The 144,179-nt window shown below is 38.3% G+C and overlaps 1 protein-coding gene across 1 annotated transcript; it reads right to left on the bottom strand.

Moving 5' to 3' along the window:
- Window positions 1-49,536: 49,536 nt before the first annotated feature.
- RAB38 (RAB38, member RAS oncogene family) lies at window positions 49,537-119,593 on the bottom strand. Its single transcript, XM_077113326.1, has 3 exons — window positions 119,170-119,593; window positions 97,765-98,045; window positions 49,537-50,423 (listed from the first exon to the last, which is right to left on the bottom strand). The coding sequence occupies exons 1-3, from the start codon at window positions 119,369-119,371 to the stop codon at window positions 50,271-50,273; spliced, it is 636 nt and encodes a 211-aa protein (XP_076969441.1). The 5' UTR covers window positions 119,372-119,593; the 3' UTR covers window positions 49,537-50,270.
- Between the last annotated feature and the right edge of the window lie 24,586 nt (window positions 119,594-144,179).

Here is a 144,179-nt window from a genome sequence, read left to right as displayed (position 1 = left end):
AATCAAGAGTGTGGAAATTGACCACCAGGTCTATGGTAAAGTAATCTTTGACAAGGCCCTCAAATCCACTGAACTGGGTCAAAGTAGTCTTTTCAATAAAAATTCTTGGGAGAACTGGTTATAAATAACCAAAGGAATGAAAGATGACACTTACCTTAAACCTTATACAAAAATTAACTCAAAGTGAAAAAAAAAATTAACTCAATGTGGATCAACCTAAATATAACAACCAGTACCATGAAACTCCTAGAAGAAAAATACAGGAAGCATCTTTGGACCTAGTAATATGAGGTGGCTTCCTAAGCTTTACCCCCAAAGCACAAGCAATGAAAGAAAAAAATAGATAAATGTGAATTCCTCAAAATTAAATGCTTTTAGGCCTCAAAATACTTCATCAAAAAGGTGATGAAGCAGCCAACTCAATGGGAGAAAATATTTGTAAATCACATATCTGATAAAGGCTTGATATCCCATATAAAGAAATCATACAACTCAACAAAAAAAACAATAATTTATAAAATGGCTAAATATATGAATAGACATTTTTCTGAAGAACAAATACAGATGGCTAAAAAGCACATAAAGAGATGCTCATTTTCACTAGCTATATGGGAAATGCAGATCAAGACTATAATGAGATACCACCTCAGACCTATAAGAATGGCTGCTATTAAACAAATAGATAACTACAAATGTTGGAGAGGAAGTGGAGAAATTGGGACACTTGTACACTGCTGGTGGAAGTATATAATGGGCTGCTATGGAAGATAGTTTGGTGGCCCCTTACAAAACTAAACATTGAGTTGCCCTATGACTCAGCAATACTACTACTCAGCATATACCCAGTAGAACTGAAAGCAGTGACACAGACAGACATTTGAACACTGATGTTCATAGCAGCATTATTCACAATTGTCAAAAGATGGAAACAACACAAGTGTCCATCACAGACATGTGGATAAACAAAATGTGGTATATACATATGATGGAATACTATGCAGCAGTAAGATGAAATGACATGCTGATGGATAGGAAAACATGGATGAAGCTTGAGAACATAATACTGACTGAAATAAGCCATACACAAAAAGATAAATACGGTATGATTTCACTTGCATGATCTTGGTAAAGGTAAATTCAGAGGACTATAATGCAGAATATAAGGGATCTAGTGATACACAGAAGCTAGAGATGGGTGAACAGTTAGTAATGAGGTTGAACTTAAATGTAAGGGAATGGATAGAAGTGAAGGCAATTCATTGGTGGGGCTACAAGTAACATTACCATATTGAAAGTGAACATGATTGAAAGGGATTGTATAGAGCCGTGTATCCCATTGATTAAATCTACAAATACAAATAATTTCTTACAGGAACTATTACAAAGGTATGAATCTTGTAGAGAGAATAAATAATAGAGGTGCACAGTGGGCCATTGCATGCTATGGCCTATGTTTAACAGGAAGATATCAACACTACCATAGCACTATCAGGGGTAAATAATTGGTGGGACAGGGAAGGACAAGAGTTAAGGGGAGGTTTGGATTTTCTATGGGGAGGGTATATTTACTGGTTATTTTTCTCTTGAGAGCAATGAAAATTGTCTAAAATTGAAAGTGTTGATGATTATACAACTAAGTAAGAATACTGTGAGACATGGACCAGTGACTTTGAACATTATACATGATGCCCAACTGATGGAGTTGGCTGAAGGATACACTGACTGACAAGTAGAATGGTGAACTTTGGTGTATACATAAGATCAGATATTGTGCTTCTACAGAAGGGAACAAAGTCATGAGGCATGCATTGAAGTGAATGAAACTGAGGGACATTATGTGATGCAAAATAAGCCAGAAACAAAACAGAAAATATTATATTGTCTCATTTGAAAAATATTTATAAGAAAATTGGGGCTCAGATTGTAAACTCTTATAGCCATCACATTTAATCTAGAGTTTTAATTGTATTTCTACATTTCAAGAGGCTAAATATATATAACCTGGTGTGCTGGTTTGAAATGATGTATATCCCCTAGAAAAGCCATGTTTTAATCAAAATCCCATTTCATAAAGGTAGAATAATCCCTATTCAATACTGTATATTTGAAACTGTAATCAGATCATCTCTCTGCAGATGTGATTTAATCAAGAGTGGTTGTTAAGCTGGATTAGGTGACGACATGACTCCACCCATTTGGGTGGGTCTTGATAAGTTTCTGGAGTCCTATAAAAGAGGGAACATTTTGGAGCATGAAAGAGATTCAGAGAGAGCAGAGCAGAACGACATAGCCACAAGAAGCAGAGTCCATCAGCCAGCGACCTTTGGAGATAAAGAAGGAAAATGCCTCCCGGGGAGCTTCATGAAAAAGGAAGCCAGGAGAAGAAGCTAGCAGATGACACCATGCTCGCCATGTGCCCTTCCAGATGAGAGGGGAACCCTGACCGTGTTCACCATGTGCCTTTCCTGATGAGAGAGAAACTCTGACTGTGTTCACCATGTGCCCTTCCACTTGAGAAAGAAACCCTGAACTTCATCAGCCTTCTTGAACCGAGGTATCTTTCCCTGGATGCCTTAGATTGGACATTTCTATAGACTTGCTTTAATTGGGACATTTTCTCAGCCTTAGAATTGTAAACTAGCAACTCATTAAATTCTCCTTTCTAAAAGCCGTTCTGTTACTGGTAGCTAGAAAACTAGAACACTTGGTATTTACCTGGAACTTCGGGTACCTGTGTGACACCTAAGACACAGAGTAGGAGTTCTGCAGGTCTGAAAGTCAGCATTGCTACATATAACAACTGTTAAAGAAATTGAAAAAGAGATCTGGCTTCAATTACAGATAAGAACAAAGTTGATCGAGTCAGAACTAAGGTAATTCAGAATATAGGGGTAAGGAGAACAGTGTCTGTATTTTAGAACCTCACACACTCCATGAGACCAAAGGAAGAGAGTTTTATTTTGTCTATAACCTAAATTTTCTGTAGCATATAATCTAACTCAACATGTCTAGATATATCATTTAAACAACCTAAACACAAAGATCCCAGAATGGAAATGAAGGCTTGTAATTCTGTATAGCTTAATGCAATGCCTAGATGCACCCCAGAATATGGTAAGCAGATAATTCAAGAGTATTGGCAAAGTCCTTTGAGGGATGGGAGAAAAATGTATGAAACTATTAAACTTTACCACTGGGGAAAACCCTGATGCTGTCCCAAACATTAGGGACTCCAAAGTTAATAGGCAAAGCCCTTGATCTTGAGGCTTGCTCTTGTGAAGCTTATTTATGTAGCAGAGAAGCTAAGGCTACCTATAGTTATGCCTAAAAGTTGCCTCCAGAGGACCTCCTCTGTTGCTCAGATGCGGCCTCTCTCTCTAGGCTCAACTCTGCAAGTAAAATCATTACCGTCCCCCTCCATGTGGGGCATGACAGCCAGGGGTAAAAGTCACCATGGCAACATGGGATATGACTCCCTGGGATGAGCCTGGCCCTAGCACCATGCGATTAACAATGCCTTCCTGACCAAAAGGGGGAATTATAGCAAATAAGGTAATAGAGGCTGAGAGTTCAAATAGAGTTGAGAGGCTACTTTGGCACCTAGTCTTACACAAGCTTCAGCTAGATATTGCTATTTATCATGGGTTGCCAAACCCCCCAAAAAACATTCATATTTACCCTAAAGAACACCTAGGGCCCTATCTAAGGTTCAAGAAAGGTTTCATGCACTATGATTACTTTCCAGAAACTTACAACTCCAGATGGATTCCTAGACCAGGTAAGTACTGAAACCCAGAGGGGCCTGCCTCTCCAGAACACCAACTAGCTCCATTCCCCTATCTCATTAATCGTAGTCCAACATGAAAAAGTTAGAATGGGCATAGCCCAGATATTCCTAAGAATGGGAGAAAGTGGCATTATAACAGAGAAAATAGGATTTAACAAATGAGTATGACTGCTAAATCATTATATTGCTATTTCTTTTAATCTCCAGTGTCTTGGAGCTAGAAGGAAAAACCTGAAATTCTGGTACTGTAACCCATACCAAACTCTGAAATCTGTTCTATAACTAACTGTTGCAGTAGCTTCGAAGTTTATTGCTTTTTGGTATTTATGTTCTTTTTCACAATTAAATTTTTTTTTTAAATAAAAAAAGAAATCTTCCCATAAAGTAAAGCCCGGAACCACATGACTTCACAAGAGAATTTTATCAAACATTCCAAAAACATCTAACACTAATCCTCTCAAACTTTTCGAAAAAAACTGAGGAAAAAGGAATACTACCTAACTCATTTTATGAAGCTAATATCACTCTAATACCAAAACTAGGTAAAGATGCTATGAGAAAGGAAAACTATAGGTCAATCTCCCTAATGAAAGTAGATGCAAAAAATCTCAACAAAATACTAGCAAATCAAATTCAAAAGCATATTAAAAGAATTATGTACCACAACCAAGTGAGGTTTATACCAGGAATGCAAGAGTGGTTCAACACAAGAAAATCAGTCAACGTAATACAGCACATTAACAAATCGAGAGGGGGAAAAAATCACGTGATCTTTTTGACTGATGTTGAAAAAGCTTTCGGTAAAAATTCAGCATCCATTTCTGATAAAAACACTTGAAAATGTATGATATGATACCTCAATATGATAAAGAGTATATATACAAAACCCAATGGTAAGAGACTGAAATATTTCCCCTAAGATCAGGCAGGAGACAAGGATGCCCTCTGTCCCCACTATTATCCAACATTGTACTAGAAGTTCTTGCTAGAGCAACCAGGCAGGAAAAAGAAATAAAAGCATCCAAGTTGGAAAGGAAGAAGTAAAACCTTTTTTTTTTCTTGCAGATGACCTGATATTATACTTGAAAAATCCTGAGAAATCTATGACAAAGATTCTGAGCTAATAAACACATTCAGCAAAGTAGCAGGGCATACAATCAATGTGCAAAAATCAGTGTTTCTTTCTATACACAGGTAATGACCTGAGGAGACAATTAAGGAAAAACTCCATTCGAAATAGCAACCAAAATAAGTATCTAGGAATTAACTTAACCAAGGATGTAAAAGACTGTACACAGAAAAATACACAACACTGATAAAAGATTTCCAGTGTCTTATAACAGCTAGGAGAAACCTAAAATTGTGAAACTGAAACACACAGCAAAATCTGAGATCTGTTCAATAACTACTTATTGCAATGTACTTTGAAATTTATTGCTTTTTAATATATGCTATATTTCACTATAAAAAATAGATTGGCCATGAACTTGGGTGATCGGATCATTATGCATTCTACCTTTTTATATGTGGGAAATGTTCCATAATAATTTTTAAGACTTTAAGAAAAAATGCCCAGTAAAATTTCTCAGTTCAATGAAGTATCTCAAGTGATAGATTCATTCATGCCTTGCCTAAAGGAGGCCCTACTTATATCAAGAGAAAGAATCATGATGGAGTGGCAAGAAAGAAAAATTATAGAGCATATTTTAGAATTACATAATAGGTTATTGACTATGGTTAAAAGCAAACAAAATTCCAAGCCAATGGATCAGTAAGTTTTTTATCTAATTGCATTTCCACAGAAACTATCTCTGTCCTTTCCCCACTCCCATCCCCCCAAAATAACAGATTTGTTTAAGCTACAAAATTACTTAGGTTCCCAATTTTCCATAAGTGAAAGACAGGTTTGAAGTTTCTGTAGCACCCAAGGAGGGCCTACTCCATACACTTGCCTAAGATGTGGCTAAGAAGAAAAATACACAAAGAGCAACTTCCCTTTCAATAGGGGCCAAGTGAACAGTGAGCAAGAGAGCAAGAGAGTACATGTAAGAGAACAGAACCAAGTCCTAACAAGGGAATTCTCCTTACATTTCTCTCTCTGTCTCTCCCTTTCTCCCACCCCTTCCTTCCCCCCTCCCCTTTTCTCTCTCTCACACACATGCATGCATGTACGCGCGCACGCACGCACGCACACACACACACACACACACACACACACACACACTACTGGAAGTGAAGTATAGTACTCTAAGATGAAAGAAGCTGGATCCCTCAGTTATCACGTGGAAGAAAGAAGCCTAGAAGAAATCTACCTCTACCAGATTATAACATACATGAGAAATAGACCTTATTCTGTTAAGACACTGATATTTGAAGATTGTTTGTTGAACCAGCATTAATTACCCTATGTGGTGGTTTGAAGTTGCATGCACCCCAGAAAAATATGTTCTTTAATCTATTCCTGGATGGGGTGGAGCACCTTGATGATGCCTTGATTTGGACATTTTCTTGGCTTCAAGCTATAAGCTAATAAATTCCCATTGTTTAAAGCTGACGCAGCTTTAAGCAGCATCAGAAACTAAAATACCTTAGATTCACTTTTTAGATAGAAGTGTACATCCACAAGTGGCTTTACCAGAAACAATGCAGAAATACCATTTAATTGAGTTATCTAGTACTTGAGATTGCATTTGTAGTTGACAGTTGGGGAATTCTTTTGCTTTTTTTCCCTCAACTTTTTATTCAATGAATAGTCAACAATCATTTTATTTTCTGAGTTTCTTCTATTTGCTTGATACTGCCCTTAGTGTTGAGAATTCCATATGGAACAGAGAAGGTGTTCCTGTCCACATGATGTTTATAATCCAGTGGCAAAATATTCTGGTTGCTGTAGGTAATCATTTCCAAAGATCTGTAGAAATCTCAGTTAATGGTTTCTTGCCTTGTCTTCTAGCATCTGTTCCTGCCCATGATTCTTGTCTTTTTTTCTTCTCTTTAGTGATCTCTGTATGGGTATACTCTGTCAAGGTTAGCATTTAACTGACTTGCACCTCTTATCTCTCAGATTCAGACAGAATGAAAAGTTTTTGTTTCTACCCGAACTCCCTACGTGGAGTCCAGATATAATCTTGCTTTATAAATATGGGCTTTACTAGTGGATTCTGCGAATTAAAAACAAGCTAAGGTTTTTTTTTACAATTATATGCTCACTGTAGGATAAGATGAACTACATGTCTTGGTAGATATTATTCCTAACATTCTCCCTTCCTCAGACCCAGATTTTAATGGTCTTGCCTCAGTGAGCAAGCAGCCTCAGACCAGTATGCTACCAGCCTCTTTTCATCCTGTCTGCAATGGCCTGGAAATTCTGCTTTTTGAAAGGATGTTTAGGGGAGAGGGAAGTGCTGATAGGAACCAAGAAAATGACTCTAGCTCTAGTCCCAAAACTAGTCAGCCTGAAGTCCTGGTCAATGCAATCTCAGAATCAGGTTTACGCAGTAGCGTAGATCAACATGCTTTTTTTCCTAATTTCTTTGTGAAGAGATAGAATATTTGATACCATGTGACAAAGGGTAGCTGAATAGAATCTTGGCTCTCCCTTAAAATTGTCTGGGAGAGCCAGATACGAGCAAATCAGTTAACCCAGGTAACATAGTTTTTCATCTGTGGATGGGTATCTTAATAATGACGTCCTTATAGAGTTGCTGTGGGGATTAAAAGAACACATGAATGGTTCAACATTAATATTGAGTCCCAGAGGGTGAACCACATAACTTAAAATGCAGATAAAGTATTTCTCAGGTTGTGCTCATCATGACACAAGGCAAGGTGAAATGTCTCTCTGGTTTGGTCAGTTGTCCTTTTTAAAATTACGTTTCAGATTTGTTCTTTGTTTTTGTTTTTTGTTTTTCTTTTCTTTTTTAGTATCTTTAGGTATACTTGGCAAAGTTATATAAATTTAGAAGCTGCTGCCTCATTTAAGAAAGAATTAACCCTGAAGTGACCCCCAGCCCCACAAAGGTAGTACAGATTTTTTGCTTTGCAAACAAAAAGCCTTTGATGACACGTCTGATTTGGAAATTTAAATGCATGCTTTGTAACAGAAGGTTAGAAAATGAGTTTATTGATTGTGAAAATCCTGTCTTACAGATACGCCTGACTCCTTGCTGGTTCACTGCACAGAAGACATCCGCAGCAGTTTCCCAGCTTCCATTTGGATATGCAGCCAAATCATTACTTTCAAAAGCTTCCAAAGTTCTTGGAAATCCATGCTCAGGGGGGAGAGAAACAGATCCCATTGGATGTACTGCCCTGACCTCATCATCCTAGATAAACATTTGGAGCTAGGTATGTTTTCTTTCGAGTTTTGACAAAAATATGTAATTCTATATCCTCAGTAAAATGTCTGGTTATTTAAAAACATGCTGCCGTACATCAATCTGTGTGGCATGTACAGGAAGCACTAGTCTTACTAGAGGCAGTGGTCCCTAATGGTTAGGGGCATGGGTTATGTACTTAAATATATCTGGACTGGACTCTGGCACAGCTACCAGTAGGTGTGAAATTGAATAAATTACCTGAACTTGCAGGACCTTAATTTTCTCATCTAAAGAGTGTTTATAAAGTTTCTACTCCATAGGATAGTTTTAAAATTATTATTTTTTTCCTCATTATTTCTCATTGAAGATAATTTGTCTATGGAGAAATGCCCATATCTTAAGCATACACTGTGATGAGTTTTTGCAAAGGCTTATAATTTCTGTGAATTAAATAGTGCAGCTCTTTATTCGGTTTGGTACCTGGATTTTGTAATTGGTTCCCACTTCCTTGGAATCCTTGTTAGAATGGGGGGCATCCTTTTTCATCCCTATTTGCTGTGTTTTGTGCTGCTATTTTTATTGTTTTTTATGTTGTCCAAAAGCGCCATTTGCCATAAGAAAGCCAATCCTAGAACAGAATCCAGGCATGGGCCCTATAAACCTGTTATTAGAGCCTGTCTCACATACCTCTGTGTTTCTTGAGTTTCTGGAGGACTCCTTAATTCATAATCAAGTTGTGTCTGTTCCTGACATACCTTTGCCTTCTCTGTTACATCTGATGCATACACCAGATAAAGATCTTGACTCTATACCTGGTACCTTATGGACAAAAAAATTTCACTGACAGTGGAAAAATAATGGGACACTGTTAAAGTTAAGGTAGATCCTATCAATCCATTACCCAAACTTCCCAACACTTTTTTTTTTCTTTTGCATAGGCAGACACCAGGAATTGAAACCAGGTCTCGGGCAAGGCAGGCAAGAACTCTGCCCACTGAGCCACCGTGGTCTGCCCCCCCCCCCAATACTTTTTGAAACCAGAAGTAAAGGAACAGCTCAAACCAATAGTTGAAAGCATTATATCCAAAGATCTTCTTATACCTGCACTAGCCCTTATAACACACGGGTTACAATAAAGAAAACAATAGAGGGTGGGCCATGGTGGCTCAGCAGGCAGAGTTCTCACTTGCCATGCCGAAGATCCGGGTTTAATTCCCGGTGCCTGCTTATGCAAAGAAAAAAAAAATACAATAGATGAGGATAGATTTCTTCAAGACCTCAAGGACATCAAGAAAACTGTTATGAATTGTTTACCAGTAGAGCCTAATACTATTCTATCACCAGTAGTCCTTGAGCCACTTTCTTCATGGTTCTTTGCTTGGCCTTTTTCATGTGCTTCTAGACCAGAAGAGTCAAAACTTTTTTGTCGAATACAAAAAAGTACATACTTTCCAGGTACAGTAAGGTACCTGGAAAGCCACACTCCAGGGTTTACTGAAACCCCTTCCTGTTTTTCCTAGGTTCTCAATCAAGACTTAAAAGATCTAAGTTTACCTTGTGATTCAGTTGTAATACAATATGTAGATGATCTTCTAATTATTTAGAAAACCAAGAACCCGTAGAAAGGATTCCATTTATTTGCTCTTAGCCTTTGCAGAAAAATGACAAAATTTCATAGGGTAAACTGTAATTTTGCCAGAACACAGTCCATTATTTAGGTCATGACCTAATTAAGGAGGGAAAAATTCTATTCCTCATAGAATAAAGACTATTAAAACTTATCATAGACTCCACACAAATAACAACTGAGAAGATTTCTAGGTTTAACTGGATATGCTGACAACAGGTATTCTTTATGAACTAAGACCTCAGTAAGAGACACTTTCCTGTGGGACCCCAAGTATGAATAGCTCATCAATAATGTGAAAAAGTTTCTTTAACAGCCTCCTTTCTGAAGCATCCCTAACTACCAAATGCTCTTTTATCTTTTTGTGCCTGAGCTATCTGGGGATGAAGTTTTAACTCGACTTCATGGGAACCATCAAAGGGTGATTACTAAGTCTTACCCTTTACTCAGTTTTAAAGATTTGGGCCTAACATCTTAGGGCAATAGCTGCTGCAGCAAAACTTCTGTGTTTCTGCTAAACTAGTTCTAGAGTCCCATCTGACCTCACAGTTCTTTATGCAGTAAAGATATTACTACACTATTCCTACCACCTTTATCTTCTGAAGAGGTTGAAAGAATCAGTGGTATCCTTAAATTAGAAACTTTCAGAAGCCCTTGAACTCCCTTGACCAAGCATACTCTCAGTAGCTGTTATGACAATGCCAGTCCCTTGGGGAGATATCAGTTATACCCTATGAATTGGTAACTAGAGGTCCATGCATTTAGAGATTTCACTTCTAATACCAGATTCTATCCCACTCCATGAGGACATGGAAAAGTATTTGCAAGGAACTTATGTACTATATGCAGTACTATTACTAAAAGGTTAAGGTCATCTATCCACAACATCTTTTTAAACAACCTCTTAATTGTCTTTTCAGCAGGACATTTTATTTGTTGGGAGAAACATCAAAGAAAAACTGCTCTTGAACCTCACTACAATTGATCTTATCAAGTACTGTTGATAACAAATACAGCAGGAAAACTCCAGTGAAACAATCCTTGAATTCACGATTCGCAACTAAAGGATAATTCAGAATTCTACACATATGGAAGGAAATATCAAACTGGGGGCTCTCAGAGATCCTCTAAAACATCCAAACTTCAGAAGTAGAAGCTGATGATCTTGAATAGTGGAGCACTCCTGCCCAAGATGTCAGACCAAGAATCCTGTCTACTTCCTGTTTTGTTCATCTCTTTGCTTAAAATCCTAATTCTCATTTTCTTTAGAACCCTAGTTATCATTCACCCACAATGTCCCAATTTCTATTTCATTTGCTCATTGTATTTGTTAGGTCAGAACATACCCATCCTAACAGAAGTCACTGTCCTCAATCTTACTGATTACTAGATATACCGCTCATAACCATATACCAATAAGGCAACCTCTAGGCAATTCTAATTTCATCAAATGAGACAATAGGGAATTATAGCTGATGCCACTACTACTTGCATCTACATTGATAAATGGCCTTATACAAATCAACCTGTGACTTTGCCAGTATTCCCGTCTCTCAGAAAAAGAAAAATCAGTTATTACAATCTGTTGGCTTGACACTAGTAATTCTAAATTTGATTTCAACAATATGTGTTTGGTGGGCCAAATAAAGGTCCAAATATGTAACCCAGCTAACGTAAGGCCATGGTTCCAACCTCATGCTGTTGAATGACTCATTTTTTTCTCTGACCTCCATGTGCTTCTACTGGATTGCTGGAGACTACTTCCTTTGTTACCAGGATGTGTGGTCCTATTTGTCTCAGGCTAACATATCACGAACTGTATCTAAGACTTCTATTTACAAAGGCCCCAATTCTAAAAATAGAAATTCTGACTCAGATGCAAGCTCCATAACAAGGTCACTCTTGTTTATTCAGGTGCATTACCTAAGGAAATTACTGATGCACTATTTATGCAAACAATCAGAGCAGAATTATTATCTGTGGGCATTATACAATTACACAAATAGAAAAGTCCAAAACTTATCAATAACTTTAGCAGAAGTTATTAATGATACAAACTCTGCACTAGATAAAATGCAGATCAGTCTCAACTCATTGGAAGGATCATCACTCTAGATTTTTTGTTGACTAGTCATGGTGGTGTCTGTGCCATTGCTAATGCTTCTTGCTTTTTTGCATCAATGAAACAGGCACGGTGTAACCAGCTATGCATCACCTTAAGGAATAAACTATTTGGTTCTGTAAGATTGATACACATGGCCTAAGGGATTTTTTTCTTTCAGTCTAGGTTGGGCAATTGGTTTTCTGGTTCTGAAGTATCTTATAAGGACTATTAATTGTCCTTGTTTTTGTCACAGTCATAATGCTGTTCTGTTGCATTCTATTCAGAGTCTTAAATTCCTCAGTTTTGCTCATATCAAGTGACTGCCATGATGGTACAACTAAATAGTCAAGAAGATCTCATGATTCAGTTGAGTATGGAGACAAATGAACAATGACCAAGCAGTGAAATTCTGAATCTCTAGTCTTCTCTGATTTGGCCGAACTCTTTTAAGTGAAAGAATGACTAAAAAGGGATCTAAGAGAATGAATACACAGATAATCACAAGACCATATATATAAATAGAGCTCTGACCCACAATCTCTGCAGCAAACATTCCTCGAAGACAAACCAGAACCTCTATAGCAATTGATCCCAAATTACCAGGACTTGATCAATAAGTGCCAGTTTCCTTAATTTTTGTTCCTAATATTTGTTCTGTCTTGGAACAAACTGAAGAAAGCCAAATGTGCCCCCCAACCAACCACATAGGGTAGGATGCCCTGCTTCTAGTTAGCCTGCCTCCAGCTTCCCAATATCAACAACCTCTAATCAGGACAATCTGAAACCTTTCCATTTTTTCAATGCAAAGCTTGACCCTCCCTGTCATCCTTTGAGTCTGCCATACCCAAGTGACGGTGGCATATTCTCTTGCAAGCTCTGAAAAAGTAGCCTTTGATCATTCTCATTCAGGTGCTCTTTACTTCCATAGTAGTGTATGTACACAGGAGGATCATTGACTATAAAGCTCAATTAGTTTATACTCCTCAATGGCTAAGCTAAAGAGAGTCTATTAAATTTAATAAGCAATGGGAGGTATCAAAAAATTTTGAGAAAAAATGTTAAAAACCCTAATTCATAAGGTTTTTAAAAGCTTTTAAAAGAAAAAAATAATTTGTAGGATAAATCAGTGTATACATGGCCTAGAAGTAAGAATACTAATTTTAAGAGTCTGGGCAGGAGGTAATGTCAACCTGGATTTACTTGGTGTCACAAACAGTGGAGAGTAAACAGAATGGAGAAGATACCACCATTTGGATATTTAGAAAGCATCTCAAACTTATAACCAAAATGAAACTCTTAATCTTCCCTATCAAACATGATTCTCCACAATCTACTCCACCTCAAGAAATGGCAATATACTCTCAAAATTGCTCCGGTCAAAACACTGAAGTCATCATCGCCTCTTCTTTCTCAATTCCATGTGTCATCCACTAGCAAACACTGTAATTTATACCTAGTCTCTCACTTCTTAATCACTTCATTGAGGACACCTGGATCCAGGCACCAGCATCAGTCTCATAATTTTTACAATCATCCCTAACTGGTTTCCCTACTTCTGACCCTATTTCCTGGGATCTTTCCTTCATGGAGCATGCAGATTGATACTTTTACAATATAAGTCAGATAACTTAATTTCTATACTTAAAAGCCTCGAGTGGCTTTCCATCTTACTACTGGTTACCTCAATGTTTCTTGAACATGAATAGATATTCTCATGTCTCAGGGCTTTTTTACTTACTGCTCTCTGCATCAGTCCTCCTTTCCCCTAGGTAGCTGCTTGGCTCACTCCCTCTCTGCCTTCGGTGCTTGCTAAAACATCATCTCTGCAATGAGGACTTCCCTGAAAAACACTATTTAAAATTTCATCCCTTATCCTCAGAACTCCTTATCTATCTTCTTTGCTTATTTTTCCTAGAATGCTCATTATCTGAGATATTATATACATTACATATTTCTAAATTTCACTGATTCAAATATATACAAATGCACATTTTTATCATATCTGAACATCTCTGAAATAAGAATGCATCTTAAACAGTGTGTCTTATTTCAATTGGCAACATTTATTTTCTTTCTTGTTGAAACAAAAATAATAGCATATTTTAAAATCATTGGAAATTTAGGTTCAATTGAATATCCAATTATATGTGCTCAAGTGTTTACTGTCTATGTGCATTAGAATATAAATTTCAAGAGTGGGACTTCTCTATCTCTTATTTATTACTGTATTTCCAGTTCCTAGGATTGTGTCTGGCTAATATTAAGTGCTCAGCAAATATTTATCCAGTGGATACTGAACAAGAATATTTAATAAACAAATGAACAAATAATGCAGAAGAAGGTGAAAAGGTGTATTGGCAGTGAAGGGGCACCCAACTTCCCCAATCCCTTTTCTCTAACGCTACCCTATGAACCACAGAAGCGAAGGTTATCTATGCTCATCCTTGCTTCAGTCTCCCACCCATGGCCCTGTGTACTACATTCCAGACTCATACCTGATTATTTGACCCTAATTGTTAGTCACGACTTTCCCTTTGTATTGATACTGACTTCTACATGTCTGACGCTGGGCCTCAGTCCTAACTTAGTATCATGTTATCTTCTTAAAGGGAAGGGTTATACTGTCCTCAAAACTCTTTTTTTTGGCTTTTGACATACTTTGAGAAACAATAAAAATATATCTATGCTATTCTGTAAAATTAACACCACTTTGGACTTTAATTTTAAGAAATACCATTTGCCTCTGGATGGTTGCCACAAAAATCATTCCTTATTTTCCAAATAAACTCATTTTCGATCCAAGTACTGATTTCAAGAGAAAACAGATTGATTTTGGTAGCAGCAGCACTGATGAAATTTGTTTTCCTAAAGTTATGGAGCTGATAAACTTAATGGGTGGATTTTCTCAATGGTTGTTTTGTGGAAAAGAGTGACCTCTGCTACACTGATTAACAGAGTTCTCTAGGTTAAAACTTAAGAGGGTCCACCACTTGGGGCAGTAATCAGGTTAGGGCTCACTGCCAGGGAAGAAGAGGACTTAGAAATTGACATGGGGCACTATCAGACTAGGGCATAGTCATCTACTCACTGGAGAGATTTTCAGGGATGTAGCTGGAAAGGGAGAGTCACCAACAAAAGCTTTATAAAAGAAGAGTGTTAAAAAAAAATAAAAATAAATAAAAATAAAGAATATTTAATAAAATCCTATAAAATGTGCCTTATTTATAATTCCTTTTCTTTTCTATAAACTTCAGTTTGATGAGATCTACCTACTTGCTTTCATGAGTACAGGAGCAGCAAGGGGTTGTAGGAAGGCCACACTTTATATCCACATACGGGTTTGATTTTTGGTCCAGATACTCTCTAGCTCTGATACCTTTGGCAAAGTATCGCATTTATTTGAGGCTCTGATTATTCTCTCATGTTATGGGATTGTAGCTCCCTCATAGATATTTGTAATATAAATTCCTGTCTCTCCCCCTGGAATGTCCTGTCTCCTCTTACTCATAGAGCTAACTCCTCTCTCTTGCATGACCTTGCTGAAGTTGCCTATCAGGAAAACCTTTCTCAAGCGCCAGCAATACCCTATGCTTAAGTCTACCTAACCTAGTCATTTAGCGGCTATGATTTCATAAGTTAAAAATTCAAGCAGACAAAAATCTCTCTTCTGTATTTCTGTGTGGAACTTGCTTTTTCTCCCAAACTTCGATACCACCTTCTAGCAGGATCCTAATCCCTCAATCCTTCAGATTCTTTTCAGTCAATTTAGGGTTTCTCCAAGGGGTTTATCTAACACAATCATAACATGAGCATATGGGAGTGAGATTTTCTGGGACCCCACCATAGCCATCTAGCCATGAGATAATTCACAACATATCTTTATTCCCCCATTGGATGGTCAGTCTAAGCTGGTCATGCCTGCTGGCCAGAGGTGAAGCATTTGACTCCCCGCCTGTTCTGTGAGGCTGCCTCTGGCTTGGCCCCTGGGCCTGGAATATTCCAAAGCTATTTGCACTCTACTGCTCCTGTACTACAAGAGTGCATGGAAACCTAAGAATTCACTCTCTTTTCCAAGGTCCTGTCTGGGAAGAAAGTACCAGTTTCTATGCCCTCAGATTTAAAGTTATCTCTCAACCCTATCGCCTCTCAGACCAGGAAGGATAAAGACACAGGCATTCTCAGGGACATTTGCCAGTGTCTATCTTCTTTGCCTCCCTTTGAACCCTCCCTCCTCCTTCATACACAGATTATTAAATCTAGTCTGAACAGGTAGGGAACACAGTTCAAGCTATTATGTACTATTTTATTCCTGTTTGTTTGTGGCTTAGACATCCTGCCCTAAGTCCTACAAATGACTGTAGCTTCAATAACTTTTAAGGATTTATTAAAGCTCAAAAGATTTCTTCTTGTGTTCCTGTATGTAGATAAGTGCAGTGAGTATAGTAGGAAAGCCATCACAGCTCCTTTAATCAGGGATACAGACAGGATAAAAGGAATTGCTGTAGATCAAGATATCTGCTAACATTTCAAAACATTTTCCCTTCACAAATCACTTGATATCACTGCATTGTAATCAGTGATTTATTTACTGTACTATAAGTCCTTTGAAGGCAGGGAACATATCTGAGTTTGATAAGTGTTAAATTAGCAGAGGGGCCTAGGCAATAGGTTTCAACCATTCTTGGGTGGGTAACAACCCATATTCTGGGTGTATCTTCAACCATGTCCCATCATACCACCTAGACTAATTCTAAAACAGGAATAGAAAGTCACATCAAAGTTCTGGTCCTGGAAAGAAGATCTTTGAGAGTCATCAATTCCACCCCACTTCAAATGCCCTATTTTAATGGTACTATAGGAATAACAACACGTTTCTGAGATGCTCCTGCGTGGTATTGTGAACCACTAAACTTAACTATTGACCATCCTGAAAGATAACGTACATTTGGTACTTTACTAATTTTTGTCATTCCATTTGGTTGGTGATCAACAAGCCTTGGCCCCTTAAGCACCATGTGCCTACTGATCATTAAGCATGGCCTGGATCCTCCTGGTTTGTTCCTGATATGTTCTCACTTCAGTCATTTCAGTCCATAAGTTCCAACTCTCAGCTTCACAACACAAAGTTAGCCCTATTTCGGGGCTTTTGAATTTAGGATTTTTATTGGTGACACTGCATTTGATGTTTAGCTCTCCCTTGTCTACAGGGGCTTCCCCACACTGGGTTTTTAAAAGTGTTCATGTGCCCCAGATTCCAATCCTATGAAAGACTATTTGTACTTTTAGAAGTTTAGATTAATTATCCCTATTTTAAAAGGGGGAACATTCACATATTTTGCTTCTATGAAAAATCCCAAGATGCTGCATTGCCACATGGCCACATGAGTGGGAGCTGGACTGTCCCTGCTCCTTTTACATGAGACCCATTTGGCCTCAGGTAGCTACAGTTCCCCACGCAGCCACTACTTTCTCATGTTCAGATGCTTCTTCCATGTACCTGCCTGAGAACCACAGATATTTGACCATCTCAGTCTTAGTAAAAGGGATTATAAACAGTAAGTCCATTTGTAAATAAGCATTATTTTATCATTTTATTTGACAATTGCTACAGGCTTCTATACAGATTTTCGAAACCAAAGTATGGAATGTCCTCAAATTCAGAATCCAAATTCTAATCTTGCTATTTACTAGCTCTGGGAGTTTGAGCAAGTTACTCACTCATTCTAAAAGGAGGACTATTGCCTTGCTTGGTTTCTGCAGAGGTCAGGACATGAGTGAGAGAGTATAAATATTTGACAAATTTAGTACAATGCCTAATCTACCGTAAGCCTTCAATAAAGAGAAACTACTGTACATTCTTGACAATATCACATGAGAAATCTTTTCTCCATTTCTTTTTCTTGCAACAGAGCTCAGAACTCTCTCAGCATTTGGTGGAAGCCCTCAAGAGAGTTTCTTTCCCCATTATGTGAGAACTTGCCCTACAAGTGGCCCTCTGAACACAGCGCACCCTGGCATTATGTACAGAAATACAGGCCCTGTGAAATAGAATCATCCATAAGGAAATCAATGTGCAACACCCTTCTTCCTGGAACTGCTGATCTTTGATGAATGAATTCCAGGAAAATGTGATCAACAGCTCTTCATTAGAGGCTTGCATGTTAAATGTCACAATGGAGCTTTTATTCAATGTGGTCAATAAATGCAAAGGCTCAGAGGACTATAATTGCTACAACTCTTTCCCTGTCTTCTGATTCAAGAGTTGAATTTTATATTACAACATGAATGAGCCCTAAGAAGTTCATTCTATCATTTGGGGACTAATTGTAAATCACAGAACAGACAGTTCATTGTAAAAGCAGTTCACATGTGACACAGTTTGACTTCATGGTTAAGAGGAAATGCTTTGGAGTCAGAGATTCTGTTTCAAATCTCTGTTTTCCTTCTCACTGATGATGTGACCTCTAGTTCTCAATAATCTCATTTATAAAATGGGAAGGATTGACCTACATTATCCCATCACTGAGGACACTGAAAGAGATTATGTACAAAAAAATATTGGCACACTGCCTATCATATAATAAATGTTAACAAAAATGGTAAATACTTTTAATCTAGATAAAACCTAAAGATTGATTTATAATAAAAGAAATATCATTGCTGAATATGGCTTCTATATCTTAAATCCTTCGCTCAGGATTCTGCAAATTGAATTAATTAATTATAATTAAAATAGTTCAATCGTATTTATTGAATTTTATTTAATTGGATCATATTTCCACTCCTGCTTTGGTAGACTAGCTGATAGCTGATGGCAGGGCAATATCCTGACTAGAATGACTATGAAAAAGATTAAAATATAGAAAATCCATTGAAAGTAGCAGAAAGCTACAGAGATAATTAGAACAGGGGCTGAAATTCTGGAGCACTTTAGACAAATTTACTGACCCTCTGCTATTCCCTTAACCCTGGGGGATTTGTTGATTTGAAGATGGAGCCAAAGCAAGGAATCCTGGCTTTGAATTTCTAGAGGACTACTCCTGCGGAACAGAAAACCAAGCAGTGCATTTGGAAGAGTCTTCAGGAGCTTTCCACACTGTGAGCTCTCCTCTCAAGACATATGCTGAATATTATGCTACATGGGGCAGAAAGCTGAAAAAAAAAAATGGAAAGCCTCTAAAGAGCAGAGTGGGGTTTTTGAGAGTCTCATGAAATAAAGATTATATTTCTCTCCTCACTTGGGGTAGGTGTAAAGGATACATTAGGTTCCAGTTGAAAACCCTAGGGAAGCAGGGACAACTGGGGGTAAACTAAATCTTAACAGGACTGTGGTCAACTTCAGCTCAGACTCAGAACTTCCCATGATTGGATTCAAGTGATCAATTCCTGCTCTATCTGCCTAGAAAGAAAAGGATAGAGGATAACATCATCTGGAGTCTCTATATTTTGTAATAAATAAAAATTTAAAAGATAACAGTAAGACACCAAAAAATAGAAAAGAAAAATAAGAGAAATAAACTTACAAGTCATCCAGATATGGGAGACAGGTAACAGGAACTTTATATTAACTTTCATTAATATACCCAAGGGAAAATGAGAGAAGGAGGGATAAAAAGATTTTTTTAATTAACTAAAATGGATTCTGTAAAAATATAATCAAATAAAAATTCTAGAATTGAAATATATTAAATTAAATTCATTAGATAAAATTAAACTTCTAAAGAGAGAAGTAATAAAACACCTTGCCTTTCATTTATATACAATGGAATTATGGTATTACATACATAATGAATGATGCTATGCTATCTTTTTCCCCTGTCGGTATTCCTTTTCCCATCCTGTCACTTGAGTGCCTGTTAATTCATTAATATATAAAGCATTGAGTGCTATATGCAAACAGTCTTAGTTGGGCAACTGCAGATAAAAAGAATAGGTAAGAGTAAAGGAGAAAAGACAAATAAGGCATGGTCAGTATCCTCAGAAGAGATTACTACATACTGAGGAAAACCAGAACATACATTAGAAATTCAGAAGAATGGCTTCTAGGTCAAGCTTTCTTATTAACTAGCTGTGAGACCTTTGGAAAGTCACTTTTTTTCTCAACCTCAGTTTCATCATGTGTAAAATAAGAGACTGACTTAGATATCTGTAAGATTCCTTTAACTTCTGAGCTTTAAAGCAAACTGAGCCAATAACACATAGTTTAGAGATCCCCAATTTAATTGTAGAAGAATCTACTCACTGTTCCCTAAAAATGTTTTAAAATCATTTTCATTGAGATATAATTTCACAAAATAAATTTCAATTTTAAGTGCACAGATGAATAAATTTTGATAAATTAATTGAGTTATGTTACCACTACTACTGTCAAGATAAAAATATTTCTTTCAGTCCAGAAAGTCTCCTGATGTCCCTTTGCGATCAGTCCCATCCCCTGGCAATCACTGATCTGCTTTTTGTCATTATAGTTTTTTATTTTCTAAATTACCATATAAATGGAATCATTACAGTGTGTACAGTGTGTTTTGTGTCTGACTTTTTTCATTTAGCACAGTGAATTTTAAACCCATCCATGTTGCTGCATATATCAATATTTCATTCAGGGCTTATTTTGTCCTGCATAGTATTTTATCCAGTGGCTGTATCACACTTTATTTATCCATTTACTAGTTGATGGATATTTGGATTGTTTGCTGTCTTTGGCTATTATGAATAAATCTTCTATGAACATTCATATACAATTCCTTGGGTTGGCATGTTTTCATTCATTCAGAGCAAGTACCTAGAAGTACGATTTCTAATTCATTTGGTAACTGTATGTTTATCATTATAAAAACCTACCAAACTCCTTTCCAAAGTGGCTGCACCATTTTGCATTTCTACCAGTAATGTATGACAGCTCCAATTTCTCTAAAGCCTTTCCAACACACTCAGTTTTAATTTGCGTTTTCCTAATGACTAATAATGTTAGCTATCTTTTATCATATTTATATGCCATACATATATCTTTGTGGAATATCTGTTAAAATCCTTGGTTCTTCATCAAAAAGGGGAAAAGAAATGTAACAAAACAAGATATAGTGGCTAAGAGATTTCAAGTAGAGTCAAGAGGCTATTCTGGAGATTAATCTTAGGTAAGCGTCAGCAAGATATTGCTAATTGCTATGGCATGCCAAGCCCTAACATACAGCATTCCTGTAAACCCTAAAGAATACCCAGGGCTCAATCAGTGACTCTGTAAAAGTTTTGCTCACTAAGTTTATTTTTCAGCAACCTATAGCTTCCAGATGGTTCCTAGCCCGGATAAGCCCTGAAACCCAGTTACCTGTCTCTCCAAGAGCATCATTGCCTCCTCCTACCCCATAACGTTGCAGCCCTTCTCAACATGAAGAAGTTAGAATGGCCATTGCCCAAATAACCCTAAAGGTTGGGAGAAGGATCAAAGATGAAGCAGTTGTTGCAAGAGAGAAGATAGGATTTAATAAATGAGTATGACTACTGAACTATCATATTTATATTTCTTTTTAGTCCTCAGTGTCTTAGAGCAGCTAAGAGGAAACACCTGAAATGTTGGAACTGTATCCCATACCATACTTTGAAATCTGTTCTATAACTACTTGTTAAAATGTACTTTGAAATTTATTACTTTTTTATATATATGTTATATTGCACAATTAAAAATGTGGAAAAAAGGAAGATTTAAAAGACAGAAATAAATAAGATTCCTTGAAAAACATCCTTGGCTCTATTTTTTTGTTGTTTTTCTTAATTGAAATGCTTAATAAATAATACATAGAAATAGTACATAGAGATTCCTTGTGCATTTTGTTCAATTTCCTGCACAGTAACACCTTTCAAACTATGGTACAATATCACAACCAGCATATTGTCATTGATACAGCTCATCAATCTAGTTAAGATTTTCCCAGTTTCAGGCTGTAATTTGTGTGTGTGTGTGTGTGTGTGTGTGTGTGCGCGTGTATGCTGTTGTATACAGTTTTATCACCTGTGTAGGTTTGTGCATCCACGATCACAGCCAAGATAGTGAATATTTCCATTATCAAAGCATCCCTCATGTGACCCTTTTATAAAAACTCTCTTCTCCCCCGTCAACCTCAGGCCTGTCCCTAATCCCTGGTAACCATTAATCTGTCTTCCATTTCTAAATTTTCAATTTCAAAAAGTTATATGTCAAGATTAACACAATATGTAAGCTTATGGGATTGGCTATTTTCACTCGGCTTAACTCCCCTGAGATTCATCTAGGTTTTGAGCGTGCTGCTAATTTTTCCCTTTTACTTGCTGATCAATATTCCATGATATGGTTATACCACAGATTCTTTAACCACTCAGTTGTAGGACTGCTGGGTTGATTCCAGTTTTTGGCTGTTACAAATAAAGCTGCTATAAGCACCCATGTATGCAGGGGGCCCTGGCAGAGGGCTCCCACTGCACATACAAGCCGGCCAAGAGCCACTGGGCAGCTGGCCTGGGGAAACCCCTTCCACCCTCTCAGGCAGCACCAGTAGGGTTTCTAAACTCTAAATACAGCACTACATGTAGAATAGTGTTTTACTTTTAATTGTCTACTATAGCAAAAGCTTTTTTTTCCACAAATGTGTTTCGCTTCCTCTCCACTCCTGATTCACATTCTTTGCACAAATTATCTTTAATTGTATCACAGTTCCAAAAAATAGAAGCTAAATCTGGAGGTCAGAAAGAACAAGAGAAAGCTTTAGGTTAGGAAAACATTTCTTCAGACAGAAAACCCATCAAAGAAAAAATGAAAATAACAATTGGTCTTCAACTAAATTTAAAAACTTTTGTTCTTCCAAAACATTGATAAGAACATGAAAAGGTGATCCACAAATTAGGAGAAAATACTCTTAAACATAAAAGCAATAAAGGATTTACATTCAGAATTTTTAATGGACTCTTACAATTCCATAATCAGAATACAAACAATTCTATTAAAATTTGGGCCAACAGGGCAGTCAAGAGGAACAGCATAAAGTCACAGCAGATACCCAGTCCAGGAAGCCTCTCTTCCAGTGTGGGCCAAAGATTTTGCACTCCTGCCCTGAGAAAGTCATCCATATTGGAAGTGTGGGTGAATCACAGAACTTGGACTTGCTCCATCAGCTTCACTGATGTTGCATATGGTACTTGGTTATCTTGGTAGCCATTTTCTTCCAAATTCATCTATCTCTTGGGCTGGCTTTTCCTGCTGTCCCAGTCCAATTCAATGCAGATGGAGGAGGGAAGCACAGAGAGCCATACTTCTGAATATGCCCCTGTGCTAGTTAGGTTCAGGTATCATCTTGGCTGGGTGAAGGCGCCTAGTTCTGTTGCTGTGGACATGAGCCAATGGTACATGAACCTCATCTGTTGCTCATTACATCTGCAGTTGGCTAGGAGATGTGCCTGCTGCAATGGATGATGTTTGACTTAATTGGCTGGTGCTTAAATGAGAGACTCCACGTAGCACAGCCCAAGCAGCTCAGCATACCTCATCTCAGCACTTGCAGCTCAGCCCAGGCCTTTGGAGACACAGAAAGAAATCACCCCAGGGAAAGTTGTTGGAACCCAGAGGCCTGGAGAGAAGGCCAGCAGAGATCACCCTGTGCCTTCCTATATAAGAAAGAACCTCAGTTGAAAGTTAGCTGCCATTCCTCTGAAGAACTATACATTACCTAAATAAACCCCCTTTTATTAAAAGCCAATCCATCTCTGTTGTGTTGCATTCTAGTCCTTAGCAAACTAGAAGAGCCCCCTTTTGTATTCCACACACTCCTATTTTCTATTCCACCAGCATTTTCCAGCAGCAGTAGCATTCCCTCGGGAGTGGCCCCTGAGTTCTGGCTTGGAGGCTGGCTATATACAAAAACCCTGCTCTAAGGTTCTGGCTTCAGTGTGGGCCTAGCCCCTCAGGCCAAATTATCGCTGGTAACCACAGGTACAACAGGGAAGACAGCCAGCACCAGCCTGTCTGGGATCTCCCTACTCAGCACTATAATTTTTGAATTGCTTTAGAGTAAAAGCTCAGACAATGGTAGGACTCACCTAATTTGTTTCCTTTTCTTGTCATGTCTACTTCCCCATGTCTTTTTTTCCAGTTTTTCATTTGACTACCTTCTGAGCCGTCCTACTCCTATCTTGCTTGGAGCAGAGATGCTCTTTAAGAAATTTATCACATAAAGGACCTAAGAGGAGCTGCTGTCAATTCCGGAAAGGATTCATGGCAGAAAAGCAGATATATCCTTTCCCTCCTGCTATAGCAGAAAAAATACTTATGGGATGCCATCTATGTGTTAATCCTCACAGGAAAAGAAGGAAGTTTAAAGAACAAGAATAGGCCCTACCCTCAAGGAGCTTGCATTCTAAGGAAAGCCCCACATGGATGACTAACTTCTCCAGAGTCACAGTCTTCATCCTGGTGAGCCAAATGCATCTACTTGGGTCTGCTAAGAACAGTTTTCAACTTCTGACATCCAAAATACAACTTTTTATCTTAAACAGGTTTAAAACTCAGAACTTTTTTTGAGGGAGGAAATTATTTTCAAAATGCCTTCATTCTCCCCCTTCAACAAATTGTGAGACAGGCCCAATACACCAAATCATAGGGTTTTATGTAAGAAAGGGCTTGGTGAGATAGATATAGGGAAGGAGAAAATAATTCTTTCCTGCTCCAAGGGATTATAATGAGAATAAGTGAGACAGAGATAGACTAAGAAGGTCAAATCCAACTTCTTAATCTACCCCTCTACCTCTATTAACCCTCAGACTTAAGTCTTGAGAGTGATAAATTCAGAAGAATGCATAAAAGTTGTAGGAAATATTAAAAGAGGAACTTTGAGACCACATCTATTTTAGGAATCTATTAATTGATCCTCTTGCCAACTGGACCATAACCAGCATGGGGTATGGCTGTGTCAGAATAAGAGCCAGTAAGAGCAAGGATTGAGTTGAGTTCTCCAAAATCTGCCGTGGTCCACTTGTGTATTGTTCCCTTAGGCTGTATGGAGAGACAGGTTGTATCTGAAGATATGGACTGCAGAATTTGCCACAGAGTAGCCCCCTATTTGACAGCTGCAGGGTGGACATCCTGGACCAGGAACCAATGGGAATAACAGCCAGAATTCAGAGGGTTCAAAGCTTGAGCAAGAGCTTAGGTGGGGCCTAATCACCAAGAAGACAGAGGGCAGTGGTTCCTCAGACACTGTCAATCCAGAAAAACAGATCAAAAGATAACCTACTGCAGATCTTAGTATATAAGGTTTAGGAAAAAATGACCAGGTGAATTAGGAACATAATAGGTGATGACACAATGATCCAAAGAACAATAAAGGGATCAGTGCCCATGGATTCTAGCCTTTCCCTTTCTTTGCTGTAGTGAGGCCTTGTGAACTTCCAGCCCTCTAACATTTAAATGCCACCTTAAGAGGATCAGGGATGGAGAAGGATGTCTTATGACTGGGCATGAAGTGAGCCACATATCCAGACTGAAACTGTTACCAAAACACACCATTCAAGCAAATTATTAAATCAAATTATTCTATCTTGCCTGGACAAACAGCTATGTGGAAGTTATGGGGTTGGATTATCTGCAAAATCATACATTTAAATTAAAAAAGGACTTAGTACTTTCTTGTACATTTGAACTTTATGCAAGTAAACATGTGATCCCATTACAGCATCAAAAGTGTAACACTAATACTTTAAACAAAGTGTTTTGCGACCTCATGGGGGGGAGGAATTAGTCTTACCTGGGGAAAGAATTACTTGTCAGGAGCAATTTTGCAAATAGCATCTCCTTTGTTTCCAGCGCAACTAATTCTTCACAGCTGTATTCTGCACATTTCTCTATAATTGCCCTTTTCAAGTTGTAATGCATTTGTCTCTTCAGGTCTTCAACTGTCTGGCCTGTCTGGCCTTTTCTACTGCCAATCTGTCTTACATGTTTATACTCCAGCCACATTCCACTAGTTTCAGACTCCTAAATACACTATACTTGCACATAATGCTTCTGTACAAAATGACTTTCCATCTGGAAGACCCTTACCCATTTTTAAGAATCTTGAGGAAGTTTTCTTGCTCCATCCTGGCATGTTAATCATTCCCTCATCTATATCCTCAAGCACCTATTGTGTACTTACCTATAGCATTGCTTTTTTTCTTAATGAATTATAACTATTTCCTGCAGTTATGTTGTTACCCTCCCGCAAAAGATTTTCCCCCTTAGCACAGGGATTGTCTTAATATCGCTAAATCCCCAGCTCCAGTAATGATGCCTTAAATATACAGTTCACTCAGAGGTATCTATGGAATGAATAAACAAAATTATGAATTGAGGAGAGAATGAAGAACAGTATCAACAGCTACCTTTTATTAAGAACTTAACATGTTACAGACACTGTAATAAGGACTTTCATTAATTATCTTATTTAATGCTTATGACAACTCTGCAAATATGTGTTGTCATTCCCATTTCACTGATCACGAAACTGAAGTCAGAGAGAATATATTACTCCAAATCAGTCTGTCATTATGTTGAAAAGTTGGGACTCTCACTACGGCTATCTGATTCCAAAGCTTATATCTTAACCACAATGTACTAACTTCGTTAGAACTGATCAGGGGAATTATGACTCACTGTATGTTCCTACTTCCTTTGACTACTACTGAACATGTACCCAAAACCTTAAGTCTTTCAGTAACAGTTAACAAAAAACAGGAATTTACTCTTCAGAGATCTTGCCTTTCACCTATCGCTTACGGATGCCATCGATATTCTCCGAGTGTCTCAGAGGATAACTGTCTGCCCTCAAACTGCTATATTCAAGTAATTCATGCTCCATCTGCTCTGGCTTTGTGCCAAACTACTCTGTCAAAACCTCTTAAAAGAAGTGCCTTGTGTTTTATTTTGCACCCTTTCCCTGGTCTCCTACAAATGCTCTCACATACATATACACAATCCCACTGAACTGGCTTACATCCTGCTTCATCAAATCATCATATGCAGCCAGAAACCTGAAAAGGCTAGCAGCCCCTTTCTTCTCTCCCCACCTGAGCTTATGTCAACTGCACACATGCATGTACATGCACATGCGCGCACACACACACACGCATGCACACACACACACACACACACGAAGTGTCCCCCAATCTGTTATAAGTCTTCCAGGTAACAAGCTCCTGACAACTATATCTTTAAAATACCTGCCCCTACCAGAATGGCAGTGGCGAGGAGCTCTGAGGATGTCCTTCTCAATGGAAGAAACAAACTGGTAAAATATACCTGAAAATTGTCCTAAGGGCAATAAAGGAGATGAAGAACATTTATTTAAGGAAATCACTGACTCTCAACAGAAATGTGTCTGTATCACTTGAGTACCAGTCCGCTTCCTCCACCCCAAGCTTAGGAACAAACAAGGATGTCTGCTCTCACACAGGAAGCATGCCTGCCAATCAGCTCTTCATTTCCACATACGCTGTGTCTCTGCCAGATGTCCTACTCTCTTTCTTTGCCTTAAGATATATTTATCTTTCAAATGGCCCCTTGCTACCTTACCTGAGAAGCTTATTCCAATCTCTAATAATATGAGTTAGTCCCACATTATTGCTTCCAAGCTACTGGATCACATAGGCCATGTCTCTAATGATTTTTTTTTTTTCTGTCTCTGCCAGTAGCCAAGAGCCCTAGGGAGAAGGATCTTTATTTTATATGCTTTGACAACTCCATTTCCTGGCTTACCAGAGAACTCAATAAATTCTGAGTGAATGAGTGAATGAATGAATGAGATTGGGTTTTGTGCTTTTTCCAATATACCACCATGTTCCCCCACTCCTGAATAAATGTCCAGCTTCCAAAAACTACTCCTCTCATGCTTTAAAGGTTTGATCATGTGGCTCACCATTACTCTCCAAACCTACTATAACTTTTTTTTTGTAATTTCAAGTATTTATGTAAATAAACTTTCTAGTACCCTGGGCCTCATTTTATTTGATAATCATATCATTCTACCTACCTCAGTCATCCCCTTCTAATATCTGCCCTAGACCTGCCATTATCAATAGCAAGCTTCATCTTCCAAAAACAATCCTTGGACCCCCACCTTACCTACAATACATTAATCCTACTGCCTCATGTCCTTATTCTCCTCCTCATCCACTTAAATTCCATTGTCATTTATTACATTAACTCATATATATGCTCCCTCATACTCATTGACCCTCTCTTTCTCTCTCTCTTTATGCTTTCTTATTGAATCTACATCACCACCTACTTTGACCTACACCTATATGGCAGAATATAACTTGGAAAAAACATACCAATATATTTCCTGATTCCATTTAAATACTTTGTGCTGGAAACTGTTTAGGCATCCAATTCCCTTCTTTATTAGAAGATTATTTCGCACGTTTTCTTTTCTCCTAAAACCTTCATACCCTGCTTCCCTCTTCTAACCCTCATCTTACTTTTAATTTCCTTGAAAGAACAAAAGTGAAAACAGTGCTGTTGTGGTTTGCTACAGTTGCCAGAATGCAACAAACCAGAAACGGATAGGCTTTTACAATGGGGATTTATTAGTTCATGCATTTACAGTTCTACAGTCATGAAAATGTCCTAATTAAGGCATCACCAGGATGATACCTCCTTTGAAGAGAGGCCGATGGCATCTGGGGTTCCTCTCTCACATGGGAAGGCACGCTGCTCCTTTTCTCCTGGCTTTCACTTCTGGTTTCAGTGATTTTCTCTCTCAGATCCTTTAGGACCTTTCTTAGTATCTCCAGCCCATTTTTTCCTAAGCATTCTAGGCTTCTACCCTCTTTTATCCTCTTCATAAAGGTCTCCATTAAAGGACTACGACCCACATTGGATGGGCTGGGTTACATCTCAATTTAATAGCCTAACCAAAAGGTCCCACCCATAGTAGGTCTGCCCCCACAAGAACATGGTCTTTACTGGGGTACATAACAGATTCAAACCAGCACAACTGCTTCTCCTCCAGTTACTATGTGCAAACAACTCCTCCACTCACGCACAGATCATATCTCTTTTCACTCAAAGGCATCACTCCAATACTTCTCCCTCTCCCCCACAATGCCAATTACAGGAGTTCATTGGACCATTTCTTTTAACATGCAAACATCTTATAAATCTCTCATCTTAAAACATAATAGATCTAAACAATAAATAAATTAAACAAATACCCCAAACTACACAATACCCTTCCAGCCAAAATCCCATTTCTCTACTCTGCTTTAAAGCAGGGGAGCTTTATTGGTTTATATTTACAGATATATATTCTTCTTTTCTTTCTCTCATTCTCTCCTGAAAATCATTTTGTTAGAATTACAGCATTCACCCACTGATAAAGTTGGTTATACATTCTCAGTATTCGACTGCCTCAACTTATCAGTAGTCTCTGTCATTTACTTTCTGGAAAGTCACTCTGTTTTACTCCTAATTGGCTGGCTACTCTTTTTCAGTCTTTTATGTGGTTCCTTCTCATCCCCCAAATGCTAAATGTCAGAGTATCTCAGGGATCCGTCCTTGAAATGTTTCTCTTCCCTCTTGACATTATTTCCAAATCTCTCTCATAATTTTAAACACTATGTATAAGCTGATGACTCCCAAAGTTTTAACTCCAGCCCAAATATTGCTTCTGAATTCTGAAGTCATATATCCTACTATCTCCAGTTGATATCTCCCATTTAACAAGTTCAAATTTAACTTCTGATCTCCCCTACCCTCCCTACAAATCATGCTTTAACCATAGCTTTACCACTTCAGCTAATGTCAACTTCATCCTTTCAGTTACTCAAGCCCAAAACTCTGAGTCTTCTTTGACTGTGCTCTTACTTCACATCCAACCTGTCAGGACACACCATTGGTTCTACGTTGAAATGAAGACTCAGTGACCTTCATCTTCTTCTCCACTGTCACCCTAACTCAACTCATCATCATCATGCACTTGGATTACTGCAATAGTCTGTTTTTGTGTTTATTTGCTTCTTGAACTTTTAATTTTTGTAGTAGTCTCTTATCTGGTCTCTCTGCCTCTTCCTCTGACCCCTATAAATTTTCTCCATCCAGCACCTGTAGTGAACTTCTAAAACTGCCAATTATATTATGCCACTACTCAGCACCCTCCAATCGTTCCCCATTTTATTTCAATTAAAAGTCAAAGTACAAAGTCCTACATCATCTCTCCACATGGCCGCTGCCACCCCCCCCCCCACCCAATACCTTCACAAACTCATTCATTACCATTATCCCTTGCTCAGTTTCTTCAAACCACATGGACTTCTTTGTGGTTCTTTGAACACTCTAAGCACGTTCCTACCTCAGGCCCTTTGCATTTCCTGTTCTGTCTAGAATTCCCTTTTCTTCTGATATTTACATAGCTTAATTTTTCACTTTCCTGAAGATCTCTTCAGATGTCATATTTCTTTGACTAAACTATACAAAATAGTTATCCAATAAACAATCTTTCTTCGTCTTATATATCTCTTTATTTTCTCCATGAAATTTGTTAACACCTAAAATATCATGTATTTATTTCCCTTCTCACTATCATAGTCCATTAGAATCCAACTTCCATGAGAGTACAGAATTAACTATTTCCAGCAACTTCAAAAATGCTGATTATTTCTTGAATAAATGAATTTTATTTGAGGAAAATATTCTCTTACAAGAAAAATAAAGAAGAAAAAGGAAGGAAAGAAGGGATCATTGTGGTAAAAAAAATTCTGTAGACAGAGAATAACTCCTATTATTAAAAGAAAGAAAATATATATACATATAATACGTAAAAAGTAGAAACATATCCCCAAATGTTAACAGTGTATATCTTTCAGTTCCATAGTTAAGGTGAATTTTTTGCCTATTTTGTTTATCTACTGTTTTTTGGCAAGGCACTGACTTCCCTATTTTGTAAATTTTTAATGGAATTGCTACCTGTGTATTTATTCGATAATAGACTTTTTCAGGGCCATTTTAGGTTTTCAGAAATATTACAAAGTGCAGAGAATTCCCAACCTGTCAATTTTTAAATAGGAAAACTTTTTTTTTAAAGAGGAATAAGATACAAGCACGGAAAAAAGAAAGATCTATTTACCCCATATATTTAAAAAAAAATTTCTACACAGAAATTTCAAATATTAGGCTTTCTATATTAAAATAAATGTGGGTTTCATATAGAAAAGAGACTTCCCTTTCTATTACCATTCAGTATGGTTGTCCAATCTACCCCTCAAGACTCCATGAATTACTTGGAAGGAATGGAAAGTTTTCCAGATCCAATCCCAGCTACACAACTTAGGCAAACTCAGTCAAACAGCACACATTTGGCATCTGATTATAAACTACGAACAGAGGAAGTACAACACCCATTCAGTACCCCCAAAGAGTCTATAAACTTACGAAAAGAAGACGCAGAGTCTGCATTTGGAAACTAAGACAATCTTTGATTGTAATACATATACTGAGTTTTTCAGGAGCAGAGAGAAAATAGTAACCCAGAAAAAAGAAGTGGAACACTGCCTAGGGCACAGCTGCAGGGCTGACCCTTCCCTCCTCGTGGTACCACATTCCATGCCTTAGCCTCAGCTTTATGACTCATAAAGGAGCTGCGGGATAGGAATATGAGGAGTATAGCAGGACCAACTCTACTAACTCCTGCACAAAATGTTTGTGTTCTATTATCCCTACCTGCCTCTGTTTGCCTCTATATTTTCATGTCCAACCTCAAACACCTTCAAATCTAAAGAAAATCCAACACAAATGCAAGACGTGAAAAATGAGGAAAAGAAAACAGAGAACTTCTGCAAGAGGAGGATGAGGTCAGATTGCATTTCTGGTTAACTGAAGTCTTGAAAAATGCCTTAACATCTCAGAGAGTCTCAGTTTTCCTCCATCAGTGAAATAGGTGGTTGTAAGAATATAAAAGCATATAATGAAGTAGTGTCACTTTATCAATATGCAACAGTGCAGCTTTTTGTGAAATCAACCTCTCCAGGCAGCCCTTGATGTTTTCTTTTGATTTATCAAAGGGAGGGATTGAGCACCTTTGGGATTTTCCCCAGAGCCCCTTCAGACTAGTCAGGTTAGCAGTCTTATATACCAGGCTACTTATTTGGTTGTGTCTGCCTGACTTCTTCGCAGAAATTTGGTGTACAGCAAACTGGACACGGGAAGATATTCAATACTAGAGAGCAGAATGCAATGGGGAGCCTGTTGTGCAGGGTAAGGATTGGATAAAAAAAGCATCTTCAATCCTTATTTTTTGTGCAACCTCGGGCAGGTTTCTTAACATCTCTAAGCCTTCTGTTTGTCAAATGTGGATTTCATATCTACATTGCAGATTTGGTATGCCAATTAAATAAACTAATGTAAGGAGAATGCCTGGGACCTAATGTTCTCTCAGGGGCAGCAGATCTTTTCTGTGTCATAGCTAGTTGGGTGCATGACCTTAAATATGCCAGTGAAGTTTTTCAACCATAAAATTAATGATTGGGATAAAAATCTACAGATCCTTCCATTCTACTCTCTTTTTATAGAGCAATCTAGCTTCTTGGGAAAGAATTCTGGATTTTTCTTCTTGCCACTGCCTAAGTGAAAGCACCTTTGGGACTCAACAAGAGAATCAAACCCCAGGCCAGGATTATAAGAATACTTTTCAGCTGACCTCAACTTGCCTTTCTTATTAGAATCCTGATTTACCGAGAACGGGTTAAGAATCATCTGTACATTGTATTTATTCCAGGCATCTCCATCTTGTCCTGCAGAACAGAACAAATCCTTAAATTGTTTATGGATAGTTTTCTTGTGTCTCCTTATCAGGCATGATGCTGAAAATAATTCTTTTGATAAGAAAAACCGATTCTTTTTAGAAAGGATAGATTCATCCTAAGTCCTTTTTTTTTATTTATTTTTAATTGAGCATAGAGTGGACCAATGGAAATGGAGATGCTTCCCTACAGGTTTGTTCTGTTTCAAACAAAGCTCTTCAAGCATTTCTACTTATTTTAATAATTATTTAAAACCAAATGGAATCACACCTGATCTGAAAAAACAAACTAAATAGAATGAGAACTTTGCTTATGCAATTTTCTTTTATGCAAATCAATTGTTTAATAAGTAAAAAGGCAATAACATGATGAAAAATAAATTCTGGGATTAAAATCTAAGATTGGCTTTTTATTAAATATGCAGTAACTTTTATGCTTTAGGGCTCAAGGAAATCTCTGTTATGTTAGTTTATTTCTCAATTTTCACAGAAAGAATTGTCTCTTTAGTCTCTCAGGTTTGCTTTGTATGGCATTCCAAAAATCAAAGGGTAAAGAACAAATAAGACTTCAAATGGACACAGATGGAAATTTCTGCTTCAGTCATATTAGCATTCCACATTGTGATTAATAAAGTCTAAGCACAGCTGAATTAAAACACAGGGACTACAGGTGTGTCCTCACACTCAAAAAAAAAGCCGCTTTCAAAGGAATCTAATCAATTGGAAGATAAGTTAAGATACGCCAGACGGGTCAATACCTGTGGTGCTTGATGTTCCCATAGAAGAATGCTGGGTCTAATCTCTAAAAGCTAAATATCTGGTTGCTACACACAGTTAATTGTTGGCATATGGAGTTAAGATATGACTTCAGCCCTCAGATTATCTGAATTTAATTCACATCACAATCAAAATAGTTAACATTTACTCAGTGCTGTATGCCAGAGCCTATTCCAAAAGCTTCACTTTATTCAGTTTACTTAATCCATTCAACAGCACCATGATTAGGAACTATTGTTACCTTCAGTTTACAAGAGAGGAAACCACGGAAGAGAGAATCTTATTTGCTTAAGTTCACACAGTTGGTAATGATGGTGCCAGGAGTAAATCAAGGCCACCTGCCTACAGAATGTCCGTTCTTAACCATTATTTTCACTTGTGCACCAAAAGCAAGCAATGGGTATTTTGAAGGCCATCAGTGCTTCTGTGTTTATCTCAACTTCTTTAGAATAGAGCTGAAGACAGATATTTTACCAGTGATTTGCAGGGGAGATTGATGCTATGGCTTCAAACACTATGCCATTAATATTCTTTGGTGAGGATTAATTAGTTAGGATTTTTAAATGCACATATACTTTATTTTGTTTGCCTTGTATGCTACATTCATAGTAAGAAATGAACATATTTGGCACTTCATTTTTGCAATTTTGTCAGAAAGTGTTCAAGCACGGGCAGTTCTGAAGTGTCTCTTAACAATAAAAAAACATAAAGCATATAAACAACCCCTAAAAGTTAACCAAAAAAAAAATAAAGAAAAGAAAAACACCTTATACCCTAACCCAAATCACAAGAAGAAGGATAGTATAATATTGGTCAATGTCAAAAACTGATTTAAGAGCAGTCAAGATAAATTGGAGTGTTTATAGAACACCTCTTTTATGGAAGTCTAACATTCTTCTAGGATTATGAAAGAAAGGAGGGAAGTAGGTGAGACAGTTTGCTATAAGACCTGTAGCCTATTAACAGTACGAGAAAGTGTATTATGATAGCATGTTTGAAAAGAAGCTGCAATCCAATAGCCCCTGCTGTAGTTCAAATACTATCCATTGATACAGTATATAAAAAACCTGATTCCCTCTATGTTTAACATAGAAAACTAGATATTTCTGGAAGAAAATGTCATGTCTGTTTTTATTCAGTTACTGGAATTCTAGTTTATACAAAATTAAGGGTGTAAACCATCTCAGTGGTATTTTGGAAAGTTTATTTTATTGCCATGGATTTAAAACAAAACTATAGAATTAATATCTTTGGCATATTACTGGTAAAATATCTTTCTTTGGCTTTATTTTAAAGAACTTGAGGTGGATACTGAAGCACCGGTGATCTTCAAAATAACCACTGCTATGTTTGATGTACAACTGCACATAATGGATAAGTTCTTAGGAAACCCTTTTTTCATTTACTACCATATCACTTCTTCCTGACTATACTGATCCTTCTCAAAGGTACTTCAGGGGAGGGGAAGGAAGAGACAAACATCTGAATTTAATCAGTTCTCCAATTAGAAATGGCATTGCTGCAGTCTGACATCACGTTTTTGGTCTACAAAAGTTTCTCTTCTCCTCATATATGTTTCCCCTCTGTGACACACACACTGGAAGGCCTTCAGAAGTGGTTTGCAATGGTTATGGGGTGGAGAAGAGATAATCATATATAGCTGTATTTTTAAGGTATTTTCAAAGATCACCGATGGGAGAGGAAATTGGTACAAGCTTTCCAGAGAGTAATTTGTAGATTGCCTTAAAATTTTGCATAACAGCTGATTCAGCAATTTCACCTAGGCATTTAGTCTCAAGAACTAATCACTGTCATAATTCACCATGCTGCTATAACAAACACAGTGGGATTAAACAACAGGAACTTACAGTTCAAGGCTAGGAGAAGTCCAAAATCAAAGCATCAGTCAGCAAAGTGACACTTCTTCCCCAAAGTCTGTAATATTTTGGTGCTGGCTTTCGGGCCATCCTTGTGGTTCCTTAGCCCTTGCATCTCCATCTCACGTCTCATGGAGATGTCCTCTCCCTTCTCTTCAGGTTCCGTTGGCTCCAGGTTTCCAGCTCCTAGCTCCTCCCACTGGCTTTCTCTTTCTCTGGCTTCCTGTTTCTCTCTATCAGGCTTCCTGTCATCAGGATTAAGATGCAACCCCATTCATCTGGGCCACACCTTCATTCAATTTAATTTAAAAACACATCTTCCAGTGATCTCATCTACAATGGCTCTATGCCTACATGTAAATGGATTAAGATTAAGAGTATGTCTATATCAGGGCACATAATCCAATCTACCTCAATTATGTGTATGTAAATTTTTTTGCAGAATTTAAAGGCAAATTATTGACATGTAAACATCCAGCATTAGTTGCTATGACCTATATTAATATATGAATGGGATTTCAACTCACTCTGAATATTTATGGCATGCGTAGGAAGATATTCAATATAAACTGTTATCAGCAAAATACTAGGTCCCTAAACACTAAATTCAATACAATCCCATTTAGAAAGAGAAAAAGGGCTGGTTACTTTGAATGGCTGAATCATGCATGATGTCTGTATTAATTTTGTGTATTTTGTACAATATACATGTATTACATTCAGTAAAGGAGAAACTGTTATAAAGGCATCATTGCTATTTTAACCTACTAAAAATACAGTTTTTGACTCCCACAACCACAAGCTTGCTTATAATGTTTTTGACAGATGATTATCAGGTGGCAAAAAAAGAAATTTAACAACATAAAGAATTACATTATTTAAATTACATGATTTATATTATAGTTTTATTATTGTATTTATATTATTTATAGATTTATATTTTTGCATACATAGAAATACTTGTATACTCTGCATATTAAGTATATTTCCTATAGGATTCAGAGAAGATAGAAGAAAGTGTGAATCAGAATGGCCATGCTGGGGATCATGGCAAAGGCAGAGCAACAGCAGTATCTAATACCACTGAATGGTCACTGTGTTCCAGGCAGGTTTCTGTGCAAGGGAAGCTCTTAGAATTAAGCCTGGCCCAGAGTAAGTGCTATAAATACAACGGAGATTGTTCTTTTGCTCTTGTTGAAGTTGTTGAATCTTCATAAGAACCAAGGGAAGTATGGCATTATTATCAACATCTTCCATCTACAGATTAGAAAGACAGCAGATTAGAGTGTTTTTCCAAGGATATATTCCAGGCTATATCAAACTCAGATATCAAAGCTTCAACAAGAATGTTTTTTATCTGCCCTAAATATACTCAGGTAGGTGGTCCAAGACTGGTAGGGCAGGCAGCTCAACATTATCTGGGTCCCAGGCTCCTACGCTCTGGTTTCTCTCTCATTCTCAACATGAGGCTTCCATTTTTGCAGTTCAAGATGACGGCTCCACTTCCCACCTCCATGTCCATGTTCCAGATTGGAAGAGAAGAGCGCATTCTTTGCTTTTAAGGGACAAGCTCAGAAGTCACAATACAAAACAAAACATTCTGGTGTTTTTTGGTACTGCCCAAAATTGCAACACACGGCCATACCCACCTGCAAGGAAGGTTGGGAAAGTGCTCTTTTAGCTGCATATTCACACGCCCAGCCAGAAAATTATATTCTCATGTGAGAAGGAGGGAATGATATTAGATGGTAAACAGCAATCTCTGCCACAGCAATGTTAAGTATATGGCCGAAAAGCACATGAATATTCAGTGAAGTTGGTATTTGGATGTAGGCAGTGTCATTTCAGAACCAGTGCACTCAAACTCCATGCTCTTAAATTTCCTCTCCCACATGTGAGTTAAGTCAAATGGGTGTGATGACACAGGCAGGCACACACCACAGGGAGATGCTTCATAAGCATTTACTGTGATGTTTCTCAACTCTCCTTAACTGTGCCCCTTTGAATAAATATTGCTTATCACTCATTTCTCCTCCCTACCCACTTTTTCCTCTCACAAGCACACAGCAGATTCTCATATGTCACTAGATCCAGCACCTTTCTACCCTCTCCATGTATCACTCCCATCTGCCATACCTTCTACATTGCAAATCCATGCTGTGAATTCACCTTCTAAGTATCCCAACCACAGAAAACTTGTAAACATCATAACTTTCTGGGATTCCTATTAGCAAAACATGAGGTATTTTAGTTCTGCAAATATAAAATTATCAGACTGAATAGTTTCCCTACTAATCAGCACCTCTTTGAGAGCTTGATTATTGCCTCATTCCTTCTTTCACCCTTGGTGATTACTGATTTAGGGAACCTAATGTTTACTGAGTATCTAATACTGTTGTTCAGTGCTTTATATAATATATCTTTAAATCCCGTGGCTTTATTATGATTTTGAAGTAAATATCATTTTTATATTATAGATGAGTTAACTAAGGCTCTTAGCAGTACATCAGCTTACCCAGACTTGCCACTAAAGGGAGATGGAGCAAGCGTTTGAACTCTAGTGTAGCAGAAACAAGACCACGTATATACTGTCCATTTCATTTTTCTGTTCCACACTTTCCTGTCCCTCTTGAAACTAGATGGGGTCTTCTGATTAAGTTATGGGCCATTCACTGTGGACAAAAGTTACATTCCAAACCTGCAGGACTGACCTTAAAATGCCCTTTTCCATTTTATATGCTCTCACCCTCCCATGGGCACAGTCATAAACAAAGAAATCCAAGGAAGTGAAATCACCCACAGGAAGAAGCCTAGATGAGTTTTGAATAAGCCTAGATAGTTGCGTTTTGAATAAAGAGTAATTCTGACACTAATTTGACTCTGGTAAATGAAAGAGAAGTAAACGTGTATTATGTTTAGCTATTGGTATCCTGGTGGTGTTTGTTCCAGCAATTAGCATGACTTACCCCAACTAATCAACTATGTCAGTTATCAGTTCGTTTTCTCTCTGCTCCAAGTCTGCCTTGTTTGCCCTGCTTCCTTCATTCCTCTGCTTGATGATAGCTGTTGCTCTATCTCCCTAAACATTTCTCCTTTTCCAGCAGGCACAAGTAAGACCTTGTCAATAGAGGGTGCTAGAAAAATACTGCAGGAGGAAGGGGCTTCTTTTCAAGTTGCCATTCATTCAGTCTTGGTCTTCCAGCACAGATGCTGGAGGACAGTGTCCTTGCAGGCAGACAACTTCAGCTTCATTGCTGGTGACCATCGAGAACCCAGTGGCACACGCCTTTCAGGGAGTTTCAGCTACGCTCCCTGCAAGTGGTTTCCTGGCACGTGGCATGGGCACCATTCAGTGGGCTGTGACAATATCCTCCCCCAAAGGGTCTGAATCTTAGCTTTAGGTGGAGGGTGGAGAGTAGTGGGGGTGATGAGTTTTTCCTTCCTTGGTCGCACTCCCTCAGCCATAGAAGTGACGAGTGCTCTCTGTATCTGCTATACCTATGCTCTTTGGAGTTCTCTTTACTCCTATTCTATAGTTCATCTTCCTTTTCTAGTTAATAATTCTTTATATTAAATTTTTCCTGTTCAATTTACTGTTTGTTTTCTGTCTTTTGACTGAACATTGATTGATATACACAAAATAAATCTATAATCTTAAAAATTGGCATCATCTAAATTATGGTCATATGAAAATATGTTCTTATGGAAGACTATTGAATTGGAAAAGCATGTTCTTTGGAGTTGGCTAAAACTGAGCTTCATCTGATATATCATTTCCAAATTATTGTCTCCCATTGTGTAGGCTTTTTTACTTTCTTGATGAAATTCTTTGATGCGTTAAAGTGTTTAATTTTGAGGAGTTCCCATTTATTGAATTATTTCTTCAATGCTCTTGCTTTGGGTGTAAGGTCTAGGAAACCAGCTCCTAGTAAAAGATTCATAAGATATTTCCCTACATTTTCTTCTAACAGTTTTATGGTCTTAGATTTAATGTCTAGGTCTTTGATCCATTTTGAGTTAATTTTTGTATAGGGTGTGAGATATGGATCCTCTTTCATTCTTTTGCATATGGATATCCAGTTTTCTAGGTACCATTTATTGAAGAGACTGTTCTGTCCCAGGTGAGTTGGCTTGACTGACTTAAGTATCCAGAATATATAAAGAGATTGTTCAACTCAATAACAAAAACACAGACAACCCAATTACAAAATGGGCAAAAGACATGATCAGACACTTCCCAGAAGAAGAAATACAAATGGCCAAAAGGCACATGAATAGATGCTCAACTTCCCTGGCTATTAGAGAAATGCAAATCAAAACCACAATGAGATACCATCTCATACCCACCGGAATGACCGTTATCAATAAAACAGAAAATGACAAGTGCTGGAGAGGATGTGGAGAAAGAGGCACACTTATCCACTGTTGGTGGGAATGTCAAATGGTACAACCGCTGTGAAAGGTAGTTTGGCAGTTCCTCAAAAAGCTAAATGTAGAATTGCCATATGACCCAGCAATACCATTGTTAGGTATCTACTCAGAGGACATGAGAGCAAGGACACAAATGGACATTTGCACACCAATGTTTATAGCAGCATTATTTACAATTGCCAAGAGATGGAAACAGCCAAAATGTCCATCAACAGACAAGTGGCTAAACAAACTGTGGTATATACATACAATGGAATATTATGCAGCTGTAAGAAAGAATAAAGTTATGAAGTATGTAACAACATGGATGGACCTTAAGGACATTATGCTGAGTGAGATTAGCCAGAAACAAAAGGATAAATACTGTATGGTCTTACTGATATGAACTGACATTAGTGAATAAACTTGGAGAATGTCACTCGTAACAGAGACCATCAGGAGATAGAAACAGGGTAAGATATTGGGTAATTGGAACTGAAGTGATACAAATTGTGCAACAGGACTGAACATAAAAACTCAGAAATGGACAGCACAATACTACCTAACTGTAATACAATTATGTTAAAACATTAAATGAAGCTGAATGTGAGAATGATAAAGGGAGGAGGGCTGGGGACACAAATGAAATCAGAAAGAAAGATAGATGATAAAGAATGAGATGGTATAATCTAGGAATGCCTAGAGTATATAATGATAGTGACTAAATGTATAAATTTAAAAAATGTTTTTGCATGAGGAAGTACAAAGGAATGTCATTACTGCAGGGTGTTGAAAATAGACGGTCATTAATATTTAAAAATTTTAATTTATGTGTGAGACTAAAGCAAAGAATGTTTATTTTGTACAAAATTCATATTTTGACTAATATAACTTATGTAGACAGCTTAATTGAACACTGTAAGTACACGGAACCTTGAGTAGGGCATGAGATTTTGTTATTTGTCCAGAGTGATGCCCCGATAAATCCCAGAGTGATTTGAACAGTGAATAAAAAAGTATTTGCAAGGTCCCCTTTGGGGAATGGTGAGAAAGGGGGAAAATTCAACTTCCCCAAGTTGAATTCTCAATATTCTCACAGGCAGTGTGGATAACCAAAGCAATAGGCTGAGCCCCCAGTCTTGGGGTTTGTTCAGATGAAACTTAACCCCACAAAGGATAGGTCAAGCCTACTTAAAATTAGGCCTAAGAGTCACCCCCAAGAGAACCTCTTTTGTTGCTCAGATGTGACCTCTCTCTCTCCAGGCAACACAACAAGCAAACTCACTGCCCTCCCCATGTCTACATGGGACATGACTCACAGGGGTGTCTACCTTCCTGGCAACATGGACAGAAATCCTAAAATGAGCTGAGGCTCAGCATCAAGGGATTGAGAAAACCTTCTTGACCAAAACGGGAAGAGCAAAATGAGACAAAATAAAGAGTCAATGGCTGAGAGATTCCAAACAGAGTGGAGAGGTTATCCTGGAGGTTATTCTTACGCGTTAAATAGATAACACCTTATTGTTCAAGAGGTAGTGGAGAGGCTGGAGGGAACTGCCTGAAAATGTAGAGCTGTGTTCCAGTAGCCATGTTTCTTGATGATGATTGTATAATGATATAGCTTTCACAATGTGACTGTGGGATTGTGAAAACCTTGTGTCTGATGCTCCTTTTATCTACCTTATCAACAGATGAGTAAAACATATGGAATAAAAATAAATAATAGGGGAAACAAATGTTAAAATAAATTTAGATTGAAATGCTAGTAATCAATGAAAGGGAGGGGTGAGGGGCATGGTATGTATGAAATTTTTTCTGTTGTCTTTGTATTTCTTTTTCTGAATAGATGCAAATGTTCTAAGAAATGATCATGTTGATGAATATGCAACTATGTATGATATTGTGAATTACTGATATATATGTAGAATGGAAGGACCAAAAGTTAAGAATGTTTAAGTTTGTTGTTATATATTTTTTTAAATTTAAAAATTAATAATAAAAAATAAATAAATTAGAAAAAAACCACTGAGCTTCAATATTAGCTCTCTCACTTTCTGGCTGTATGACCTTAAAAGAGTCTCTAAATCCTCATATTCATGGATTCCATATTTGCTAATTTGCCTGCTTGCTAAAATTTTTTTCTGACCCCATAGTCAATACTTATGGTGCTTTAGTGGTCATTTGTGGACATGTTCAGGGCAGCAAAAAATTTGAGTCGCCTGATGCATATATTCCCAGCTGAGGTAAACAAGGCGGCATTCTGTCTTCTTGTTTCATCTCTCAAACAGTAAACAAATATTCCCTTTTACAGTATATTCTGTGTCAGGTTTTCTGCAATTTTTTATGCTTTATGTTGGTGATTTCAGTGTTTAAAATGGCCCCCAAGCAAATTTCTGTCATGTTTGATGTTCCTAAGCATAAGAAGGCTGGGATGTATCTTTGGAGAAAACATGCATATTTGATAAGCTTGGTTCAGTGCTTTGACTGTGAGTTCAAGGTTAATGAGTCAACACCCTATTTAATGAGCTCCAATTACCTGCCCCCCAATGTGATTTGTGATTAAACTTGCTTAGATTTATGTTCAGAGGCTTTGTTTATATGTTGCATTAAAATATTCAGGAGGCAAGGATATTATTTCTCAGCAGGGTTAAATGGGGACAGTCTCTAATGGCTGGTGAAACAAAAAACTTCCTAGGGAATCATTGTACACAAATTTAAGGAGAAAGCAAAGGATATAGTGTCTTTAAGGAGAAACACACATAAAACAAGGTTGAGTATTGATAGCTTGAGGAAACATAACAGGATGTTTGCAGAGTCCTAGCCCTCGTTTCAGTGCATATTCACTAACAGTCTTCAAGTATTCTTTATAGAGCATAACTATTGTGAAAAACAAGAATCACTGAACTTTAGTTCTCTAATTTCTAGAATTGGGTTAGTAATGATTATCTTGTGGTATTGGTCAGAAGATTAATTGTATATATACAGTAGCTGGCATAAAGAGAGTACTAAATAATATTAGTATTTTAAATAATGATTCACTAGAATGAGTTTCAGTACCTGTGACTGAATGTCACATTTACTTCTCATATACAAGTGATCATGTTCCCTAATACACTCACCATAGTGCTTATTTCTACATGTAGCATTTCTTAATGTAACTCATATTTTGTCTTTTCATTTTGTTTACTTTGCTAAAGAGAAGAGCTAAAAACTACTTTTCTTCAAATTAACCAGTATTTAAGGCTTTTTAAAATCTTCTTATCTTTCTTTTGGGAGACTCTATGATGCCACATTATTTTGCACTTTCACAAAATTTTTTTTCCTATCCTTCTCTGACCTCTTCCTCCAATCTCCATTTAAAAAAAAAAAAAAAAAAATAGAGACTCCAGAGCTTAGATTATAGACTTTTAGGAATAACTATTACTTGATTCTTGCATACACATTGTGGTGGTTAGATTCAGTTGTCAGCTTGGCCAGGTGAAGGTGCCTAGTTCTGTTGCTGTGGACATGAGCCAATGGTACGTGAACCTCATCTTTTGCTCATTACATCTGCAGTCAGCTAGGAGGTGTGCCTGCTGCAATGAATGATGTTTGACTTAATTGGCTGGCACTTAAATGAGAGAGCGCAATGTAGTACAGCCCAAGCAGCTTGGCATTCCTCATCTCAGCACTCGCAGCTCAGTCCAGGCCTTTGGAGATGCAGAAAGAAATCACCCCTGGGAAAGTTGTTGGAACCCAGAGGCCTGGAGAGAAGGCCAGCAGAGACCATCCTGTGCCTTCCCACATAAGAAAGAACCTCAGTGGAAAGTTAGCTGCCTTTCCTCTGAAGAACTAATGAAACAAATCCCCTTTTATTAAAAGCCAATCTCTCTCTGGTGTGTTGCATTCCAGTTGCTAGCAAATTAGAACACACATTCTGGCTAAACCATTTCTTCTGTATTAACTTTAAAAGATTAATTTATATACATCATATATGTCTATTAGACTCTCTTCTATAATAATTTCACCATGCCAAACATTGCCAGAAAGGATTTACATATTTTATTTTTATTCTATAAACCATGTGTCACTATTTATCTATTTATTTTAATGGTGACTGCTTAATTTTTATTAACATAAAATTCCTCTTCTTCCTGTTCTAAAATACTTCCTTCAACCATGTCTTTATATACTTCCCTACTAATAGCATAGAGTGAAGTCAATCCCACAACTCCTATAGCATCTCTTGGTTAGCAGAAGCTACTGCTGTTAAATAAACATCATCATTATGAACATGGCCCTTGTGGTCAGATAAACTGAATATAGATCTGACTCCATTTTTTAGTGGCTGTGTGACTCTATTGGTCAAGAACCTTAAATTGCATGTGGCAGAAAATGAAGTCAATCTGCCTAAACAAACAAACACAGATCATTTATTGCCTCATGTAACTTGGGAATTTAAAGGTTAAATCAGAACTCACAACAGCTGGTGGGGTTTTCATGTTCCATAGCCTTCTGACTCTCTCTCCTTGAACTGGCCATGTGCTGACGTAACTGCTGATGGGCTTTCTCCATGGAATGAGGGGAAGATGGCTGTTTCCTATGCCCTCCCCTTCCTAAATCTTTCTTTCTTTCTTTTTTTTTTAAGAAATCACAGGAGAGGACTCTGGTGGATTCAACTTGTGCATCCCTAGCATGATCACTTTAGCAGGAAGGAATGAAATATTCTGATTAGCCCACTGTGGCCAGAGGAGCAGATGCACTGTCTAAAAATCCTGCCAAAATGGTATAATACATGTGGACATTTTATCTATCACCCCCGGTTTTCTTATCTATAAAATGTGAAATCATCCCTCAATAGGGTGGTGGTGGTGATGATTAAATGGCATTATTCTTTGGAAAGGACATAGTGGGAGACCTGAGAAATAAGTGCTAACTATTAATATTTGTTCTAATGATAAAAGCAAAGATGAATATTATGTAGCGGAAACAAACCCAACCTTTTTGCTTTGCTCTCTAACTGTACGTTTTGACTGTCTTGTTAGTAGCCCCCTTCCACTAAGGAAACTGCAAAATTAAAGAGCAGGGACCTGTGACTTTCACTTCTCGTGTTTCCATGACAACTATCACAGAGAAAGGAAGAAACGAACATATATTAAGCACTATGTATTTTGCTAGGGACCTTTACATGTCATCTATTTATTACCCTAAACGCCGCAACTTGCTGAGAGCAGCCATTTTATAGGGATTTGATTAAGGAGTTCAAGGAATACAAATTGATATTATGTATCTGCATAGCTTAACTTTTTGAAAGTTCAATTCAGGACAAAACATAAAGCACTATATTATATTAAAAGCAATAACAACTCTTTGATATTTTGCATTTTGAAAAACACTTTGATAAGAGTTGTTTAAGTACTTTTGAAGGAAAACTTTGTCCTAATGGAAAGTACAATCTGGACCATTTGGAATTTGAAGTCTCAGAGTCTTATGCCTAACATTATAATTTTGGAGAATACATTGCACTTTGTATTGCATGGGAATATTCAGCCTGTCCCTGGAGATAACATTCTAAAAATCAAGTAGACTTAGCCAGTAAGTTGGTTTGTTGAAACAGGAAATTTCAGACACATTAATGCAATGAGATATTGGTATACACAGTTTTAGGCAATGTTTTATCCTCATTTTTTGAGAGTTACTTTAGTCCATCAGCATTTCTAACTCTTTTTTGGGGGGAGAATTCTCCCATGCTCTTTTTTCCTTGAATATTGTGGAATTATCTGTGCTCTGGAAGCCAAAAACTTAAGGGCATTTTCAGACAGCAATAGCTTATATGCAGCTGAATTTAAAACCATCCATAATGCCAGTTCCAAACATCTAACAGCGAGTACTTTGTTCAGAAGTAATGACTAACCTGCTTTCCTGGAAAACCTAGGTAGGTAACAGTAGTGGTAAAAAGCTATCCCATGAAATTCCTTCCTGTGGAATAATACCAGGACTATGCTCCATAGTGAGGCTAAATTGCTGCACAGGAGAAAACAATAATCCTGTATGCTTTCTTGTGTGGCTCCATTTTTTTCCTTTAAGAGCTTGGTTGAAATAACAATTTGAAACCATACAATAGGCACATTTTAAAGAGTACAATTCAATGGTTGTTAGTATATCCACAGAGTTGTGCGAACATCACCACAATAAATTTGAGAACATTTTAATCATCACAGAGAGAATCCCTGAGCCCTTTAGCCATCACCCCCCATCCCCATCTCCCCATTACCCCCGACCTCAGCCCTAGGTAATTCTCTCTGTACAGATTTGCACTGTGCCTTCATTATAAGCCTCCAAAACTAAGTAACATTTTCATCTGACAACTTTGCTCTACTTCAAGATAATGAATAACTATTTAAGTAGACAGAATAATATTTAACAGAATGATAACAGAAAAACACTTAGAATAATATTTAACAGAATAATATTAATGACCACATTTATTGATTACTTCTTATGTTTCAGGCAACATGCTAAGACGTTACACGTATTAACTCATGGCGGCACGGCTTCTCACCATAGTTTAGAGAACTGCTTGGCAGTACCTGGCATATGGTGAACTCTATTGTCATTTCCTGGGCTGACTATTGTGCTCTGTATTCAGAATATTGTCTCCACCAGAAATCTAAGAGGAGACAATTTAGCATAAGGGTTAGGAGCATGGACAGTGGGATCAGGCTGCCTGGGTATGAATTGCTTCTTTGACTATTAGTAGCTGTGAAACTTGGCAGATTGATCACTGTACCTTGGCTTCTCCATATATAAAGTGGGGAGAGTAGTACTTTCATACTGGGTTGCTGTGATCATTAAGTAACATACTAAAGGTAACGTTACCTATCAGCGCACATAATATGTGCTCTATAAATAATAGGTGGTATTTATTTGTAATGTATCACGTGAGTATTTGATTAATGAAAAAAGAGGGTCAGCAGAGCATGAGAAGAGATCTGAAATACTCAGAGATAGGCAAGGCTTCAGTGGGTGGGCCAATGTGCTGAGCCTTAAAGGATAGGTAGCATTTCCAGGTAAAAAAAGGAAAAGATTATTCCAAACATCAGAAAGAGCTAGTTAAACCCAAACCAAATAATCTCGTGTGATTAGACCCCAGTGTTTTAAGGAGGAAATAGTAGGAGACATACATTCGGTTTCCTTCAGCACAGTTAGAGCTGCAGTCCCTGCAGTTAGAAGCAAATTATGATTTCAGAATAGAAATTTGAATTCGGACATGTGGCTTCTCTCCCGAGGTATGGTGAAATGTTTACATGTCTGAGTCCCCTACCTGATCATAAGTACCTTAAGATCTGGGACCATGGTTCAGTCATTTGTATCTCCCAAACAGTGCCTGGCTGAATGTTGGTTTAGGAACCACTAGGAATTGAAGCTCAATCAAAATGAAAACCTCTTAATTGGGTTCCCTTAAAAGTAAATGCTGAGATAAGGATTTGAGTATAACTATTTTATATGGTGGTGTTCTTGGAAGAACTATTTGGGGAATACAGAAGTGAGACAGGCAAAGGAAGGAAACCAAAAAGGCTGCGATAATTAACAGGTCACCACTGGTGAAACTGTTGCAGTACCACGAGGGACCGCTAAGACAGTGCATAGCACAAGCTTCAGATTTATCTCACCTGAAGGGCAAGGAAGCTGGAGTATTTATCTAGCAATTTATGTCAGTCTTAGATGCTGCTGCTCCTGGAGGTGCTAATCCTCCAGCATTTCTGCTGGTCCAGCAAGCAAAACAAACATGCTCCAAAAATAAGGCCAATAAAAAATACTAGTGTGTATATCAGCACTAGTATCTTATGTAAACTAAGGTGTTACCATGTATATTGTGGTCCTTTGTATGATGATTGACCTCCTCCAGTGAAAGCTTTTAGATAAGGGTCCTAGAGGGATGTTTAGGGGGTCACTGATTCGGTGTGCATGGAGAGTATATGTCAAGAGAATATGGACATTTTCCCTCTACAGTCTACTATAGTTCACACCTTGCACTCCTCAGATTCACTTATGTTGCATGTTAAGTTCACTCTATCCATTTAATGATTTTGAAAGGAAGTCACTGGGCACAATTCCAAGGTGGGGAGGATGGGGGAAGGTAGGGAAGAAGGAAGGGAGAGAGAAGCGGGAAAGAGGAAGAAACATAACAGAAGTGTTGGTGGAACAAGTTACAGTGTCCTCTGTGACAGTTAATATTGAGATCATAATTGATATTTATAGTTAATATTGAGATCATAATTGATATTTATCATTTCCCTCCTCTGCTGCCTGTTCCAAATATGCCTCTACATTTGAAAGACTGCTTCTCTCTAGGTACATTGCCTAATGCAATGACTGGGACTTCTTGCTTGAAGGAAAGCTTCTTATCCTTGTGAGCTAAATGTTGCTACAATTACCCTTTCAGTTATCACCCAACATTGAGGCATTGAGGAATGCCTCAGTGGATCCCTTAGGTTCCAGACATACGCCTCCCTGCTCCATGCTGTAGAAACTGTGCTACCTTCTCTTGAAAGTCATGGTGAACTGCCCTTGCCTCTTATGTAACTGTATGAGCATGAGGATCCAAAATGGACCAGATAGCAGCTAAAGCTTTAGGTTTAATGGAACCTTTATTGTGTCCTCTGGTAGAAGTACTTTCCCCTCTCCACTTTGCAAATCAAGACTGCTTTCATACTAAATCATGTGTTGCGTATTGGCTGACCTGAGTCTGTATTTTTTTTTTCTTCAGAGTTTCAATGGCAGCTAACTAATTCCACAATGTTGTGTATGTCAAAAACAGGAACATTAGCATTTTCTCCGTCTATATTCTATCTCAAACCCCTCAATGAGCATCTTAATAATCATGGTGCTACAGCTTGCCAGGAATTAGCTTCACCACAATATTAACCAGCAAGGGGGTCCTTACTACCATCTGGGGGAGTAAGATCTGCTTCCCAGGACCCCCTTTGTCCCAGTGAGGAAGACCTTGAGAAAGGATTTGAGTGGAAGCAGTTTATTTTGAATATGAATCTAGCAAGTACCAGTTGAGGAATGGGGAAGTGAGAAAAGGAAGGAATGCAGGCTGATAAAGGACAAGTCAGCTGGGAAGTTTACACCTGTAGGAACCTGAGACTTAATCCCTATGGGAGCCTCTGAGAGAATGCATAGAGCATGCCTCACATGGTTCTTCCTGAGGGACAAGGAATATGGCTGTATTTATCCCCCAATCCCTGCTATCACTGGTTGTGGGCTGCTCCTGCACACCTTAACCCCAGTGCTTCTGACTTTCTGGTTCATGGGCCAACTGTACCAGGGAAAGAGTCACAGATTCTTACAGTAGGAAGCCAGGGGCTTGGTGCTCACAGAAACAATAGTGCCAAGGGAATATGGGCAGGGACCCCAAAAGCTTGTGTTACAGAAGATAAAGCTCCTGTGAGTTCATTATGAATATCAGTGGAAAAATAATGCCAATAAGAAATACTAGTGCATATATAAGCACCAGCATCTTATGTAAACTAAGGAGTCACCATGTATATTTTGTTCCTTTGTATGATGATTAACCTGGCACCTTTCTTCATCAGAATATATGAAGCTTTTCCTCTGATTAAGCAAAGAAAGATATACACACTTTACCTTCTTGGCCTCTAAGTCAATTTAAACATAGATGCAGATGGAATAGACTTACCTCAGCTTTAATAGTACCCCACAGTTCTTTGAAGTGTTCATTTCCCATCTACCTTTTGAAATAAAATTTTATAAATGTATCTTGAGAAGCTTGGCTACACAGTAAAAAAAAAAAGTCCACCACACTAAGACACTTGAAGCACTTTCAGAAAGAGAAACAGCATCTTTGAATGTTTTATTTTTCACTTGTGAAAATACATACATAATATATAATACAAGTACAGATGTGTCTTCGCAGCTAAGTCAGAGGAAGCTAACATAAAGGCACATACAGGGGGCAGGTGTTTTCATACAGTGTTCTGTTAAATCAGCATTTAGGGTATGGTAAGTGACCATGAAGGCAACAAAAGCACAGAAACCCTGTGGAAATGACTATGAAGAGCTAAATCAGAGACAACTCCTAGGTCCACCAAGAATGAAGGTCATCTCTGGAACAGATACTGCTTCCATTTAATAGACCTGGCAGAACATCAGACAATGGAATGAAATCTGGACGAAGGCACCAGGAGCAAGGAGGAAGCCAATACTTAACTTGACAGCTTGCCTGCCCTTCTCCCCTCTTCTCTTTAAGGCTTGGGGCCTCTGCTGATTTGAAGAAACAAACACTGTGCTGGCTCTGTATTGACCAACAGAAATGTTGGTCAGCTACAAGACAGAATTTCATAACAGACTAAATATTTAAAAGGCTTGTAAACACTGTTCTGATGGAAAGGAAAAAAAAAACATAAAAGAACATTTGCTATTTCTCTCTTCTAGGAAAGATACAGGTACAGATCTTTGACATATCACAGGTATATCCCTGTCCTGTCATTTACCTGAAATGGTAAAAATTGAGGCACAATGCTTGGGTTGATGAGATTCTTTCCACCATCTACTAACAGAGCAGCCCACTAGGATTTGGCACAGCCTGAGCAGCTGGCAACCTTGGAAGATGTGAGATGGGGCTTCACGATGTCCGGCTCGATAGACTCCATGAGGTCACACTCGTTTGCAAGTATGTGCTTCACCAGGCATCTGGAGGCTTCATCAATGTTTATATTTTCCTAAGGGAAAAAAAAAACAAAATAACTTTTCTTATTCAACATGCTAAAATAACTCTGGGACAGAGTGATCTCTGTTATGAAAGGGCAGTCTTTATGGCAATTCATTTACATATTTCTGTATCCCTATCCATGTACCATCTTTTTATTCCCCTCACTCCTATTTATTCCCTTAAAATAAATCTACCTTCAGATCTTGATAAAAGTGAGCAAATCTATTTTGTTTCACTATATATGAAGAACAATGTTTGGTGAATTCAGTAGATTGCATAAAAGCCAGAATTTTCACATGCTCTTACACTACACAGCATAACATTATAAAAGAAACATATGTCTTTCAATCGAACTTAGACTCATCTTCACCTTCTGTCCCATAACATTTTTTGGATCTTGATATGAAATGGAAATAATAATATACCTGTTGCAGAAGTCACTGTTACTGTGATAAATATTTCTGACTCTCTGCCTTCCAGTCAAATGGTAGGACTGCACTGCTCTGACCTCCTGGTTAGGCATGGACGGACACGTGACCATCATTGGCCAATGACTTGACAAATGATGCCTGTCACTTTCATACGGAAGCAATGAGTCAGCGCTCAATTTACCATGTTCTTTTCTCCCTACTTCCGCATCACGGAAGCACAGAAATGGAACCTCCCTTGACCTGATTCCATGAGTGAGGGTCAAGTAGAGCCACGTGCTCCAGCCAGCAAATAATGAACAAAGCATAGCATGAGTGAGAACCAAGCCTTTGTTGTTTTCAGCCACTGAGTTTTGGAGGCTTTTTACCACTGTGGCATTACCTAGATAATTCTGATGGATAGGCTTTCTAAGAAAGGAAAATATTAAATCAGAAATACGAGTCTAATTTCAAGATGAAATATGTTTTAATTTGAGGGAAATATGGAGCAAGCATTTGAACTTAAAATATGTTGTTTATTTATACTATAAAGTGCCTTTTCTCTGCTAGCCAGAAAGTCAAGATATACAGAGTATTTATTACCTGCATGCTAAATAATCACTTGTTGAGATAAATTAGATAAAGTGAAGATCTCTAGTAAAGTTAAGTTTGACTGTTTTTATCACATTTTATAGTACCTGTTTGATGTGTTCCCCTATAGACAATGTGGAGACTTTCTTGTTCTCTAATTGTTTTACTATAGAATCACATTTTCCAAGCTGAAGTATTTCTACTTATCCCTAATTTTGGTATCTATGCCAAGGTTTTTTGATTCGTGTTGCATTCATTGCATGAAGTCCCAGTACATGGTTAACATCAGAAGTAGTGGCAGTTTCCAAATTATAATCTATAACTCATGACAGTAGAAGGAACTGCCATTAGCATCCTTCAAGTCCCAACCAGAATATATCCTTGAGTTCACCTGCTATGAAAGCTTAAGGTAACTTTTGGAGTTCAAAACAACAGCCTGTTTACTCATCTTCCCTCTACAGAATCCTAACAAAACTGCTTCTGAGGACTTTTAAACCTAAACCACAAAGTGAAGTTCTGATTCCTTTTTCCTTATTTCTGTTGTCTTAATCTTGTTTTTTTGCTATTGGTTTTTAAACTAGACAAGATTTCATGTCTCTGAGCCTCCCTTTCCTCATCGATGAATGGTGTTGATGACAATATTTTTTCTTATTTGAAAATTGCTTTCATTATAGCATATGGCCGTATATAAAATGTGAGGTCATTTTATATACGTAATCTTATATAATCTCATTTAAAACTCCATAAAGTACGGCGGTGCAATGGTGGCTCAGTGGGAGAGTTCTCGCCTGCCACACCAGAGACCCAGGTTCAGTTGATTCCCGGTGCCTGCCCATGCAAAAAAGAAAAGCTCCGTAAGGTAAGGTTAGTTTTTCGTTCTTATTAATTTTATCGTTGTAGTTGTTGAGGGGGTGGTGTCTTTATCTTCAGCTTGATTATCCGCCTCGGTCCATGGAAGCCAGTGCACAGAGAACAGCAATACTTCTCCCTGCTGGGAGGGGGTCCCCTCGCCTTAAAGTCATTATATGCCTTATACATATGCCTTATGCATCTCTTTCTCTTCCTGACATCATTCCCTTGGGTCACCCTTGAACAACCTGCTCCTGGACAGTAATCGGATATGAGCAGGGCCTGGATCAAGGACAGCCCCAGCTCAGAACTCTGCTCTTGAGTCCAGACCCTGTTTATGTGGCTGAGGAGGAGCCTACCTTTACTGTCTTACAGTCGAGGAAGGTAGGAACGGGTAGCCTGGCTTAGCCTTCCAGACCCAGCCTCATGGGTACTTTTAAGGAACTTTACCAACCATTATTAAATAAATGATTTGATTCCTGTTTGATTATTGCTTTTGTGTTGGGGAAGGAGGCAATAAAATCCCACCCCAAATACCAAACATGAGATATTATCATGTCTATTTACAGATGAGAAAACTTAGGCTTGGAGATAGTAAGATCACACAGTGGGTGAACCGAAGGGCCTGACCTTAAACTGGGGGTTGATGCCAAAACCTGGCTCTTATAACTATTCTTAAGATCGTTTTGAAGATCAAGTCCAAGAACAAATACAAGCTCTCAGCACAATATTAGGCCCAGAAATGGCTAAATAAATCTTAGTTTATTTCTCTTTCCTGTATTATAATAAAAACATGTTTCTATGTCAGGAAAAACAAGTTTTAAACATTAAAACCTCCTTCATACCAAATATAAATTAGATTTTCCAGCAGCATTTTTAAGCTTCCACTCCTACATTCATGTGCAAGTAAAACAGTATTCTCTTTCAATAATGTGCAAATTGGCAAAATCTACTAATGAGGAGTATTAAATTCTAATGTGGACAAATCAATGAGAGTTCATCACCATTACGTGAAAATCATGCAAAATTTAAGCCCAGTTAGTGGTAGCTTAGCAGCATTATTTTAGTAAAAGATAAGATGATGGTGGTGAAAGATTGTAAAATTTAACTCACCAAGCAAAGGCTGACTAATGTTAGGGCTGGGACATGAGATGAAGGGAAAGAGGATTTAGATAAAGGAAACAGAACAAAGGAGTAGCAGGACCTGTTTTTAGTGTTTTTTTTTCTTTTTTGCATGGGGAGGCTCTGGGAATCCAACACGGGTCTTCGGCATGACATTGCCCAAGTGCCTTGCCCATTTTTTTTTTGCATGGGCAGACCCGGGTCTCCGGCATGGCAGGCGAGAACTCTGCCACTGAGCCACCTTGGCGCGCCCGGTACCTGCTTTTAGACTGCATATCTGGACAAAGTATCAATTCACTGTGACTGTGCCACATTCATTGATTCAATTAAAATTACTTCGGTTCCCACTAGGTACTAAACCTACAAAGATCAAGATGATAGAATAAGTCCCATCCCTGACTGAGCTTACCCACAGCAAGGTTTGAGTAAATGACAAAGGCATAACAAAAGTTGGAAAGGGCATCTGGAGCCAGTGCACTGTAGAGTCTCAAGTGCTCACTTGGCCAGGTAGAGTCTTTGAGGTTTTTTGCAGGGGAAGTATTAATAAATCCAATACTACACAAATCCATTATTATAGATGTGTAGTACAGAATCTGCTTTACTAATTAATTGATCAGTAAGAATTTAGTAAATACCTGTCTCTATGGCATACATATTTCAGATTAGAAATTTTGAAAGGGAACCAGGGAGTAGACTAGGCACTGATATTTACCACTCTATTTACCATGTACTTGCCACCAAAAAGGCAACGTGCATAGTGTTTAGAGCACAGGTTTGGAGCTGGACCCATTTAGGTTTAAAATAGCTTTTCCACTTTATGGTTGATTAACCTTGGAAAAGTTACTTCACCACTCTGTGCCACAGTTTCCTCATCTATAAAAAGTGTATCTCATGGGGAGCATTAGCTAATATATGTTAAACCTTATGTGTGCACATTAACTTTATATCAACACATAAAACTTATATGTGTGTATTCTATTCCTTTATTTTGCAGCCGAGGAAACTAAGATTGAGAAAAGTCAAAGTGGCAGGCGCCATGTCATCTACTAGTAGGTGGTGGGGCCAAGTGTGAGCCCACGGCTGAATGGCCCCAATGTGTACACTCCTTCCACTCCACCTATTATTTCCTCAAGTAAAAGGCACAGAATGGCGCGGGCCACAGTGGCTGAGCAGGCAGAATTCTCGCCTGCCTAGCCGGAGACCCGGGTCTGATTCCTGGTGCCTGTCCATGCGAAAAAAAAAGAATGGGCAGGGCACTTGGCCAGCATAAAAACAGCAAAAGGATACAATCAGGGCTTTAAAGCAAGCCTGGTTTGTAATGCTGGCCGAGTTACAAACATTTTTTTCCTATCCTCTTCTTTTTCTACACACCATTGAGATTAAAGACAAAAAGAGTTAAGCTAAGAGATGGAAAAGCAATACAGAGCAAATGTCCATCTTACTTTCAGTCTAAAGCCATCTTTGCTAATCAAATCCTGGTTGACAGAACTGCAGGTTCAAACTTCTGACCAAATAGACTGTGATATAATTGATTGAACTACTTGGCATCCAAGTAGATTCAACCAAGTCTGCATGTCCCAAGTGATTGTACAGAAACAGAACTGCTGGCTTAAATGAAAAATTCCACCTGGGAATTTTTTTTGTCACGATATTTTTTTTAACAATTTTTACTGTGAAATATATATACAAAAAAGCAATAAATTTCAAAGTACATTTTAACAAGTAGTTATGGAACAAATCTCAGGGTATGGTATGGGTTATAGTTCCACAATTTCAGGTATTTACTTCTAGCTACTCTAAGACCCTGGAGACTAAAAATAAATATCAGTATAATGATCCAGTAGTCATACTCATTTGCTAAGTCCTATCTTTTGTCTTGCAACAACTCCTTCTCCTTTGACCCTTCTCCCAATCTTTAGGGATATCTGGGCAATGAACATTCTTACTTTTTCATGTTGAAAAGGGGTGTCGACATTTTGGGGTAGGGAGAATGCAATTGGTTGATGCTCTTGGAGAGACTGGTAACCCAGGGTTAATCTGGCCAAGGAACCATCTGGAGGTTTTAAGTTTCTGAAAAATAAACTTAGTGAGCTAAACTTCTAGAGTCTCAGATAAGAGCCCTGGGTATTCTTTACCACCCAGGAATTTTTATTTGTATGTATTCTAAGGAGTACTAACAATACAATGTATCTTTTTCAATAAAGGCAATTTACATATTCTATAACTTCCAACACCTGGACTGAATCTGACTATGATGTATTTACATAATTCCAAGACTCTATTGTACTGATTGCTTTAGGTGGATGTGAGCTCAGCTTTGTGTCTCTTCTGAGAATTTTTAAATTTATATTGACAAGCAAGCCTGAGAAATAGGTTTAAATTTCCTGACAAATCATTTTACTAAAAACAAATGGTTGCTACTTACTGGGGTTATTATTAAGTGCCTACTACATACTGGGCATATTGCAGGTGCTTTGTTTATAAAATAATCTTCACATCCAATCCTAGCAACAATCGGTCAGAAAGAACTATTAGCTCTATTTAAAGATAAGAAATCTGAAAGGCAACAGGGTTAGGTAACTTACCCAGGATAGAGCAAGATCTTGGCAAAACTCATTCCTAACACAAACGGCCTGATTTCAGTTCTCATCCTGAGTCTGGTGCATTCCATTACATCACAGTATCTCCCTTGATTAAAATAGGTATCAAAATAGTTTCATGTCTAAGCCATTATTTCTCAATCATGGCTGCATATTTAAATCACTTGAGGAGTTAAAACAACTAAATCTGTTACTAGGGGCTTACTCTTGGTTGACCTACTTACTGGGGAGGCACCTCAGCAGGGGTACTTTTTAAAGGATGCCCGCTCCTTTCAAATGTGCAGCCAGGTTTGAGACCTACTCTTACACATTAAGAATGTCTTTGAAGACCCTATTCTTTTTATCTCAGGTGTAGGCTTTCTGGAAATAATATTTAATACTGCAATTTCAAGCTGCAATGATTCTAATCTTCCCATACAGGGACACGCGTAAACCTAACTATCTGAGCTTCTAGGTACTTCTCAGTTTTTAAATTAGCTCTTCAGAACATCAGTCTTGAGGCAAATTACTTAATCTCTGACCCCTGTCCCCCACCCTCCCCATGCCAGAGAGCAAAAACTCCTAGCAGAAAACTTTCACATCTGCCTGGTTAGACGTTGGCAAAGAATTCTTTAATCTTTCCAAATACATCAACCTCAAACAACACACCAAGTGCACACAAGGCTCTGAGGTTAGGGCACTAAATTCCTCAGCCCTGTGAAATTTTAATTAGAGCATATGGTCTGCTGGATAATAACGTCAAGGTAAGAAGTCTCACATAGAAAAGAGATTTTCAAATGCTTTCTCTAAAAAGATTCAACACTCACTTATTGAGCACGTAAGTGCCATTTTGCTAGGCCTTGTTTGCCTTCGTTAATACTTAACGTAGTGGCTGGCATAGTGGGCACCTGTAGTTTTGTCTGCTTAGCACGTCTTCCCTCAATCTCCCCTAGCACCATCCCACTTTCCTTTGAAACTGCTTTCTCTCACTGCAGTCAAGAGTATCCACTGGGGCTCACCATTTCTGAGCACCATGTCTTGGCGCTCTTCTCAAAACTTAGCATTTCACTCAACTTTCATAATTATGAAATTTAACAGTTTTTCAGTAAAATCAGTTTACAGATTTTACAGTAAGAGTCAAACTTGGCTTCAAACTCTTATCCTTGAAGCCCCTAGACATTTTATTTTTTCCTTCCCCTTGCTGCCTTCTTAGGGCCTACAGCCAATAAATAGGTCCTGTCTACCTGAATGCAAAGCCCATGGTTTTGCATCTTACCTTGTTTCCTCCATGAAAGGAGTGGAGGAGGCAATGGCAGAAAAACCAGGGCTTAATGATGCCAATTGACTGAAAGTTACTAGACTTTAGTCTAGCAGAAACTGAGAAGGACAGAGATCTATATTGTATAATTTCAACACAGGGCAGTCACACTGTTAGCCTGGAGATAAGGGGCAAGAGGAAGAGAAGGAAAGTTCACAAATAAAGTCAGCCCCCAAATTGTCCCTCTGATAATACCATCCCCATTTCCACTCTAGCATTATCCCAGCTTCTGTTCTTTAGCTATTCTAGATATCAAAGTTCATTTCAAGCCCTTTTCCTTCCCTATTTTCTTCAGCTCCAGAGCCTTGTGCCTTACAGCTATCTTCCTTTATCTGCCAGGGTGTTTCCCTCCCATCATTCTAGCATTCTCTGGTACCACAGTTCAGCCATGACACAGCCCTAAGCTTACAAAAATTTATCAAATATGTAAGAGGAAGGGGTATTAGAAACCACTAATTCAACCTGTTCTCTTTGACACATCAAAAATTAAGACGGAAAGAGCTGGCATGCTTGGCCTCCCACAGACTACAGAAACTCAGGGAACAAGATGCTTCTCACTCCTTTTGGGCCGGAACTCTCTTAGCCCTTGTGAAATGTAACTTCAGTGCTCCCTAGCCCTTTGAGTACACCTCCACGGGTGTGTACCATTGTATGAGAACTGCCTGTTGTCTGTCCCCTTGAACACAGGGATAGTATCTTGTTATCTTTGCGCTTCTGGCTCCTAGCACACTGTCTAATGCATATGGGGTCACTAAACAATAATATTACCAAAATTAGCTGATACCTATTGATAACCTATTATGTACCAGGGACCATTCTAAGTACTTTACCTGTGTTGACTAAGTTAATTCACAAAAATCCAGATAAGGAAACTGAACTATAGTAGGTAAAACAATTTGCTCAGCATCATATAGTCAGCAAATCAAACATGCCGCCACTTTTCCAGCCCGGACTTTCAGTCCCACTCATACAACCCTTGGAAATTCCAACCCTTCTGCAGAGCAGAGCCAGACTCAAACTCGGAGCCCTCTCTTCACTGCTGTGCTCTTCTCCTCTCTAGAAATGCTTGCTGAAGGAATGAAGCAGCAAGTAGCCAGTGCTTTCCTTCTAGATCTCAAAAATTATCTATGATGAGTCTACAGCACATTACATTTTGCCCACAGAATTGCTGTCTTGCTGTTCTTTTTAAACTTCAAATGTCCTTAAATGGCACATATGTACTGTCTAGTTTGCCACCTATCTTACTCATTTCTGTTAAATTCCTGGGCTCTGGAGTTGCCTTTTTTCCTACTACCAGGCTCAATAACCCTAATATTAAGCAAACATACTTTCTAAGATATTTTTTAGAGTATCTCGTACCTAACATACATTTGTGAAATCCAATATGCAATATACAGCTTGCACTAATAACCATTAAGAATCAAAACATTCATAGATTTTTGCCTCTATTTTGTTCTCAAGTTAATTGTTTTTTAAACTGCTCCCACTCTGTGTCTTTTTTTGAAATGGTGCTAGAGCATCCAATACTTGGTCTTAAAAAGAGAAAAAAGAATAAACATAAACATACAAATTATTACTTAGCCAGACTTAATAAACCCCATTAATCAAGACATAGCAGACTTCAGTAAAAATATTTTCTCGTTCATCAGCCGGAGAACAGAAACGCCCCCACCAGATACAAAAGGACAATAGTAACAATAGCTAACATTTATTCAACACTTACTCAGGCACTGTGCCAAGTACACTACATACATAATCTCATTTAACCTTTCCACACTCTAGAAGGTGAATATAATATTAACCCTATCCTACAGGTACAGAAACTAAGACACATACAGGATAAGCTACTTAGCCATGGTATATGCTGCACTTAGTCAATTCAGTTTAAAGTAATATTTCCTGAGTGCCAATTATAGGCAATTATCTCTTTTATCATTTATTCCTATTAAGAGTAAATGCTTTTATTCTGAGAAAAGCAAAGTCTGAGAATTGTGAATGGAACATTGTTGTCCCAGGAAGCAGCAGAATCAAAAGAAATGAGAAGGAGTTTTGGAGCAAAGCTTCAAAACTTGGTTCTGCCACTTACTGTGGGATAAATCCAAAGCCTGAACCTCCATTGCTTAATCTGTAAAATGAGGTAGGTGCAACCCACATTTATGGGTTAGGATTAAATGAAGTATACAAATGAAATGCGTAGGCATTCACAGTAGGCTCTCACATGATTACAAGCTTTGCTGTAGGGTCTCCTTTTCTTCACCTTCTCCCTTTGGACCATTCTTCAGTGATCACTTCCCATGGGAAGTCACCTCTGACTCTTCCAGGCTGGGGCAGATACCTCTCTATTCTGGCACCTACCGCTTGCCTGTTTGTCTGTATCCTTTACTGGACTGGAAATTTCTGGGGACTTCCTTGCTATGTCTAGTGTCTAGTACAGTGCCAGGCAGAAATGAGGCACCTGGAAGATATTTGTTGAGTGAATGAATGAGTGGATGGAGTTAACAAATGAACAGGCCCCAGCAGAGTGACAAATTCAGGCTGCAACCTAAAAATAGTTCTAGATGTGGGTGATTTCCAGTGGGAGGGTAAAGGGATACATGTCCACAACAGAATTTACTTTTCAAGTCAAACTGCCTGTTCTTATCTTGTTCTCCAGTTATTACTTGACACCATTCTTTTTAGGTGAAATGAAAGGAAGACTGACTAGACCGGTTTATAAAAATGGGGCTGAATTACTAAAGACTTTGCAGGTAGGTAGACTTAAGTTGGTGACCTAATTTTGCCCTTTAAAAAATTCTTTATATCTATATGCCAGAGGCCCGGGTTTGATTCCTGGAGCCTGCTCATGCAAAAAAAAACAAACTTTATATCCTGTTATTCCATGAAATCTTTCACTTACTAGTTTAATATTTAATATTAATATATTGATGTTATTTAATAAATTTAATAGCATATGTACATAGGCAAGATACTTAATTTTCTTGGGCCTCACCTTTAAGATAGAGATAACAGTGGCCGATTCCAGCTTAACAATTTCCTTTCAGACCTCTAATTTTATCTTTTCTTTATATGCATAAAGAAGGCTTTTCTTTATAAAGCCTTCAAAAAACTCTTTAGTGAAGAGTTTGAAGCTCTTGCTTTTCCAGTTAGAATAAATCAAAATACTTTGGCCACAATTGTTCAAATAATGTTAGCTTAGATGAAAACATGTAAAAATGGATGTGCTAATAAAGCAAAAGAAATCCATCTTTGAATCACTTTTTGTATTTGCAAGCTTAGTGATACTAGCTAACTTCCAGAACTCTGGCTCCAACCCTATAACCTAAGTCTCCCCCTCCCTACCAAATTCCTGATGTTTAACATCAAAATTCCACAATCAGATAAAAAGTCATTTCTAGAAAGGGCAATCTCCCTGAGGCAACACTTGGCATGTACTATATAATTTTCTTCTTTTTGATATAGAATAACACTATGTCTTTCTTCATTCCACAAACTTGGAAGTAAAAAAGAAGGAACATCAATTTCAAATGTCTATCATGTAACTATTTGACATATGATATAACTAAATTAAACAATTTGTTATTTGGCAAAAATCCTTGAGCTCATTCCACGGACCTGGCATTTTTCATCAAAGGCTTTACACTTTGCTTAATATGTTTTGCTGTCAGCTGCTAGGCGATGGTCGTATTAGTCCAGGGTTTTTTCTGCTTCTACCTGGAGATGGTGATGGACGTGATGTGCTCTCACGAGCACTTCTCACAATCACTATGACATTTCATTCTACTTAGGGCTCTGCGTGGTGTCTTCTCTGAACTGCATGCCTCCAGTTTCTTCCCATTGCACACCATCCTCAATATGCCTGCCAAACTGTCTCCTGATTGCTCTAACTAAAGTGCAGTTACATTCATACCTATACCAGTATCACAGCTCAAAAACACTTGGCTCACACTGCCTACTCAGAGTAAGTCTAGACCACCAATTATGGACCAACCAAAATGGCCATAATTTAATTGGTAGCCTCTTCTTTACTGATTCCCTTTATTTGGCGAGGCTCTAACTGATCCAGATTTGTAGCCATTCCTTAGCTGTGTCCTGCACTTTCTCCCCCTTCCACACCTTCGCAGTGGTTATTCCTACTCTCTTCCCTATCTGTAGGTCCCCTGCCCATCCTGAATAAACATAGCTTAATTGGAAATAATTAGCTGCTGACATACTTAACTGATTTACAAGGCTTTCATTTTATCTTGCTTTGAACTTTTGGATGAAATACAGATACATTCCACAGCATCAGAATTCTTCTGCTTCTCTTGAAATTTATTATTTGCCTATTTATTTATTTAAGATTAAGGAAGAAGATGCAGTAGAGAGACTTAGATCTCAGCTCTGCCACCTGTTAGATGTGTAACCTCAAGGAAGTCACCATAACTTTTCTCTGGCTAGTTTCTTTACCTATGATTTTTTTATTTAAAAAACAGTCCTAATTTCACAAAGTTGTCGAGGAGGTGTATAAAATGAGGTAAGATATGTGAAAGAACTCAACAACTGTGCTGGCATACACTAAACCGTGAACATAAAATGTACTAGATAAAACACTTGAGAAAGAATACAAAATTAAATAAATATTGGTGTTTAGTTGTATATAGAAAATTGCGGGGCATGGATAGAGATGTTTAGTAACTGATATTTTTTTCACCCTCTAGGTTTTACTCCCATTTTTCAGCCTTCTCCCCTTCTCTGAGCCCAGTCTCAAATGAAGCTCATGTGATTTTTAATAGGACTTTAACAAAGTGGAGTGAGAAAGGCCTGACTGGTTATGGCAAGGTCCTGACATCGTTATCAACTCTGATGAACTTTCTTTGACCAACTTCCTCCATACCCCAGCAAGCAAGATGGGGCTGGATGCCTCTCCGCAGATGCTTCCATAGCAGTCTCTTATAGTAGCCATTATCACACGCAATTGCAATTATGTTCGAAATGTATTTTCTCATTAGATTGTATACTTCTTGAGGGCAGAAGTGGCACTTACGCACTGGAGTGTTACTAGCAACTAACATGGAGCCTATTGGTATTCAGGTGCCCAAGAAGTAATTCATGAATGAACTTTGCTGTTAAGGAGAAAATTTAATAATCAATATCAATAATCACATACATAAAAATGATGTGAGCTGCTCTATGTTGACATGCATTATATTGAAGTTCATTTAAAAGTAGGACAGCTTAAGATAGGAACAGGAGACCTGAGCCGTAGCTCTGATACTGCTACCAACTAATATGGTCACTCGGCATCAGTTTCATAAAAGGAAAGAATTTGTACTCTGCCTTTTTCCAAACAGGATTGAAGGCGATCCTTGAGGCTATCTCCATCCCTTGAATCACCTAGTTAAACTTATGGGAGAACTGAGAATAATGCTCCTTTAATGGGAAAGATTTCTCAAATTGAGAGCTTTAAGTATAAAGAATTTGTCTAAGCAGTCATTTACTAGAGCAAGTGCAATTTATCAACATGATTAGCCATATGTTTTTGGAAGCAAAAATCAGAAACCCATTGAATTGCCTGGGCCATCTGGAGGGTAATTCCCAGGAGTGACATAATTTCTGAGTGACTCAGGAATCTCAGGAAATAAAATTAGCTACTCAAACACCATCAGGTCAGCTTCATTTTTGGCCCGGCAGCATATCTTCTTAGTTTTGCCACCGAAGATTATAGGGCCCCTACCCCAAACCTAAGGTGAAAAATCCTGGGGAAGGATTCTGATGACTTTGGCCTCCGTCATGCTTTGCACTTAGGACCAGAGCAATTCCAAGTCCCGGGGAGAGGGGTTGCTCTGACATGTAGACAATGTTGGCCAATTATTATTACTTGAAAAAAGGAGTATGTAGGCAATAGCAACTTCCATATGTACAACCATGAGGGAAGTAGAAGAGAAATAGCTTTCTGACAGAGATATACTTATGCATGTGGGAAGATGATAGAGGGGAATAGCACAAACCAGCCATGGGGGAATCACTGCAAATTGGGAAACCCATGGGTTGTAGTTACCGTATCAGCTTTATGGCCATCATTTACAGATATATGGATGTATGTCTCTGCATTTTTGACAGACCTAAGCAATGTGACATTTTAAAAGTAATAGAATTACAGTTTTCCATAAAGTTGTGCAGTATCAAACGTACACATCTAGTAGCACCTGACAACTTTAATCTCTGCAGAATAAGTGACCATCTGAAGCCACAATACCGGGCATGCAAAAAGAAAGATAAAGAAAGTAGGAATTGACCTAAAAAGAAGTAGCTCTGATTATAAAGGTATAAAGTAGTTGCTCAATAAATTTTTCTGGAAAAAGGAATAAAAGAGGCTTTTGAAGTTTATCCCCTAACCACACATCTGGTTTTCTGGTTGTTTTACAGAATGCCATTGACTCAAATAGATGTAAAAGGATAATATCTTTGCCAGATAAAGGATGCTTCTATTTCAAATGTGAATTTGAAAAAAGGTTACCTTTGTTGCTAGGACCCCACTAAAAGGTATTAATGCTTCCTTGCATTATAAAACAGTACTCAAAACACAACTTAGCTCTTCATGTGGACCTTCACTAACCATTACATATATTCATAATTGTGCCTTTTATTTTTTTCTTTCTTCTTCTTCTTCCTTCTGTTATTTTGCATATGTAGCTCATTAGTTCTATAGCTAATGAGCCAATTATATGGGTTGATACTGTAAGGATAAATATGGTTCAAAAGGGATAGGAAGCAGTACTTTTTAAATATACTTATTATTGATTAGAAAGAAATAGACTAAAACATACATAGTGAAATTAATTAGTGGTTTGATTACAGATTATTTTAATCTTTTATTTTATAATTCTGGTTATTTTCTAAGTTCTCCAAAGGAGCACATATTACTTTAATGTTTGCATTGAAAGGTTATAAAAATAAGGGGAAAAGGTCATTTGTTCTGAGCCATGGATAGTATAAGAATTAATATCCTAGTACCTTTGTTTTACCCCTGCAGCTAGATGCTAGACTGACAAAGTAAAAAGAGAGTGCACACAAATAGATAAAACCAGAAATGAAAGGAGGGTCATTAGTATCAAGCCCACAGAAATAAAAAGGATTATAAGAACATACTATGAACATCTGTATACCAACAAATTAAATAACTGAGACAAAGTGGACAAATTCCTAGAAACACACAAACTACTTACTCTAACTCAAGAAGAAACAGAAGATCTCAACAGACAAGTAGCAAATAAACAGACTGATCAGTAATCAAAACCTCCCAAAAAGAAAAGCTCAGGACCAAATAGCTTCACTGGTGAATTTTATTAAACATTTCAAGAAGAATTAACACCAATCCTGTTTAAACTCTTCCAAAAACTTGAAGAGGAAGGAATATTTTCTAAGTAATTTAATAATATTTAGAAATAGTAGTTCTAGTCAGAAGAGTTGGGCAGAAAAAAAAAGAAAGAAAGAAAAGGTATACAAATTGGAAAGGAAGAATTAAAACTATTTCCACTTTACAGATGACATAATCTTAAATACAGAAAATCCAAAGTAACTGTCAAGAAAACTATTAGAACTAATAAATTCAGCAAAGTGTCAAGATACAAGATCAACATACAAAAATCGATTGTGTTTCCATATATAGCAATGAACACTCTGAAGAGGAATTGAGAAAAGAATTATATTTACAATAGCATTTAAAGTAAAATATCTAGGAATAAATTTAATGAAGTAAGAGAATGATTTCTAGACTTAAAACTGCAGAACACTTCTTAAAGAAATTTTAAAAGACCTAAATAAATGGCAAGGCAACCCATGTTCACAGATTGGGAGATTTAATATTATTAAGATTTCAATGCTACTACCAAAGGTTACTCAAAGCAACCTTCAGAGGCAATGCTATCTCTACCACATTCCAGGAGCCTCTTTACAGAAATGGAAAAGCCAATCCTTAAATTCATATGAAACCATAAGGGGCCCCAAATATCAAGTCAACTTGATTTCAGTGCTTTCTTCAAAGCCACGGCAATCAAAACAACGTAACATAAAGTTATACACAATGACCCACAGCATATAATTGAGAGTTCAAAATGAACTTTTTCATCTATGACCAAATAATTTTTTGACGAGAGTACCAAGTATATTAAATGTGGGAAGAATAGTCTCTTCAACAAATAGTGCTGGGAAAACTGAAAATCCACACGCAAAAGAATAAGTTGGACCCCTACCTCAAACAATATAAACAAATTAATTCAAAATGTATTAGAGACTAAACATAAATACTTAAACTATAAAACTCTTAGATGAAATCATAGGAGAAATCTTCATGACCTTTGATTCAGTAATGACTTCTTAGTATGCATCAAAAGCATGAGGAACAATTGAAAAAATAGATAAAATGGATCTCATGAAAATTTAATATTTTATTGCAACAAAGGACATTAAGAAGGAAGTGAAAAGACACCTAGTGAATGGGAGAAAATACTTGCAAATCATGTCTAGTAAGGGTTTATTCTCCAGAATATGCAAAAAATCACAACAATTGAGGAACAAAAAGGCAAGCAACCAAATTAATAATGGACAAAAGGTTCCTGTCCTGATAAGATGGGTAAGTCAGATGCTTCAGGACTCCATCTCTCCATAGAAACTTTGAACAACCAGCAAGAATTGGCAGAAACAGCTTTATCAAAGCTACAGAAAAGAGTTAAGGGACTGCAGACAAAGGATGAGTGATGAATCAAGACAAAGGCTACTTAAAAGTGGTAGGATCTCCTGACACTGGCTGGCCCCTCCCCACCCCTCATCAACTCAGCCCAGAGCTGGCATGTGCTTCCAATGTGGATCCCTGGTCCTAATTCTGGAGAGAGCAGAGTAACTCTTGTACATATACTGGGAGCATGTATGTCTGTCCCAATCTGTCCAATAGTGGCCTGAAGGACTAGCCATTCCAGAACTTGCCCAGCATGCAGAAGGTAGTTCACAGAGTTCTCCTATAGAATGCTATGGGAGAGCAGTCAAGTGTTAGCTTGGGGCAAGAGATGGCTGACTTTGTGATACAGAGTGAAGTGCCTGGTACCATGAAACTGCATCCTAGGGAAGAGGGGATGTTCATAAACTAGGCAATTCCAAAGGTCACACACTCAAGCACAAGAAAAGGCACATGCACAGAAAGGATGGGGAGGCCCCTATGATTTGGCCTGGACTTGTTCTCTAAAATGGCTATTTGGAAATGTTCTGAAAGAAAATGCTGGCATAGGTCAATCGACAAAGACAGGGAAGGTGTTGCCTTTTTTCCCTGCTCCTCCTCCTCCTTTGTCTTCATATTCTTCTTTGGTTTCTTTTTGCTAGCTCCTGGCATTCAAGGAAAGCACTAGCGGGATACAAGCCTAAGGAACAGATGCTTCAGAGTCTAAATGCCAGCAATAATAACTTAACATATCAAAATTTTCAGCTTTCATTCAAGACTACAAAAGCATACAAAGAAATAGGAAGTACAGTCCCAGAAAAAGGTGAAAATTAAAGCATTTGATACTATCAATGAGGAGGACCAGACCTGGGACTTATGAGACAAAGACTTTTTAAGAATGTTCCTACATATGCTCAAAGAGCTAAAGGAAAACATGAACAATGAACTAAAGGAAATCAGGAAAACAATAGGTGAACACAAGGAGAATAGCAACAGAAAGATGGAAATTATGAAAAGGGACCAAACAGAGTTGAAGACCACAGTAACAGAAATTAAAAATTCCCTTGAAGGTTTCAATAGTAGAGGAGGGGCTGGCAGAAGAAAGAACCAGTGAACTTAAACATAAGACTAATGAAATCATCTGTCTGAGGTGAAGAAAGAAGAAACAGCTTCCTCCTTCTGTGCCTCAGGGTTGCACAGCAGGACCCAGACTCCCTTCACCCCAGGAAGCAGGGCACAGTGGGAGGGAACAAGGCCTATGTGTAGCTCCAGGGGTGGGAGAAGGCCTAAACCAAGGCTCAGAGCCAAGGTCCTGTCCAGAGCTGCCAGCCAGGTGGACCTATGGCGAGGCCATGCTTCTAGGGCAAGGAACATCCAGTCATGGATAAAATGAGCTGATGCAGAAGGCCAAACTGGCCGAGCAGGCTGAAAATCTGATGACACTGCAGCCTGCATGAAGTCTGTGACTGAGCAAAGAGCAGAATTGTCCAAGGAGATAATGAATCTTCTCTCAGTTGCTTATAAAAATGTTGTAGGAGCTTGTAGGTCATCTTGGAGGGTTATCTCAAATATTGAGCAAAGGCATAGAGAAAAAACAGCAGATGACTCGAGAAAACAGAGAGAAAATTGAGACTGAGTTAAGAGATATCTGCAATGATGTACTTGGCCCTTTTGGAAAAATTCTTGATGCTCAATGCCTCACAAGCAGAGAACAAAGTCTTCTATTTGAAAATGAAAGAAGACAATATCCTTACTTGGTTGAGCTTGCTGTTGGTGATGACAAGAAAAGGATTGTGGATCAGTCACAACAAGTATAACAAGGAGCATTTGAAATCAGCAAAAAGAAAATGCAACCAATGCATTCTATCAGATTGGGCCTAGCCCTTAACTTTTCTGTGTTCTATTATGAGGTTCTGAACTCCCCAGAGAAAGGCTGCTCTCTTGCAAAGACAGCTTTTGATGAAGCCCTTGCTGAACTTGATATATTAAGTGAAGAGTCATACAAAGACAACATGCTAAGAATGTAATTACTGAAAGACAACTTGACATTGTGGACATCTGATACCCAAGGAGGCAAAGCTGAGGCAGGAAAGGAGGGGAAAATTAACTGGCCTTCCAACTTTTGTCTGCCTCATTCTGAAATTTACACAGTAGACCATTTATCATCTATGCCATCCCACAAATAGTTTTTTGTTTATGACTTATGATAGGTTTACATTACTGCTATTTGAATTTCCGTACATCCCATATATTTTTTACGTCTAATATTAGGGGAGTAGAGCCAGTTAACATTTAGAGAGTTATCTATTTTCATCTTGAGGTTGCCAATATGGGATGTGGAATTTTTATACCAGTTATAAATGTTTGGCATAGTACTTTTGGTACATTGTGGCTTCACAAGGGTCAGTGTTAAAAATGCTTCCATGTCTAAGCAAAAAAAACTGTCAACCACATATTGGTTTGTCCTGGTGGTGGATAAAAGAGATCATTGGTTCCAGTCACAACATAGTTATTGTGGGTACTTTAAGGTTGGAGCACTTTCAGGGCTGTAGTAGAAATAGATATCCCATGGATATTACATGTTGAACCACGTGTATATGTGGAATACACAGCCTCAATGTGCACAACTTAGCTACAGCTTCAGAAGTGTTCCTTTAGACAAAGTTGTGACCCAATTTACTCCGGAGAAGGGCAGAAACAGTTCACATTTTGTAAAATCAACTACAAACTGCTTTAATTATTTTTGCTACACTCATTTTACTTGTATTTAAATGTTTTAGGCAACCTAACAACAAAGTACAAGTAGTAATGCAGTCAAAATGAATTGTTTGATATTCATTATTTCAAACAACACAATATATCAAGCACAGCAGAAAAAGAAAAACCCACATATTTAACTTTTTTAGGTTCTTTGCACTTGTGTTTTTTTATTTTTTATTTTTTTGGAAACTTGCTGTCATGGTCGGGTTCATGTGTCAACTTGGCCAAGTGGTGCTACCTGTTTGTCTGGTTGGGCAAGTGCTGGTCTGTCTGCTGCGATGAGGACATTTCATAGAATTAGATCATGATCACGTCAGCTGCATCCACAGCTGATTCCATTTGTAATCAGTCAAGGGGCGTGTCTTCTGCAATGAGTGATGCTTAATATAATCACTGGGAGCCTTATAAGGAGGATTCAGAAGAGACAGGCTCTCTTCCTGCTTCGGCAGGTGAGTCTGTTCTGTGGAGTTCGTTGAGACCCTCCATCGGAATCATCGGCTTCACAGCTTGCCCTACAGATTCCGACTCTACGTTCCCATGGTTGCGTGAGACACTTTTATAAATTTTATATCTGCGAGTGTTTCCTGTTGATTCTGTTTCTCTAGAGAACCCTAACACACTTGCTTAACATGCATGTGCTATAAGAATAATTAATGGAAATAACTTGATGATGGCTAGCTTTGTTTAATGTCTTATGAAATTTTCATGAACAATCCAAGCATAATTGTTAAGAACACATGTATTAAGTTGATGTAAGTGGAATAAAAGTTTCATGGATGGATTTTTCAACTTTCTCTACAGCTTTTCATGCAAATTAGTCTTTTGGTTCTGAAACTTCTCTAAACGAAATTGCACATTTTTAGAAATTTATCCCTTATCCCCTTTTGGCAGCTAATGGGCTTTTACCAAGTTTAAATAAGAAGTTTATCATAATGACAAAAATACTACTCATGTAACTACTGTTCCCAACAATGTCCCATACTCCCCCACCCCGCTCTATTCCCAAATCAATTTCTGTTGGGGGGGTGGTGCTGTCGATTGGATAAAAGTAATGTGTTTCATTTAAATTTTTGATATATTGCATCTTCTAACTTAAGAAGCCACAAGCCACAATGTTCGTGGCCCATCATGATGTTGAGTCACATTAACTGTACATTTTGTGCTTCCATTTTTGGTTCTTCAGAATTTCTTGATACTCTTGTGGCCTGCCTTCAGTTTTGGTCCTTTGTTCCTTCTACTTGCCGGTTGCACAGGATTACCTTCCCTTTTTTTAGCCTTCCTCTGTTTTGTGACCAACCATCCCTACTTGGTGGCTGTGTCCTTGAAAAGAAGGCCACATGATCTTTCTGGCTCCACTCCATGTTTAAGACACCACCCTACTTCTGCTTGCATCCCATGAACTGTTTCCCTCATCCTACTGACTGCAGCAAATATCCCCTTGGTTGATGAGGTTGTGTTTATCTCCCTCTAAGCCCTACCTGTCTAGAATGGTCTGCCGCTGTCTGCCTTTAACTCCCTCCTCTTCTTCTATTCTCTAAATAATGATGGGGCTCAGTTATACCCAACGCTCACCCTTCAGACTATCTCTTCGTACTTGCAGACAATACCAAACAAAAATACCATTTTAAAAGAGGTATCTATTTTTTCTTTTAGAATGTATGCTTCTCTAGAGCAAGGATGATATTTCCTGTATGTTCTATGGTGCCTAGTACACTGTAAATGCTCACTAAATATTGATGATGAGAGGCAGTGAGTCTCGCTGATAAGGAGGAGAAACTGAAATCCAGAACATTGTTTTGTTGATGCTCTATTATGACCTCAGATGAAATTGGGAAATACTAGCCCTTTTGGAAAATTGTCCCAAATGTTACATTCAAATAAAAGTGTGATGGAGGTCTTGGAGTCTTTCTTTCAAGGAAAAAAAGATCTCTCACATTTGTATTGTACTGTGTTGTATTTGGGACAACACAGTAATGCATCTTCACATACAGCTCTTTATTTTAGCTTGTCTATTGATTTCTTCTGGCTCCCAGGCCAAGAAGTTGAAATAATCATTTCATAGCTAAGGAAAATTAAGTTAGACTGAGGAGATTTGATCTCATTGAGTTATAAGTAAAATCTGAAACAAAAAAAGAAAGAAGAATGAAGAAAAGGCAACAGAAACTGAGGAACCTACAGGACACCACCAAGAATACCAATTTTCACATTCTCCTTCTCCAGGAGAAGAAAAAAAGGGGCAGAGGGAATATGCAAAAATAAATAAATAAATAAATAAATAAATAAAACAATGGCTAAAACTTCCCAAATTTAATAAGAGATATAAATATACACATCCAAGACACTCAATGAACTCCAAACAGGAGAAACTCAAATAGACCCATGCTGTGACATATTATAATCAGACTTTCAAATACCAAAGATAAGAATTCTGAAAGCTGCAAGAGAGATGCAATGTGTCACATACAAGGGAGCCTCAATAGGATTAAGTGCCAATTTCTCACCAGAAATCATGAAAGCAAGATGGCAGTGGGACAACATATTTAAATTGCTTAAAGCATAATATTGCCAACCAAGAACTGTGTATACAATAAAACTGTTTTTGAAAAATGAAAGAGAGATTAAGACATTCCCAGACCAAGAAAAACAGATGGAGGCCATCTTCTGTCCTCACCTGTCGGAGTGAATCGGGTAAAGCCTGAAAGGGCCACATGTTGTGCCTCCTCCCCCCCACCCCCCAGTATGGCGGACTCGGCACCCCGATGGGAACGGAGAAAGGTGCGGGGTTGAGGGGCGGGTGGAAACCTGGACGGCAGGCATTGCTTCCCCAGGGGGGGCTCCCAGGCCAAGCAGGCACCGTCACCTGCGAGGACTCTAAGGACCCCGACTTGCATGTTCGGGACCAGCTGTCATTCTGGTCAATTCATCTTTTTAATTAATTAATTATTTATTTTGCATGGGCAGGCACTGGGAAACCAACCCGGGTCTCTGGCACTGCAGGCAAGAACTCTGCCTCATTTCTGATAAGGGTTCCAAGTCCACTCAATTGGGAAAGAATATTCTCTTCAATGAATGATACCGCGAGACCTACATATTCATATATAAAAGAATAAAGGAGAAACCCTATCTCACACCATATACAAAGATTTAATCAAAATGGATCAAATACACAAATATAAGAAACAGGAGAACACCTACATGAAAATGTATAGAGGTGTCTTCTGGATCTTGCATTAGGCAATGGGTTCTTAAACTTTACACCCAAAGTACAAGCAACAAAAGAAAAAATAAAGAGGATTTCATCAAAATTTTAAAATGTAGATCAAAGGACTTTATCGTGAAAGTGAAAAGAAAGTTTAATCAATGGGACTAAGTATTTGGAACTCACATATTTGATAAGTGTTTAATATCCTGAACATAAAAAGAAATCCTACAACTAAACATTAAAAAGACAAATGACACAGTTAAAAAATGGTCAAAAGACTTGAATAGATATTTCTAAAGAGGATACACAAATGGATGAAAAGCATATGGGAAGATGCTATTGAGGAAATGGAAATCAAAACCATGAGATGCCATTTCACACATATTAGAATAGTTATGATTAGCAAAATAGAAAACTACAAGTGTCAGAGAGGATGTTGATTAATAGGAAAACTCATTCATTGCTGGTGGGAATGTAAAAAGGTGCCTCTACTGTGGAGCACAATTTGGAAGTTACTCAGGAAGCTATGTATGGAATTACCACATGATGAGGCCATCCCTCTACTAGTTATACACCCGAAAGATTTGAAAGCTGGGACTTGAACATATGTTTGCCCACGGATATTCTTAGTGGCATTATTCACAATTGCCAAAAGAGGGGAGCAACACAAATGTCCATCAAGTGATGAGTGGATAAAGAAGATTCTATATATACATAAAATTGAATGCTATTCAGCATTAAAAAGTAATGAAGTTCTGGTTTATGCAACAACATTGATAAACCTTGATGACATCAGGTTGAGTGAAATAAGACAGACACAAAAGGACAAATATTGAAATGACTTCACTGATACAAAAAAAAGTAGAATAACTGATAGAGTTAGAAACTAGAACAGAGATTATAGAGGTTGGGGTTGGGGTAGGGGAGTTAATGCTTAATTTGTAAATAATGTCAATTTAGGTTGATTGCAGAGTTTTGGAAGTAGAGGTGATGATGGTAGCACAACATTGTGAGTGTAATTAACAGCATTGAATTATATACATGAATATGATTAAAACAGGAAATTTTAGGTCATATATATTTTACTAGAATAAAAATTAAAGGATGAAAGTTAGGACTATAAAACAAACAAAAAAATCAGGTAAAATGTTAAAATTGGTGGTTCTAGGAATCTTGGAGGAGAAGGTTCTACTGGAATTCTCTGAGATTTGTATTATTTTTAAACTGTCCTATAAATTTGAGAGTATTTCAAAACAAAGAGTGTTCTAAAATAGGCAAGGCTTTAAATAGACATGCAAATGATCAATAAACACGTGCAAAAATGTTCAACACATTGGTCATCATATATATGCAAATCAGAACCATGAGATACCACTTCACCACCCACTAGAATGGCTGTTCATTTTAAACAATGGTTAAATAAGAAGTGCTGGCAAGGATGTAGAGAAATGAGAACTGTTCTACTTTGCTAGCTGCCAGAATGTAATATACCAGAAATGGAATGGCTTTTAAAAAGGGGAATTTAATAAGTTGCTAGTTGACAGTTCTAAGGCCAAGAAAATGTTCCAATTAAAGCAAGTCTATAGAAATGTCCAATCTAAGGTATCCAGGGAAAGATACCTTGATTCAAGAAGGCTGATGAAGTTCAGGGATTCTTTCTCAAGTGGAAGGGCACATGGCAAATAAACCAGAGTTTCTCTCTCACCTGGAAAGGCACATAGTGAACACTGTGTCATCTCCTAGATTCTTCACATGGCTTCCTGTTTCATGAAGCTCCCCTGGAGGCATTTTCCTTCTTCATCTCCAAAGGTTACTGGCTGGTAGACTCTGCTTCTCGTGGCTATGTTGTTCTGCTCTGCTCTCTCTGAATCTCTCATTCTCCAAAATGTTTCCTCTTTAATAGGACTCCAGTAAACCAGTCAAGATCCACCCAAATGGGTGGAGACACATCTCCCCTAATCCAGTTTAACAACTACTTTTGATTAAATCACATAAGAAATGGCTACCTTCACAAAATGGAATTAGGATTAAAACATGGCTTTTCAAGGGTACATACATCATTTCAGACCAGCACAGGAGCTCTTATACATTGTTTGTTGGATCTTAAAATGTAGCAATTTTTGGAATGCAATTTGTTAGTTCCTCAAAAAGTTATGCACAGAACTACCATGTGTCCTGGCGATTCCACATCCAGGTATTTTTCCAAAAGAACTGAAAGCAAGGACTCAGATACTTGTACACAAATGTTCATAGCAACATTATTCACAGCAATCACAGGGTAGAAACAACCCAAGGATCCATCAAGAGACAATGAATAAACAAAATGTGGTATTTACATATAGAGGAATCATTATTCAGCAGTAAAAAGGAATGAAGTCCTGATACATACTATGAAATGACTGGACATTGAAAGCATTACTTGAGTGATACAAACCAGACAGAAAATTGTATGAAACTATTTATATAAAATCTTGAAAATAAGCAAATTAATAGAAACAAAGTAGGTTAGAGGTGAGCTGGGGTATGGGGGAATGGGACATTCTTGCTTAATAGGTACAGAGATTCTGTTTGTGATCACGAAAAATCTTTGTATAATGGTGGTGGTAGCACATCTTTGTGATTATAATTAATTCCAAGTGAAATGGAAGAAAATATATGAAATTTATCTGTTATATGTATATATATGTATATATATATACATATATATATATATATACATCTACAGTAAATTTAAAAGAGAGAGGAAGCAGCTCATCTATAAATATTCCATAAACTGGAGACAAATATAATAATGAATGCAAATCTATTAATATTCTTCTCACGAATAGAAAATTGTCCGTAAGTTTAAGTCTAAGGAAAAATAAGAACAGGAAGTTGAGAAACGGAAATTCTAACTGTACAATCAATTGTAAGCAATCCAAAAAAAAAGAAGAAAGAGGAAAGAGAGTTAAAAGAAACATGTGTGCTTACACAGGGAGATATCAAAGTAAGATTAGGTTTAAAGAGAACATGGACAAAAGACAGGAGCAGGGAACAGAACTCAGAACATATTCAAGGGTGGACCCAAAGCATCCAAATGGGATTAAAAAGCTCAGACCAAGTCTAAGATAAACCTAGAGCAAAAGCTAATGGCAGAAAAAGACAGAATTGAGTTTTATTTAGAGCAAAATATGATTACCCAAGAGATAAAGAAGCAGATGGTGCAAGTTATCAGTTGACCCAGAGAAGGCAGACTTAAACAATAGCTAACTTCACTTTCTTTCCTAACAAAGATTTCAGATTGAGCAATGAGGAGACTGCCAAGTGTTGCAGTTTTCATATAACGATCCATGTTCTTGCAGACAAGGTGACTATGCTATGGGTTAGCTCCGAAGTAAGACGGGTAGAATTTTAGAGGATTAAACTGACCTGAAGACTAGTAATTACCTAACTATATTATACAGGAGACAGTAGCTTCTAGAGCAAGGGCAAAAGGCTCAAACCTCTGTCAGGAATTAACCTCATTTTCATCAGAACACTGAGTTGTCATAAAAGGCATACTTGCTAAATTTTTAGAAGATACAAAGGTAAAAAACAGAGTTAATCCTCTGGATGAAATCAGGAATTTAGAATGTTCTCATACAGATAGGAGCACTTCTGTTCATTGTTGGCAAGTATAAATTACTTCATCATTTTTTAATATGCACATGAAAACATATATCAAGAACCATAAACATGTCCATTCCTTTTGATCCAGTAATTCTACTACACATAAAGCCTAATAAAATAATCTGAAATGTATAAAATACCTTATGTACAAAGGTACCCATAAAGACATTATTTATAATAGCCAAAGCTGAGAACCACCTGGCTGTATAAGAAAAAGAGGATTAATGAAAAGAGAAATTATGGTACATCCTTATGATAGAATATTATTCAATAACTAAAAATTATACTTACAAGAAGTTCACCATGGAAAATTCGTATGAATTTAAAAGGTTGCATACAACACGAAGTAGTTAAAAAATATGACAATGTTAACAGTGTTTAATCCTGGGTGGAAACTTTTGCATTATTCTTTTTCATTATCAATTTCCATTTTTCCTGTACTAGAGAAGGTTTATTTTCTCCATTTTGGCACTTCGACTGTTGTGCTGGCTGTACTCAATATGCAGTATCCCTCTTTCTTTCAAAAGAATTCTGATTCTGTTTAGGCAATAAAGACTTGATTTCCCTGGCTCCCTGGTGCTTCCGCTTAATGAAACGTAAGCAGAAGTGTACTAGGTGGGACTTCTGGTAAAACTATTGTTTCCTGAATTTTCAAATAAAGAGAGGGAAGACAGACTCAGTTGTTACATGCTTCTTCCCTTAATAATTCCAGAACACTCCTTCCTGCCCAGTGTGGCAAGAAGACTGGGGCTGCAGCAGTGTGGCACGTAGAATTCTAAGATATCCCAAGATTCCTACTCCTAGGGCACATGCCCAGTATAATATCCTCAAGTTGAATGTGGGGAGGTCCTGGGAATATGACCTGATTAGGTTACATTATATAAGAAAGACAGTTTCTCTTTCTGACCTTAAAGAGGTAAGCTGCCATGTTGTGAGAAGGCCACACGGCTAGGAAATGAGGGCAGACACTAGATGCTGAGAACAAGCCCGTGCAAGCATCCAGCAGGAAAATGAAGACCTCGATCCTATAACCAAAAGGAGCGGAATTCTACCAACAAGCTGAACGAGTATGAAGAGGACCCCGGAACTCAGATGAGACCACAGACCTTGGCCAATCTCAGGCTGCGGAGACGCTGAGCAGAGGACCCAGATAACCTGGGCTGGGACCACTGACTCACAGGTAACAAATTTCTGCTGTTCCAAGCCTTTAAATTTGTGGTAATGTCACACAGCAATAGAAAACTAACACAAGCGGTCATCTTGTAACCATGAGGAGGAAAGCCACATGCTGAGGCTGTTAGCAGGAAGTTAGAAAGATGATGAAACTTTTATCAGGCCCCCAGCTGCTGCTCTAGCCCCGGCTGCACACCTGCAGGATTGTTACACGTTCAATATTAACTCCTATTTGGTTAAGTCACTGTGTTTAGGGTCTCTTTCAAAGGTAAGTGAACAGAACCCTTACTGAAATTGACATGTTTTACATTTCGGGGGGGGGGGGGGTGGCAGGTGCATGGTCTGGGAATCGAACCGGGGTCTCCTGCATGGAAGGTGAGCATTCTACCGCACTTTACTCTTACAAAAAGAAATAACAGATTAAAAATGAAACTAGAATAGAGCCAAACCTCAGAATTAATATAAAATCCTACACTTGGATTCAAACTGTCAAGAGCTAAAATGCATAAGAACTCATTTGACATATTATTTGCAAGGAATCTGCAAAATAATTTTATATTATTTACAAAAATAAGGGGGCTATTAGTTGACCACAAGTCAAAAGTTTGATTGGGCTGTTAGAAAGAATTAATATGCTATATAACACTATACAAAATAGAAATGTGACCACACAGGGTAGGTTTACTCTCCATAAACCTGTGCTCTGTTCAGTCTATCCAGGCATATTGTCAAAAGATCTGGCCTCTACACTTAAAATGGCACATAGATAGATTTCAGAGTATCCGCGTGGGGTAAGCAGGATGCTAAGTGTTCTTGAAGTCATGTCACATGAACAACAGGTAAGTATTGTTAACAAAGAGAACTTTTACAGAAGAGCAAAGAATTGTCCTATGCTGGGGATTTGTGAAAGCCAAATAAAAAAAGAGATTAAAGAACTATGCAAATGTTATATATTATTATTTTTTTAACATCCTGGGCAAATAACAAAACCTGCCTTTCAAGCTAAATGATGAACTATTTACAATGTTGTAAAATACAGTGGCCATTTTGTAGATCTGAAAGTTAACATTGTATATTATGCTCTAAGAGTTAGATTTAAATATCTCCAACCACTATAAAATTTAGTCAAAACCTTGCTCCCATCATAGCCTAGACATCTCTAACCTACATTAGAACTACCAGTGATTTAAAAGAAAATGCACTGTTATATAGAGGGAGACAATCATTTAATCACTTTATTTCCTACTTAGATTTTTAGAACCACCACCGGCAGAAAACAGTAAGTAAATCCCTTGTGATTATTCAGAGGGTAAGTCAATACTGGGTAATGTTGCTTTATTTCTTGTCTAACATCTTCCCAGTTTACTACTCAAAAGAATGGGCACAAGGAAAAGAAGGTGAAGACTCAGGCTCATCAAATGTAGCCTTCCTAGCGGGGTACACCGGAAAGAGCCCACTGAGTTCCAGTCTTAGCTCTTTTGCAAGATTCCTATGCCTCTACTGCTTCCCCTCTCTGTGGCCTCATTTCCTCATCTAAATGTGGGAGTTCTTCAGAGATCAATCCTTAGTCCTCTCCTCTTTCCTATCTGTAGTCATTTCCCAGGTGATATCAATGGGGTTCACAGTTTAAATTCTGTCTATTTGCTCATAATACCCAAACTTTTATCAGCAACTTGAACCTTCACCTGACCTTCAGAATCGTACACAACCACCTACTTGATATCTACTTTAGATGTCTAGCAGTCTTCTAAATTTTAACATATACAAAACTAAGTCTTGATATCTCCTCCCCCTGATTCCTCCACAGAATCCCCCAATCTCAGGAAATGGTAACTATATTCATTCGAGTTTCAAGGAAATCCTGTCTGCTATAAATTCAAATATAGATGCAAAATTTGATTACTTCCCACCATTTCTATTTTATGGATACTGCATTAGCCTCCTAATGATCTCCTGCCTCCAGTTTTTCCCACTATAACCTATTCTCAACATAATCATCAGAGTGACACTCTAAGTCAGATCATATCACATTTCTGATCAAACTCAAAGGCATCCCATTGCATCACTTTAGAACATGGTGAAATCAAAAACCAAATTTCTCACCATGTTCTAAAGATTTAACCTCTCTAATTTCCTCTCTATCATTCAGTCCCCTGCTTACTCTGCCCCATCCACACTGGCCTCCTTGCTGTTCCAAAAACACAGTAGTCAATCTCCACTGCAGAGCTTCTCCACAAGCAATTCCCTCTTCCTGGGCCAGTCTCCTCCCAGGAATCTATATGGCTCAATATCACCTCTCTTTAAATCTTTAATTTAAAAAATCACCTTCCCAGGGAGACTTTCCCTGGTTAGCTGTACAAAATCACTCTCCTCTCTTTCTACTCCTCTCTATATCCCCCCCACACATGCCATACATGCTCTTGGCCCCTTCCCTGCTTTAGTTTTCTCCTTAGCCCTTATCACCACATGATAAACTATATATAGTACTTATTTATCTTATTATTACCTGTCTCCACCTACTACAATGTACGTTTCAATAGGACAGGGATTTTTATCTATTTAGTCCATAGGACAGGCAGAGTCCTCATGCCCAAAAGTGTGTCTGTCACATAGAAGTACATAATAATTATTTGATGAATGAATGAATGAGTGAGTGAGTGATCTGTAAAAGAAGTAGCTAGATCACAAGATGATTTTGGAGGGGCCTCCAAATTTTAATATTCTTGTGTTTCCAGGCAAATAGTAGAGGAGAACATAATGACTTAATTTGGGAGTAAAGCATGGGTTTTTATTGCGATAGTAATAGAGGATAATTTAACTTTACTTTGAGAGCTGTCTCTCTTTATTAAAGTTTGGAACACAAAAACTAAACTTATAAGCAGAGAGTAATAATTCTCTTCCCAAAGGAACTCTTCCTTTGCAAAGAGATTTACCTAAAGACAGCATCCATAATTAGCCCTGTGGGGCATGGTTAAATAATGAGATCTGCACGTAATGTTTTACAAGCATATTGTATGAGTAATGACAGACACATCAATGCTGACACCCCCTCTTTCATTCTGGAACCCCAGGAAACATGAAAGCTAAAGGACTCTCCTTATAGTTCACCTTAGATCATGCCTATGCAAGAAAACTTACAGTGGCCAAGAACTTTTAAGTTTTCAGAAGGGTTGTCTTTCCATGGAGTAACCTTTAACAGGCAAAATTATTCTCAAAAGATGACTCCACTTCATTTAGTTCAAGGGAATGGATTTGCAACTCCTAATTTTTCTGTCATTGGCTTTTCTAAATTATTCTTAGAACACTCTAATTAGTTCAAAATATCCCTGGACACGTCAGGCTAACCCAGTCCTTGAACACTGCCCCAGTACACTGGGTAGGCCGCTAAAAAGCTGCTGCTGCCAGTCCTCAGTTAATGTCTAACAAGATATTGATTTCCCCCCAATCCCAGAAGGCTCTCCTGAAAAACCAATACCTCACTAGGCAGTGAAGCAGGCGGAGATGAAATGTGAGGCCTTGGGAGGGCAGAACTGTCGCCCACAAATCTAAGGGTGCCTCAAAGAAGCATCAAGGAAGGCAGAGAATCAGAAAACAGAAGCTACATAAAATCAATACTGAATAAAACAAGAAGAAGAATCATAGGGAGGGAGAAGGCAAACATGCCACAGTAATGAAACCCCTGTTAAAACAAGGAAGGAACCTTTGCCAGCAGTGAAGAGAAGTCGCAATAAATCTTTGCTTATTGCTTTTCTTTTAAAAGGAAAATGGCGGGGACAGAAAGCTCCAGGACAGATCCAGAATCAGTCGGTTTAAATCCTAGCTATGATACTTTTCAGTTGCTTGACTTTAGAGAAGATATTTAAATCCTGTGTACTTGGTCTCTGTATAATAAGATGAAGATAAAATAATCCATAATTTAAAAGGAACTCATGAATTAAATTATATCATAAATGAGAATGAGTCAGAAATAATAAGAAGAAATCATAAAAAAGCATAAGCAATTTCAAGTTAAGGATGACAGACTGACAGAATGTCTTTATTTTCTTTCCATACCAAGACTGCAAAAATGACTTTAAAGAAACAAAATATTACAGACAGAATCTCAAAATTGAGAGAAAATGTGGATAAGCATTCAAGCGATTTCAGCATATCTTTAGAAATACGAGAATAATGGACGAGTAGTAACAAATTTACTAGAGTGGAGACAGTTGTGGTCTACAGGGTATAGAGGGAGATATTGACAATAAAGAGCTGACTCATTTTTTCAGAATCCATAAGAGTTCCAAGACTCACTTGTTGGGGATAGCTGAACACAGGGGTCTGATTGAAAGTCAGAATGGAGAACACCAACCCAACCCCTTCCCTCTTCCTCCCACACAGAAATCCAGTAGCTAGGCATCTGTATCCTAAATCAAATACCCACTTATCTTCTCAATAACTAAAGAAAAGATACTTGAGACTCAAAAGATGCCAATTAGTGTGTATCTCTACATGGTGTGGGGCTGAAAAGAGAGAGTCAACTAACAGTCTGCAAATATGGCGGTGGGATTATCTTTCCCCCCCAAAGGAAAACTCTGGCATCTTCACCACAAGCAGGACAATAGAGTTCTTCACTAGAGGAAAGATCTCCAACCAGTGACATCTGGGAGTCCCCAGGGACCATCAACCTAAAGTGACACCTACTCATTAACCATCCACACAAGCACTAATCAACACGCCCACCCACACACAGAATTTAGTGTGAGCTTTGAATTGTCCTACTCCTAAATTTGAATGTTCTGCCAAGAGATCAACAGATACTTGAGGGAAACTGTCAACATAAAATAAGACAAAAATGAACTTAAAAAAATAACTATAATGGAACAGATAATGCAAGAAACAAAAGCAAATCTTTAGAAAAACTAGTTAGTACCCAAACAGCTATTACATTCTTCATTAAGAACAGGATTCTAAATGAGAGGATAAAAAATGGGACTGTATAACATAGCAAAACCTATAGTGGATGATGACTGTGGTTAATTATATAAATAGAAGAAAGTTCTGTACATCACTCTTACAAGGTGTTAATAATAGGGTGGCATATGGAAAAAATACGATGAATGCAGATGAATGCAAATGAATGGCTACAGTTAACAACAATGATACTGTAAAATTTTGTCATCAATTGTAACAAAGACACTATACCAAAGCTAAGCATCTGTAATAGGGGGATATATTTTTTTTTTCAGAGAAAGGAGAACGGTCTCATAGTGATTGTGGTGGTGAATGTATAACTATGTCAGTATACCAAGAGCCATTGATTGTTCACTTTGGATGTATGGTATGGTGTGTGAATAAAGCTGCTTATTAAAATAAAACAGGATTCTATGAAAAAGGACAGAGAATAGGAAAGCTCTTCGAAATTAAACTATGATTGCTGAAATTTAAAATTACGATAAAAGATATGATAAAATCAAATAAATCTCCTAGAGAATAAATTTCAAAGATTACAAAGTGCTGAAAATATGAGAATAAAGGCATAGTAGGTTTATACATTTGGTTGAGGAAGCTACACCAAACCAGTAGGTGTACCAGAAAGAGAAACAAAGAAAATGAAGGTGGGGAAAAATCAAATAAATAATATAAGGACATTTCTCAAAACACAAGTTTCCAGTTTGAAAGGGCTCACAGAGTTTCCAACCCAATAAATGTACAAAGGTTCACATAAAGCATAGGATTGTGGAACTTCAGACTACAAAGAATAAAGAGATGGTCCCAAAAACTTTCAGAGAAAATAAATAAGATACATGCTAAGCATTAAGAATCAGTGAGGTTAGAGATTTTTAAAGAGCAGTGCTAAACACCGGACTTAATAGAGCACTGCCTTTGAGTTATATAGGGAAATAATTTTTAACCTAGAATTCTGTATCATCTGGACAATTAATTATACATGAGGGTTAGAATACCTTTATTTTAAGATATCAAGTCTTGGAAATATCTAAGCAACTTCTCCTAAGAAGTTACAAGAGGCTGTGTTCCAGCAAAATAAGAACATAAAACTGTGATCCAGACCACATGGCGCCTACACTGAGAAATAGCAAAGGAAAATCCCTTGATTACAGCTATGTGGAGTCCAACCAAATTGAATGAGAAAAACAGAGAACTCTGGGATGGAAGCCATCAGGACGAAGTTCTCAACAGAATAAATAATATGATGGAGATTTTTTTCAAAACATTAAGGATCAAAAAAATTCATCAAGGATGAGCATAGATGGCAAATTGTGTGAATGAACACTATTTTCACATTTAATGCTGTAGACCGTGGTTTTTGTTATGATCCAACTCTAAGCAGTGTTAGAATTCTACTAGGAGAATGGGAAAGGGGGAGTCAGATAAGAAAGTTAGTTAATCCTCCTCTAGCCTACAGGTTTCGATGGGTATGTCTACATCTGATAAATCAAGAAAAAGCAAAATAAGACTATTATTTAGATACATAGAGGTAAAACAGAAATAGACAACAGGGAATTTGAGTAGAGAGATCTGGATTCGAATTCTGATTCTGTCACTTGCTAGCCATATGATCTTAGGCAAAGCATTTAATGTCTAAGCCTCAGCCCCTTTTGATATGTAAAATAGGCATTAACAGCACCTTTTTTTCATAAGTGTTTGTGTGAAGTAAATTCAATAATTAAATAAAGCACTCAGGACAAAGTAGAGAGTAAGTATTTGATAAATAAAAGGTCTTACCGTTATTCTTAAGGTTCTCTGTGTTCTGTATTGATAATTTTCTGATGACTGATAAAGCTAGGTATCTCTACAGCAATGGCGTGCTCTTGCTTAGATATCTTAGAATACAGATCTTTGCCTTAGTTAAAACACTCAGGGGTTCCTGGAGGTGGGTTCCCAAAGCCCCTCTGCACAAGATCCATTAATAAAGATTCCCTGTCAATGGTCCCCTTGAATCTTCCTTTGGGGACTATCTCATCCAGCTCAGTCACTAAGGAAGATGCCTCACTCCCAGGTGGAGGTGGCAGCTTTTCCTTCAAGTGCTCTCATAGCTCTCAGAGAAACTACCAGTTCTTATGGAATTTCACACTGTATTGCAATTATTTGTTTATAGGGTTTTACTTCCAGGAAACTGGAAACTTCTGAATGGGAGGAAACCATGTCCTTTATCCTCAGTGCCCCAGTGGTTAGCTAAGTGCTTACTCAAAAGCATATTAGATATTCAGTGAATTTTAAATGAATGAATAAATGAATGAGGAAACAAAATCTAGCACAATGCATCTTAACCAGGGTGTACATCAAAATCACCAAAACAAAATATGTGTATTTTCCAAGAATACACATTCTAAGCCCCAAATACAGACCTCTCTGGAAGTAGGGCCAGGACAGCTTCAGTTTTAATGGGCTCCTCAAGAGATCCCATTGCACAACCCCATTCAATAATCACTGTCATGGGATAAAGCTCTGAACTAAAGAGGAGGAGATCTGAAGTCTCGCCTGGTTTCTCCAATGCAAATAACTGAAAAGGCTCTCTGGAACGCTGCTTCTTTATTAGTAAAAATGACAAATATCATAGCCATTGTGTGTGGCTTAAATGGCAGTAGCTTACACAAATAAGAGATACATGTAAAACAAGATTATGAGACTTTCATTGAGGGGGCAACGTGAAGAAGGGATAAACTGGATAAGCAGATCCACAGACTAATGTTAGATCCTGCGGGATGCTGTGTGGTAGTTCCAAGGAAAGAATTCTGCAGTTCCAAGTCTAGGGCCCAAAGCATTCAGGGGGCTGCTTCTCTCACCGTCATGTTGCTTCTCTACTCCCACACCTCCACTGTGGGGCCCTACAGTCTCCCCGCTGTGCAAAGTGTCTAGTCAGCTTCTTGGATAAAAGAAATCACATAAGGTGGAGTCCTTCTGGGAAATACAGAAGTAAATTAATTTTTGTGCTTCTGCCCAGCTCTCAAGGGATAGAAACATCCCACAAAGGCTAGGAAAAAGAAGAATACAGTAAAATCATCTTCTGGAGGAAGATTCAGCAATCAATTTGGTTCCACCCAATAAACACATACCGAGCAACCCCTTCCGTGTGCAAGCCCCTGGCTGGCTGAGGACCAAGGATTTCACAGGGCAGTGCAGGAGCTGAGCCCAGAAAGAAACAAGTTTTGCCCCATAATGCAGTCAAGGAGAGTAGAGGCTATCTGAGAGTCAGTTACAAATGTTACTCTAACCAAACCCTCAAAGTGGTTAAAGGCAGGAAGCATGTTCCAGACAGGGAAACACCAAAGTGTCAACTGGGAACCTGTTTTAGCATCATGTGGCCTGACACAGGCCTGGAGAGGAAGAGAAGAGCCTCACTATAGGGGTTTCCTCTATCGGGGGAACTTCATACACACCAGGGGGTTTCTGAAGGATAGCATGGTCATTTGAGTGCATGGCTTGGGTGTCCGGGTGGATGTGGGGTCTCCAGGTCAGAATCATTAAGAAGATAATGTTTTAGATAAGCCAATTAATTCAGTTTTCAGACATGCTAGGTTTGAGGAGTCTACGTGATATCCAGGCAGAGATCCAGATAGATAAGGAAGTCAAAACTCGGGAGAAGATCATGGCTGGATAGAGAGATCCAGGAGGGAGACTGACTCCAGAGGCAGAAGCTGGTTTATCTGATCATTCCTCATAGTTGAGAATTAGAGGCGTGGCTTATTAGTGATCACTAGAGATAGTAACTCGGTCCCAGGCCAGCTGCATTCAAGTAATCCTTTCATTCCCCAAGGCCACCAGGACGCCACCTACTTAACTCAACTTCGACCACCCACAATTTTACATAGGGCTCTTCTCTCCTTCAGATTAACCTCAAAGTAGGATAGAGCCCCAGGAGCATCCCTTCTCCTTGAAATTCCAAAATATGGGCACATAGATCTCTTTTTTCATTAAAAGATTTTTTTACAGAAATAATTATGATGGGGACTGAGAGAGGAGTAACAAAAAGTCCAAACATGAAAACTCATGCAGAGATCATCTGGTGACCTTCCCTGGCCTGTAACTGCTGGCTCCCTTTCTCAGACAGCATCAGGAAACTCATTCATCCTTCTGAACTCTCCTTCTACACTTTAGGGTAGAGTTTATACTCCCGTCCCTTCAGTCTCCAATCTACCTGTAAAATGATACTTCTCTGGCTTTTTGGTTCTGTTTTCACATTTGCAGAGTGCGATACACGCCCATAAGTTCGCAAATCAATTCTCAGAGGGGAAGGATGGGGAGCATTGCATGGGCGTGTCTGGGAACTCCCTGCAATTATGTGTGCAATTCTATGTGACGCGTATTTGTTTGAAAGGGACTAACCATTAATTGCACAATAACAATCTTCCAGGCATTTCACACTTATTATCTTTGATTACTATAACAATCCTGTGAAGTGCCATCTCTATTTTTCATGGGAAAAGGAGACTCACTGTTATTAAGGGACTTGCTGAAAGCCACAAAGCTTTTGTGAGAGGCAAGATACAGAAGCAGATGTCTGGCATGTTTTCTACACTCTCCCAAAGCTCCTCTTTGTCCTTCTCAGTGCTTTTATTCAGGACCTGAACTCCCTGGTGATCTTAGTGCCTGAATTGAGTGAGGAAAGACTGTTTTCCTTGTGTTTGAAGGACACCGACACTCAAAAAGTACCCACAGTCCAGTTTCATCTCTTTAGACAATGACCATCCATCAGAAGAGAGGGCTGAGTGCATCATGTGGGCTCACCTGTGGGTGGGGCAAATGAAGTCCCATAAAGGAAACTGCAGGGAGCATAGGAGGGATAGAGGGATTTGGAAAATCTATGGCTTCCAAAGGCAAAGATGGGAGGGGAAGGGTATTCTAGGTAGAAGGAAGAGCATGTGTAAAGTCATGGTGGTGAGAAAGAACAGGGAGTGCTCGAAAAACTCAGAGCCCTGCAACAGCCCAGTCTACAGCCCTTAATATAAACTCTTTACACAGCGAACCCTTAATAGGCTGTAGAAGTCTGAACCCAAAGATTCAAAGGGCATCCAGATATCTACTCAATTTTTCTAAAAAATAAATGCCAACTGTGGAACAGCAACTTTTATCAATTAGTGCCTTTTTCTTAAAGAATATGGAAAACCCCAACATAAAACATGGCATCTGTGGTTTCTCAGCCTCAGCACTGTTGACATTTGGGGCCAAGTAATTCTTTCTTGGAAGCAAATGAGGGAGGGTGTGTGCTATGCATTGTAGGATGTAGGACCTCTACTTACAAAATGTCAGTAGCACCCCCACCCCACCCTGAAGTTCTAACAACTGAAAATATTTTCAGATATTGCCAAATGTCCCCATGGGGGAGGGGCAAGATCATCTCCCTTTGAGAACTATAATTAAATGATACTAAAATAAGCATCAGAAATATATGTCTTGTGTCCTGTTGAGCCTGGTCTTCCTAAATGGAACCTAAGATGTCTTGATCCTCTCTGAAAGCAAAGTTGTAAGCTGATTTCTCATGAGTTTCTGGGAAGCAAAAGACATATGGAAAATGAGGTGGCTTCACTTCGAACCTATTGACATTTGGTTGTTGAAAACTCCCTACCCTTAAAGCCAAGGAGCTTCCCACTTTCCCTCTCTCACGCACAGAGCTGAATATAGGCAAAGAACATCAACTGCCTTAAACAACCCATATAGTGAAACATCATGAACCAAAGAACCAAGAATGAGGAAAAGAAAGGAGGATGGCAATGGCTGGAGGAATAGTAAACGTAAGAAAAGACCTATCCTTGTCATTTCACCTTGTCACATTTCCTAGAAGACCTATTTGTTAGTCTGTATGTCATTAGAGTTTAAGCTTCTAGAGAATATGACCTCATCTTACTTACCCCAGTCCCTGACCTAGCATGTATTATTTGCTCAATAAATAGTTATTATACATATAGTCAGATTGGAAAAGGCTATAAAGCTGTGCTGTTGGCCTATCTGTCTTGAAACCCCAACTCTACAGGATACCAACTGTGAGATCTTTAACCAGTTACTTAATCTTTCTGTCCTCACCTTTAAACCCCTTCATCTGTAAAACTTAAGGAATTAAAATAGTACCTACCTTACAAGGTGGTTTTAAGGATGAGCTAATGTATGTAAGTCACTAGCACAGTGCCTGGATAATAGAAGCAATGGTTGCTATTCTAAGGCAAGGGATGGCAAATTTTCGGCAAAGAGTCAGATGACAAATGTTTCAGATTTTGCAGGTAATAAGGTCTCTGTTGTAACTATTCAGCTCTGCAGTTGGGGCAAAAAACAGCCACAGACATTACATAAAACAATAAGTGTGGGGGTGCAGCAATAAAACTTAATTCACAAGACAAGGGGCAAGCCATATTTGGCCCACAGGTAATAGTTTATTGACTCCTTCTCTGTGACATTTGGATTTGAATCAGTAGGAAGTGGAGCTTACAGAGAAATTGCGATTTAACAAATGACTGTGACTACTGACTCATTATATAGATAGTTCTTCTTAGTAGCTAGTATTTTAGAATATCAAGAAGGAAATACCTGAAGTTGTTGAACTGTAATCCAGAAGCACTGATCTTTGATAAAATGATGATATAACTACATTGCAAAAATAAAAGTCAGTTGCCCAAGTTTGTATGGATCTACTCTGGGATGTTTAGTTCTGTTACACCAATAAATATATATATATATATGTATATATATATATATATATATATATATATATATATATATACACATACACACACACACGTGTGTGTGTGTGCATGTGTGTGTGTGTGTGTATATCTGTCAATACTACATTGTCTTAGTTAACCTACCTCTATTGCAAGTCTTAAAATTTTATAGAGTGCAATAGTAATGCTCAATAAGAGGGAGGGATAAGAGGTATAGGATATTTGTGGTTTTCTTTTTTTTTTTTTATTTTTATTTCTTTCTCTGGAGTAAGGCAAATGTTCTAAAAATTTAGGCCATGGTAATGAATACACAACTAAGTAATGATACTGGGAACAGCTGATTGCATACTTTGGATGAATTGTAGTTGTGTGTGAATCTATCTCAAAATTAATTAAGAAAGAAGCAGAGCTTACAGAAGATTCTTGAACTAGATGGTGACAAAACTGAAGCAATTACTTGTGCATGTTGAGATTTTAGTAGCATGCAGTATAGATGACCACAAGCAGTCTGGAAATGGGCTATTGAAATTGTCCAAGCAGGATACAATAAGGACCTGAACTCTAAAGTAATGAAAAATGTGAGCCATGACAGATAGAATGCTATATGCAGTACTTCCCTCCTGCACACCAAACTATGGGGTTCATCCCTGAGAATCCATTCCAAGTCTTCAGCAGTTTCTTAGTCATAGTTGGATCTCAGATTTGTAATTAGCAAATTATAAGTACAGACATAGAGAACCTCCAGAGAACTAATTAGCTAAAGATAGAAATAAAAATGTTATTAATTTATACTACTCCTCAAGCACATGAGTAGCTTGAGCTTGAGACTTAAATACTCGAACTATGTTCAACTTCAGGAAACAATTTCCATTGTCCATGTACAGCATTAGGAATCTGTTAGAAATGATGATTCAGATAGTTGTACTACAGACTGGTGGTCATTAAGTGAAATGATCGTCACTATTAAACACAGGCATAATTTCCTTCAAATGGTGCCTTCTAACGTTACTCTGCATTCTGATTTCAGTTTGGGCCCTTCCTTCTATGTCCTTAATTATAACCAGCTCTAATTAGTTCGGCTAAAAATACAGGGTTAAATGTGCTATGGCCAATTAAGTCAGTGCAGCCACATCCTACGAACCCATCTATATTGTTTGGAGAAAAATGCTTGAAAACTGGATCATTTATTTCTCATACTGAACCCTGACATTTTAAGAATAAGAACAAGAGCCTAACAGCATGCTCTGAATTCAGAAAGGGCTTAATATGCATTGTTCATAGCAGACCTGGAAATAACAGACACCTAATACAAACTCTGTTAAATCAATGAATGCATGAGTGACCATGAAAAATTTGCTCATGATTTGATATTTGAAAAATGAGAATTATGAGTAATGGCTTACTACTCCCAATTTTAAAAATAAGAGGAATTTGTTACAATGATGTCCTATGCTCAAGCCATTAAAAAATGAATTAGAATAAGTAGTTACATATCTATAAATGTGATTATGCATGCATATCCAGTTTGTATAAATGTATAATCTTTTCTAACAGCATATTTTTTAGAAGTCTATAAAAATAAATGATATATGTTACTATCCCTTAAGCAGCTATAGGAAACCAGATACTTCTTAACTGCTATATAATTCAGTTTGCAGAGCAAGTAAAAATATAAAATAAAACGAGCTCATTAAACTCAATGAAACACAAATAAAACATTCCCTTTAGAAGAGACTTCTAGGCCAGCACATACTAAGCATGTTGCTCTATTTTGTTAAGTGTTCTACCTGGTCCCAAACATTTAGAAACTGCTGCATAGTACAGTCCTCTTTTGGAGATGATAGTAAAAAAGCCATTATTTGTAAGGTATGCCAACAGTTCAGAAAGTCACACTGACTCTAGGGCACACTTTGATTCTGAAATATTAACATATGAAGTAATAAAAAGTATAAGAATATAAAAAATAAGGTAATAGCTGTATAGCTTTAAGAAAGTCACCTAAGCCTCAACTTTTTTTTCTTTAAAGTAGTCATAATACTAATGCCTACTCTATAGAACTGAATGTGTTCATGTACATAAAATTTTAGTGCAAAGCTAAGACCTATATAGTAAGGAGTAAGAAACGTGGACATTATTAATAGTAGACGTTTAGAATGCACATTAGACTATCAAAGGTCCTGACAAGTCCTAAAGTAAGGAAAGCAGTGGTTCAACTCAGCTATCTCAAATATATTTGATCATGTACATTAATCTGGGTTCTTAACTACAAGGTACAGAAACTGATGCTGGCTGACTAAATATAGAGAGTTTACTCACAGGATATTGGGTAGCTTTCAGCATTATTCAGGAAACTAGAGAAACAGTCTTGGGGCTAGGCTTCTAGAAGGAAAACTCAAATTCCACATAGAGAAAGTCTGATAGGGAAACTGCTGCCAGCCACCACTGAGCACCAGGTCCTACAATCTGCAACACTCCCAGGAACTCAACTTGAATGCAACTGTTTCTGGGGCCAGCAGAAGGGTACCTGCAAACCTGCTACCTCTCAAAGCTGGAGACCTGCTCTGCCACTGCCCTCTGCAGAAAAAAAATGTATTCTTCCCTGTGCCTTCTTCCTCAAGTTTTTCACCTTTGAATTAGTCTGGTTGGTTGACTCTAGGCTCTGTTCCTGTGCCTTGAAGCACAAGAAGAAAAGTTTTATGGATTCTTTCTGGTAGGTGAATCTCCCATGGCTAGAAGTTCCCCAAATGTAGCAAAAGTGTTGAAAATTGCTCCAGGACAGAAAGCATGAAAAAAATGTCCACTCGCCCATGAAATATCCACTCCTTCCCCTAAAAAGCTATTAACTTCTTATAGAAGGGAAGACCCCTTTTCTCAGCAGAAGGGCACACATCAACAGTTTTCTTTTTAGCTTAGGGAGGTAAGGTCAAAACTGAGTGGAATTTAAAGTAAGAAGCCCTCTTCCCAGGATCCTCACTCCCATTTTGGGAGCAAAGACAATCTGAAAATTTCTCTAAGTAGGGTAAAAACAATGAAGGGAATATGTCAAGATGACAGGGTGAGGTGGAAGACAGCAAGGGCAAGGAGCATAGCAAGTTCTACCTGTGAATTTGATTTTGTCTCCACAACTTGCTCCACTATTTCCCACCTATTTCTTTCTTTTTCCAGGTGTCTTATTTCTGAGTTCAGCTACATCTGACCCATTGTGCTGGAAGAGCAGGATGGAGCAGCATGGAAATGGCTTGGAGTAGAGGACCAGACTCTCCCACTAGAGTGCATCTGAGCCAGAGACAGATGGTAAAACCCAGACCAGCAGACGGACGAAGGGAACCGATAATAGAGATAGCGTTTGTGTTTGTGAGCGTGTGACAGACAGAATGTATCCAGGCAACCCACATACATTATCTCATTTACTGTTCACAACAACCCTAGGTGAGGGGGTGTGGACAAAACACAAAGAGAATGAATCAATAAGGCAGCAACGAGTGGAGAGTCAGGCAATGGATGCGAAGAATGCACCAGTAAATTGCTCAGCAAGTAGTAAGACCCAGCCACTGAGATGGGCCTAGAGGACAGGACCTTGGGGGATACACTTCCAAAAGAAGGACAAGGTCCTCATCCCAAAGAGACAAATCTACCAAACAGTATTACAAAAACTGGGCTTGGACACAGGAATACATAAAATAGCCTTTATTAGGGTTAATTTAAAATGTAGCGTATAAGATGGAATCAAGCTCCTGAGATATATACAAGGTGAGGTGTACCCCATTTTAGACAAGGCCTTATCTTAACCTGCATTTTTGTGAGTGTGAACTCATTTTAAATAGGATCTCTTGAAGATGTATTTTTTGTTAAGGTGCAGCCCAACTTATAAACAGAAGAAACTAGAAGCCGAAGTCAAAGAACCCTGAGGATAACCAGAAACTGGAAGTCAGGGGAAACCTGAAAGGCAAACACACACTTTTGGAAATCTGAGATAAAAGTCAATGAACCCCCGAAATTGCTGACAGCTAGCACCAGAATGCTACAGATTCCAGAGAGAAAACAAGCCTTGCCAATATCTTGATTTGGACTTCTAGCCTCAAACCATGACTGTCCGTTGCCCATTATTTGTTATTTGTGATGGCAACTCTAGCAAACCAAGACATAGGATAACTATGAAAATTTAAATTACAAACCAGGAAAGAGGGTGCTGTTAATTATGCTGGGACAGCAGGCACAAACCAGGAATCTCTGGAAAAATGAGATATATGATCACCCTATACTACCTGGACCTAGAGAAATGCACAGGGAGAGTTCAAGTAAACACAGCTAAGAAAGAAGAATGCAGAGATTGAGAACCAAAGAATACCTGACTTAGGAGAGACTGTTCTTCCTTTCACATGTGGGAGGTGGTGTGAAAAATAAAACAGAGAAGCCAGCACACATTTGTTTTTATTTTTTCTCTTAAGTTACTAGCAATCTGGGGATTACAGTGTTTGCTCTGGAGAAAGCCCTGAGTGAGAAACTCTCATGGAAAGTTATACCAACAAACTGAAGAGCAAAAGGGGAATTGTCCCTCCACAGTAGAGTCAGTGGCAAAAGGACTGAGAAACTCCTCTAACACCCAGCTAGTTTCAGCTTAGGAGCTGGCCGGGCTGATGGTGGTGCCCACAGGAAATTTGCAGGATGTGGCCATAGGAGCAACGCCAGAAGTCTTGACCTTTGGCTCAACAGAAGTTTCAAAGACATGAAAAAAAAAAAAAGGAAAATCAGATGTTTATCATCAGACTGAGTATGACCTCGCTCAAGAGTACTCTAATTGTTAGCAGATTCACTTTTAGGGGAAAGATTTCTATGGGGATTGTTCTCTGATCCCAAAAGTGGTGAAGAAATGAATTTGTAGCTAACCCCAATGCTACCGTAGCTTCAGGCAGGCAATTTGATCTGGGACCCAGTTTTTGTACATGTTGGAATACAATGCTCAAAAAATAAGCAGAACTTCATTAGAGATCTTTAAGAAAACTTTTTGAACAGTTTGACATTCCAGCTTGTGAATACTGTGGTATTGCTCCTAAGCTTCAAGGTGCCCACTTTGAAGGAACCTGGCACCTAGAAGCCATTTTCATTATTAAGACATTCAGAGGGAACCTTCAAAAGCAGTATATCTGGAGGGAAGGGAGATGCTGAATGGGGATTTTACTTACTACAATGAGGACTTGTACCCTCTTAGTTATATTCGAATTCCAATGTACTTTAGGGTTGTGCAATTCTTCTTGCTCCCCGCCCAGTACAAGATTTGTCCTGCAAGTTTATGCCTGCAAGGATTTGGAGGATTTGAATTTCAGTTCTCATGTATGGTGGGTCATCTGGCCCTCAAGTTAATGAACATCATGCCCATAGCAGGCTGTTTGAATTTGATGCCACAATGGTTGAGGAAGGAATGTCAGAATGAGATGAAAGAAAATGTCCCAGATGTCTTTTGACCCAAGTAACTTAAGCCCTCTGTTGGGGATTGAATCATGTCCCACAAAAGGCATGTTCAGGTCCCACATCCTGGTCCCGTGGGTGTGAATCCATTTGTAAATAGGACTTTGAAAATATTATTAGTTAAATGTGCCCAAACTGAATGAGGGTTTGCCTTAATCCAATAGAATGAAGTCCTTATAGGCAAAGGAAACTGGACACATAATGAGAAGCCTCAGGTGGCGGCTGGAAGCTAGAAGTCAATGGAACCCAGGAGAGAAAGGAGAAGATATTTCCATGTGCACTGTCATGTGATGGAAAAGTCAAGGAATTCTAAAGATTGCTGGCCAGCCAGAAGATACTGACCCCAAAGCAAACCTCCTAGGTTCTGAAACCATGATCCAATACATTCCTGTTGTTAAGCCAATCCATCAAATCATATTTGTTTTAGCAACCAGGAAACTAAGACACCTATTACACAAATTTATAGACTTCTTCCTTTCTTTTTTTTTCCCCTTAGCACTTATCACTATCCAAACCATGATATATTTTACTTATTTTTTTATTATTATTTCTGAAGGCAGGATTCTGTCTGATTTATAAATTGCTGTACTCCCAGTGCCTAAAATTCTTGTTAGGCACATAACAGTTGTTCAAAATATTTGTTGAATGAGTGAAGGGAGACCCCCACCCTACCACCGTATAAATGTGGATCATTCAGCCTAGCTTGCTCATGAGATGTAAAATAACCAACTGAGGCAAGAAGTTCTCCAGAATCCTACTCTTTCATGCCTGTGTCCAGAGGCTTCTGGGCTGTAGAATGTCTCTTTCTGAAAAGAAAAGAATTTGAAGGAATATGCAAGACAATGGAGTGAAACTGAGTGGGGCAAAGGGAAAGGAGGACAGGGGCACCCAACCACATTTTGGAATTAAAAAAAAAAAGTGAAGCCAACATCGGAGAAAGAGAATTAGACTATAAAAATGTCATGTACCTTAATTCTATTTGTCATTTTTGCTCCATCTATCTGTCTCCCTATGCAGCAATAAATCCTTCAAGCCAACCAACAAAGCTCAGTAACAGACATAATGAATCTTAAAAGGTAGGAAGGTAGAAAAGGATACTGGGTCACTGGGGCCTCAAGAAGGAAGACAGGAATACCAGGAACTGAGGAGTAACAACTTTCAAACATACAACCATCCCGTCACAGCACAGACGGAAGGCAGACATTGAGACTCTTGATGAATTGGCTGCAACAAACATCCCAACTATGACACAAAAAGTGGCATCACCATCTTCTTTCTTCTCCCTCTCTGTCAACTCCCATCAAGCAAAGTGTTAAATCCTGGTAGTTTTTACACTTTAGTGAGACTCCCAAATCATCTTTTTTCTTTTCAATCCCTAGAGCCACTAGCTATTTCATCATTTACCCTAAGCTTCACCATTTTCCCATGCAAGCACAGTAATGACCATTTCACACTCTCCAGGTTTACCCCTCTCCAATCTGGCCTCCCACAGTCCCCAGGGCAAATCGGACCATTCTACTCAGTAAAACCTGCTCAAAATTCCTTCCCAGCCCATTCAAATGGTATACATTCTAGCTGTATTTCCCAATCACCCTCTAATGAGGAGCACAAGTGTTCACAATAAGGCATGAGAGAGAATTCCCTAAGTACGGAGTCAAAGCCTACCTTATTTAAGGCTGAATCCCCAACAACTAGCATAGTGCCTATGTTCTGTGAGTATTTAATATTTGTGCTTCACAAATACATAAAAGTGGAAAATCATGATTTAAACCATATGCAGTATACAAGCCTAGTAATATAAAATGTATATTCATATGCACAGAAAAAATACTGCAAAACATTTATGATTATCCCTCCTTGTAGTATTTCAAGTTATTTTATTTCATTCATCCTTTTTTTTTGTCCTTTGGATGTTCAAAATTCACCATGAGAGATTTTTTTCTCCTGATACTCAGAAGCAAAACTATAAAACTTTTTAAACACAAAAGAGCAAGATTACACGCCTAACAAATCAGACAGCTTGAGGTACAATGGGAGGTACAATACCCTCATCATGCCATGTCAGGTCTGTTGTCTCCTGGCCCTGCCTCTGCCCCCATCTCCTGCTATTCTTCTGCAGTAGAGTCAGCTGTGCCAAGCAATGCCATGTTCTTCACTTCTGTGACTGCCATTTCCTCTTGGTCACCTCACTATCATAGTGCTGCCTATGTTGTAGTTTTATATTCTTGATGTATTTTCATTTTAGGGAAAAACACAACTCCTGGCATACAGAAGCACTTATTAAATGCTGTTGGACAACCTAAACACATGGAGCCTAGAATTGAGAGCAAGGTCTTGCAATTCCGTATAGCTTAATGAAATACCTGGATACATTCCAGAGTAGGTTGGGTAACTAATTAAAAGTATTGGCAAAGTCCCTTAGGGGTCTGGAGCAAAATATATGGAACTATTAAAATTTTCCTGATACTCTCTCAAACATTAGGGACTCCCAAGTTAATGGGCCAAGCCCTTGATCTTGAGGTTAGCTCTTATGAAACCTATATTGTGTAACAGAAAAGCTAAGCCTACTTATAATTAAACCTAAGAGTTACTTCCAAATGACCTCTTTTGTTGCTCAGATGTGGCCTCTCTCTCTCTAAGCCCAACTCTGCAGGTAAAATCATTACCCTCTCCCCTACATGGGACATAATGTTCAGAGATGTAAGTCTCCCTGGCAACATGGGACATGACAGACAGGGATGAGCCTGGCCCTGGCACCATGGGATCAATAATGCCTACCTGACCAAAAGGGGAAAAAGAAATGTAACAAAATAAGGTATCAGTGGCTAAGAGATTTCAAATAGATTCAAGAGACGATTTTGGAGTTTAATCTTATGCAAGCTTCAAAGAGAAATTGCTAATTGCCATGGTATGCCAAGCACCAACCAACAGCATTCCTGTAAACCCTAAGGAATACCCAGGGCTCTATCTGAGATTCCATAAAACTTTCATTCACTAAGTTTATTTTTCAGAAACCTATAATCTCCAGATAGTTCCTAGGCTGGATAATCACTGAAACCCAGAGTTACTGGTCTCTCCAAAAGGATCAAACAGTTGCATTCCCCTTCCTCATATGAAGAAGTTAAAATGGCCATTGACCAGATATCCCTAGTGATTGGGAGAAGGATCAAAGGACAAGGAGTTGTAAGAGAGAAGATAGGATTTAACAGATGGGTATGATTACAGAATCATATCAATATTTCTTTTTAGTCTCCAGTGTCTTAGAGCAGCTAGAAGGAAATACCTGGAATTATGAACAGTAACCCACACCATACTCTGAAATTTGTTCTATAACTACTTGTTAAAATGTACTTCTAAAGTTGATCACTTTATATATATATATTTCCTAATAAAAAATGTTAAAAACACTCAGCAAAAAATAAGCAATGTTGTTGGAGTAATTTAACTAATATACAAATAAGATAATGACTGCTAAATTTGAGGTCCTTCTCTCTCATTTACTGTAAAGTGGGGATAATAATCACATTTACCTCACAGAATTATTGTTTGAACTAAAAGAAAACAATATATGTAAAACATGCCTTGCACAAAATAAACACTCAATAAACAAAACGCTATTAACAACTATCAATGTGATTATGTACAAGTTGCGTCAGTCCCTTAACTATAAGCATCTTAAACTGTGGATAATAATTGTTGCCCTGCCCACTTCGTTGGCTGATCATAAGAGCCAATGAGAGAGTAAGAACATAAAGCAGTCTGGGAACTAGAAATCACTGGACAAATACATTATTATTCCAGTGATAATGATGACAGTGATGATGGTGGTTATGTTGTCATTTTTTGTGTGTGACTCTTCCCTACAGTATCTTTATCCTTTAAAATCACATTACCTTTGCTGATGTTTCAAACCATCCTATGAAACCGTGCTCCTTGCAGAACTGGTCCATCTTGAGGCCATTGTTCATGAGCACATCTTTCCCCTGGTCACATTTGTTGGCCAACAGAACAGCTGAAACTGGCTTGCCGTTAGGAAGTGTTAACTTTGAGTCCAAATCATTTTTCCACTTTGTCACTGCTTCAAATGTGGCTGGCCTAGTGACGTCGAAGACAATAAATGCACCCATAGCTTCTCGGTAATACACCCTTGTCATGTTTCCAAATCTTTCTTGACCTGTCACCAAAAAGAAATAGTAATAAAAAACTTAATACAATTGTAAGTTGAATCACATATTGGAAACTCATGAGGCTTCCAGAGTGAGCAAATCAGTAAAATGCTTCTTGCTAGTCTTTAAAGAGTGAGAAAAGCACACCGCAAGGCAGCTAGCTCTGTTCTTGATTTTGGGGTCCAGGAGGGTATTCATTCATTTAACAAATATATATTGAGAAACTCTTGTGTACCATGTAATGTTCTAGATTTGTGCTGTGGAATATAGTATCCATTAGCCACATACGGCTATTTAAATAAACTAAAACGAAGAGAGATTAAAAGTTCAGCTCCTTGGTCATACTAGCGAGATACATTTCAAGTGCTCAATAATCACAAGTGGCTAACCCCATGTTGGACAGCACCAATGGAGAACATTTTGCTCATCTTAGAAAGGTGCATTTGACAGTGCTGTTCTAGACACTTGTAATACAATAACTAAAACATGAGAAAATCTCTGCTGTCATGGAGCTTACAATTTAGTGTGAAAACAGATGATAAACATTAAATATAGTAAATTACCAAATCATACAGTATGTTAAAAGGGAAATCCCAAATTAATCCAACTAGGGGTAATAGTAGCTAGCATTTATTGCATGTTTACTAACCATCAGACATCCGATTTACATTTTATTTTTCAAAAATTTAAGAAATATGATAGGAAGGTACAATAATTATCCCCAGTTTCAAACTGAGGCTTAGAGAGGCTACGACTTGCTCACATTATACAGATGGTAAACTTGGAAGCCAAGTTTCAAACCTGAGCTGCTTGAATCCAGAACCTGTGCTCATTTATCACCACCATAAACTCTCAACTACTAAACCATAATTTTGTATTTCCTCCAAGTTTATGGTCCAGGAATTTCCATTGCATTCAGTTCAGCAGCTATTTATTGGACATCTACACTACCTGTGGCAGTCTCTGGGCTACATGCTAGAAATACTACAGTGGACTTCATGACCTCCACCCTTTAGTAGTCTGCCATCAAAAAATGGCTAAGGAAGGTCCTCTGCCATATAAGAAAATAAAAAGATGAAAATTGGTTATTGAATCAGTCAGAATCAGCTGGAATCCGTTTTGCTCTGATGGTTAATTTTCTGAGTGAATATTGTCAAGTTCCTTAAACACTCTAAGCTTGGCCTTCCTCATCTGCAAATGGTATAATAATATGCTTCTCACAGGTTTGTTAAATAAGCACCTAGCACAGTACGTTAGAACCACTTGGTACTTGAGTTTCCCTTCTCTTTTTCCAGAATGTTCAAAAATAGAAAGGCAGTATGACCTAGGTTCTTAAATCAAAGTTTCAGACCAAAGATTATTAACAAAACTTATAGGTGTTTCCATGGACTAACAAAAGTGAACAAAACCCTATTACTCCTAGTTCTGTCTACTAGTTCTGTCTACCGTGATTGTTGAAGATAATAGATAAATGAAAACGAGATCCATATGTTCTCAAACAGAAACCCCCAAAGTATGTGACCAGACAGTCTTTATCTTTTGATTTTGGGATTCATTTATAAGAGTCTTATAAAGTTATATAAATTTTAAAAAAGTAATATATGCAATTAAGTCATATTTTCTTAGAAAGAATAAAGTGTGAAACTGGGGTGTATCTAAGAATAATATAGGCCAACTTAGCTCTAAAAACACTTTGAACTTTACACTTAATTTCAAGCTCGAGATTTTGGAAATTGAGTTTAATTCAAGTTACCTAACTATTCTATAAGTTCTTATATTCACATCAGCATTAGCACTGCAGATTGCAAGAAAAGAATGATTCCTGAGCACTTAGTGAAAACTGATGAAAGTCAAGGTTTCCCCATTCTAAGAAACTGACAACTCAGTATACTCAAGGGTTTATCACTGGAAAAAAAAAGGCAGTTTGTCAGGATTAGCACATGATGACTCCAAAAAAATTCTTAAAAGGTTGTACAACAAAAGCATTTTTAAAACAATCTCCTACAGTAATCCAATCAATGAAAGAAAGGAGCAGATTATCCTTCAAGTGGCTACAACATATAGATAACTTCCATTTTTTCCCAGATGAATTTTTAATTTTCTTCCCTTTCCTTTCATTCTATTTTTTTAAATACACGATGCATTCAGTGGTGTCCTTTGATAATGCTCAGGGTGGCCATGACATTTCAGGAAGATAGGGGACAAAAGCCCTCTGTGATCATTCAGGACTCCAAAAGCCTTTAGGCTTTTAAGGATGTCTTATGATCTCTCTCTGGAAACTAATCAGATGAAGGCAAAGTCATGGGTTATTCGATAATTTGCTTGTCCAGAGATTTTTGTGGTGGAGGAAGGTGACCCTCGAGAAAGAAGATTTTGCATTGCAAATATAGGACAAAGGGTCATTTTTAAGACTATGTGCAAAAAGGCAATGTATAAGCTTACACCTTCGCAGGGATTCAAAAAGGTGTGCGAGAGAGAAAGAGAGTGTGTGTGTGTACTTGAGTTTGTACATGTAGGTATGTCAGATCAAAAACAAGGAGAAGAGAGGTTGTTTCTAAAAAGAAAAGACCTTTGTATATTGAGGTCACTGGCCCAAGAGACATTTAAAGTTTGCATTTTTGGTATTCCAATGAAGGCATCTTCAGCACTCACATTTTACCCTTCCTTTGCCAGCTGACAGCCCCATCTGCTGTTTCTTATTAGAAGAATGAGGGCTATGTGACTCTTGGTGAGTGTCTACTTATAGGCAAAGAAGAGAGGTGAAATACTTATCATCAGTAATTTATTTTATAAAATTAAAAAAAAAAGACGATAGCTCAAAAACATCCTTTTGGGTTAGATCATTCATCCAACATGTATTTATTGAATTGCTAATATGGTCCAAGTGCTGAATTTTGTACTGCAAATACAAAGATATAAACTCTACAATTTCAAGTCTTCAAATTGGATAGACTGCAATACTAGTGGTCAATATTAGGGAGAGGTAAGGGTTATGGATGTTTGGGGTTTTTCTTTATCTGGAGTAATGTAAATGTTCTAAAAATGATCATGGTGAATGATACACAATTATGTGATGATATTGTACCACTGATTGTATACTTTGGATGAATTGTATGGTATATGGCAATATTTCAATAAAAGTACATCTAAAAAACCTAGTTTTGCCCTGGAATAATTTCTAACCTACGGAATGTCATATTGTATTCCTGCTCTGAAAATCCTCCTAGTCATCGAGTAGACCCCCATTTCTCAGTCTCTGAAGATACACTCCACAGCCACTGTAGATGTGGCTCAGGATTCAGTACCAGGGGTGTTGACTGACAAAGCAATCACCTGAATCACAGAATTAACACAATGACTGCAGTAGGGACTGGATTACCACACGGCAGAAGGCATTGAACTAAAGGGTCAAAAGACCTGGCTCTTAATTTTAATCGTTAACCAATGCAGCCTGAAACAAATGTGTTCTTCACCCTTAGACTCAGTTTTCTCATCTGTAAAATAAAGTTGGTCTGACTGATCTCTAAGGCCCCTTCCTCTCTCATGCCTTCTGGCTCTGTGATTCGCCATTAAATCAACGCTTGGCCTTCTGTCTCAACAGCTTTAAACAGTCTACTTGGTACCATAGACTACTAACTAAAAATACAGAAAAGCAACAGAGCTATCATGCATATTTAATGACATTTTCACTTGGTAATTAGTACCATTTAGATGCTCTCAGTAGATGTAGCCAAGCAGTGAATCTTTTAGTCAGGTCTAAATACAAAAGTAGGAAGCATGTCAGGTTTTCAGTCAAACTAGGAACACTCTTTTACCCATCTGCCTCTAGCCAACTAGCTCTGTGACCCTGGATTAATCACTTTAACACTTTGAGCCTCGGTTTCTTTACTGGTAAAATAAAGAAAGTGGAATGGATACCTGAATTAAGTTCATTGTTGCCTTTGGCAACTCCCTCTCATCAGCCCCCTACCCCTCCCACCTAATGTAGGTGTCCATTCTCCAGTTTTTACCTTTATGTTCCCCACTCTGGTTTATAACCTTGCCATCCATATGCTCACCCAGCCTGGCATTTTCCATTCTCACCCCCATACCCAATGGGTCTCAGCATCCTAATGATGCAGAAGTGACTTCTACTTCAGAAGTGACTCCTGACAATGACCCCATCTCACCATCCAGTTCAGATCCCCCTCAGTCCTCACCTGGGAATCTTGGCATCTAGGCTCCTATCACTCCCATTCACTCTTAATATAAATTGTTCTTGAACACAGGTCTTCAGATGGTTGCCATTTGGGCAGCATAAGAAATCACTTGAGGAATTTATAAAATGCCCATTCCTAAGCCACACTCATCAGAGTTCCAGATTCATGGCTCTTGTGTGGGGCCTAGAATTCTACATTTTAAGCACTCCCTAGGTGGAGTCAAAGTATGACCTGAACTTAAAATCTCTATTTCTATCAGAGTCCACTTTCAAGAAAGTAAATCTTACCATGATGCTCTTCAACTTTACTTCTTCAGTGATTATTTTTTTAATTTTTTTTATTATATAACAGAACATATATACAAAGCAAAGAAAAAATAATAGTTTTCAAAGCACTCTTCAACAAGTAGTTACAGGACAGATCCAAGAGTTTGTCATGGGCCACCATACCAACCTTTCAGATTTTTCCTTCTAGATGCTCCAGAACATTGGAGGCTAGAAGGAATAAATATTTTTTATCACAATCACCTTTTTTTTTCTTTTTTGTGAGAAATATTATATATACAAAAAAAGCAGTAAATTTCAAAGCACAGCACAATTAGTTGTAGAACAGATTTCAGAATTTGGTATGGGGTACAATTCCACAATTTTAGGTTTTTACTTCTAGCTGCTCTAAAATACTGGAGAATAAAAGAAATACCAATTTAATGATTCAGCAATCATATTCTTTTGTTAAACCCTACCTGCTCTGTATAACCCCACTATCACCTTTGATCTTTCTATCCCACTCTTTAGGGGTATTTGGGCTAAGGCTATTCTAACTTTTTCATGTTGGAAAGAGCTGTCAATAATATGGGGTAGGGAGATGGAACTAGCTGATGCTCTGGAGAGGCTGAGCCCTCTAGGTTTCAGCACTCATCTGGTCCAGGGACCCATCTGGAGGTTGTAGGTCTCTGGAAAGTTACCCTAGTGCTTAGAACATTTGTAGAATCTTATATATTGCCCTAGGGGTTCTTTAGGATTGGATGGAATGGTTTTGGGTGGGGGTTGGCAAGTTATGATAGGTAACAACGTCTAACTGAAGCTTGCATAAGAACAACCTCCAGAGTAGCTTCTCAACTTTATTTGAACTCTCTTAGCCACTGATACTTTATTAGTTACATTTCTTTCCCCCCTGTTGATCAGGATGGAATTGTTCATCCCATGGTGCCAGAGCTGGATTCATCCTTGGGAGTCATCTTCCACGCTGTCAGGGAGACTGTCACCCTGGATGTCATGTCCCACGTAGAGGGGAGGGCAATGATTTCACTTACAGAATTGGGTTTAAAGAGACTGAGGCCACATCTGAGCAACAAAAGAGGCTCTCCAGAAGTAACTCTTAAGCATACCTATAGGTAGGCTAAGCTTTTCCACTACCTCCATGAGCTTCACAAAAGCAAGCCTCAAGATTAAGGCCTTGGCCTCTTGATTTAGGTGTCCCTAATGTTTGATGCAGTATCAGGGGATTCCCTAGTGGTAAAGTTTAATAGTTTCATAGTTTTTCTCCCATTTCTCAAGGAATTTTGCCAATACTTTTTGATCATCTGCTTAATATATTCTAGGATATATCCAAACATTAAATTAAGCTATACAGGATTAAATGCCCTCATTTTTATTCTGAGCTCCCTGTGTTACAGTTCAAATGAGCTATCCAGAAGAGGTTGACTTAGATTATGTGCTACAGAAAATTTAGGTTCCAGACAAAATAAACCTTTCTTCTTTTGGTCTCAAAGAATAGGTGCATTTCTAAATTATAGACAATATCTTCTTTACACCTGTGTTCTGAACTATCTTAATCTTGACCTGATTGGCTTCATTCTTATCTCTAAATACCAGGTTATAGATATGTAAAACAGCCTCTCAAAATCCAGAAATAAATGTATCTGCTATAAGAGCTTCCAATGTGGGCTCCTGTTTTCTCATAAGCATTTTCTAAAGGAGACCATCCAATGCTCTTTCATTTCTGGCTTATTTTGCCTCACCAAATGTCCCACAGGTTCATTCACATTGCTGCATGCCTCACGACTTCATTCCCTTTTTGCAGCAGCACAATATTAGTCATAGGTATACAGTATCGTTCGCCAATCTATTTCTCAGTCAGTGCATTCTTCAGCCACCTGCCTTCATTAGGCATCATGTATAATGCCCAAAGTCCACAGTCCATCAACACTGTCAATTTTAGACCATTTCATTGTTCCCACGAGAAAGAAAACCAATAAACACACCCTCACCAAATAGGAAATCTAACCCTCCCCTTAACTCTTGTCCCTCCTCCCCATTATTTACCCTTGCTGTTGCTGTAGTATTGCTGATATTTCCCTATTAAACACAGCCCATAGCATGCAATAGCAGTTTCCCCTCTGTACCCTGGATTTAAACACTCTTTGTACATGAATCATACCTTTGAAGTAGTTCTTGCAAGAACTTATTTATATTTCTAGTATTAATCAATGGGACACCCAGGTCTATACAACCCCTTTCAATCTTGTTCACTTTCAATATGCTAATATTACTTATAGACCCACTAGAGAGCCCCCTTTACATCTATCTATTTCCTTACATTTCAGTTCAACCTCATTAGCTAACCGTTCACCCATCTCTAGCTTCTATGTATCTCTAACTCCCCTATATTCTGTATTATAAGCCTCTGACTTTATCTTTACCATGGTCATAAAAGTTACCCCTTCAGAGACTCTTACAATGCTTGTTTTAAAAAGAAACTTTCATTAACAGCACAGATAAAGTTGCTTATCCTTTGACTGTCACTCTCCTGTCACTTCCTTCAAAATGGTTGTGGCCAAACCAAATGAACTACTCCTTGTTCTTCCTAAAACACATCCTGCATTACTCACTGGTTTTCCTCACCTTATATATCTCGGTTCCCTCAGACTTGAATGCCCACCCCATCTCTCCTCCCATTATGTCCAATTAAATCTTCAGTGGTCCTTAAAATGTCACCATATTCATGCAGCCTTCTTTGTCCTGCCAGCTCAAACCAATGACTCCCTTGTTCACTACCTCACAGCATTTTCTTTTTCCTACACCATTCACACTGATCCTGCTGTCAACACATGCATCTGGAGAGTAGGCTGATCATATTTTAGGGTGGCAAAACCCATATTCTAGCTCTCCATCTTTTGGCATAGTAAGAGCTCAAAGTACTATGGTAGAAACAAGTCAAAATTAAGGTTTCTTGTTCTCTAAAATGCAACATTGCCATGTTTTCATGAATTAGTGCTGCATATTAATGTGTATACTCTATATTCTGCTTGCATTTTCAGTAGTAGGTCCACATATGTTCACTGATGAAGAAAATTAATATTATTCTAACAGGGTTAGACATTTTTTTGGCAGCAAGTTTCAAATTGGAGTCATGTTTTTGCAATCACTCACATCTTCCTAAGAAAGAATTCCATGGACTCATATACTATATTCCAAATAATGTATATTTTGAGGTCATAGCACAAATAGTAGACCAAAAAGTGTCACTAAAATAATTTCTTTACTTTCAGAGAATGATAGTATAAGAAGAAGGAAGCTAATGCCAAAAGTAAATAAGGATCTTGCATAAGGACATGGAACAAAAAAAAACTATCCTATCGTTCTGCTAATCAAATAGACACTGAAATTATAATGACTTAGGGTGATTTTGAAGGCTCGAGGGAACCCACAGTGTTGGACTGGGGTCAGGATGAACATCCCAGTAAGACATTTTTTTCTCTAGTTTTTAAGAGCCCACTTGTGGTTCTGAAACTCTTCCATCTTCTGTGCTCACTACTTTGCTCCCCAAAACCAATGAAAGAAATGTGTCAATTTTTCATCATTTTTTCAAGTCACTTAGACTTATAACCTAGACTCAGCCCTGTGTAATATTCTCCTACAAAGGTAGAAGCCGATCCATGGCCAGAAACAAGTGACCAGCACTGTATTCTATAAACAGCAAGTGTTCAAAAAAGGTCTCCTTGTAGAGTAAAGGATAACGAATATCCCCCCTACCCTGTTCTCAGAGGATTTATGCAGGATGACCAGGTGTTTAAGAATCTTCCTCTGCCATCTGTTGCATTCATCTCTTTCTTTCCAGTTCCACTGAAATCACTCTAGTTAGGACTTTCTCATTTCATCACACCCCATCATTTGTTAACAAAAAATTTTCGATGTGTATTACTTTTCAGCCACTGTTCCAGCCACTAAGGAAAAACAAATCCTTGCTCTTGTGAAGCTTATACTCTAATGGAGAGATAAGCAAAATAAATAAAATATGTTACGTACTATGCTAGCTGGTGAAAAGGGCTTTGGAGAAAAATAAGCCAGGAAAAGAAAATAGGGCATGCTTGAAAGGATGAAAAAATTACATAGTGTGGGTCGTGAAGACCAAACCTGATTGAGAAGGTATTATTTGAGCAAAGACCAAAAAGAGGTAAAGGGGTAAAGCCATACAGACACGTAGGGGAAGAGGGTTTCAAACAGAGGGTATAGTAAGTAAGAGGGCCTGAGGCACAAATGAGTATAGAACATTTGGAGAACAGCAGGAGAATGAGGTGGCTGAAGAGGACTTTGCAAGGAGAGAGTCATGTGGATTGGTGCAGAGACAACAGGGTCCAGAATCAGTACTCTGCCTTACTAGGTTCTGCTAAGTTCTGCTTCTTGCTTTCACTCACATTCAGTCCAGGGAGCTCCCGTTCCACCTGAAACATACCCTTATTCTCTATTTAACCAAATTCTACCCATTCCTCAAGGTCCTTTTCAAACTCCACTTTCCTGGAGTTTCTTCTGACTACTTGAACAAATGCTCATCTCTTCCCTCCTCTATCTTCCCACAGTACTGACTGACTATCACTCGGGTCATTCAATCAGCCTCTGCCTTGTACTGCTTCATACATGCTGCAAACCTCTGCAGCCCATCTCTAAATCACACTTTCAACTTCTTGAGCCCACTGTTGAATTACTTGGTTACTCTTCCCTTAAGTCTCCACAGCATGAGGTACCCTGAGAGGCTCTTAGTATATGCTCACAATGGATTTGCAGAATAGAATGGAACTGGTAATACAAGTACTCTTCATACAGGGAAGTAATAATGAATATTGATTTCCTAATTTCAAGGAGGTACCACAACCAGGAAAGGAGTGGGCTGCACAAAGGAATATCTCTGATCAACTCATTTACTCTCTGCCTACTAAATTCTTGCTCATTCTTAGGATCCATTATGAAAAAAATCCATCTGCAATTCGGAACCACTCAAACTCTTCTCCCAATTTCCTCTCACCATGGTTGACATTTCCTATAGGCAAACCTTGTCTCTATCAGTAAGAAAGTAAAGTTAGATGAGGTGTACTGAATTTAGCTGCAGCGTGCAAGAGAATACTATGACATAAAAAGTAATAATGGGTTTCTTATATGTCCATAAACAATAGCCTTATAAAAAGGGAAGTTGGATGGACTACAGTGATCTATTTTTAAATTAAATTTCAAAACTATTCTCAATGAATCTGAATTGTATTTGAATTTTAAGGCAATGTCTGTATGAAAATGAATGCTAGTACAGTTTTCCAGCAAATTTTTCTCAGAAAATTCTTGGACTGGGGCCTAATGCTACTCAGCACAAATAAAGTAACTTATTTGGTTGGAAAAACAAGATGCCATGGCAACCAAATGCCCACAGGTGGACGGAAGAAGAGAATGAAACCAACTCACAGATGAGAGGTTGCCATGAATGAAGACAGGAGAATAAACATCTTATATTTTCAATTAAACAAATAAACAAACTGAAAATACCCACCAAATTAAAGTATGTTACTTCAAATGTATTAAATTAAAAGCTGCCTTTGAATTACTTACCATTTGACTAAACAACTTCAAGCATCCTTTAAAAATATATGGTTAGAAATAACTCACAAGAGACTCGAGACTTAGGGTTTCACTCAAAGACTTTCCAGTCTCCTTTTGAGCTGTAATTCCCCAAATGCATGCCAAAGTGCCCTGGGGTGTCAGTGAACTCACAGGGTTTCAGCAGAATAATTTAAATTTTTAAGGCAAACACAGTGTATCCAACATCAGTCAGATACCCCAGGAGCTACTAGCTTGACAGAGTTCACTTTCGAACATTAGATCATGCTACATTCCTTTTGATGTCATCTTATCTTTGCAAAACCAAGGTTTTGGCAGTTTCTGCATACAAAGTAAGAATCATGTGAGTATCAATGTGAAGTAGGAAATGGGGGTTGTTGGGTCCACTGTGATTCAAAGTTTTAAGATGTTCAGTGCCCCAAAAGCACACACATCCCCTTAATAAGTAGTTGTAGCTATTAAAAAGGAAATTAAAATATTTTCCTTTTAATGTATGCATTCTATTTTTTTAAAAAAACAGCTATTAAATTGTTAGGGCATAAATGCAGAGTTGAGTTTTTTGGTCCTAAATACTTAACAAACAGAGCTATAGGTATTTCTCTTGGCCTAGAGTCCCCTTGAAAAAATTACTTTGATACTAAGGGTGTCGTAGACTGAGGAAGTTTGGGAACCTCTCCTGTAGCCTCTAGAATATTATTTTCTTTGATTTTAAAACATACACACACCCTTCTACCCCATACAGGATTTAATTTTTATTTGGAGACCATCAAACCACGCTGCTATTCTTAGCTTTAATTCTCAAAGTTACAGACTTGTGTTCATCAGGCACTGTGGTTTTCCTGGCTAAAAGTACCATTTGAAGATGAAAGCTAATAAGTCAAATCAACCATATGGTCTCAACAGTGATGTGTGCAAAGAATTCAGCTCATTCAATTTTTAGCTCTATCCAAAAAGGTCAAGGTTCAAAAAGTTAAAAATTACTTCTTTAAAGGATATAATAAATATCTCTAAATGCAACCTAATCCGGCAACTGTGAAAAATGAATACACTGTGCTTCATGTACTAGGAAATAGTAGAATAGAGTGGTTGGAAAATAGAATTTGTAGCTAGCCAAACCTTAGATCATATCCCAGCTCCCTGCTACACACATATCTGTGTGACTTTTGGAAAGTTTTAGTGTGTCTGTTTGCTTGCTTGCTTATCTGTTTGCTTTACTCTTTAAGCGGAGTTCTCTTGCCTCTAAAACGGTGTTAATAACAGTTCCTAGAGATAAAGTCATGCCAAGACCTTCTAGAAATCATGAAGGTTATCCGACTAGGTACAAATAGCTGCAATACAATTTAAAGAGAAGTAAAGAGAAATGGCTATAGGATTCCAGGAAGGAAAAAAACCAGTACCACCAAAAGAGAATTGGGGAAGGTTTTGTAGAGAAGTTGCCGTTTCAGATGGGTCTTAAATGTTAAGTAATGTGCAGGTATGTTGAAATAAAGGAAAATGCATATGAACAAAAACAAGGGTACAGAGGCAATAAACATATCGCACGAGGAATAGCACGGAGTTAAATTTGACAACATTTTAAGCCTCAGTGGAGGATGACAGGAAATAATTAGAGATATTATTCAAAGCCAGACTTTGGGTGTCTCTAATGATTTGACTTCAGCCTCTCTCTTCCAATACATGAACTCCCACAGTGTCTGATGCCTACAAAAATCAATTATATTTGTGTCCCAGTGCTAAAGGCAGCACCAAATTACCTGATGTTCAAAAATTAAGTTTTTAATTTTTCAAACCTCATCAGTAAAAGAACAGGAGATATGGTTCCAGATCTGCCATAAACCAGCCCTGTGGGCCTGAGAAACTCATGCCCCCTGCTCTGGGTCACAGCTTTCTCATCTATAAAATAAGGGGTTTGGTTTTGATGAGTCCTCAAGGTCATTTTTAACTCTGAGATAATTACCTTTCAAGAAGTTATTGCTTCATCTAATGTATTAAAATATCACAAAGGAGATGCGGTTTTGCCATTCGACCTCCAAATGAAAGACACATCACTATAAGTCACTGAAACTTTGTAGCTTTTAATAACTATCTTTAGGACCACTCCCCAGGTTTCATAATGCAAAATAAAAAAGGAATATCACTATATAAAAAATGATTACCATATTTCTCAGTTCTAAAATGTGTGCGCTTTTATATTTTAATGTTTACAAAATTATGGAGTCACAGTCAAACGTGCGTTGTCATTTTTCTTCTATTTTCTTGAAGAAATTTTTAAATCCATTAGTGTCTTAAAATCAAGGCTTTCACTGAAGCAATACCCTTTGACCATACAGTATATGTCAAGTTCCAAGTGTCATGGATACCGTTTGCAGGAAACAGACATTTCAATGTAGAAATAGAGGGCTTTTAAATTAGGGTAAGCATAGACTATTACAGGAGTCAAGGAAAGGTGCCCCTAGTCACAAGGAGGCAATAGAGACTTCCTGGACAAGATGACATGGGTTAACTGATGAAGGACCCACAGGAGTTATCCAGGTAAAGAAGAAGAAAGTACAGCCAGAAAGAATCATGCAAGCTCCAGCACAGAGGGGCAGGTAGGTAATTTAGAGCCACTGTAAGAGATATGAAATGGGCAAGAATCATATAGTAAGAGGTGAGACATTTCAGAATGGGTGACAGAAGCCTGATCATGAACGACCTTAAATTTCATACTAAGAAGTTTAAATTTCAATTCTTAATCTGATATGGAGCCAGCAAAGGACATTAAACTGGAAAATGACCCCATGCTGAGGAGTGTCGCCATGGCTGTACCGCGGATTACCAGCTGATGTGCAGGGCAGCGTGAGGAAGGGCTGGGCATAAGGCAGCTGCTCCACTGATTGCATGAGTTGTTAAGAGAACGTGGAAATTGAATGGAAGGATAAAATAGAGGTATTTACAATGTATAAAAGATAGGATTTGAGTAATTCCTGAGAGTGGGAAATTAAGGGGCGAGAATGGTGGATGCTAAAACTTGAGTTATTTCTAAAGAGTAATTTAAAATCTAATAACTTCTTAATCAATTCCTAAGCAGCCAAAGAAGTCATTGGAACTCAACCATTGGGAATTCCAGACTATAGCCCTAGACTTAACATTGCAAAATTGAAGAGCACTCTAGTACACTAACCTAGATGAGGCTCTTCCCTTGATGGAGTAAACTTGATTCTAGCCCCTGGAGCTATGACGGCTCCATAATGCTCTAGGAATGCCCACCCAGAAGCAGAGAGTGAAAGAAATAAAAAGGGAGTTCAGCAGTTTGAAAGATTTGAAGGATCACCCAAGTGAATGATCAGAAGGGATGGGGAAGGGCTCTAAGCCTACGACAGACAACTATCCTCAAAAATGTATCAGGTGAATGATTACTTTGGAAGGGTAAATCAATCCCAGTGACTGTGTAATATCAAAACACTTCTTCTGAGCTCCATGCCCTACGGAAGCATATTCAAGTTTCCTCAACTATAAGAGTAGATAGAATAAGACCTATTTGCTGGAATTATTGTGGGGTTTAAACTGTAAAGATTACTTATAAATGTGAGAATTATGCCATTCTCACCTTTAACTTTTGTGTTAGCATATACATCCTTCTCTGATCTGTCTACTGCTTTCCTCTTACCACCACCTCCTCATACCTTGTAAGTTCCAGCTATGAAGATTATCCAGTCTTATCTCATGTCTTTTCACCTCCATGACATAGATAGGGCAAGTCCCCTTGTTTATTTTCTTCTAGCACATTAATGCTTCTCCTTCAGAGTACTTATCAACACAGTAATTAAAGAATCACCTCCACGATTATTTTTTAAGTATCTTATGCCTCATCAGACTATAAGATACCATAAGAGCAAAGACAAATCTATCATGTTGACCCCTAAATCCCTCTGCTAATAAGTAAAAAATATATTTTCCCTACCAAAATCTTACTCCACTCAATCCTTATGCCTTAGAACTCCTTTTTAAAATAAAACGCAGTAAAATAAAACTAAAGAAAAAAATTAAGAACCACTTCAGCCCTCAGTTGGGATTTACTGTGTTCCTAACAACAAAGCCACAGTGAGACAGAGCTTGGGTTTCCTTTCTGAGACCTGGTCAGGCCTCAAGGATTTCAGTCCTGTCTTGCTTACTTGGACCCCCAAAACTCCTCCTTCAACCACTCTAAGTCTCATATTTGCCTTTCCTCTAATAACCCACCTTCCCTTCATCTCTTTCATTGTTCTCATCCATATGTATATACTCTTAGACCAGGGGGAGCCACCAAGGATGTTTTGGGAAGGTAAACCTGACCCTGGCATATATGAAAAATGGATGGGGAAGAGGCTAGGTCTTAGGTGGCTATGACAGCAGTACAGGTAAGTAATAGCAGTGCTGCATCTGATCTAGGGCAGTGGCAGGAGAGGCATAATCACCTTCTGAAGTTGATGGCATGTGAGGATCAAAGGAGAAGGAGAAAAGATGCCTGAGTTTCAGTTCTAAGTGAGTAGGAGAAAAGTAGTATAGTTAACACAAACTAAAAGTCCAATGTATCTAATTTCAAAAGATATCTAGTTTAGACTAACAAATAGCATTAAATACTTGTTATCATTAGGAGGTACGATTGGGGATATTTTCTGTTTGTATTCCTTTTTTTTCTTTTGTGTTTTCTAATTTTGCTACATCGAATGTGCTGGTTTGAAAGGATGTATGTACCCTAGAAAAGCCATGTTTTAATCTTAATCCCATTTTGTAAAGGTAGCCATTTCTTCTAATCCCTATTCAGTACTGTATGTTTGAAACTATAATTAGGTCATCTCCCTGGAGATGTAATTCAATCAAGAATGGTTGTTAAACTGGATTAGGTGGGGACGTGTCTTCACCCATTCAGGTGGGTCTTGATTAGTTTATTGGAATCCTATAAAAGAGGAAACATTTTGGAGAAAGAGAGATTCAGAGAGAGCAGAGAATGCCGCAGTACCACAAAGCAGAGTCCACCAGCCAGTGAGTTGGAAATGAAGAAGGAAAATGCTTCCCGGGGAGCTTCATGAAACAGGAAGCCAAGAGAAAAAGTTATCAGATGGTGCTGTGTTCGCCATGTGCCCTTCCAGCCGAGAGAGAAACCCTGACTTGTGTTTGTCATGTGCCTTCTCGCTTGAGAGAGAAACCCTGAACTTCATTGGCCTTCTTGAACCAAGGTATCTTTCCCTGGATGCCTTAGATTGAACATTTCTCTAGACTTGTTTTAATTGGGACATTTTCTTGGCCTTAGAATTGTACACTAGCAATTTATTAAATTCTCCTTTTTAAAAGCCATTCCGTTTCTGATATCTCACATTCCAGCAGCTAGCAAACTAGAGCATTGAGCATATATTGTTTTACTAATAGAAAAAAAAAATAATCCTACTTTAATGAGCCAAAACTGAAGTTCATGAGAAGTCAAGTTTATAGGCACAGTTTTGGAGTCATCAGCATAACGTTTAGAGTCCTAGAATAAAGAAAAAGATTCCACAGAGAAGGAGATGGAATTACAAATGGGCAGAGAATAAACTTCTGTCTCAAGTTAAGCAGCTCTGAAATCACTCACAGACAGTAAGTGGTACTAGATTAGAGGACATGAAATATAACACTAACTCAGAGGCACTGTCCAGCCTGCTTAAATCTAGTCTCAGAAAGTGAAAGCATGTGGTGTGGAGAGGACCCTCATTGTACAATTAGAGTATTTCAAAGTTACCTATATCAATACTCTTTAGTAATTGTTACAGTGATTTGCTCACATGTCATCACATCATCTACTAAACTGTGAACTTCTTGAGGCCAGAGATCAAGTGCTACTGAATTCTGTGTCTTCGTTTTCCCCCTCACCTAGCAAAATACCTGGCTCACACCAGGCATCTAATATGCATTAGCCAAGCAAACCAACCACACCTATAAGAATTACTCCTCCCCATCCCCTGTTCTCTTCATACTACTTAGCTTTCCTTTGTCAAGTTCCTACCTGAACTCCTGTCAGAACTAGTCCTCTCACCCCTAGATGTCAGGACATGTCCCACAAGCTTATTGTTCACCCCTGTGTGACAGACGCAATCTCCAAAGATTCCAAACACATCCCTCGCCTTACTTTGAAAGTTCACCATTTTTGCTCAATGTATACATTATTTCCCTGTCTGTACCTAAGCATGTTATTCCACCTGACGTTTAGAAACCGTGTACTTTTCAGGCTAGAAACAAGGTAATAAATGCTCAGCAGAGAGTGGCTCAGACTTGGCATGTATTTTTTTCCTTTTGCTCAACATACTGGTTGCTCAGTTTAGCTCTTTCTACATTTCTAGACCTATTAACCTTAATATTTAAGACCTTTGAGTCTTATAAAAGTCCATGGAAAATGACAGCCTTTTAGAACTAGGTACTGAAGAGAGTCAAATCCCAAACTTTCATTCAATCGAAGTTCACAACCTAAGTGAGTGAAAGCACTTTACAACCACTGCCGCCTCACAACCACACCAGTTTCAGCCTGTGTGTGAAACATCAGCTTCTGACTCTGGGCTGGGGTTGCCTGCACCCTGTTAACCCTGTCTGTCTGAGACTTCATGTATTCCAGCGCATCCTAGATAATGTGGCTCACCTGATACAGTAGATGTGCCCTGCATGGAAATATTTGTTCTTACAAATTGGATCTTGTTTTAAATGTTTAGAGGCATTTGTTAATTAGTAGAGCACTGCAGCAAATCTTTTCCATGGCAAAGAAGCGCTGTTTAAATTATCTGCCAAATTAATTGATTTTCCACTATACTTATTAAATCCAGAGTTGGTTCTGTCTCTGTCATGTGCTCACTCTTGTGACCTTAGGCAAGTCCCTCACCTCTCTGATTCTCAATCTTCTCTAAAATAAAATGATTATAAAACTCTCTGCCTTATCTACGACCTCAGGGATGATGGGAAGATCAAGCAAGATATATGTGAAAATAGTTTGTACTAATAGCAATTAGATCAACAAAGATGACTGCTAACATTTATTCAGAATTTATTATGTGCTAGGCACAGCTTCACAAGGATTTACTTGTTTAATCGTTTTAACAATTCTAAGGTGTGGGTTAGTTATTATTCCCATTTTCCAGATAGGAAACCAAGGCAGACAGGTTATGTAGCTTACATAAGTCACAAAACTGGTAAGTAAAGAAGTTGGAATAAACTGACACGTACTACCTACTGCATGAACACACTGAGAACAACAGATATCAGAGCTGATAGAGACTGTAAGAGATAACACAATTCAAATGTGTGACATCACAAGAAAATAAAATATTTGACAATTTATAGATGGGACAACTGAGGTACAGACAGACTACAAGGTCCTCTCCAATGTCAAACAGCACCTGAAATACTCTATTTTAATTGAGGGAGGCAGCAGAGCAAAGCTGTTCAGGAGCTATGCCCTGGAATTCAATTGCCAACTTTTAATTACCAGCACCACCATTTAACCAGGTATTTCACTGGGAAATTGAAGAGTAAATGTGCCTGGACAATTGTAATAATAAATGCACAAGAAATGTTACCTACTATTGCTATAACTGTCTCACTTCCTGCAGTTGGGTCCCAAGGCCCAACAAAAGTTTTAGACAAAGTTGTGTTGTTCTCTCCATATAGCTGCATACAGTAATTGTAATACCTGAATTTTAAGGGTAAAAGGGAAGGAGAATCTGAAGCGTGAACTTTTTGATTACCTGTTTTCCTGATAAATCTATAAAAAGAAAAAAAACCCTATAAATTAACATCATAACTAAGAATAAAATTTTCAGAAATAGATTTTCATTCCATTTCCTTCTACTGTTTCTGCACAGTGGTACTGAGTAATATCCAAAGACCAGTTTAGAAATATTTAGGAAAAGCAAGGATAATCCCTCTACTAAAGACACAACTTCTTAAAGGGGGAAGAGGACCTAACCCCTGCAGGCCAACCTGGACCAGGCACTCACATGCCTGTGGTCTTAAGGAACTTGGCTCGACTCCAACTCATAGAACTGGGTCAAATCTGGTTCTTCCACTTTTAGCTGGGTGGCCCTGGGCAAAGTTACTTAATTTCTCTGACTCTATTAAAGGCTTCTAAACCCAGAGCTGACCCAGCTGCAATGGAATCACTGGGATCCAGGGCAACTGCGATTAGCTAAGCATTTGTAGAATCCATCACCTTGGTTTCAAGGCTTACTTCGCAGGCCCATAAAAGACACTTTCTGGAGCCAGAGACCTGGGTTCGATTCCCGATACCATGCAAAAAAAAAAGAAGATATTTTTTGGAGACTTTCAGGCCAATCCTAGTGGTTATGAGAAATATATCATGGGAATTCTTTGGACAAATAGAGCCCTAATTGGCGTTAAATCAAATGATTGTTGAGTCTAGCTGAGCAAAGATTCGCATTAGAACAGGCAGATCTGACATCTTATCAGGACAGTGCAGGTGGTGAAAGCTCCCCTCTGCTTCATCCATACCCCATCCCTCTCCAAGCTAGGCCCATCACTACCTGTTCTTTCTAGACACTTAACCACAGTTGTACAAAGCAGGGAGAAAGGCATTCTTATCTCTGGACAGGAGGCTGCAGTTTGAAGGTAGTATCACAACAGTGTCTGGTGCCTCGATGGGCAGTTGGAACTGAATTTCCTATGAACGCACTCCCCACAGGGTCACCTATGCAGTTTGAAACATGTCAGTGTTATGTGCTGACCATCATTTCCCACAATGGTCCAGCTTCCCCCAACCAGCTTTGTCTGCTGCCCAACCTTTAACCCAAGCCACAAAGCCTTTGGCTTAAAGGCTACCAAAGACAGAAAAAAAATCACTGAGCACCAGAACTCTGGCTCCCTGACTAGGATACTTCTCCCTGTCTATGAACTGACTTTCCAAGGCTTCTCAGATTTCTCATTTACACAGACATCTCTGATGATAGCTTCTCTGGGGAGGCAGCAGGAATTTCACTCCAGAAACATGCTCAGTAGGCATTTTGAAACTTGGGAGTTAAATTGCTCCTGACAGTATGTTGTAATATGGGTAAAGCTGAGAAGGGTTGCTGGGTGTTTGGGAATAGAAAAATATATACAGAATATTAGGATCATAATTTATTAGGATTTAATCAGAATATGTAAATCATGCCCTTCATACTTTGTTTAGCACTTATACATGCTCAAAAATGGTAACTGATATGATAATAATCCTTGCAGCTTTCCTAGGCATTAGGTACTATGGTCTTCAGCTAGCATTTATTGATCACTCTGTCTCATTTGTGGGAGAATTCTCTATGTGTACAGATGAGGAAACTGAGACAAGAAGTTCAGTAACTTGCCTCAGGTCACCCGGTTCACGTGGGGTAGAACAAGGATTCAGGAGTTAGTTCAACTCTCAAACCTAGGCTCTTAATCACTACATCCTTCTATCTCCCCTCTAAGGTAAGGAGACCTTGATACACAGACATCACACAACATGTCTGAGGTCACACAGTTATGGAGATTTGGCAATTTGTCCAAATTACAGCTATAACCCCCTTTTAAATAGGAAGGCATTTCAAACCAGAGTCCTGGAGACTTTGGGGGCAACTGACAGAATTTTCAGAGACCAAAGCCTGCAGGAACAAAGTAAACAGACTCATAGTGGATTTTCTAGAAGAAAATTCCAACCAGATAGTGGCTGATGATATTTTCCAATCTCTCATAACCCTATGGCACAGGAGCTACAGAGGTTATTTCCAAATGCATGAATTTGTCCACAAGCCAAGAGCTTTATCATAAGACCTGGCAGCTCATGATTAAAGAGGCACTGGAATCTCCAGAACCATAAATGCCCTTTCAAAATTTCCACACTTATTCTCGCTTCAGGCCATGATAAAGTATTTCCAGTCAAATGCATCAGCAGAAATTAACCTACTATTTGAAAGAGAGGCAGCTACTTTGGGCCCAATATTTATAAAGATTCCTGGTGCCAAGGGCTATGACGTAGTCAGATACAAAGTAGGACTGTCTGAAGCAGTTCACGCAGAATCCCAGATGATCCTAAAACTTCTGAGCAGGAAGGTTCCTAGGTGATTACAGTTTAGACCCTCTAAGGAGGAAAGGGAGCTGAAGGGACTTGTCCAAAGACTCAGAGCAAGTTTGTGAGAGCAGAGCAGGGATCTGCAATGAGTGACTGGGCATGCCCACGTTTCAAACAGCAGTAGTCAGAATGCTCAGTCTTGGAGCAGACATCTCGCACTCTCCCAATTTGACTGGGCCTACTTCCTGCTACAATCCCTCGGAATCCATGTCTGATTTCAACATGCAGCAGCGTTTCATTGACCAGACCTCACAATGAAAACTTTGGGAGGGAATTAAGAAATCTTGTGGTTACTGTCGGAAGCCCTTACACAAAGCAGTCTTAAAATAAAGGCACACCTTCCTTCTGTTAGACTACTGAGAGCCTGAAAGACGGAGAGATAGAGACAACTTTGTTTCTAAAGTATACACAGAAAAGGCCTTATCTTCCACCCAGTAGAGAACTCTAAACTCACTCAACTAGGGAGCAGAAAGGATAGTGTCTAAATTTGGAAAAATGCAAGCGACTGAAAACAGGAATTGGCAAGCGCCGGCAAACACTACTGTTAACCAGCCCGGGGGGGTTTCCCCTGGGTGGGCCCAGGCGCGGAAGGGAGGGAGTACACTCCAGGCAGTGTCACCCGCAGGATAACTTGCGCCTGGAAAACCAAGGTGAGACCGAGAACCCAGGGCAACTTCAGTCTCCCTCGGAATCCCAGGGAAGGCCCGTGCCGGGCAGCGGATCCCAAGGCAGGGTGAGCGAGGAAGTTAAAGCAATAGCCTCAGAGCCTCGCAGGGAATGCATCTGAAGAAGTTTCAACAAAAAGGGAGAAAGTTTTTAAAAATTGAAAGCAAGTATCCAGCCCACCGGGAATAGTCTCTTGCGACGCAGCACCAGGGAGATCTGGGTCACATGATCATCTGCAACTCTCTGTCTCCGGGATGGAGATCTGTTAGGCGCTCTCCTGCCCCGACCCTCCTCTCCCGGCGCTCACCTGCAATGTCCCAGAGCTGCAGGCGCACCACGGTCTCCGGGTCCCAGTGGAGCACCTTGAGCGCAAAGTCCACGCCGATGGTGGCCCGGTAGTGCGAGGAGAAGTTCTGGTGCACGTAGCGCTTGATGATGCTGGTCTTGCCCACGCCCAAGTCGCCGATCACCAGCAGTTTGTACAGGTGCTCCTTGTGCGGGGCCTGCATCCTGGCTGCCCGCCCTGCCGTGCCGGGGCGGGGAAGTGCAGGCTCCGCACGGAGGAGAGGCTCCCGCAGCGCGAGTGTGCGTGCCTGAGAAAGGCGTCGGCGGGGCGGGGGCCGAGCGGCTGAACTCCTCCCCGAGCGCCAGGAGAAACGCCCGAGAGAGGCGCCGAGGGGTTAATTCTGCCTTCCTGCCCTATGCTGTGGCTGCTCTGGAGAGGGGTGGAGACAGGAGCGACTCCCTGGACTGGAAACTAGGGGTGTGTTGCATGTTAATAATGCCTGTTGCAGCGCTTATTCGTACGGCAATTTACAGTTTGCGAAGGGCTCTTCTCACCTGTAATCCTGTGATATGTGGGCTTTATTGTGCACGCCTGAAAACTGAGTGCCAGGAAGTTAAGTGTTTGCGGGGAGATGATACAGTCAGTGACAGGCCCAGCTGACACAGGTCTCCTGACGCCACTAGAACCTGCCATCACCCCACCTTATAGAGAGAATTACGAGGAAAGTCCAGTGAGAACAAAATATCAGGAGGAACAAGATGTAGGTTTGGGTGGTGCATGCTCCTGTCTCTGAGGTGAGTGACCTTAAGCAAATCATTTGAACTCCTCCAGCCTCACTTCTTTCTCACTGAAGCAGGAATGGTAACACTGATTCCAATTAGAGTGCTTTCCTACTGTTCAATTCTGAATAGTCTAAAAAGATGTCAGCTGGACTAAAAATGCTGAGGGTATCCATGGCTTGAACCTGCTCCTTTTCTATCCTAAAATTTCCTAGCAGCACTGAAACACATCTTAAACAACTGGTCAGATGTTTCCCCTTCTATAATAGGTAGAATATAGTGGGCACTTGCTACAGGCCAGAATTTTTATACACTGTGCCAGTTAATCTCCCCAATGTCCTATAAGAGGATACTATTATTCTTCTCATTTTACAAATGAAGAAACCAAGGATTAGATATATGAAGTATCATATCCAGGGTAAAACAGCTAGTGAGCCAAGAGCTAAATTCAAACCAAGATATTTTCGGTGCCAAAGACTTTTTCATTCACTCATGTAACCAATATATATTGAGTGGCTACCATGTACCATGCACAGTTCTTTGTGCTTGCAACAATACAGAAATAATAGCATAAAGATTCCTGCCTCCTGAAATTAATTCTTGTGTGTGGAGACATATTATACATTAAAAAAAAAAAAAGTAAAATGTGTAATTAGCATTCCATACTAAATGAGTATTTTGTGGCTGAATGTACTGGAAATGGAGTTCTGTACACATTACTTCATTGCATCTTTCCAATTGCTTTATGAAATAGGAAACTTGGTTCAATTTATGAATGAGGACACCCAGGTTTAGAGTGGCTTTCCCCTGCCACACAGTCGTTTTAGAACAGGATTTAAACACAAGTGTGTGAAACAGAGAAGGGGAAGTTCAGGTTGTCCATTGTCTTTCTGCCTTTCTCCTCCTACAGTCCACACCCTATCCTTTAGCCCCCACCAGTCCCTGGCAAGCAGAGGGATGTCCTAGATACATGACCAGGACAGATCACATAACTCCTTTGAGCCTAGTTGAAGCTAATGAGAATAATATCTACCTTATAGAGTTGTTGCAATGATTAGAGATAATACATATAATAAGATGCTGGCACCATAATGGGTACTGAATAAATGGTAACTGTTATTAGGAAATGAGGGACAAGCTCTCCACACCACTTTCTTTGATGTAAACATTGTTGACAGGCATTGGTTCTTGTTCAGCTTTATCTCCCCTCAGAGGGAGCTCAGAAGTTGTTCATAATGAACAGTAAGTGAAAGTGTGTAGAATTGCACTGATTTGTGTTTTATTAAAGTACTTAGAAAAGTAGGCCTCACTCATTGGTTTCTTCTCACACAGGGACACACCAGGTAGATTACATCTAACAAGTGAGACAAGTATTCTGTGTCTACCTGAATTACTTGCCAACACTATGGCTTCACATTACAGGGAGTGGAATTCAGGATTCAGATTCTAAAGCCATTCCTAGAGCCTACAAAATTAGAGATGATGGATAAATATGACCCTTGCCAAATGTAAAATCCTGCTTCTAGATCTAAAAGACAAGTTTCTTTGAGCAAGGGGATGATGGTTGTAGAAACAAGAAGATATAGAAATTTATGACATAATAGGACAGAAGCTCAAGATTAGGCCTGACCCAAGTTATTTGCAAGCTCCTGCTTGTTTATCAGCCTAGTCTAGGCTGATCCTTGTCACCCTCACCTGGTCTTCCCTTCTGACGAGCAGCATATTGGAATGTCAAATAATTAAATTTATGATAAGGGACAAGTAAGGCAAAATCCATGTTTCCTGGGGCCCGAAGCAAATAAAATGGAGTGGAGTGGAGTCGGGGGAGCTGGGCTTTAAGCAAATGAAGACAAAATTACAAATAGAAAATTAGTTCCAGGGTCTTGGAAGGTTTTGAAGCTTTAGATTCATTGCCTTTCAGCTAATCTTTCTCTGAGGACAAGAGATTTCACTGTCAGAAATAATGGCCAACTATGGTGAGCAAGCTTGTGGCTAGGCAGGAAGTATGTTCTATTTGTTTCCAGAAGCATTCATTTAGGTCTCATGACAATTCTTCACAGTGGGAAAAAATACTTTCATTTTATATTTTTAATTCTTTTAGACTTAAGTGGCTTGGTGGAGTACCCAAGGCTAGCAGTTCTATGAAATCTTTGGAAAAAACACTCTCGGATTCTTAATTGGAAAGTACCCCGGGTAAATGATGGAGTTGGGTTGTGAGAGTTCTGAAGAATCCTTCTAACTCTAAAATATCAGGATTCTATTGACTGGATAGTCTTCAGAAGGAGTGACACCCTAGTTGATTCTTATCACCCTACAGTGGCACCTTTGTCCAAGAGGTGGCATTTTCTTTTCTACGCTCCATTTGGCCTCTCTTTAAAAAGTTTGCTGAATGAGAAGGGCAGGAGGATTGGGGGGGAAAGGCTGTAGAAGGGTTATTTCAAAACAAACCTTGTGTTACAGTTCTCTTTTGTTCTTTCCTTAGCTGCTGCATATTTTCCCCCAAGACAAAGGCTCTCCAAGAACATTGTTTTGGAAGACAAATGTTTTTGTGCTCACCTGCCCTGTGATTTGAAGTTATTTCCTTGTTCACAATTCAGCTGCAGACAGAGAGCCCTGGAGCAGGAGACAGGCTCTAAACTGGATTCTAGCCAGATGGTCTTCAGATGGAAAAATCACAGTTGGAGAAGGCATTAGCAAGTGGTAGACCACCCCTCCCCCAACCACAAATATGATGCTTCATAAGAATGCATCTGCCCTAACCTGAGGATTCAACTGCCCCTGATGTTTGAGGACAACCAAACAGCATGCCCAGCTTCTTCCCAGAGAAAGCCCCAAGGAAGCTAGTTCTCCCTGTCTCTAGAGAGAGAGTGGCTGCGATGGTGCCATGTGGCTTCCCTTCTCAGCAGCTACACTGTCCCATGGAAACCTGTTTTCTTCAGTAACTCTTAAAATACCTTTGTTTTACTACCCTCCACTTGCTAAACCACAGCACACCCTCTCCTGAAGAACAGGAAAGTGACTCAAGTCTGTACAAGATGTATGAGACCTCAATGTTCAGAACTCAACCCTGGAATGGTATTCTGGAAGGCACGGAGTTAGGTTTCTCTACGGCTCCACTCCCTTGCTGTCCAATATGGGTACACATTCTTGTACTTATTAAATAGAAAAACTAATTAAAATGATTGGAAATTGCTTTGCAGATATAAACTTGAAGTGACAAACTCATATTTCCCTTCCAGGGCCACTGTATTAAATGAGTCCCTGTGAAGTTACTTTATTTGCCTTTGCCAATAAGAGAGCCATAGGGAATTGTTCATTAGCTTATGTGAGCTTTTAATTATTGCTGCAAAGAATACTTAAATGACTGCAAGAGAGGGTGACAAAGGCTCTGTCATTAAAAAGGTGAGCTAATTTTCCTTAGATTAAATCAAAGAATGTGTCTGAAAAGAGATAGGCTTTACCTGGCAAAAGGCCTGCAAGACAATACCGTATCATTTGTCATCCAAACTGGGATTCTTGAGAGTGAAAGGGGCACTAGTAGTAATTGCACAAAACAACAGTCATAAGTCAGGGTGAAACCAGGAACGAGGCCACAGGCCTCCAGGAACGTTTCACGAAGTTAGAACAGGCTGAGACTAAGGATCCGTAGTTTCAGAAAGCAGGTTTTATTTGCTCATGTGCACGTGGGCCCAGCCGAGTCACCTCAAAAGTCTGAGCCCCGAACAAAAGGCAACCTTAGCTTTTACAGACTGTACAATATGTTAAAGACAAGGTACACAATTGGCTGATTTAAGTTGAGAATGGCCCAGAGCTGAACCATTGAGAGGCCCCCACCCCAGGAATGTCTTCTTTTGCCTATATGCATTTTTACCAGTTCCTGAAGGCTAGCGGAGGGGGTTTCTATACCAGAAAATGTGCCTTATCTCGCTTGCCTGCAAGGAGAGGGGGTTTGGGGATTTTCCACAGAGAGCACAGCTGAACTAGAAAGAGGGGAAGGCCTCCCTGCTACATCCTGCAGTTTTATCCATTCCTGAAGGTCAGGAGATACAAGGGCTGTCCTAAAGAATGTTCATTCCTCAAACAGAGTGTTAAGAGTTCTCAAATAAGATCTGCAAATAACAGTGGCAATTGAAAAATCTCTTACATCATGATTTTAATAAATAGTTCTGCCAAGTTAAGGGTGCAGCTCATTTCTGTGTTGTCTATAAATGGTTCCTCTTTTATCCACTAGGCTTGTCTGAAACTTGTACTAACGTGCAATGGGAGTTATACCCAGAATTGATTCAGGACGTTGCAGTTGTCTGGAAACCAGTGACAAGTTTCAGAATATTTGGAGACAAGTCAGGATGGATTCCATGTGGGAAGCACTTTAAATGAATGTACTTCAGTCCATGAGAATTTTGATATTGAACTTTTTCTCCAGAAAGAAAGACTATAACATATTTACTGATTAGCATCAGTCAGAAACTCATTGTAGATACACTTTTGAGTTCACTGTAAGTATGGACCAAGAAACCCAGATTATGCCCTAAATCCTTTTCTGCAGTAGACTTATTAATCAACGAAAAGGGTGTGGCATAGCTGCAAGGCATTAGACTCACACTAGACACCAATGGCAGAGCTGGGTCTTCTTTCTCTCCTAACCCACTCAGCAGGGATGAATAGAAATGAGCTATGGAATGGCTAAAAGACAAGCAACAGAAGAACATGGGGCAAACTGATTTTTTATGAACTAACCACTTCAGCTTCTTTGTATTGGGTGTCTGCAATGGGTTAAACCTGTTTGCTAATTTAATTTCTTAAATCCACCACCACCCTGTTAGTAGGTGCCTCTACTTTATAATGAGAGAAATGAGACTCAAAGAATGTATTTTTTCCAAAGTCACAAATAGGAAGTGATTTAATGAGAGTTCTAACCCCTAAATCCTAAACCCATGCCTTTCCTACTCTTCCATACTCTTTCCACATGTAATAAAATCCAGGTCCAGATTTCAACTCTGGCTTTATTTCTGCTATACTACTAGACTTTCTGGCTTTAAAGAGAAGGGCTTGATTCAATTTCCATTTTATAAAGTCCTAAGTATCTGGGTAAACATTCAAGAAAGGAAGAAAAGATGAATCTATCAAAGATAAAAGGCTATAGCCCATACTTGTGCAACAACTCAGGCAAAAAGGCAACACAAGTAAAAATGACCTGCTGTTCATTCCTGGGAGTGATCGTACCCAGCATATGTGGAAAGTTTACACAAAGGAGGTCACCTCTGTTGCTGTCATAGAAATCAATAGATCAATAACACTAAGGAACTGTGGGGAAAGAGCCCTTAGTCCATAACAGGTGAAGGCACATGGATGGTATGGTCCAGCTCAGACCATAAAATGAAAATTACTAACAGACCATCAAAGAATCAATCAAGAGATATTTTTGCAAGCACTGTAACAGATTCTTTCAAGGGGCTGGAGAGGAGTATTACATTTATCTAAAACAGTGTGTAAAATACAAGCCCCTGCCATCAAAATGCTCCCATTCTGGTTTGAGAGTCAGCATGTATGTAAACACATGTTTCCAATGGTCTACGTCTTACCTCTGTGACCTCCTCCTCAGAATCCTTCACTGGCTCCTTCTTTTCTTCTTGCCCACCCATTAATGTTTGCTGTTCTCCATCCTTGGTTTCTGACTTTCCCTACTTGAGCTCATCCACTCCTGTGGCAGTATATCAAACTGGGCTAGACATTAAGCTCTGGAATCATGCATACTCACCTGATTTCATATCCGAGTTCCATCACTAACCAGCTGTAAGATCTTAGTAATTTAACTTCTGTAAACCTATATTCTCATCTGTTAAATGAAGATAATAATTTCCACCGCATAAAATTGTTTGGAAAACTGAACAAAATAATGCAATGTAATGTGAATCATAGTGCTTGGCACAGGATGTGTGCTGCAAAGAAAATATTAAACTATCAGGTGCCCGCTGATGATTTCTATCAGAGATTTAAAACCCGAGTCTTACTCCTGCATTCCGTACTCAAATTCCAACTGCCTACTGGGCATTTCTTCCAGGCTTTCTGGCAGACATTTCAAATGTAAATGTACAAGACAGAACTCATTATCTACCCTAACAGACTTGCTCCTTTTCCTCTATTCCTGGTTTTGGGTCAGTGGCTCCACCATCTCCATGGTTTACCAAGCCTGAAAACTCAGTCACACTTGACTTCTCCCCCTTGATTACTCCACACATCCGGTCAGCCCCTGTCCTCTGATTTTATCTCAAGCTAGTTCCTGAATGCAGTTCCTCTACTCCATAAAAGTACCATTCTTACATAGAGGTAAATGTCTATTCAACACTATTATGGGGAAAGAACGTTTAAGCATTCAACTAAAGGCAGAAATCATAAAAAGACAAACATTTTAAGTGTCTATACATTTAAAATTACCAAAAGCAAGATAAAAAGGTAAACGCAAAATGGGGAAACTATTGACAACATTTAAGACAGACCAAAGGGTAATATATTTATAAAAAGCACTTAATATACAAATAAATAGAGTCAAAGGATATGAATGAACCATACAGAACACAAGAAGAACAAAACAAAACATAATTTGAAAAAATATTTAACTTCATTAATAATAAAAATATAAAAATTAAATAATTATGAGATATCTATTTCAGTTTTCAAATTGGCAAAGATGTTCTTAAACTTAAAACACTCAATATTCATGAGGATGCAAAGAAATGTATATTAGATCATCCTTGTAGGACTAAAGTTTAGTAAAAGCCTGTTGAAGGGAACTTTAGTAATATGTATCAAAAACTTTAAAAATGTATGTTCTTTTTAACTCAACAATTCCATAATAAGGAAATCATTAAATATGTGTGCAAATTTTTAGCTTCAAGAATTTACATTGCAATGTTGCTTATAATAGCAACAAAATTTTTGAACCTTCTAAATTATACATCAAATTAAATAATATCATGGTGTAATTATGTGATGGCACAATATAAAGTCTTTGTAAATGATGTTAAATAAAAATATTGAATGACCTGGAAAAAGGTTCACAATATTTTTCAACAACATTTTAAAATTGGAAAAAAGATCACAAAATACTCTCCTCTCAAACTGGGTATAATGTACATATTTTCTATCAAATGTGTCATTGATAGAAAAAGACAGAGAAGACTATACAGTAATGTGCTGTCAGAGATTATCTCTGTATGGCGAAATTACTGGTTTGTTTGTTTCATTATGTTTTTCTGCTTTTAATTTGTTTTTCATTTTTCAGCAAGTAACATTATTGACTTCAAAATAAGAAAGAAGACAAAGGGTTTTTTGTTTGTTTTGTTTTGTTTTAAAAATGTGCACTAAATGGGTCTTGGGTGAAGATTCCCAGCAGCCCCCGCTCCTGGGAGTGTAATCACTTTCCCTGGGGCTTCCCCATCAGGTGTTCAGCATCAGTGTTTTAGGTTTCAGGTTCTTTCCAACCGACCTTTCTCATCCTGGTCCCACTGATCTTATCGGTGCTGAAAAGTTTGCCCTCCCAAGGGAAGTACCGCATCATTCATGGGTGGCACCATCAGGCTGATGCTCCAGAACCAGTCAGACAAGGTCCCTGCATTGTACTGGAGTGACTCTGCCACGGCCTCTCAGGAGGGGACTGACTGGACCTTCACTGCAAGCTCTGCACCTGAAAGCAAATGTGTCGTCTTTTCCCCAGGGAGATGACCCTCCCATTTGATTCAAGCTTCCCACCAGGGTCGGCCACAGGGGAACCTGGATACTATCTTTGACTCCTTCCTACTTGTGCTCTACTTGTCCTCAGATCAATTTGCCTGATTCTTTCTTCCACTGTCCACCTACCCATCAGTTCCTCTTGACAGCTTACCAAGTAGCAGATCTCCATAACTCTAGTTTTCCCCTGCTTTGACGAGTCTATCACTTATCCCAGATCAATCTTCCTATAAAGAAAATCGCTTTAACAGGATACTCCTCTAAACATAACTTCCGAACTTATTTTATGTGCAAAAGAAATGAGCTCTTACTCAACCTTCATTGAATCAGGCTTTCTATTATATGTAGCCAAACCAAATCCTAACTTATAAACCTATCTTGGGCCCCTGAGGAAGAAGTTATCTTTCTCTCAAGTACTACTATATAATAACAGTTTATAGTATGCCATTTCACCTTTCTGCCTCCTGCCAACATACTTTCTATAGGTGTCCTTTTCTCCTCTTTGACTCTCTGCCTGTGAGATCAGAAACCCAATCAGAGTTGGATACTCTCCGAGCACCTGGCTCAGTTCCTGCCATGTCATGCCTGTCTGCTTAAGAAATGATTTGTTCTTGCTCAAGCCAGGCTGCATTTAGTGTCCTGATTTGCACAAACACTCACAAATTTTTTCAGTGGCAAATAAAAAAAATTTTGTTTAACAAATAGTGCATCATTTAACCAATTGTTCCACCTTAAAGAAATAATCATTTTTAATAGATTTATGTACAAAATATTTAATGCCGCTTTATTTTCAAAAGCACTTCAAGTGCGTACCACCAGGAAATTGGTTAAAAATATAGTCATAGCCATAAAATTTAATATTTTGCAGCTGTTAAGCACCATGTTTATGAAGAATATTTAATGGTATGAAATAGTCAGGATATTATGTTATTTGGAAAAAGGAAAAATAGAAAATTACGTATATATCAGTCATGACCCCAATTTTGTAAGCATATGCTCATTAATTATACACATAACTTGAAGGAAACTTCCCCAAATACGATAGACTTATGGGTGATTTTTTCTTCTTTACATTTCTCTGTATTATTTACAATATACAACATTCATTACACCAGTGAGAAATAATATTTGGAAATCTTTTAGAACTTAGTCTTTATGTTTTATTCTTGCCTTCTGAATTTCTACAGCAATTCATCTTTGTTTTAGTCTTTATTCATTTGTGAATTTAGCCTTTGATCACTAAATAGTCTCTTCCATGCAGATAATCATATCCTTCATTTCTTTGAAAATATTCTTGCATTATTTCTTTGATAATTTTCTTTGCCTTTTTCTCTTCTTAGTATCTCAAAATGTTCTTAACTTAATCCTAGATCATCTTTAAGACTTTTAAAAACTTTTCATTCTTTTTTTCTCTATTTTTTATATAGAGAAATTTGGGGTTTTGGGAATAATTTCTTTTTTTCCATTTTAAAATTTGCTTAATTTGCTTTTCCAGGTCTTCCACTGAAAGCTTTCTATTAGTGTTTTGGTTTACCAGTACTGCCAGAAATGCAATATACTATATAAATGGAACAGCTTTTAAAAAGGGAATTTATTAAGTTACAAGTTTACAGTTCTAAAGCCAAAAACATCTCCAAACTAAGGCATCCAGAGAAAGATACTTTAACTCCAAAAAGGTTGACCTGGGAAGGCATGTGGCTGGCATCTGCTGGTCCTTGTTCCTGGTTCCATTGCTTCCAGCTTCTGATGGTAGTGGTTTCCTCTCTAAGGATCTGTGGGCCTTCACTTAGTTCTTCCTGGACACAACTCTGAGTTCTGGCTTGCTTAGCATCTCATGGGAAGGCACATGGCAATGTTTTCTGGTCTCTTCATCTCCAGACGTCTGTGTCTGTTCTTTATGTTGGCACACCAAGCAACTCCAAATGTCTGTGTCTCTGTCAGCTCTGAAGCAATTGTTTTCCAGGCATCTGAGCTTCCTCCAAAATGTCTCCCCTTTTAAAGGACTCTAGCAAATTACCACCTTGAATGGGTGAAGTCACAGTTCCATAATCACAAGGTTACACCCACAATTGGGTGTGCCACATCTCCATGGAAACAATCCAAAATTTCCACCCTGCAATATTAAATCAGGATTCAAAGAAACATGGTTGCCCCACAAGACTGGATCAAGAAAAAGGACATGGCTTTTCTGGGGTACATAACAGCTTCAAACCAGCATAATTAGATACTTCATTTCCAAGAGAGGTTTCAATCTACTTATCTGCTTTCCCTTATGGCATAGTTTCAGTCTTAGTTTGCCAGTACTGCTATGACAAATACACACCATGGGTTGGCTTAAACAACAAGTTTGGAAAAGCTTAAGCCCAAAATCAAGATGTCAGCAAGGCCAGGCTTTTTCCTGGTTTCAGAACCTTTCTCATGATAGTGGTCCTCAGATGCATAGTGACCCCTCTCATCTCTGGCTTCTTCTGACTCCTGGCTTCTGACTGATGGTGTCAGAATTAAGAATTTCCTGTCTTAATAAGGCTTCCAGTCATGAATTAATGCCATTCTGATTCATTTGGCCACATTTTAACAAATCATAACAGCTTCAGCAGTCCTATTTGCAATTTGGTTCACACCCACGAGAACACAGATTAAGAGTTGAACATGTCTTTTGTAGGGTATGTGATTCAATCCTCAATAAATTCCTAAAACATAAATACACAGCATAATCAATTATGCTCTCTTTGCTGAGTTTTTTATAGCAATGTCGTGTCAGGTTCCTAAAAAAATATTTGAAAAATCACCACCAGCCCCATATTGAAACTACTTAAATAACATTGGAATTTTATGTTGCCTGGTAGATTTACAAGGCCTGACATGCTCTCAGCCTTGATAACAACCTAGATATTTTGTGAAAGAGATAAAAGATGGCCTATGGAAAGCAGGAATTATGAAGTTGTATTGATTTTGGAAAATCCTTTTAATGAACTCAACTTGGGGCAAGCTCGGAGCAAGGGAAACTGACTAGTTTCTGCTACTTTCTGCAAATGAACTGATGACAAATCTTTGATTCAGAAATTTGGATAAGGAGGCACTCAAAGGCAAGACAAAAATATGTGCAGTGAGAAAAGATGGAAATTTCCCTTACCTGTAAAACAAAACTCAGCTTTGGTCTGTTTAGGCTTGAGTTTACCCATTAATTGGTGTATGGAAATGGGAAATGTCCTTCTACTGATCAAGCTTTGGATCACAGATCTTTGCCAGGAGTTGGATGTCTGGGTCAGAAGCCATACTGAAAATGGGTGCTAGCCCCCCTCAACCAGATCGTCTTGAAAAAGAGATACTTATCTAAGCTGACGGGGTCATCTTCCCCAGGTAAAGTATATAGTTGCACAAATTGGTTTATGTTACAGGGAACCAAGATCCAAGGAGGATCAGAGGCCCCCGTTCATGTTTGTTGGGCTTCTTGAGGCTGATGATCCCTTGGTGAATTCCAAAAAGAGGCACCAGTCCTTCCATGGTACTCAGTCCTAGAAGGCTCAGGAAGATCAAGACCATAGATATCCAGGACTGATGGAACAAGTGTTTGTAGCAGTATGGGTAAGGGGTCTCTCCACCTCTCCTGAAATAGTCTTTCTTGGTGCTCCTGGTAAAAGTCTTTGACGAATTTTTTGCTGCTCCTTCCTCCTTTGAAGCATTGGTTCTTCAACAGACTTTTGCTATTGATTAATCAAAGTTGTGGTCTTCTAAGGTAATTCAATCTGGGCAAACTGTCTTGCTGAACAATCACATCTTCAAACACTCTCAGCTGTTCCGGAATAAAGTTTATGTGCAACAAGCACACCTTGGCTCTGCTGACATGAGATGCTTTGAGAGTACAGTAGTTCGATCAACTGGGTCATTTGTGAGTCACTCTATAGTGTACCTCAGTTTACTCTACGTGATGTGATTTTTTTTTAAATAGAGGATGTTATAGTTCATTGACTCACCACCACATCTGGAAATTTTACAATGCTAGGAACTTTTTAAAGTCATTTTAAAGCAGCTGCCTTGGAGACTAACCATTAGGTAAGTGAGTTCCCAAAGCTTCTCCGTCTCCACCCCTGAGGGGTTCATGGCCTCTTGGTTCCATGGTCTCCCAGCTCCTGGTATGCAAGGCTGGCATTTTTTCCCACTGGTACAGACTCCTGAGGCTCAGCCTGGGGGATTAGACAGCTGCTTGCCCTCCGGATAAATAGGCCAAATAAATAATAATTGAAGATGAAAGGGATTTTCACAGTTTCAACTAAGGCTAAGAAGATTACATGTATTCTAACTCTAATCACAGTGGTAGATTTCACCTGGGTTCACAGTATGGCCACAAGTCATTGACAGTAAATAGGGACCTTGGAAGAGGTAGTATGTATCAACCAGCATTGTTTATTGGTTGCTAATTAGGCTAGGTGCTGCTTGGCATTCATTACACAGAGAAGTTAGCAGAATGAGAGAAAACAAGATTTGGAACACTGAGCTGAGGAGTGTTACTGAAAAGCCTGTATTTATGGGTACTAGCAAAGGAGACAATCTCCATCTTGGCTGAGTAAAGGAAACACTTATAGCAGATCCTTGGGGCACATTAAGCTGGGAGACGTAGGGTAATTCTAATTTTGCATTCATGACTATTCGCATTTCATTGAAGTAGACATATCATCGAGTCCAGTCCCAGCTCTATAACTCACCTGCCGTGTAACCTTGGGCAGTAATTGGACCTCTCTGAACCACAGTTTCTTTAGCAGTAAAACTGGTGATTATAATTATCCACCCTTCCTGTTGGTAAAAATAAAATGAGATAAATGACTGGGTGATTATTTTAGAAATTGAAGAGATCACTATCTGTGTTAGTTTGCTAGCTGCCGAATGCAATATACCAGAACTGGAATGGCTTCTATAAAGAGGAATTTAATAAGTTACAAGTTTACAGTTCTAAGCCTGTGGAAATGTCCAAACTAAGATATCCAGGAAAAGATACCTTATTTCAAGGAAGGCCGATGCATCTAGAACACCTCTGTCAGCTGGGAAGGTACACTGGTCCCTTGGGTTCCGTTGCTTTCAGCCTCTGTCCCTGTAGAGGTTCCTCATTTTACTTCTTCAGAGCTGGCTTTCGTGTCTTGGCTTCCCTTGGCTCTCTCCAGGTTCTGGCTTACTTAAAATCTCATGGCAGTATCTGCTGGGTTCCAGCATCTCCAAACATCCGTATCCCTGTTTCCAGATGTCTATATCTGTGTCAGCTCTCCTGTGAAGTTCCTGTCAGCTCTGAGGCTTCTGTCATTTCTCTAGGTTCTGTCCTTTTTGTCATTTCTCAAAAAACGTTTCCTCTTTTAAAGGATTCCAGTAAACTATCAAGGCCCACCCGGAATGGGTAGAGTTACATCTCCATCTAATCAAAGTTAATACCCACAACTGGGTATGTTACATCTCCCCGGAGAAAATCTAAACAAAAGATTGCAACCTATGGTACTGAATAGGCATTAAAAGAAACGGTTGTTCCCACAAGATTGGATCAGGATTAAAACATGGCTTTTCTGGCATATATAATAGATTTAAACTAGCACACTAATCCAAAGGTAAATATTTCTACTACTCCTATTGCCCATACCATAAAACTAAAAGAACTCAAATCCCATCTTCTCTAAGAAAGCATCCCTGGATACCACCAGCTAGAAGTGATTCCCGGGGCCCTCTGAATTTCAATGTCCCATACTACTTTTGCATCATATAGGCCTGAGCTCAAATTAGAGCTTTACCATTCACTTGGGGAAGTCATTTAACGATGTGTTTGGGAGGGTGTATCATGTCTGTATCCAGTACATAGCTAAAGCTCATTTTGTTAATGGCTGCAAAGTACTATTATACTATACATGAATATGCATGTACAAAATGTAAATAACTTGAACTGGGCTTTAAATCCAGAACTGTCAAGATCTGAAGCCTTCATGATACGTTATCAAAAGTAAAGAGCACATCAGTGGCAGAATTCTTGCCTGCCATGCCAGAGACCTGGATTTGATTCCTGGAGCCTGCCCATGCAAAAAAAAAAAAAAAATATATATATATATATATATATATATATATATAGAGAGAGAGAGAGAGAGAGAGAGAGAGAGAGAGAGAGAATGAGAGAGAGAGAGAGAGAGAGAGTACATAGTAGATATTCAGTAAGTACAGGCATAGCATGCTGGTTAAGAGTATGAAAGGGGTTCATTCTGGCTCTACCATTTATTACTGTGTAACCCTGGGGAAGATCCTCACCCTCTCTGTGCTACAGTTTCTTCTATAAAATAGAGTTAAAAATAGTGTTACCTCATAGGGTTTTTCTGGGTATTGAATAATTGTATGTAAAGGTATTAGAGTAAAGTACTTAATAAATATGAACTATCATTGCTTAATAGTAATGATTTTCTGATTTCCTCTTCATCAATCTATTATGTAAGTATATCATTTTCCATTTTATGATGAAGTGGAAAAAGAAGATATTTCATTTTTTTTTTTTTTGCATCCATCTGGAGGTTATAGGTTTCTGAAAAATAAACTTACTAGGTGAAGCTTTATGAGTCTCAGAGAGAGCCCTGGGTGTTCTTTAGGGTTTACAGGAACGCTATTGTTTGGGCCTTGACATATCATGGCAATTAGCAATATCTAGCAGAAGCTTACACAAGAGTAGCCTCCAGAGTAGTCCCTCCCTTATTTTGTTACTTTTCTTTCCCCAGTTTTGCTTAGGAAGGCATTGTTGATCCCACAGTGCCAGGGCCAGACATAGAGCATTCATTTTTGAAGAGTTACTAGTAAGTCATAAATATTTCTGCCAATGCATATTACTTCATGCTGAATTTTCGTTTACTACTTTGAGACAAAACTGGGGCTATTTTCCATTTTATCTTTCTGGTTATATATTTATTCAGGCTCATTTTCAAGAAGTTTGTCAAAGGAAGTGGAAAAAAATGAATGTCAGTTTTATCATCCAACATAATCATTGCCATTTATTTTATTTTTACATTTTACTTTAATATTTACTTCTATGTTTATTTGCTTGAAATTTATGTATATAGATATGTAAATATAGTTATGTGCTCTTTACTTTTTTTTTTTTTGCATGGGGAGGCTCCGGGAATCAAATTCAGGTCTCCGGCATGGTAGGTAAGAATTCTGCCACTGATGTGCTCTTTACTTTCTTTTTTTTTTTAATATGGGCAGGCACCGGGAAGCGAACCCAGGTCCTCTGGCATGGCAGGCGAGAACTCTATCTGCTGAGCCATCACGGCCTGCCCTGCTCTTAACTTTTGATAATGCATCATGAAGACTATATATTGCTTGAATTTTTAGTTCTATTTGTTTTAGGGATTTACTTACCATGTTTTTTTTGTTTCAAAAGGTCATAGTCCATTGTTTCTTAAAAGAATATTTAAGGCTCAGTAAATTATCAGTTTTGAACCCAAATAGAGGCTTTTAAGTATAACATCAATAGAGTCTAAATGAGATGTTTTTCTTTTTAAAACATTATATATGAAGTGATATATCAGGGGAAATAGCATTTTCAGAAAATATCATTTCCTTTTTCAAGAGATAATCAAAGCATCTGCTTTTTATTTCCAAAATGAAACAGGGAGTAATAAAAATACTTTCTTGAGCTATATAAATTATCTTTCATTTATTTTGGGATTTCCTCCAAAATGCTAATGTTCACAAAAATCAATGCGGAGCACATGCAAATTTTCTATGTCTAATTATACTTAGCTCTTAGCACTTCTTATCTTGAGTGTATCAAAGCATTTCACACATCTTAATAAAGTCTTAAAGCTTTTTATTTTATTAAAGATTTAACTTGGGGTGATATTCAACAAAGAAATTCTACCGAAAAAAAAAAAAAAGAAAACCTTAAAAAGATGCTACATGTAATATATGGCTACAGACTCAATTTTTAGAGCCCTAAAAATGAATGCTCTGTTTCAAGATGAATACATAGCAAGTGGACTAAAGCAAAACTAATTGATTTCCACTTTTTACCAACCACAATTACTTATTAAAATGAAATAGGTCCAAATAATAAATTTATATCAAGCATGGTCAATTGGGTAAATTGATTTAATAATTTTATTAAAATCCTCATGCTTTCCTTCCTTTCATTTAAAGGATTTCCCCTGCCTTTTTTTTTTTTTTTTTAGTTTGCAGGTTTCTGTGATTATTTGAATATCTAATTGCTCTTTATCAGTAACACTTCTAAGATATGTCTGACAGTGGCAATGGATGTCATTCTGATGGGACACTGCCATGTCACTTTTAGAATCAGAAAAGTACAGGCAATAAAAAAATACAGGCATCATAGAAAATATTATTTATGATCTTGATTAGATTATGCAAAGGAGGTATAATCAGGACCACTTTACTAACAACCATGTCAGGATTTCAATTTAATCTTGGAGGATGGAAATGTAGCCATTAGCATGTTTTTCTGGAAAAGGAAGTTTGGAAACTAGGAAGTTGTAACAGAAGGGGGGACGGTAGAAAAAGAAGTAGGGAAGAAGGGAAGGTGAAAAAGAGGAGAGAGAAAGTAAGAGAGAAGGAAGAAAGAGGGAGAGAAGAAAAGAGGCAGCATTCTTTGTACCAATATGCTGTGCTGAGCATATTCGCTACAGTTCTATCATGTAGCTATTAGCCTCACCTTGAAATATAGGTATTATTTCCATTTTACAGATAAAGAAATTGAACCTCAGAGAAGTAAAATTTAATTTCATAAGGTAACACAAGTTGTAAGTGATTTAGCTTGGATTTAAACTCAATCATATTTGATTTCAAAGCCCATATTTTTTCTCATAATATCATACTACAATTCTAGAACTTGCCTTTAGACTCTCTGAGCTTTTCTCTTGCCTATTAATTGCAGTAGCTAAATCCATGTTTTTGTTTGTTTTTACACTGCAGAGTGTTCTGCACATAGTATACATTTAATAAACATGCATGGACTGAACCAAAGAATGAATGAATGACACCCAAAAGCAGAAGAAAGAAACAGGAAAATGAGCTTCTACTCCTCTAAAAAACAGAGAGAAGTAGACACCGGAAGGTGAGAACTATGATCAGCTCTATTTTGGACTACTTAGAAAGCAAAGTTGGTAGAGTTTAATTGAAGATGTGAGTATGGATGGGATATCACCAGGAACAGTGGTTTGGTGATGGTCTCTAAGCTAGAAAAAAAAAGGGAGTCAGGTTTGAACTAGGGAATAATCTGTAGATTTTTCTTTTGTTTTAGGAAAATTCAGACATTTGGCCACAGATTCTGTGTACTTAGTGTCCTATCATAGACAACATTTCAACTATCATAGACAACATTTCAACTACAAGCAATCAAATAAACGTGAATACTACATACTCTTTCAGACCTAGATTCAAAAGGGAATTAGCCTGACTTCAAACTCTTACCTTACATATTTTGAAGACTCACTCCTCGGACTCAGCCGAGTCTTATAGGATACAGGTCTGATACATCAGATGCTGTATTAAGAGTCCAAGCATTAAACATTAAGACCATGCTTTGAACAAAGAGATAACAGGAAGGCAGTAGGAGGTGTACAGTTTGTTAGTTACATTAATAGGAGATTTATTTAACAACTGCATTAATTGCATTTTCCAAAGTAAATAACAGGAAATCCAACTAAAACAGCCTTAAACAATAAAAGGAATGTTAACTGACATAGTTGAAATCTAGAAATACGGTGCATTTATGGGAAACTTGATCCTGTAGCTTGAAGATATCAAGAAGGATCCAGGTTTTTCACTGTTTCTACATGGTCTTTTACAATATTGGCTGCAGTGTAAAAACTAGCTAGCCATTCACCAAACTGTTTAGCTCTTTCTCCTGGTGACACAACTGGATTACATTTCCTAGGCTTCCTTGCAGTTGGATTTGGCTATGTGATTGATATGTGATTAAAGCCATGTTTTAATCCTGATTTAACACTGTAGGTTGGAAATATTGATTAGGTGATCTCCACAGAGACAAGACACACCCAATTGCAGGGATGACCTCTTGATTAGATGGAGATGTGACTCTACCCATTCCAGGTGGGTCTTGATTAATTTTCTGGAATCCTTTAAAGGAGGAAGCATTTTGGAGAAACCTCAGAAAAAACAGAGCCAATAGAAAGTTCAGAGCAGAGTTGACGCAGATGTCAACCCTTGGAGAACAGAGACACCAAGGGTTGGAGATGCTTGGAGACCAGCAGATGATACCATGAGCTGTTAAGAAAGCCAGAACCTGGACAAAGCCAAGAGAAGCCAAGAGATGAAAGTCAACCCCAGAGAAGCAAAAATGAGGAGACCCCACAAGACAAGAGGATGAAAGCAATGGAGCCCAGGAACAAGGGACCAGCAAATGCCAGCCACATGACTACCCAACTGATAGAGGTGTTCCTGACCCATTGGCCTTCCTTGAATTAAGATATCTTTTCCTGGATGCCTTAGTTTGGACATTTTTATAGGCTTAGAGCTGTGAATTTGCAACTTATTAAATTCCCTTTTTAAAAGCCATTCCATTTCTGGTATATTCCCTTCTGGCAGCTTACAAGCTAATAGAGACAGCCAGGTGAGATTTTCATAATTTCTATGGACCACTGACTATAGTAGACTCCCATTCTCTTCTTTATCTGAATGGAAGTTATAATTACAGTTGTTATTTCATCTCTGTTCCAGCACATTATTGGGTAGACACGGGGAGCAAATATTTTTATGTTTTTGCTTCATATACTGCAAAACCTTTAGGAACTACTCCAAGACTTGATGAAGTGAAAAGAGAATCACCTGAATATCCTAATAATTGGCTGGAACTATGGGTTTTCTCCTTTGAGGATGGGGTGAGTGTCTATCATATGTGGAAGAGAGAGTAAAATAGATCATTGGTTCCCAGAAAGGTATAATGTTCTGGCATAATATTTTGGAGACTGACTAGCTATTCACCAAAAATCATTTCTTATTTTCTCATAGATTAATAGCTTGACTATTATTTTCCACTGGCCTTTTAGTCAAATGTAACCATATGACTGAAGTCTCACCAGAGAAATGGGGGCAGAAGTGAGCAGCCACTTTCAGACTTGACTTTTAAAAACTATCCACATGTGATCCTTCATATTCTTTCTCTTCCCGTGCAAAGAAGTAGGAAAACACAAGCCACAATGAAGAAAAATATTAATCAATTGAAAACCCAAACCAGAATTGACATTGTGATAGTTAGCTCCAGGTATCAATTTGGCCAGGTGATGGTGCCCCGTTGTTCTGTTGCTGCAGACTTAAATCATCAGCATGTGAAATTCATCGATGGCTGATTGCATCTTGGTCCTCTAAGAGAAGTGCCTTCTTCAATGAGTTAAAGTTAAAAGGAGAAATCAGAAGAGAGAGAAAAAGCTCAGTTCAGCCCAGCACAATGCAGCTCAGAGCTCAGAGCCAGCTAAGACCCAGATGTTTGGAGATGCAAAGACGAATTGCCCTGGCTCAGGCCCAGCAGACATCACCACGTGGTTTCCAAAGTAGTAAATTTGTAACTAAATGAATCCATTTTATAAAAGCCAGTTCATTTCTGTTGTATTGCATTCAGGCAGCCTTAGCAAACTAAAACAGACAGAGATAATGAAAATAACAGACACTAGAACAATAATTGTACTGTATTCCATATGTTCAGAAAGCTATTAAATAGCTACTTAGAAGATCCAAATAAAGCTTCTAGGAGTGAAAACTACATTGGCTGAAATGAGAAATATATTGGATTGTTTTAACAGTCAATTTGTCATTGCAGAATAAATGATTAGTGAATTTGAAATCATAGAAACTAAACTAAATGTAACACATAGAATTTAAAAATATCATTGTAATGTAAAATAGAGCAACCACTTTGGAAAAGAGTTTGGCCTTCATTAAAAAATATATACATATGCACCAATTATATTACCCAGCTTCTCCTCTCTTAGGTATTTACTCATGAGAAATGAAAACATACATCCATATGATCTGTACACAGAGATACACATCAGCTTTATTTGTAATAGTCTCAAACTGGAAACAGTCTATCTGTCCATCAACTGGTATCGTAGTTTGCCAGGGCTGCTATAAATTACCACAAGCTGGCTGCCTTAAATAACAAGAGTTTCTTGTCTCGTTGTTTTGGAAGCTAACTGTCCAAAATCAAGGTGTCAGCAGGACTAGGCCTCCTCAGAAGTCTGTAGCTTTCTGGTGGCCACTTGCTGGCCCCCACAACACAATCTCTGTCCTGTCACGTGGCAATTTGCCTCTTTGTGTTCTCCCTTGGCCTCTGCTTTCATGTCTAAATTTCTGTTACTTTTAAGGATTCCTGTCACACCTGGTTAAGGCCCACCCTGTTTCAGGTTTGCCCCCCCTTATTAGGCTCTGCAAAGTTCCCACTTACAAATGAGTTCACACCCACAGTACCGGGGGTAAGAACTAGAACCCATCTTTGTGGAGAAGATGATTTGATCTACCACAGCTGGGGAATAGATAAAAGTGGTGCCTCCTTTCAATGGGATAGTACTCAGCAACAAGACGGGATTAAGTATGGATACATGCAACAGCATAGATGAATTTCAAAATAATTATGCTGGGTGAAAGAAGCCAAACGAACAAACTAAAGAGTAAATACTGTTTCAATATATACCTATTTCTAGAAAATGGAACTAACCAGCAGAAAACTGGTAGTCCAGGACAGGGGAGGAAAAGAGAAGGGCTTGGAGGGAAGAATTATAAAATTACAATCGCATGATAGATATGTTCGTTTTCTTCATTGTGGTGATGGCTTTATAAGTATGCACACATATCAAAACTTCTCAAATTGTATACTTCAAATATATGCAGTTTCTTGTATGTCAATTATACTTCTATAAACCTGTGAAAATACTGTGAGGAGCCTATATCCCCAAAAGTCAAAAAAAAAAAAAAAAAAAACAGCTAGCCAATCAAAAACATCCATTTTGAATGTGAATGAGAAGTAAATTTGTATTGTGTTTGAGCAATTTGTGTGTTTGTCATATATTAACCAATACAGCTTTCAATTAGGACTAGTCCCCAAACCTCATGAGTCTATGAGATTTACCTGTAGTAACTAAGACCATATACTTACTTATTCATGTCCAAAGGAATAGAGTATACTCTTTAAAATAGCTTCTATAGAAGAAAGAGAATTTTTTTATTTCCCAAAGCCCCCATTAAAGTCTCCTTGTATTTCATTGGATTAAACTGGTCCACATGAATTTGTCTGAATGAATCATGGCCAGTGCCACTATAGACAATTGTGCATGTTATGCTTTGAAACCAAGGCACACAGCCAAGGCAAAAAGATGAACAGAGCAATCTAGTGCTGGGTTGTATTCACCTGTTCTTCTAAGTTGCACAGAGTGATGTTTTTTAGGTCCTGTTACTGGAAATCAGGCAGAAAAAATTTACTTGGAATAGGGAAGGCAACTGACAGCTGGGTAGGGGTGTGGGAAACCAGCAAATGACCATGCAGCAACGCTGATACAGTGATTGTTTGAGTGGCCATCATTCATTTAATATATTTCATGGTATCTTCTCAGTTACTCCAGGTAAAAGGAATCTCTCCCTTAACTGAAGTCTTTAACAACTTTGTTACATTCTTTTATAAAACTCTTTTACGGTGTTTCCAACTTTCTACCTTGAATTATAATTAACGAAATACATGTGACAAGTCAGGAACACAACATATAACGAGCCAAGGACTAGAGGACTGTGTGGATCAAGAACTTTTGAAGGACCCACGGGAGACAGGGAATTCTCTTGGATAAAACAAGAAAACTTAGTATATTGTGAGAGTTCCAGCGATTCCTATATTGTAGGCGAAAAGCACTTAGGCAGCAATTGCTACTGTGCCACCCACCCTTTTCTCAAGTGCATACGGTGTGTTATGTGAAGCAATAACCAAGAAAAAGAATATATCTTGATGGAGGCAATATTCAGAGAGATTTCCTAGCCACTTCCAATGCTCATAAATGAAGTCCCAAGGGAGACCAAACATAGGAGTAAATGGATCATCTGTAGGACCAAATGAAAATTCAATTCTGCCACTGATTTTTGTGGCCTCATTTGATTTGGGGTTTATAATGCTTGGTGCTGTGATAGCTAAAAGTTGTCATACCACTATTTTATTAGCGGTGCATTTTGACTTAAAAGGCCCTGGGCCAAAACAGTCAGTTCAGTATACAAGCAAATACATTGGGCAGATTATTTGTTTGTATTTACCAACATACATGAGTTCATTGGCAATATGTTTAGTTGTATATATGAAATGAAGTAATTTTAATAAATTTTATGGGAAATTTCATTTATATTTTCCAGCTTTGTATTTTAATAATGCACCATTAAATTAATTGGTCTATTAAAATAAGGTTTTAATAGTTACAGACATATTGCTGTTAAAAAGTAAATGATAGTGATAATGAAAAATATTCAAGTAATGATATTGACATTCAGAACAGCAAAACCAGAGTACACAAAAAGTGAAGGATAGAATAAGCGAATACATATTTGTATTATTAAATTCAGTACTGACATTTAAATTTCAAAAATAATATAATAGATAACATTTAATGAATAATCTATTTTAATTAAATAATTTTTAGATTTATGTATTTAATTTATGAATGCTTGGTTTTTTTAGTTCTAAAAGAGCTAATCAGTTTATGTGCAACTTTATCCTTACACATAGTTTAATAACATTATAATAAAATAAGTTAAGCCAACTCTAGGTATCTATTTCAGTTTAAGGAATCCTATCTACATTTTACCTGGGCTTAAGAAACAATATTATTTAGAACTTTTCTTAATTTAATGTGTAGCGAGAGGGCTTGTTCTACATTTCAGAAATTCCCAGGCCTGATGTTTCCCATAATAAGAACCAGGAAGAAAAGAGAGAAGTAGAAGAGAGTGAGGTGGTAGAAACTTACCACTGTGAAATACCTCACACCTCGGGGAATTATTAACAAAAAATCACCAGGAATGAGGCACTTCAGATGAGGATATGCCTCTTACCGCCTCTAGACCCTAAATCTCTTAAGGAAATTTTTGTATCCAATTCTTCACTGTCTTGTACTCGACCTTATTTAACAATCTGTATTAAGTAAAAGTAGGTCAAAAATAAGGAAGTGGCAAATCAGCCCATAAGCCATACATATTTCAATTCAACAAAATTTATTGAGTCTGTGCTGAGAACTGTTATTATGCTAGGTACAGTTGTGAATGTACAGATGAAATAGCATTAAAAATCCCCATAAATAATCTATCAAGAAAGGTATGCATGTAAATAAACTGCAAAACATTGATCAAAGGAGAAGGAGGAGGTATAACAGAGAAAATAGGATTTAACAAATAAGTATGACTGCTCTTAATTACTATATTAATATTCCTTTTAACCTGCAGTGTTATGTAGCAACTATATGGAAAAATCTGAAATGGTGGAATGGTAGCCCATAACAAACTCTGAATCTGTTCTGTAACTACTTGTGAAGTGTGCTTTGAAAAATATTGCTTTTTCTTTCTTTGTTTTGTATATATGTCATATTTTACAACAAAAATAAGCATTAAAAATAAAAAAAAAACAAGCAAACATAGAAATATAGATATACCCCCACAAAATCCAGAAATTCTTCAGAGAATGGAATTACTTTGAAGAAGTAAACTGTGGACAGAGGAGAGTCAGGGATACTTTTACAGAGCAGATGATCACATTCAATTTTTAAATGCCAAAAGGTCTTTCTTAAATTATACGGGGTATGTAGATCATTCTAGGAAGAAGGGACAGTTACCCATGCTTTAGGACCATAGCAAAACAGAACAAAAATCCAATTGGATGATTTTTGTATAAAGAGTATTTAAGTCCAGGGTACAGGGGAAAACTGCGATCACATGCTATGAGCTATGTTCAGAAGGAAACCATCAGCACTACCACAGCAACAGCAGAGGTAAATGATGGGGGGAGGGACAAGAGTTAAGAGGAGATTTAGATTTCCTATTCATATTGTCTCTTGGGAACAATGAAATGATCTAAAATTGAGAATGTTGATGAACTTGGACTTTGGGCCTTCTACGTGATGCCAGATGAATGCAAGTGGCTGAAGGATGCACTGACGGAGAAGTAGTTTAGCAAACGATGGCGTATACTTATGAACTAAGGTTGTGCTGCTACAAAAAGGAACACTGTTGTGAGGCATGCAACAATGTGAACGAACATATGGGACATTTGGTGAGACAAAATAAGCCAGAAACAAAAAAACAACAATGGTATGGTCACCTTTAGAAAATGCTGATAAGAAAACAGGGGCCTAGATTGTAAGCTTTTAGAGCAGACACATAAAGTCCAGAGTGATGATTATTATTTCTGGATTTTGAGAGGCAGTTTTATATATATATATATAACCTGATATTTAGGGATAAGAACAAAGCCGAACAGGTTGGGGTTAAAGTAACTCAGAACATAGGGGTAAGGAAGACAGT

This window comes from Tamandua tetradactyla, chromosome 8 (genome assembly GCF_023851605.1).
Source record: "Tamandua tetradactyla isolate mTamTet1 chromosome 8, mTamTet1.pri, whole genome shotgun sequence".
NCBI classification, from domain to species: Eukaryota; Metazoa; Chordata; class Mammalia; order Pilosa; family Myrmecophagidae; genus Tamandua; species Tamandua tetradactyla.
This window is presented reverse-complemented; position numbering and strand designations above follow the sequence as displayed.

Excerpts from the sequence above, each read along its gene's own strand:
- RAB38 (XM_077113326.1), bottom strand. The coding sequence starts at position 119,371 with ATGCAGGCCCCGCACAAGGAGCACCTGTACAAACTGCTGGTGATCGGC. Across the intron at positions 98,046-119,169 it reads GCAGCTCTGGGACATTGCAG|GTCAAGAAAGATTTGGAAAC; the intron begins GTGAGCGCCGGG and ends TTTTGGTGACAG. Across the intron at positions 50,424-97,764 it reads GGTTTGAAACATCAGCAAAG|GAAAATATAAACATTGATGA; the intron begins GTAATGTGATTT and ends TTTTTCCCTTAG.